At 46.9% G+C, this 130,887-nt stretch overlaps 1 protein-coding gene and 1 pseudogene across 2 annotated transcripts; one reads left to right on the top strand and one right to left on the bottom strand.

The window, feature by feature from the left end:
* Window positions 1–13,339: 13,339 nt before the first annotated feature.
* On the bottom strand, window positions 13,340–83,672 carry LOC144148603 (condensin-2 complex subunit H2-like; annotated as a pseudogene). Its single transcript, XR_013318010.1, has 17 exons — window positions 83,548–83,672; window positions 78,457–78,617; window positions 75,241–75,342; window positions 73,974–74,029; window positions 72,253–72,328; window positions 61,650–61,825; window positions 58,658–58,812; window positions 57,791–57,936; window positions 55,499–55,709; window positions 48,066–48,169; window positions 46,750–46,828; window positions 44,727–44,813; window positions 42,188–42,264; window positions 42,004–42,093; window positions 26,336–26,488; window positions 23,406–23,579; window positions 13,340–18,808 (listed from the first exon to the last, which is right to left on the bottom strand). The product of XR_013318010.1 is annotated as a condensin-2 complex subunit H2-like (transcript).
* Window positions 83,673–109,395: 25,723 nt separating this feature from the next.
* Window positions 109,396–115,948, top strand: LOC144148602 (uncharacterized). Its single transcript, XM_077680113.1, has 3 exons — window positions 109,396–109,640; window positions 111,780–111,860; window positions 115,868–115,948. The coding sequence occupies exons 1-3, from the start codon at window positions 109,467–109,469 to the stop codon at window positions 115,946–115,948; spliced, it is 336 nt and encodes a 111-aa protein (XP_077536239.1). The 5' UTR covers window positions 109,396–109,466.
* The last annotated feature ends 14,939 nt before the right edge of the window (window positions 115,949–130,887 follow it).

The raw sequence follows: 130,887 nt of genomic DNA, 5'->3' as shown, positions 1-130,887 counted from the left end.
CATTGCCATTTTATAGTGTGTCCAGCAATGCAAGCGAGGTGGTGAAGGTAGGAGATATCGGCGGCTGCGGTATGGTGAGGGGAAGACCTGCTCCTCCTTGACAGAATTTGCAGAGCTGCCTTGGAGTCTGTAAAAATACTCCACTGACGCGGCTGGTGGCGTAAGACGTAAACAATCGCTTCTTTAAGGGCATATAGCTCAGCCGCTGTAGATGATGTTGGTCGCTCCAGACGAAATGAAAACATTTCACCCGTAAGTGGCACGTACATTCCAGATGAAGCGCTTTGCGGGGATGACGATCCGTCCGTAAATATGTGTGTTCTAGCCGAATGCATTTTATACATGTATTCTAGCACAATATGTAGTATTTCAGTATGGGACATTGTCTTCTTGGGGCCAATTCCAGGGATGCGACATTGAATCTGTAAAGGAGTAACGGTCCAAGGAGGAAAATTTCGAGGCATTATTTGTTTCGGCTGGTTTGGAATTAACAGGGGTATTCTGCCAATTGCTTGGGCGAATCCAGAGCTCGAGCAGCTTGAGGATACGCGACTTGAAAAGTGATTGCTTGAGTGAAGCCGATGCCTCAGGTGCACACGGAGAGTCTCCTGTTTTCTAATCACGTCAAAAGGCAAGCAACGTGCCTCCGCAAGGGTTCCGACGCTCGAAGATCCCTTCGGAAGCCCAAGACAGATGCGTAAATTGTTGTTCCTTGCTGCCTCAAGACTCTTCTTGCTTGTGTCTGATATACGTTGTAGGACTGGGAGGTTGTACCTCAGCGCACCATCCCCATAACCGTTGTGCAGCATGACCATGGAATGACAATCGCTGCCCCAGCGCAAACCCGCAAGACATTTCAAAACCTGAGTGGCCGAAGAAATGCGGGCCCGTAACCGTTTAACCTCGGGTGACCAGGTCAAATTGCGATCTATTAGAATTCCCAGAAATCTGTGAACTCGTGCATATGAGAGTGCGCGGCCGCCTAGAATCAGAGGATAACAATCCATCTTTTTTCGTGTGAAGGCCATGGCTACACTCTTATCTGGGGACAGCTTAAGGCCACGGGCTGCGAGGTAGCTAGAGATGTTGTGGAGGGCTTTCTGTAGGCGCTGCTGCGTAGATCGTCGAGAACGTGAGGCATACCAGATACAGATGTCATCTGCATATAATGTGATCTTCACTCCACGGGGTAGGACTCTCTTGAGTGAAATAAGGGCTAGGTTGAATAGCAGTGGACTTAATACAGCACCTTGTGGCACACCTTTTTCCACAGCGTAGTAAGATGTGGGGCCACTTGGAGTAGACATAAAAAGCTGCCGTCCATCAAGGTAGTCCGCTATCCATGAGTATATTCTGCCTCCGAGACCATGGTCTTCAAGAGCGGCAAGGATTGCTGCGTGAAAGACCGAGTCGAAGGCAGCTTTGATGTCCAGGAAAATGGCGGTTGGTGTACAGCCGGAATTGAGTGACTCTTCAATAGAAGACACGAAAGCGATAATGTTATCTATCGAAGATCTGTTTTGACGGAAGCCATTCATTTCTCGTGGGAAAGTTTTCCTGCTCTCAAGATACCAGATCATCCTTGAATGTATCATTTTTTCCATTAACTTCCCAACACAACTGAGCAAAGCAATAGGCCGGAAAGATGCGTAACTTGTTGGCGCTTTCCCAGGTTTTAAAAGTGGTATTATTTTTGCAAGCTTCCACTCCGGAGGCACTTTCCCTCTTTGCCATATTGAATTATAAAATTCCAAAAGGCGCAGCTGAGAAGGCCGTGACAAATGAGCTATGGCCTCATAGCTGACGCCGTCATGGCCTGGTGTGGAGCGCTTATTCACATCGAAGATGGCCGAAGAAAGCTCTTCAATTGTAAAAGGAAGGTCAAGGGCTGGTTCCGACACTCCAGAGTACGTAGACACACGCATAAGTCGTGGTGAAGGCGTTGATGACGTTGAGAGAAGTCTGCAATATTCCTCGGAGACTTCTTTTAAGGGTGCGTGCTCGTGCAGCGAGAGGGCAGTGAATGGATGTAGTTGCTGGCTGCGTTTGCGCATTCCATTAAAAACACGCCATATGCGTGTCAAAGGTTGCCTCGCATTCAACGAAGCACAGAAGCTCCTCCAACGTTGCTGACGTAGCTTGTTTAGGTGGCGCCTTACATGTCTTTGCGCTCGTCGGGAAGCTCGCAAGTCTTCCATACTTTTGGTTCGCAACGCCTTTCGCTCCGCTCGTCTTCGTATCGCACACAGCCTTTGATACTCGGGATCATTTTTTGGTATATCGCGGCGCTTGCTTAGGCTGCGGGTCGTTTCCCGCAAGCAAGATGCAATCGTGTCGACGAGTTCGCCGTCACCAGTCTGAGCTGTCACACATCTACTAGTAGCGCTAGTAAATGCGTCCCAGTTCGTGCAGCTCACCTTCTCAAGGCGCCTTGATTGCGAAGCGTCAAGGGCGGTTATCAAAATTGGGTAATGATCACTTCCTCTTGTTTCTATGTCAGTGATCCATGTAAACCGCCCAGCAAACTGAGATGAAACGCATGACAGGTCAATGCAGCTGGTGATGTTCGGGGACTTGAGGTAAGTTATACTGCCGTCATTCAATGGCTCAACACCATGGCTAATGAACAGATCAGCCAGTTTCCTCCCTCTTGCGTTTGTGTGCGTGCTCCCCCATAGTATATTATGGGCATTGAAATCACCACAAATTATGTGGGGTGCTGAAGTAGTCCTAATAAGATTGTCTAGCCGTGAAGCGTCGAAAACAGCGCCTGGTACGAGGTAGGCGGATATAAAAGTGAAAGGTTGGCGGCCGATAATAGTAGTGCCACAAACATATTCGTTTGTATCATGTGGTGTGACGGCAGTTTCAACGAATGGCATGTCGTCGCGAAAGGCCACAAATAGTCTACTTGGTTTGTTAAATCGCCGCGAATGCAGTATTTGGTAGCCACTTATTCGAAACTCCTCACCCACACGCGATTCAGAGATGGTAATGAAAGGGAAGCGGTAAGTGTTCACAAGATAGCGAAAGTCCGCAAGCTTTGAACGCAAGCCACGCGCATTCCACTGGAAAATGGTAGAGTTCCTGTAATTATTGTGAAGTGGCAATCCGGGTCCTGCAGCTTGAGTTGTCATGACGTGCCTCCCGATGAACTTTGCAGAGTTGGGTATGAGGCGTTCACCAATGGCTCCAAAGCCAAGACAGCTTCGACCTCGGGGAGGCTTCCGGAAGACGGAAGCGCACGAAGAATTGCCTTGATAGCGGCGAAGAGCATAGGTATCAGAACCTGTCCGAGGTCAGCAGTGGTGAAGCTGCTGGACTTGTTTAGATGGGTGTTCCGCGGTCGCGAGGTCTGGGAGGTGCTGGCATGCTCAGGATGAGCTGTGGGCTTGCATTGGTTGTATTTTGGCGGCAGTGACTTGTGATTCTCCCGAACAGACATTGCGTAGGACTTGTTAGGGGGCGTCTTGATTTGCGACGACATGTCTGTTTGGGGACAGTTGGTTGACTTGTTAGGTGCTGCCGTTTTGGTTTGCGTAGACTCATCTGCCTGGAGGGCGTTGGTTGGCGTGAATACCATTTCCGGGTTAGGGGGTGGATCCTGGCGCCTGGGATTTGTGCCTTGCACTTGCTGTATGGCCCGAGCGAGGGTGGCAGCTTTTTTCTTTGGACATGATCCGTACGATGCCGGGTGCGAGCCATCACAATTGGCGCATCGCGGATGGGACCGTGATGTGCAGTCCTTGTGGGAATGTGAACCAGCACAAACTTTGCACCGCACAGGACCATTACAGTGCTTGGCAATGTGCCCGTGTCGTTGGCATTTAAAGCACTGCGTAGCTGCACCCATAAATTCCTGTATGGGGTAGCTACAAAACCCAAGGTATGCCCGCTTAGGCAAGGGGGAGTCATTCGCAAACTCCAAAATCACTGATCCACGTCGCGACTCTGACTGTCCCGTTTTCATCGGGAACGTAAGAGACCTGTCGTCTCACAGATATTACACCTTGGTCCCGTAGATACTCGAGCAGTTCACTATCGGTGTACTCTAGAGGCACGCCGAGAATCTTGCCGAAATTCGCTGAGTAGGCGCGCGGAACAGAAGCTCGGATGGCCATACCAGCGATTTCCGTGACCTCAAGAAGGCGATTGGCTGCAGCAAGTGTTGACACCGTAACGATGAGGGTTCCATCCTTGTTCATGCGATGTGTCAGCACTTTTTCTTGAGCGGACGTCACGACTGCTGCGGCTAGGAGGTTCGGCTTCAGTCTCCACAAGGAACATCCTTGTTGCGTTGGCTGAAACTTCACTGGTATTCCAGCCGGTCGCTTTTTCTTGTATTTGACTACTGTAAACGTAGCCTCGTCCATCGCTTCGAGTTCATCGGGCACCGTTGCGGCGTTCTCTTGCTCCTCGGCGACAGCGCGCACCTTCGGGGGTGGCTCGTCTTGCGACATTTCGGAAGCCCCTTCATCTGGCAGGGCTTGCGGGACGTGTCGTTGACCATTTGCGGACGTCATCTTCAAGGCGAGGGCGTCCTTAAAGGCACCATGAAGCAAATCCGACGGTAAGCACCCACCGGACAGTGGGGCCCGTTGGCGGTGCTGGAGGAGCCGTTTGACGTGAGTCACCTGCCTTGCAGGCGTCTTCAGGCAATTAAAGGGCGACAGCACGTCGCAGTATAGGGCACTGTGAGGTTAAAATAGAGTAAAAAGGCAAAAACTCACAGAGAAGATTCAACAGACAGCCTACTGCTTTCGTCTTCGTCTTCCTCCGTTGGATAGGAACGCTGTTACGAACTTGAAGGTTCTTTCGCCGCAGCTCATTGCGCTGAGAGTTTCTAAAATGGCTTTGTGGGAGACGTTATCAAATGCTCCCTTCAAGTCCAGGGCTAGGATAAAGTGTTCTCCCTGAGCAACCTTCTTTATTACTTCTTCCTTTATGAGTAGGAAGGCGTCCTGTGTGGACAGTCCTGCACGAAAGCCTATCATGCTATTTGGGAAGATGCCGTTATCTTCTATGTAGTTGGTTAGCCGATTGGTGATAATTCTCTCATAGAGTTTCCCTACGCATGACGTAAGAGAAATAGGTCTAAGATTTTCAATTGTAGGCGGCTTGCCTGGTTTGGGAATAGATACAATATCCAAATGTCGCCATTATGCTGGTACATCGCCCGGTATCCAAAGTTTTTCATTTATGTATTCTGTGATTTCATCCACCTGCTGATCTCCCATGTTTCTTAGCATGGCGTTTGTGACTCCATCTTTTCCTGGGGCACTGTTTTTCTTTGCCGACATCATTGCATTGAGGACTTCCTCTCTTGATATTTCCCTGTCCATATACTCGTCCTTACTTCCCTCGTATGTGTTTGGTTGGGTCTCCCTCTTCTGTGCTGCACAGTGCTTATTTTTAAGGGCCTCGATAAGGTCTTCGTCACTCCCTGGGAAGGTGTGCGCCACTCTTCTCAAGTTGTGGTTATTTTTTCGTCTTGCGGAGCCGGGGTCTAGCATGCTTTTGAGTATAGCCCATGTTCTAGATGTGCTCCTGGTTCCCTTAAGCGACTCGCAGAAATTATTCCAGTTCTGTCTGGCTAGTTGGTCTGCATATTCCTTTGCTTGCCTCGTGATATCTTTGATTCTTTGTTTGAGTTTCTTGTTTTTCTTTTGATTCTTCCATCTTTTCTTGAGGCTTCTCCTTGCATCCCACAGGTGAGCTAAATGGTTGTCTATGTTTGGGGTCAGTTCAGTTCTCTTCATAATCTTTGTGGAGTTCTTGTGCTTATTTTTAAGGTTGTCACACCAGATGCTAATATCCTGAATTTTCGTTTTGTTTTCCTCGATTTGCATGGAGTCTCTGTATTTTTTCCAGTCGGTTAGTTTTGCCACACCTAGTGGTTTCCTAAATTTAGTTGCGAGGACCGCAATACTTATGATGTTGTGATCACTTCCGACTGTTTCTTGTGTGTTAGTCCAGGTGATGTCATTCTCGGTTTCTTTTGTAAAGGTCAAGTCCGGGCATGTGTCTCTAGAGTGTTCATTCCCGGACCTGGTGGGATTCGTTGGGTCATTTATGTAGATCAATCCCATCTGTTCAATTGCCCTGAGAAGTCCCTCTCCTTTCTTACTGTTTCGCTGGTAACCCCATTCCTTGTGCGGAGCATTGAAATCTCCTGTGATGATTATTTTGTTCATTCTAACAATTCTGCTAGATTCCCAGAGTAGATCCTCGAAACTATGGAAGATAGGTAGCCCCCCAGAAAGAACACGACTGGACGCCATGACGGACTTGAAACCTGAACAGCGCAGTCACATCAAAACCCTTCCTCTACCGAAAAACATGGACCCCACTGTACACAAAGACAGAAGGCAAGCGAGAGTCAAATACCTCAGGAAAAAATTTAAGGATCATGAAAACACGGTCTATACGGATGCTGGAACATGTGACAAAACCAACACCACACTAGTGGTCACAGATTTCAAGGGAGCTCTGCAAGATTGCATGACAATTAGACAGTCAAACACAGAAGAAGCGGAGACTGGTGCCATCCTCATGGCAATTCGACTCGGCGAAAAGACGAGCAGAAGTCAGAACATAATAACAAACTCCAAGAGAGCAGTATTGAATCTTGCCGCAGGAAGAATACCAAAACGCCTCAAAAACCTTCTTCCACCTGAACTGAAGAAAAAATACAATATGACATGGTGTCCCGGACACGAAGGACTGGAGGGTAATGAAGCAGCGGACAAGGCAGTGCGTGAACTCACACACCGCACACCTGACGATCACGCTTATCACACCCCCCTCCCCGAAAAATATGGAGAAAGGCTCTCGCTTATTAGGCAAAAGAGAAGTACCTTTCCTACTCCACACAAGGAATTAAATGCTATAGAAGCTCAAATCCTGAGGCAAATACAAGCAAACACGTACCCACATAAGTCAAGACTGGCAAAAATGTTCCCCAATTCCTTCCAAGAAACGTGCACAAAATGCGGAAAGATAGCCACGCTATTTCACGCAACCTGGGCGTGCCCGCGCATCTGGCCCCAGGAAAACAATAGTATACAGATTAATCCTATCGAGACATGGTAGGCAGCCCTTACCAGCTCATCTCTCGAAGATCAGCTACGTCTGATCCAGAGAGCCAAGGTGGGAGCCGTTGCATCTGAAGCCCTCGACGTTGGGCCCCACGCATGAACTCCCTTTCAACTTTTCACCCCTGCCCCCTTCCCCTTTCTTCTCACAATAAAAGTTCTACAACAACAACAACAACGCCAATGCGTACGAAACTACCGCCAGCCGAACTCGACATCTCGCCGTCGCCACCGTCGCCCAGACGAATTTTCGGGTTCGAGGCTCTTCGGGGCCAACGAACCGTCCCAGCACGCACAGCCGCGACCTTGCTTGGTATCGTAATCCCTTCACAGGAGGTTCGCCGTCATATCGCCAACCAGCAAAGGTAAAAATAGAAACGAGGGTAGTAAGGAACAGGAAGCAGCGACGAGATAGTGACAATCGTCGCAGTTTCGGAATGGTGTTGGCTTGCCGCAATTGTTAGGAGCTCGTTTCCAGTTTACAACCACTGAAAACTTCAGTTTGTTCGAGTACTTTACAATGAAATTTTGTTGCTACGTTTTGAAATGTCCTGTAGTAGGGGCAAATCGTCAAGGGAGTGCGACATCCCCGCCGGTGAGGAGATCTCCTTTCATGTGTTGCCCAACGACGAACCTCGGCGAAGCAAGTGGCTACGTTTTGTGAACTTTGCAAACAGAGGAGAAAGAGAGCTAAAGGAAGTACGAGTGTGCTCGCTTCATTTCCGAGGAAGTGATTACGGCGGGGACCCTTACGTTAGCTCACTCCTGGAACATGCTGGCGCTCGTCGCCGACTTCGTCAAATCGCCGTCTAAGCGGTCTGACCTTGGGGGAAAAAAAATGCCGTACACACCGCGCATTGACGCTCGTATCTTTCTGGTAGAAGCAGAAAGCTCGCGCGAACGGCTTTCCATACGCGGCACTGGCCAACTGGCCTAAGCGATACTGCTACTTAAATTGAACTATTATTAACCGTAATAAAAATACGGCACATACGTACCAGTCGGTATTTGTCCGTCACGACAGGGCTGACGAGGCAGCGGTGCCGACGGCAGAGCGTTCGTCTGTTGTGGCTATCGCGGAATGGTCGCTTTCCCGTCCACCGCGTATCCCACAACTCCTGCCGCTCGTGCACTTAGAAGCATTGAGCGTTCAAGTGGTGTGAGGTTGTTAAATGCAAGCCCTAGCTCCTCGGCGAGAGTTTTGTTCTCCGGATCAGGCGATTCCATGACTAGGGCAGTAGGGCTGCGGGTGCACTAGGTTTTACTGGTATTTTTAAAATGGCCGCCGTCTCGGTTTCGGCACGAGTTTCGGTTCCTGTCTGACTCCCGCGTGTGGTTGCTATATGGAGTTGACATACTAAGTATCTGTTTCATGGAACGGCTCGTATGACGCCATTGTTGACGTCACGAAATCTGCAATTTTGGCGGGAGATTTAAAATTTTGGCTTAAATTGCCTTATTTCTCAGTGAATAAAGCATCATTTGCTTCCGGGAAAGCGCTTAGGGTACTATGAAACACCTAATCTTTCGAATAAAACAAACTTTTGTTTTCTCTTCATGGCTCCTTTAAAAGTGGTGTCGGGGTTATTCTAACGAGGCAATCTTTCGAACCAGACTTGCATTTTGTGTGCATGGCCCCTTAGACCCCCCTCCAACCACACTTTCAATACACCTGATTACAGCGTCCTGATCTGCTTTCCACCGAGTTCCAAATAACGAGCTCTGCGGTTGACTGGCACGTACAATGAATGTGCTAAATCTTTGCACTGCGAGGACTGCCTTGTATTTCGCTGCCACTTGAGGGCTGCAATATAATGGGGCATGGATGTATCGGGAGCTCAGGTCACCCTTTGTCTCAATGGAGCTTTTAAGCCTCAGCTGTACTCAGGTTGCCCAGTTCTAGCCAAACCTAAACCTGACCTTGTGGTTTGTTCAAGGCAGGCACAGAGCCATGGCAACACCATTACTCAAGTGAAGTGCTTCAATGTTTTACCAGGTTAAACAGTGATAGCCCATTTCCAGTTCCTTCTGAACTGCATGTTTCTCAAATCAGTCGGGCGTAGCGAATGTTCGCTTCTGCCTGCTTCAAGTGAGCCGTGAGGATATAACTGTGTAGGAGTAGGGAAGCAAGCAGGCAATATGAACCCCATCCTTACAAATTCAAGTTTCCCTGGAATGGAAGCATTTCTCATTTATGCGTCAACTTATGGTTTTACGAGTCAAAAGCAAACGTAGGCTTTGGGGCTGGGACCCATGACCTCGTGTTTAGTAGCACAATAACTTACACACAGAGCTACCACACTGGGTCGAACACATTTACAGGGAGTATGAGACGCCGCCTCTTCGAGAGCCAAGTTGGCCAAGTGGTTTATATTGTCACGAAGCCAAAGATGAGGCAGTCGTCTTGAAGGAAAAGCACGTTTATTGGAGCGAACTCGTGCTTCGCTAACAACTCAAAAAGTACACAGGTGGTGAAGAAACAGTCAACAATTTGATGTGCGTCGGGGAGTGTCGGACAGTGGAATGGAATGTCGCGGCGTCTGCTCTGCAGGCTTTTTATCTTTAGGCGCGACTGTTTCTCGAACCGTCAATTTACATCCAGAACAAAGAAGATTATTTTAGGCTGTTCACGTTAGTTCGGAACGCTCTCCCTATCAGAAGAGATAACACATGCTGCATAGAAAGAAAGAATGGAACACGCGCTTCCCTTGGCACACAGATTACACAGACCGGCGCCGCCGGGCGGTGAAAGCAAAACAAACTCAATGCATAGTTCGCGGCATTACCCCCCTTTATGAGTGCATTGACCCGATGCTAACATAAGCAAGAGTCCAAACAAAGAAAAAATAAAAGTCCGTCATGTGCGAAGAAAGGTTTTAAGCGAACCACGTGGACGACTTCGGGTCGCTTGCGTCCTCGTAATGTGCCGGAATCACCATCGGGGATCACTTCGTAGGTAAGTTGGCCAACACGTCGTAGAATCTCGTAGGGTCCGAAATACCGTCGTAGAAGCTTCTCAGTAAGTCCGCGTCATCGGATGCGAGTCCAAACCCACACACGACCCCCTGGGTGGTACTCGGCATCTCGGCGTCGGAGGTTGTAACGGCTGGCATCCACCAGCTGCTGGTCTGTTGTACGAACTCCTGCGAGCTGGCGGGCCTCCTCCGCACGCTGAAGGTATCCTTGGACGTCGGCGTTGAGGTCGTCGTCTTCTACGTGCGGAAGCATGGTGTCAAGCATCGTAGTCGGCCGCCTTCCTCAAGCATCGTAGTCGGCGTCGCATCTCGGCTTGTTGGTTGGTTGGTTGGTTGCCTCCCACCATGGCACATACCCACGCGGGGGATTGCCCAAGAAGTTTTGTGCCTAATGAGGATGTGACCTATATTATTTTAGATCCCAAAATTTAGAAAAGAAAAGTTGACGGTAGGGCACTGTGCGTCGTCGTCGTCTTCTAGGCGGCCGTCTCTGTCATGTTGGGTCCGCGTCGCGCTGTGTAGCTGTCGTCGTGTTCGGGAGTCTCGTCAGGGTTCCGTCGGGTCGTCGGTATGAGGACATGTCGTAAATCACGGTCTTGGGCGCGCCCTTGCGTCGTTGGAGGGTTTTTTTTCCGCCGTTGTGCAACCTCACCTCCAGAAGTTGCTGCCTTTAGTTTCCCCTGCGGGGGCTGGGGGACGTTCCACGTGCGAAGTCAGCATTGCTAAGGCGGATCGGTGAATCGTATTAGTAGGGCGATGGCGAACGGTTGAAATGGGGTGGGCCACGGCTGGCTTGAGGTAGGTAGCCATCGATCTCACGTGGTTGTTGGCCAGGGAGAGGGCGATGTGCGTCGACGGAGAAACCACGCAGTCCGAGTCTCCTGTATGGGCAGCGACGGTAGATGTGGTCGGCCTCTCCGCAGTGGTAGCGCAGAGGACGAATATCGGGAGTTCGTCATACTTCCGTCTTCCTCAGCGTCTGGTTTCAGAGTACAGGGGGTCGGGCGGGCGACAGTGGGCGGCGGTACGGCGGGGCCTCCTGACAACCTGTTGGAGCAGGGCGGCGTCGACGAACAGCCGCGGAATATGTCATAGCTTGTGGCTCGCGGGGTGCTTCGGGTGGCGTAGAAGTTTCCAGCGCTTGCTGCACTTTTTCTCTAATGACGTCGGTAAGAGAAGAGACTTGTGGTTTCGGTGGCGTTGGGAGAAGTTTCCGCAGCTCCTCACTTACTATTGCGCGGATAGTCTCGCGTAGGCTATGTGCCGGAATCCGCATGGTGTCGACGTAGTTCGCATTGGCCGTACCGACAAATTTGCGGTCGCACTGCTTAGAACGCATTTGGAGGGCCTTTTCAATTGTGCTGGCTTCGGGAACGAATCCGGCGATGGTTTTGGGCGGATTACGGACAAGTCCAGCAAACAGTTCTTCCTTCACACCGCGTATTAAGCAGCGTAACTTCTTTTCTTCCGCCATGCAAGGGTCAGCACGCCTGAAAAGCCTCTTCATCTTTCCGACGAATACAACAATTCCTTCGTTAGGGTGTTGTGTCCGCGTCTGCAGCAACACTTGGGCCCGCTCTTTTCGCTCAACCGTGGTGAACGTCGCTAAAATTGCGTTCTTAATTCGTTCCAAGAGTAGGAGTACCAGCATCTAAACAAGGGCGCTGCAATTGCGTTCTTCGAAGAAACGGAAGAAGCAAGTCAAGTGATCGCGGTCGCCAACTTTGAATGCGCACGCGCAGATGCTTCCAAGCTGCCGCATCGTTTCGACGGGAACCCGGTGCTGCCGCAAGAGCATCCGGACAGATTATTGGATTTGTTGCGTCGCTACAGCGAGTGTTTTTCGTCAAGTTCAAAATTACGTCAGACACCCCTAGCGAAGCACCGAATTATAACCGAAGATGGAGCCTGACCGACCCGACAGTCACCGTCCCGCGTGTCTTCACACGAGCGGGAAGCCATCCGGGAAGTCGACAACATGCTAAGCGACGACATTATACAGCCATCGAAAAGCCCCTGGGCTGCGGCCGTCGTGCTTGTAAAGAAAAAAGACGGGTTAAGGTTTTGCGTTGACTACCGGCGACTGAACAAAATCACCACAAAGGACGTACCCCCTTCCACGAATCGACGATGCCCTCGACCACCTCTGTCATGCCAAGTATCTCTCACCTATGGACCTGAAGACTGGCTACTGGCACATTGAAGTGGACGAGAGAGACCGAGGAAAGCGGCGTCCGACGTCCTGTTATCCATCGACGGCTTTGACGTAGTCGCTCTCATCGACACGGGCGCCGAATACTCGGTAATGAGCGGCTCATTCGCGTCTAAGTTGAAGAAAGTTACGACAAGGTGGGTCGGGCCACATATACGCACAGCAGGAGGCAATCTCGTAACGCCAAGTGGAACGTGCACATTACGCGTCACCATAGGCGGCACCACGTACCCTGCTGAGTTCGTCATTTTGCCTAACTGCTCCCGCGACATAATTCTCGGAATGGACTTTTTAAATGCAAAGCATTTCAGTAACTCACGATGTCACCCGCGTTGACGTCCGTAGTCCGCACCGCACCCCTCCCTACTATATAAAAAAATACTCTCCGGCGCTCGGTTTCGATCCCTCGACCCTGCGGGCGGAACGCAATGTACATGGTGCTCTACCCACTGCGCCACAAAGCCGACGCAGAATGGGACTGTACGAACGCGCCTTATATCGTTGACTCATTCAAATTACTACTGCTGACGAGCGCTCTCTCGTCAGCAGTTGCCACAAGTGCAAGAACATTAACGTAACGCAAACTACTTAACGTCGTGCGCCCCCGGAAATGCTCTGCATTTGATCGTGCCTTTCGCGAGGGGGATGTTTCACTGCGTTTTCTCTCGGTCGCGGGACCCGTGGCGCCATCTGGCGGAGGCGCGGCACAACTCGTAGCACTTTCTTTAAAAAAGCGCCTCGAAAGCGCGGCAAATATGAAATAGGGATGACGCGCTTTTTGACGGACAACGGTGCAATAATTGATCTGCAGACCAAGTCGATAACGTTTTCCTCCGATCACTCCACGAAGCCGAACCCCGATAACCGTGCTGCTGTAAGGATCGCCGACGATCAGGTCACCGTGCTACCCCACACCTTCACCAGATGTCACGAAGCCAAAGATGAGGCAGTCGTCTTGAAGGAAAAGCACGTTTATTGGAGCGAACTTGTGCTCCTCTAACAATCAAAAAGTACACAGGTGATGAAGAAGCAGTCAACAATTTGACGTGCGTCGGCGAGTGTTGGAGGGTGGAATGGAATATCGCGGCGTCTGCTTTGCAGGCTTTTTATCTGTAGGCGTGACTGTTTCTCGAAGCGTAATTTACATACAGAACAAGGAAGACTATTCTAGGCTGTTCACGTTAGTTCGGAATGCTCTCCCTATCAGAAGAGATAGCACATGCGGCATAGAAAGAAAGAATAGAACACGCGCTTCCTTTGGCACACATAACACAGACCTGCGCAGCCGGGCGGTGAAAGCAAAACAAACCAAATGCATGGTTCACGGATATATAGTCATAAGCGCTCTAAACTCGTGAACCTCTGGCGGTTGTCCTACATCTCCCCGTTGTTTAGCACAGAGAAAACTGCCTGTACATTTGAGGCAAAATATAAGTAATTAACCGGCAGTGCCCCCATTCATTTAGTTAGGAACGCTCGTTGGGTTTTTCTACTATAGTAAGGGAAACAAAAGTGGCAGTACAATGCCGGCACTTGCGGGAGGAAAAGCAATCACAAAGAACAGAACTCCCGCTGGCGCGGTCTCAGGCAGGGGGCGCGTGAGCACTGCGAAGGGTGGAAATTTGAAATGCACTGGGCGGTATAGCACTGAACGGATAACGGCGCTACAGTCCATTATGGCGAATCACTGCTCTGCACTTCGGACAGCTTTCACATTGAGTGGAACAGCTATAACTTTTTTTCTCATTAGGCGAATAAAAGTCAATTTTTTTCACATTACGTGGTACAGAGTAGAAGCTTGAGGTATGGAAGAAAACAAGCCGATGGTTACACTGTGGCACTACTGCGCAGCTTCGTCCGAGAATTGGAGCGGCCCAGTGCCGACAAGCTGTTTCAGCAGAACTTGTTTTGTGTGAACATACAAGGAAAAAAAAAAGAGGTGGGAACGAGTTCGAATATGCCTTTATCGTCAATAATGCGCAAGATTCTGTTTTGGCATGGGTCACATTATAGACAAAAAATGTGTTCACGAATTGGGGAATGGAGCAAGAATGTGAAAAAATCTTGACGTGGATTCACAAAAGCAACACTGGTCCCTACAACCATACAATTGCAGTGTACTAGAAAGGTTCCAGCAAAATAAAACGCTGTGTGCTGCCTATACCATATCACAGTTTTAACGTTTGTAGGCACGCATCTATTTGCATTGTGTCTATTTGCATTGTGCCCGTGATAAATACACCTGTACTTAGTTAGACACAAACATTCGCAACATTTGGGAAATGCGGCCACCCTTCAGTTAAATATAGGTGAGGATGAACAGAGCCAACTGACAAGGTCGGTGGATGATTGCAAGTAGTAATCGACATGTGAAAAGTAGAAATCCTGGTACGACACGCTTCGTCACAGCTATGATTTTGAAGACTGAAGTGAACATCAAAGCCATCTCACTCATTGCTTAAGCTTAGCTAAGCCCTGTGCTTGAGTTTTTTTTTCCCATTAGTTTTCCTTCCTTGCGTACACACATCCATATCTTCCTTCCGAAAACTGCTAACCTCTTTGGTAGCATTGTATCTTCCTCGGAGATCAGGAGTACCATATATGCACGATTCCAACGCGCACCTTTTCTCGATAAAAGTAGCCTTGAAATATGCGGGCCCAATACAATCGGGCACAAAACCAAAATCGGCTCTTTCCTCGCTTGCTTTAGTTTTAATGCCAGCAGGAGCTGGACAAGCAAGTTTATGACATGAAGCACAAGAGGGTCCTACTGCTGCAGTTGCGAGCGTCAAATAAAATGCATTCTTCCGGGTACATGATGTCATGTCTTTCACATCTGTGGGTTAGAATCGGCGTAAAACGTCCCTGCGCATTACGATCGGGGGCACGTTGGAATCATGCAAATAGTTTTCAGTTCAAAGAACTGGTAGGCTACAAAGAAGAAACCAAATACCAAGAACCCCCGAGATTTTCATTAGGGATATCAGGGTTGGATGGAGCTTCAGGTATCTTTCGTTCAACCACATTTGCACTGGTTAAGGCACTACAACATTCCTGCCACGCCAGTCACTTTCCGTATCTTCTTCTGGCCAGTTTTTCCCAAAAGGTAAGTTTGTGGTAATGTTCACAAAATATTACGCATTGCAGAATCAGGCAAGACAAGCACAAAATATTAAAAATTAACCAAAGTGTAGCGGAATTTACAAAAGACTTGCAATATGGTGCAATGATCGGGGATGATAGCAAGCGTACACCGTTAAAAACACGTTACAGAGCTGGAAATTAACAACAGATGCCCCTGAGCCCAACCAATGCTGCTTGTCTAGGCTATGGTAAGTGTAAAAGCTGATGTAGCAGCGGGTTTGTGCTGAATACAACGTTTGTAGGAAAAAGTTGCCTCTTGTTTCAAAATAAATTTACAAAAAAAGGCTAGAGGCATTGACCAATGGTGCCCCCCCAAAAAGGTTTTTAAATACAGGAAGGTTAACACACAAATGGTACGTATGATAATAAAGATAAGTGTGTCTACACCAGTCATGGAAGTCACTTAAGATAACTGCATCGAGAGCACACAGGAAATGCACTTTGCCACCTTGTCACAAACACTCTTGCTTTTGCTTTGTCGATCAGCTTTGACAAAGACCACGTGAAAAACCAAGTTGCCTGATGATTTACTCGGCATAAAACTCCATGACTACCGTAAATGTTGGGTGGAAAATATTACAGGCTGAAATTAAGATGTTGCGCACAACAAAACATCAGTTGTGATTTAAAGGAGCACTGACACCAATTTTCGGCGTTAATATTATTGCACAGTTCGCTTCTTTCACTCAACAGAGTACCCTGGCTGAAATATGAGCGGCCTGCGACGCGAAGAACATAGTTTAATTGGACCTCGTTTATCGCGCCGACGGAGCAGCGCGCGGAGCGGCACTCAGCAAATGGACATCAGCGTGACATCACTCCAGGAGAGGAAAAAGAAGTGACGCGACAGCGCTCGTCAAAAACTCGTGACGTCACTTCACACGCGCGGCCCCACGAGCGGCGAGCGGGCGCAACACCCTCTCAAGCGGGCGCCGGTGACGTCCGCACAAAGCGGTGAGGTAACCGGGAGGCTGTCATATGCGCCGTTCGGGACGAAAGCGCGGGAATTTGAAAGAAACGATTTTCAGGCCGTTCAATGTAATTAACTATCGCGCGCTGAAGCATTTGAAGTGCTGTTTGAGGTTGGCCAGACCATTAAGCATCGATAAAAGCAATAAAAGTGTAACATAAAATTTTCGTGTCAGTGCTCCTTAACATCAAACCCATGAAATGATGAATTTTAGGCAGCCAAAAAAATATATACATACAATAATTACTGAACTGCATATACAAGTTTACTCTTCAATGAAAAATTTTCTCCTTTCAAAAGGTCTTCAGAATTCTAACATTCCAGGAAGGAGATAAGCAAAAGCTCATAAAAGCAGCCTTATCCCTCCTTCGCCTTTTGGGCTACTTGTGTGAGCACAAAGTGCAACTCGTCAGTTAAATATGAAGCAACTGTAGCAAAAAGCGAAACAAATCGTTCTGAAATTACGCATAGTACAAAATATAGCGATCAGTTTTTGACCACACAAGTTGTTTAGGCTACACAAACTATCCGACCTAACACACTTGTGAGCTCATAATGAGCGACATTGCGTGGACACAAAGGACATGAACACAAAATAAAACTTAGTTCTATTTGAAAGAACTGGGCTTTGGTAGCTCACACGGCCTTGTTTCAGCAGCGAAAGACGTTTTTTTAGCAAAAAAAAAAACGCAATATAGAAAAACAAAAGTCGCGCCGCAGCGACGAAATGTGGGCAGTAGTGACGCCGTATAGACTGGCACTAAAACCACTCTTAAATGTGTTAACCGCACGTTACAATTCAACTGATACGATCGAGTGAACCTAGAGGCCCCACTACGGTCACCCAGTCATGTTTTTTGGCAGTTGGTTAGGTAAGGCAGCCATCAATCACACAAACAAAATTCTGTGACGTTATAGAAAAGTCTCCTGACAGTGGCTGTGGAATCGCCACTGTCGAATGTGTTTTCTTTAATATCACTGTAATTTGTTTGAAGTCAGCAATAAAATTGGTATTGTTGTGACTGGGCCAAAATAGCCTTTGTAATGAACTCAACTTGTATCGTCTTCATGGCCCCTTTAATTCCAGTTTCACAAGCCCGCTAAAACGAACGCAACATATTAAAACGATTAAATTTCAACAGCCCTACCTCTAATTTTTTTTCCATGCCCCCCAAAAATTATGCCTTCCATTTCCTGCCTGGCGAATAGGGACTTCGCTCTTTCGACTGACCTGTGTCGAGGTAACTAAGTCGGACAAGACTACAAATACAGCGACAGACAGTATGAGAGAGAAGAAAAAAAGGAAACCTCAACTTTGCGCACTCTTAACAATGTCTCCTGGGCGTGAAGAGATGGAGCCGTGGGCAAGTTGTCCGCACCCTACTGGAGGAAAAGTAGCAGTTCACCCGCAACATGGCAGCGGCAGCAGTGACAACAAGACAATACCGAATGATGTCCAAGAGTCCCTCAAACGTTCCCACTTGCAAGGCTTTTCTTCAAATTCATGGCGGTGCTTGCTGATGCTGGCAGCCCACTGACGAACGAAGTGTTTCCCACAGAAGCGGTTCCCGAAGCCACTGGTTTCGGGTAGGGCGGCTGGCATCCCAACCCAAGAATCATTTTTTCTGTCCAGGCCAAGAGTCTGGCTTCTCCATGTTGAAAAAGGTTATCAACTTTACGGGGTGGAAAAATAAGCTTTCTCAGATGCACGAGTGCCTCTTGTGGCATCATAATCCTGGCCGTACACTTTCTTTAGCAGCATTAATTAGTACTGGTATTCGAGGGGTTGAAATATGCGTGCAATCCATTCCTGACACCAGAAAATCGTCATACTTTCACTAAAAGCTTGCAAACGACAGGCAAATTTAAAGAAGCAAGTACCCTACCTGAGGTGAACCGTTGATGTAAAAACAATTTGTAGTTCAAAGTTAAAAATTAAAAACTGCATAAAACACAGCTGAAAGGATGAATGATAGCTTGGAATGCAATGTTCAATAATTATCAGGAATAAAATAATGAATTATAAAAAATTGTGCTCTAATAAGAGTTGTCCTATAAAGCTTTGCGTGCCTAGACTGTATACTTCGTAAGACATCGCTTAGGTTTGGCGATGCTTGAGATCACCAGCTGCAGTACCTACGTTTCGGCCGTTGCCCCAAGGCCGACTTATTTTCTGAACAACATGAATCCCGAATTCATAAACCACATTCTTCGGTGCTTGAGGGACGAAGCAGGGGCGTCGATGCCTACGTAAAGGCCTACGTCGAGTTGGCCAAAACGGCGCCGTTGTTGACCGCGCGGCCGGCGGAAGCCGCTGGTCCACTCAGACGTCGGGGTCCGGGACCACGGGGTTCTCACGCAACACGTCACCGGGGTCCTCCGGATGCGAGCAGAAGGTCACACGCTTCCGGGCCTGGAAAACCGGTGCAGAGAAATGAGAAAGCCACGTTATTCTGACGTGAAAAAACTGCAGGCTGGTGTATGAAAAGTGCGACGGTGCAGGCAGTTTTAATAACCGACGTGAGGAGGCCCCTTTTAAGGAACAAAAGATACGAAGAGGACGAGGTGCACGGGCCGTGGTAGGGGAGGAGCACGTGGAGAAAGAGGAGGAAGAAGAGGGGACAAGGCAGAACAGGTGTGGAAAACTGAGGCAGGATGAACGAGGTGCTTGGCGAGTTCTCAGCTGGATGTCAACACCTGGGAGATCGCACAGCTGAGCCACGTCCTGCTTCTGGCCTTCAAGGTTGTCAACAACGTTCCTACAGCTTCGGCAACACAGCTTGCGAGCGCACAGGCCACACAGCCACTCCTTCTCTCGGCCACGACAGCCCCAACAGCAAGACCGCCGACGCCCTCCACTAGCATCACAAGCTCGACCACAATGTGGGCCTGCATATTGGTGTCTAGGACCTCTTTTCGTAGGGGCTGCACTGATTATTTTGCTTTCATTTTCATTTCTGTACTCTCTCATGTATCTGTCCCGTGACTATATTTCCAAATCGCCTGATCCTTCTCTGCCGGGTCGGCCCAACCTTTCATAACAAACACAACCTACTTTACAATGAACACCGGCGGCCTCATTCTCCTTCACAAGACGCTGCAACTATGTATGCTGACTATGGAAGCAGGTTTGAGACTCATAATTAAACAGCACAAGGATGACAGGATGAAGGAAGGGAATGAGCGATGTGCTTGTTATGTTCCCTTTCTTTTTCGTCTTGTCTTTTCACTTTTACCTTGTGAAAAATAAGCTAATGTTACCTGCAAAGAGGAGATAAAATAGGATCAGTTGAGAGACATGAATTTTTCGTAAGCAAACTGGGCATAAGCATGATACAGTTGAACATCGATATAACGAACCTATATTTAATAAAATTTGCGATATAGCTAATTTTTTCAAGTTTTCTATCAAAATTTAGCTAAATGCCTGTATTTTTATCTCAATTTTACGATGTAATTTTGTGCGGTGCGCCCGATTTAACGAAGCCATGGCAAGAAAGGAAGAACGAAATTCCGGTCGAGGCATGTTATATTTTGCCTTTCATAGCCTACATTGAAAATATTTGCTACTCGCAGTAACTCTTAAACGGCTAAAATGAAAGAAAAGCGGTGAAATCTGCGGTTGACAATTAAAAGTGATGAAAGAAGCTGCTTAAACAGCTAGCGGTCACACACGGTTTAATAGTGCGGCCACCATTTTGACATCTCCATTGTTGCCTACGCGAGCGCCCTCTATGCTTAGGCTGCTGAAGCCTACTTCAAGCTTTTTTTCTACGCGTCCTAGTTTACAGTGCTGCTTCTTTAGGTTGTGCTCGCTGATAACCACATTGTTATTTTGTTCGTGCATCATTTGGTGAGTCTTGTAAGCAGCATGAGCACTCCAAGGGAAAGATAAGTGTTCCGAACAAGAGCCTGAGGAAGTGTCGGTGAAACCGACGGCCACTGAAGTGATGGATGCCATCGACGTTCTGCGGAGGCACGCAGGCGCCCGCAAATGTTTTGCTTACGGACTTCCTCACTACGGCTTGAAGATCGAGTGCTGGTGGCAATAAATTGCTCTCTTTGAACGTGGTCATCATCGTTTCACCCGTGTTCGTTAGACAGCTGCGATGCAGAGAAATCGGTTTCTTCAGGGCTCAGTGGGCATAAAAGTAACTGCTTAATCGAATTTGGCCGGACGATATTTAATGTAAGCTTTCCGCTTTAGCGGGTGCACGTAAGCGCTGCTCCACACAAGCGGTCCGCGTGTACCCCGCTCAATTCACAATCATGGCTTTATCTCGAGTGTCGTGGTTGCATCACGCGGCCACACTGCAGAGCCTTTCTACGTGAAAAAAGTCTGTCGGAAGTTTCATAGCACGCTGCCACTGTTGGCCCACCGCACCCCTCAACGCCGCGCCTAAGCCTACCACTGAATGGACGAAAAGCGGCCTAACTTAGAACCAGCACCTCGCCGGGGTGAAGTTCACAGGGCTTGGACGCGGGTTCAATTGACTAACAGCATTTAGTAGTGACCGAAATGAAAAAAAGAAAAAAAAGTAAAACTAGTTTGTTATTTTTAATGAGGCGTTGCGGAAAAAGCACCGGTTTTACGACGACACATGAACTACCGTCGGCTATTCGAATTCCATTGCTTAAGTGTTGAAACTCTTAATTCACACAATTTTTAGTACAAATTTCACTTTAAGTAGAGTGGTAACTATATAGCAGTTGTTTCTGGGTGATGGGCAAGGTTTTGAAACCTCAATAACTGGTTAAATAAACTGTAAAATCACAACCTCGATTTTACGAAATTCTGGATTTAACGAAATTTCCGCCCCCAAGTACGACTTTGTTATATCGAGGTGTAACTGTATTACCACTTCATTACCAGTCGAGGCACATTTAATGATTTTTTATAGTTGCTGTCGTGGAAGTTACACGGTGTGTAACAAGAAAAATAAAAATAAGGTGACCAGCTCTTGCAAGGTTTGAACAAGGGTTGTTACTTCGCTCATGAACAAAGCTAAATTTTTTAAGAACCAGAGAGCAATAGAGATCTGCCACCATCCAAATCGACTGCGTGTGCGAGTCTTTCTGACGATATACGCATCGCAGATGGGCAAATGTGCACTTTCAGATGTTGCTTCCTTTCAAGTAAACAACACTGAAACGAACTGGAGCCAGTGCACTTTTGGACACAAGAACCCATTGCCGAAGCCACTCCGTCACTTCAAGTTAAATTGGATTGACCTGCATCCTCTTGACTACAAGACACTGCAGCTCACAAAACTGTAGCCACTGCAATAGCGTGGGGTACTCCAGCACAGTTACAGCCTCCTCTGGAGGAACCTGCAGTCTGTTATGTCCAGGGGTAAAAGGATACAGGGTGGCCTATGGTTGGGCTTGGCTACGAGCCACGCTGTCTTGTAGCCAAAAGAATGCTAAGTCATTTACAGACAACCATCAAGAGTGCCAACAAAAGGCACAGCCAGCGATGAAGTGGCATGGGTGAAAGATGTAGCTTCCATGTGTCAAGCCCTCGCTGAAAATGCGTTTGCTCTAGTGCGTCCCTACCTGTTACCCATGCCACAGGCCCAGCAAGGCAATGGCAGAGTTCCGCAGCGTACTTGGTCACAACTCTTCTAGGAGACACAGATACAGTCAAACCCCGCTTCAACGAAAATGCCGCTTGAACAAAATTCACTTTCGCTTCAACAAAACTTCCGTCTCAACGAAATATTCCCAATGCTTCGTCAGCTAGCGATAGAATTCAATGCAACAAAGTCCTCATGACAATGAACCATTTGTCTGGCTTGTTTACGCTCCAACAAAATTTTCACTCATAGGGGCTGGGTTTTAACACTTATTTTATGGTAATATAAGCATAACACCAGCCATCTGTAGCTTTTTGTTCATTCGGGGCGCTAATTAGTTTCATTGAAAACATGCATCGTGCACCCACACCACCACCCATAAACAAAAACAAGCTCTTCATGCACACCATTGTTTGCTGGTGACAACGATGTGGCTGTCAGAAGAGATAATGCGCTCCGCTGCTGCTACAAGTGAGAGGGGGACTTCAGCTATCCTCAAGTAATCAGCTCAGTAGACATGCCTCGTACCGCAATTAGTTTAGCAACTTCATTTCTTACCTGGTAACGCGCTCTTTATGTCGGATAAACTACAGATGCAATTTGTACGTTTGCTATGTGCATAAACATGATATAATTGCACGTCACTACTTTTTCAGAACACTGCATTATGCAGTCAATGATTCGGATAATACATGGGGCCATTTTTCTTGCCCTTCTGCGGTGTGTTGGGACAGATTTCCCCTCCACGAATTTCCCACTTCAACTAAATTTTTGCTCGTACCGTCAATTTCACTATAGTGGGATTTGACTGTAGTATGCTTGTACAGCCTCCAAAGGCATGGTGGCTTTTTATACACCATTAACAGGAAGTTGTACAGCCTGTTCATTTTGGAAGTAGGAGTGGCAACACAAAATTGTACGTGCAGTTTAGGGACAGTACTAATGTAACACAATGATAGGCCCGGGCTATTTTCCATTTTGAAAGTGCTTACCGTATTTGCAAGGTTCTAACGCGCACCACCGTATTCCGTTAAAACTACCCTTGCAATTTGCCTGCGCGTTACAATCGCGTACAAATTGTCTTTCAATGTTCCTGGCTTTAGTTTTAATTCTCTCAGGAAACTGGATAAGCATCTTTAGAAGCACAAGGAATTCTTAGTGCCGCAGTTGCGTACGTCAAATAAAGTACCTTCTGCCAGGTACGTGGTGTCATGTTCTTTATATCAGTGTGGTAGGTTCGGTGTCAAATTATTTTTCGAATTTCCATAAGCAAACTTTATTGCGGGTTACTATCGTGGGCAAGTATGGTACTCAGAACCAGTTTACTGCGCTCACATCAGTTGTAACGCGAAAACCACACGACCCTTACTTACACCTCTTCTCATCACGGGCAAACTGTGAGAAACGCAAGGATGCCTGAACCCCCGCACCCACCTGTTTGCGTTGCCTGGCCGGCTGGGAGGGAGGCGTGCCCATGACGGTGCTGCTGTCGCCAAACTCCTCCAGCTCCTGGAAGTGCTGCTTCCGCGAAAGCAGGGTAAGCTGCAGTGTGTCCATTCCTTGCTCTATGATGCCGTCTGTTTCCAGCTGCACGTTGGAGTTGTTTGCCTGGAAAGCGGGTCAGACAACAAGTCACAAAAAGTGAAGAGGTAAGTATCCGAATAGCAAAGTTTTACAACTAACAAGTGTTGGATTTCAAGAAAATTTTATGGCTTATTTCCACTTTCAGACCATGCATCCATATGCAGGGTCGGCAGGGGTGAGACAGCTGAATGAGATTTGGGAGCAGTTTTTGGAGCAGCAAAATCTTGATTTTCGAGCAGAAAAACCTTGATGGGGATCAGTTAACGACTTTTATTATGTCACCTTATGTGCCTAAAAAAAACAAATTTTAGGCAAATCAGGGGGGGGGGGGGGGGGCGAAGAGTGGACTTTTTAATCAGTTTTGAACGTAAATAACACCAAAATAGCCTTTCGAGAAAGTTTGTTGTACAAGAGTATCGCAAGGTATGAACTGCACTTCCTTTTTACAAACCATTTTTAAACTCTTAGGCTTTACACATAGATAGCGTGCAGTGCCGTTGAAAATATCGAATTGAAAAACTAAGCAATCGTAAGAGATTTTTATTATCATGCGAATGCGTAAATTATTATTTGTGTAATCCCAGACTCGGCTTTAAGCACAAGTGTAGAGCCACGGCAAAAGTTGCGCAAAGCGAGGTGACAGTCGTCAACCCCACCAGCTTTCCCATTTCAGTCCCTAAGGTCACGTTCACTACGATCGTAATTTGAGTAACGTTGGTATGTTTACCAACCTCCCTTTTGGAATTAAATTTCATGGCAGATAGATGAATCATTACTACTAGCCCGTAATAACAGCCCGTCCCGCTACCGGACACTGCTCCAACATTTTGCGGCGATGTAGCCTGCGCCGACCCTTCTGCAGTGTCGACCGTCCAATTTCCGCCGCTCGTAAGCTCGCTGTCAAAGGCCGCAATAACTCAGCGTTTTATAACACCTCAATAAGTCCAAAAGTTCACTTCAGGCACGCACCGCGCCTCACACTCAAGGCCGAAACACGGTGAATTCGCGGGCATGATGTTTTTGATGAACTCCGTCTTTCGAGTGGCGCAACTTCCCGTAACACATCAAACAGCTAAATGTAACCACCCCCATAGCCAAAACCACAGTAGAAACCTTCGAATAGCGCTCTGCTTGACCTAGAGTGAACTAGCCTGTACCACGAGCAACTGCTTCGCCCGCCGGCCATGTTTTCCAACCTTCACCACACCAAGATGTCCGTGCCCGTGATGTTGTTCCGGAGATACGGCGCTCCGGAAATGGCCGTTTTTTCATCAACTTGAACAAGTTTTGTCGCCTCAGTAAACATTAGTATTTTTACACAGGACTTTGCAATGGGTTTCGATGGGCTTTCAAAAGGTACGGCATTGAAAGGCATTGTTAAAGGTACGGCAAAAGGCAAAAGGTACGGCATTGAACCCGACATTGTGACTTTCGAAAAAACTGTTTCGGGGACAATTTTATGCGTTTTTTATTGATTGATCACTAAATCAAACTTTTACGAACAACATCACCTTGGGGGTGTTGAAAAATTATGCCGCCAGAAAATACTTTTTCCCAGTGAAACTGACGCGAGCTTTCAAATCCTTGGCTCTCACTGTTTTGGAGCAGTTTGGCGCAATTTGTCCAATTTTCAAGCTCTTGGAGCAGCCTGGCACAGGAAAACAAATTTTTATCAAAACTGCGCAATATGCGCAGCTGTCTCAACCGTGTAAGGGATGTCACCTCTTCAAAGACACATGCGGCTGTGGTACGTTGGAAAAATCATTGAGAAAATGCGTAAAATTCCTTCATTTTAAGGCACTGGATAAACTACGGCATGCAACAATGAAAAATGTTTGCATTTGTTGGCTTACACTCTTCTTGCAAAAACCTCGAATGAGTCAGTATATTTACAAATTCTTGCTTATTTGGGGAAAATATATGCACCAAGTTCATAAAGTATAATCAGAGATTCGGCAGTCATGCTGGATAGAAATGACTGCCTCTAAGACTGCCATTTATTTTGTAAACCATAATGCTAAGAAAAAAAAAGAACTTGAGTGCAGGGCTTTGTCCTTCAGCCTAACTGCCCAGTATCAGCTCTCCTCTGTGTTCCACATCCTCATGCAGTTTCTACGCTGTACACTGTCTCCGTTTTTACACACCAAGTGTATGCAATAGAGAATGGTTGCTGCCCAAAAGGCGAAGCATTTCACACAAAGGCTACTAAACAGCCCTGAATGCCATCCATGAGAATGTTTCCCTCTTTCTGCAAGCAGAAACACCGGGTCACTAATCTTGGCCCGCAAGAAATTCCTCAGCGAAGCAGTACCTGAACAAGATCGGTGCAGTGCAAACCAGTGTTTTAGGAAGTTAGATGCTCCCATCTCCCCCAATCACAGGTGACAACCTTTCCTTCTAAAGACAAGTTTTGCTACCCAATTTTTGCAGTGCTCTTAGACAAGCACTTTTCGGCCACAGCATAACAACCCGTGTGAACGCAGAAATCGGGCCACTAGAAATAAACCAGTGCTTGCGTAGCACTTCCCAGATTAGTACAGGAACAGCGATTGTATGCTTGCTGGTGGTGACAAGGCCCGCGGATGGAAGGATCAAGGTTTTACTCTTTGGACAGCCAAGCCACTTTTCATTCCTTTTTCCTGACAGTGCTGCATCTAGCTAGCACTGTTCTGCACAGCACCAAGCAGTGACACCCCATTCTCACAACAGGCTGTTGATGTCCAAACGCTTTCACAAAGTGTAGGGTGATTAACTACGCCGGGCAGAGCGCTGGCACTGACCAGCTGTAGTGTGGAGGCAAAGTAGCGTGGCACCTCCCAGACGGGCTTGCCCCTGCAGATGGAGCGGAAGGGGAGGGTCTGCTTGGACGGTGCGTCCGAGAAACTGTCCAGCACACGGTTACAGTAGGCACGGATGTTGAAGCTCTCCCGCTCCTGCAAGCACACCAGCAACGCCATCTCACTACTTGCAACCAATGAGAGGAACGGAGGGGCAGGGGTAAACAAGAAGCTGCTGCTCGCAAAGACCACAAACACATAATGGGGGAGGGGGGAGAAGGGGGAATTAGTAAAACATACAATGGGACAACAAGGGCATGGCTGTATTCTGTATTCATACAAATGCAAACCCACACTATCTTACTTGCAACTGTTATCACTGGCATGACTACAAGATTCCCCACTGCTGCTTTTGTGGTTCATTTCGCTCCTCAAGGATGGCAGCAAAGCAATGCCACTCCACTCTATTGTTCGCTCCCACTCACTAACACTGCCTGTAAATCACTTCAAGCACTGGGCGTACAGCAAGTGGCACAACAGAATCGCTGGTTAACTCTTTTGTTACTGCACCTATTCAAAATAGTTTTATTTGAACGATAGCTTGGGAGCCCCTTTTCACAGCGTTCCAGGCGTTTCAGGAACAAATAGAGCAATTTGGAGTTAGCTCAGAAAATGACGTTTCAAAATCAGTTGTTTTCATTTCATTTATGCAACAAAAACGTGATCTTTGGCATGCATTTCAATACCTGGGTGTGGAAAAGGTGCGTGCAACTGCTACCAAAGAAGAATGCGCCCCACTCGTAATTACTTTGCATCATCGTTTGGTTTTGTTAGGGCACAAATAATAAATCAGAAGATGATTTTCAATCGTGAGGTTTCCCCTCTGACAGTAATAACCCCTGAAAGTGGCTGAAAATATCAAGCAGTACCTGTTTGCAAAGTTACTTTATGATTTCAATCAGTTTTACCTCTTTTTTACACGTTGTTTTAAGTTGTGTTGTAGTTCTACTCACCACAGGAGCATTCACAAACAGTTTAAAATAGTTTTGGTTTGTTTCTGATTCGGGAAATTTATATTCGGCCCGACTACGCAGTTACCCAACTTCAAGCCTAGTAGCCATGGTGCCTTAAAAGCGTCCGTTACTGAACCTCGATAAAAGCATGCCGCTCCTGATTTGAGCAGGCCCTAACCAAATTTCTGCAATAAAAACTTCCCATGCAAGTCAAAAGATCACACCCAGTCGCCAGATATCACTTACGAAAAGGAGAGGGCTTCAAACCGGTCATATACACCGCCCGCTATTCGCCTGCAGTTTCGTTTCCATACAAGGGTATCTCTGAAGGTCTAGTATTGCCCCTTATTTGAACCATCCATTCGGACGGAGTCTTCAATACGTTTTGACAGAATTTCCAATAAGTTTTGTACTGTTTCATTTCAAAAATGCCAGGTGGCACTGCATTGCAGGAAACTTGCAGTGTTGATCGTTTTTACCTGGCACAAACTCCACTATGCCCATGCAAGCTATTGCAGTGAAATCGCAATTTTTTTGCCACCTCAGAAATATCGGTCAATATTTGCACTTGAAGCGTAACAATGGTTGAAAATTAGGAAACGGTGATAGTTAACTCTTTCGTTACCGGGAGAAAATTGGCCAATTTTTAGGGATCCAAGAAAAATTTTTTCTGCACAAAAGTTGGTTAAGCACTTATTACAGAAGTTTGCAGGGCACGGTTCTACCGCATCGAACCTCAATCCTGCAAGCAAGGCCACAATAGCAATTCAGAAAATGATAATAAAAGGCAAGTTTATGCTTAGAGAGATAACTGACAGCGAACGTCAACAAGCATCAACCACGGAGTTTCATTTTCAACTTCATGCATGTTTTTCCGCATGGCATGCTTGTCTCGAATACTGTGCTGGCCATAAATCCAAAGCCAGTCATTGACAAGATGTTTTTACGTTATGTGGGGGCAAATCGGTGCCTCTGATACATTGTGAAACCACCAGATTGCTTCCATGGAACACACCAAAATTCGATATTTTGAAATGTAAACTGGGCTTCACCGCATAGCATGAGCACCACGCGTGCTAATATTTGTTTTAATATCTGACAAACTGTTCTGCAGAAGTCAATTTCTTTCGGACATATATTTGAAATGTTTCCTTACAAAATGTGTATTCGAAATTTTTTCTACTATTGGTGGTTTGGTTTTGTCATTTACTTCGACAACTTGAAAAAAAAAAAACTGATTTAATACCTTTTTTCGCAACTATGATATATGAAATCATTTAAAACTGGTGTCATTGGAAGGCCGTAAATAATCTGGATATGGTGTTCCTGTAACTAGTGCTTAAATAATTTTTGTAGTAGAAAAATTTTTTGTTTGGATTCCTAAAAATTGGTCAATTTTCCTGCGGTAACGAAAGAGTTAAGGATCACCGTCTCCTAATTTTCAACCATAGTGACGCGTCAAGTGCAAATACAGAGCAATATTTCTGAGGTGGGCAAAATTGCGATTGCAGTGCAATAGCTTGCATGGGCATAGTGAAGTTTGTGCCAGGTAGAGAGTTTGTTTTGAATTCACACAGGATTAAAAAGGCACCTCAACTCCACCGCTAAATCACTGATTTGTAAAACAAGTATGATACTAGAATGAAAAATGGTCTGAAGATAACATACACTCGGGTGCATGTATGTGGTTTATGGAAAAGCTGTTCTGCTACTACTATGTATATTTTATTGGCGCAAGGGCGTCTGAGGCCAAAGAGCGCCAAGACAATGTTTGTTTTGTCACATTTGTTAAAATGCCATGGCGATGATTGTGATGTACTTGATAAAAATAGTGTATATGTGGGTGTAAAATTACTCTAAGAAGCGAAGATGAATAAGATGAGAGGTAACAGCGACGATGTTTATGTGTGTGCTGGGAGCGCCATAACATAGCAGGGAGAGAGAGAGAGAAATCACTTTATTGAGCCTTAACCGGGTTCACGGGAGCGGTGTGGCCGTCGGTTTGAGGCCGGCGGCGACGTTGTCAGCGCGGGTGACCAGAAGTATCTGGACCTCTGGGTCCGAGCTGCCCAGCGCTCCCTCCCACTGCTCGTCACTAACTATGGAGGGAAAGGGATCTTGAGGGCAGGCCCACATAGAGTGGACCAGTGTGGCTGGGTCCCCACAGAGTGGACAGTTTGGCGAGGGGAATTGCGAGGGGTGAATGCGATGCAGTAGTGCTCGGCAGGCCAAAGAGTTTGTCTGCAGGAGTCGCCATAAGCGCTCCTGATGGTTGGTTAGCTCAGGGTGGGCAGGAGGGTACCGACGGCGGGAGAGGCGGTAATGCGTGGTTATATCGTGGTACGTGATTAACTGATCCCTGGCTGACCTGGCGCCGTGGTAGGGGACGAGGCTGGCACCGGCACGGATGGTCAATCCTCGTGCTGCATTGTGCGCTGCCTCATTGCCCCCCAAACCAGTGTGCGCCGGGGTCCAGACGATGTGTACCAGGGAGGACGGGGGATTTCGAAGGAGAATTTTGGACGCCACGGATGATATGTACCCGCGGGCGAGGTTTTGGATGGCCGTTTTCGAATCGGTGATTATAATTGTAGGTGTCGGCCGGGTTGTTAGTGCGAGCGCTATTGCCGCCTCCTCTGCCGCTGCAGGGGTGGTTGTGCGTACGGATAGAGAGGTAACAGGGGGGTCATTCGGGCTATTAATTACGGCGAGGGCAAAGGCGTCGTGATGGCGGTATTCTGCCGCATCCACATACATAACGTCAGGTTTGGTGGGAAATGTTTTGGCCAGCGCCCGTGCCCGTTGCTCCCTTCTACCTCTGTGGTAGGTAGGGTGCATGTTCCTCGGAAGAGGGCGGACGCGGAGGCAGTCGCGGATACGTTGGGGGATAGGAATAGCCGGTTCGGAACAGACTGGGGCCCTGATACCAAGTCGGACCAGTATATGCTGTCCAGTGGACGTAGTTGAGAGGCGACGGAGCTGATTGATATGGTGTGCCTCGACCAGCTCCTGGGCAGTATTATGAACCCCGAGGCACTCAAGTCTGGCAGTGGATGAACTCTGAGGAATTTGTAGTGCAGCTTTATATGCCTTTCTGATGAGACAATTAATTTTGTTAATTTCAGCGTTCGAAACACGAAGGTAGGGGAGAGAATATGTTATACGACTAATGATAAAGGCTTGGATAAGCCTGATTCTCTCAGCCTCCTTGAGACCATGGTGGCGTCCTGTGATTCGTCGGATGAGTCCGATTGTCTGATTAACGTGTGAGCTCAATTGCGAGATAAATTTTGTGTTGCTGCGATTATGCTGCATGATAAGACCGAGGACTTTGAGGGTGCGCACCTCTGGGATCAAATGTTCATTCAGGTAAATTTTGATGTCGGGAGAATTTTGAGAGGTCGGTTTGGCTGGTAGGAGGAGAAGCTCCGATTTTGCGGGAGAGCACTCCAGGCCCGCAGACTGTGCTTCCTCATTCACGACACGTGCGCCTTGCTGCAATGTGTGTTCAATGAATGCGTCGCTACCACCAGTGACCCATAACGTTATATCATCCGCGTATAGGCTAAAATGAAGTTGCGGAATCTTTTCAAGCTCTTTCGGAATGTTGAGGAGAGCCAAATTAAATAATAGAGGAGAAAGAACGGCCCCTTGTGGAGTCCCTACGGAAGAGAGAGTCAGCACGTCAGATTTAATGTCCCCTATTTGAACGAACGCTGTACGCGCCGTTAGAAAGTTACGCACGTAGTTGTACACGCGCTCTCCAGGGGATATTGTTTCCAAGCCACGCAAGATGGCGCTGTGGGTGACTCGATCAAATGCTTTGGTGAGATCCAACGCAAGAATCGCAGCAGTATCGAGTCGGGTTGCAGGGTTGATTACCTCACGGGAAAGTTGCAGAAGGACATCTTGAGTAGAAAGTCCAGGGCGGAAGCCAATCATCGAGTGTGGAAGAGCGCTTGTGGAATTCAGGTGAAGCGTTAGGCGGGCGAGAATGATATGCTCCAGGACCTTACCAACACATGAAGTTAGAGATATGGGTCGGAGATGATCTATAGTAAGGGGCTTTCCAGGTTTTGGGATAAGCGTGACCTTGGCATGTTTCCATTCGGAAGGAAGTGTCCCGCGTTCCCAAAAATAATTGAAGTATCGCGTGAGAGCCGATATTGAGGGATCGTCCAGGTTGCGCAGCATTTTGTTGGTTACACCGTCTGGCCCCGGTGCCGAGCATGGGCGAATAGCCAGAAGAGCGCTGCGCACTTCCGCCTCCGTGATGGTGGAATCTAGGTTATGATTAGGTGATCCATGATATGGTGGAAGTGGCCGAGAATCTCCCGTGGGAATATATAAGGAGCAAGCTCTATCCATTAGTTCCTGGTTTGTACCAGGGAATTTTTGTATGATCGCTGTGAGCCGATTACCTTGCTCTGTTTTTGTGCGAGTGGGGTCCAGGAGGAATCTCAAAAGGGACCAGGTTCTCCGCATACCAAGGTTGCCTTTCATGTTGTTGCATATTTCGTGCCACTGACTTTGAGCAAGTTGTACAGAATAGTTCTCTATTTCTTTATTTAGGTGAGCAATTTTCAGTTTTAATTTTCTGTTGCGCTTATTTTTCCGCCATCTGCGCTGGATGCTTCGAAATGCATTTTGTAAGTGTTGCAAGTGGGAATCCACCGTTTCGGATGGAGTGCCGGGGTCTACAGGAGTGCTCGTGGTTCGTGCGTCAGTAAGGAGCTGCTTTACCCACTGTTCAAGACCCGAAGGGGTGATTTCTGGAGGCTCGTGGGCTTGCCGCACCTCGCGAAATTCATTCCAGTTTGGCAGATGTGTCTGCCGTGGACGGGGCCTAAGGGGGCCTTTTAAATTTACATCAGTTTGGAGAATAAAGTGATCGCTACCTAATGAGTCATTGGTGTTAGACCAGCATGCGCTGGTGACGTTATAAGTGAAGGTTAGGTCTGGGGAGGAATCTCTCTGTACGCTGTTGCCAATTCTAGTGGGTGACATTGGATCCGATTCTGTAGTAAGCCGATGTGCTTGGATGTGATCCCAGAGGAGCCTGCCCTTGCGAGAACAGTGAGGGTATCCCCAGGCGGTGTGTGGCGCATTGAAGTCGCCGACAATAATAAGAGCATGAGGCCCTACTGTTTGCTTAGTGAGAGTAAACAAGTGGGTAAATGTGTCTCCTGTTGAACGAGGGCCGCTGTAGATGTTGAGAACATATAGGCGCTCAGCCCCCCGTTTACTTGGGTAGAGAACCACTAAATCGTGGGGAATAGAAATGCTATCAAATTGTATCCGTTCGGCAGGGATATTGCGGTGGACTAAAACAGCTGTAGCATGATTATTATTGCTCTGAAAAGCTCTGTAACCTGGGAGCTTGGCCATGATACCTACTTCTTGCAAGGCTATCACATTAGGGGGAGATTCGGCTGCCTCTATCAGGAGTTGTAAGACACGCCGTTTACGACGGAATCCCCTGCAATTCCACTGCCAGACACGAGTGGACCCCATGTTGTTACTGAGAGGCGGGGTTGTAGCTGGGGTTGGGAATAGGAATAGGGATAGGGGCGGTAAGGGAATTGATTTTATTGACAATGTCCCGTATGCTGGAGTGCAGTTCACAGCGCAGGGCTTCGATATTGGCGTGCAAGTTTGTTACACTGGTTTGAAGTGTCTCATGAATACTAAAGAATTCGGCTTTCTGTTCCGTTAACGCCTGCTTGCAGGAAGCCTCAACCTGAGTGATGTGATTCGTAACTGATTCTTCAAGGGAGGGAAGGACTGATTCAGGAAGAGAGTCGTCCGACACCGCCTTACGCTTGGGAGGGGGAGGAGTGGGCAGGGCGGGGGTGTCCTGCAAGGCGGAATCACGCGCTTTCAGGGCTTGGTTCTCCTGGCGGAGAGCAGCGTTTTCCTGCCTGAGGAGGGAGATTTCAGCCCGAATCGCGTTGAGCTCTCTAAGTATGTCGGCGGAGGGGATTGGGGTAGGAGAGGCGGAGTTAGATGAGCAGTGGGCGGTAGCGACGGGGCAGCTCACCTGTGAGTCCGGAGCGGCTCGTTGTACACCGGCAGGCACATGTCCATGTTTGGGAGGAGGCTTCAGTGGAAGGCCCGCGTGCGCACAAGTCGCGGGTCCTGGCGATCGATCGGACCGTCGAGTAAGTCCATCCGGAGGCACGGACGTTGACGCTTGTTGCTTCTGCTGGCCTTGCTTGTGACTCAAAGATCGTCCCGCCGAGGCGATCTGAGCATAGGTGGGAGCTTTTCGTCGCGGTTGGTATCGACGCGGGCAATCGGCGGAGCCAGTGATGTGGGGTCCTTCGCAGACAATGCACTTCGGGGTGCACGGATGAGATTCGACGGGATTGGTGGCCCCACAGCGAGGACAGCGAGGGGGATCACGGGCTTTGGGGCACACATCCTGTCGATGGCCGGGGGACCAGCAAGTAAGGCACGCCTCAGTCTTTCGACGAAAAGGCTTGCAGCGGTACAGTGTGGAGCGGTACCGGATCCAGAAAGGGACTTTGTGGCCGTCGAATAATATTTGGGCCATGTTGGATGAATTCAGGCGCTTGGCGTCCAGGATGGGGAGGTCGGGGTTGTAAGTGCATATGCTGTCATGCACTTGTTGGGGGGTATCATCTTCGGGTATATTAAATATGACTCCTGTGACCGTGTTGGCTGGAGCGGCCACGTGTGTGGAGATCTCATATTGGAGCCCTCGAAGCGAAAGGACGCCAATGCTCGCGTACCTGTGGGCGCGTTCTTCAGACGGTGTGCTAACTATAACATAGTTAGCAACATACTGGGGTCGTATTTGGTCCTCTGTGTTGGGTGGAATTCCTGCCTGCGCTTGAATAGCATCAGCGAGGGTAGCTTGAGGGACAGAAGTGAGGGCCAGTCCACCACGCGGGCGCAGGACGATCTTGATATCATCAGCTGGGAGCGGCGTCGCCGGCGGTGTGCGTTGCGCTGGCCGCCTTCGCTGAGATCGCTGAGTTGAGGGGGTTGCAGTGGGGCTTACTTGTTTATCAACGATGGAAGAGTCAGAATGTAGAGCCCGCTGACGGCGGCGAACTTCCGCCCAGCCAGGCCTTTCAAACTCCGCGGGGTCCATTTCTTCTCCTTCGACTACGTTCTCCATGAGCGAGACTTGGCCGTGGCGCGCTGCAGTTGGCGGCGAGGAGCGCACGTGCAGCAGCGGCGCCGAGGCGAGGGTGCTAGGCCCGATCAGGCATAGCAGAGCCGTTGGCTTGGCGCTGAATTCAGGATCTCGTTGGCGTGCTCAAAATACACCACGTACCACAAGAATGGTGTCCAGGGGGTCCCCGTGATGTACCGAACGCCGTAGTGTACAATTCGTCGCCAAGGCAGGCGATTTGCCTGCGGGACAGGGTCAGTAGTCAGAGCCGATGTGCGGTGCGACTGCAACTCACGGCCCCCTAGCGGGATTCAACATAGCAGGGATGGCGGTGACGTGCCTGGCACGTTATGAAAACGCTCAGAACCGCCCTCACTATTTGCATTGGGTGGCCCTGATGTCACACATGGTATGAGATGAGTGCTAAAAATCCAATGTCAGCGAGATAGGCTAAAAGGCGTTCACTTCTAATCGGGGGCTGATCAGATAAAAACAAGGATGGGTGTAAGGGTATCGTGTAGGTGTATAGTTCTGGGAAGTGTCGTTTCCTTGCGTCATGGTATGCCAAGCATTCAATCAATACATGGAGGACTAAGTTTTCGTCTGCATTTCTCACAAGATGGTGGTGGGGTTCCGTTTAAAATGTATGAGTGTGTAGCGTGTGTGTGACCTTTTCTTAATCTGCATATTGATATTTCTGTGAACCTGTTCCGTTTCTCTGTGTTGTATTTCCCTATGTGTGGTTTTATAATGTGCAGTTTGTTTTCGATTTGTGTGTCCCACTGTACCTGCCAGCGCCTCCGAAGCATACTCCGAACTAGTGGTTTCGTGTCTAGGTAGGGCACATGTGGCATATCTACAACACTGCGGAGAGCCGCCACAGCAGCATTCTGGTCAGCAATTTCATTGCCTGAAATTCCACTGTGCCCAGGTACCCAGCACACTACTACAGTCAATTTTAGAGCGTAAGCAGACATTATGGATTTGATAAGACGGTTTAAAATAATGTTTCTAGTTGGTTTTCCTGAATGGAGAGCTAATACTACACTCAGGAGTCTGTAAAAATAATGGAACTGTGTATTCTGGTTTCTGTAATGTGTTCCACAGTGGTTAAAATGCCGTGTGCCTCAGCTGTAAAAATACTGGTATTTTTGTTCATTGTCTTTGTGATAGCAAAGTTTGGGCCATGTGCAGCGCATGACACAGAATGGGCGGACTTGGAGGCATCTGTGTAAAACGTTGTGTAGGGGTATTTGTGTCGTAGATGTAGGAAGTGCTGCAAGATGAGTTATCTTGGTGCAGTTCTTTTGTTAATGGCTCTGAAAGATAAATCACAAGAAATCGGGGACATTTCCCAGGGAGCAACAAGGTCTGTGATCGAAGTTTTGTAAGCCTCGCTAAAAGAAACCCCAAGCTCTTCAGCGTGCACTCTCACTCTCAACGAAAAGGCATAGATATAGAGGGCCGATTGAGAAACGAGTGCATGGCAGAGGTGTCATTGACAATAAACGAAGAAGGGTGATTTTTTATGGATGTTGCCTTCATGGCATACAATAGACCTGTGTATAAGCACTGGTCTTCCAGGCACCACTGGTCGCATTCCACATATAAGCTTTGTGCAGGACTCGTTCGGAAGGCTCCTGACGAAAGGCGAAGCCCAAGGTGCAGAACAGGGCCAAGCATTTTTAAAGCGGTTTTCGAAGCTGACCCGTATACTACGCTCCCATAGTCCAGCCGCGACTTCACTAAACTGTTGTAGAGACGCAGCAGGCACATCTTATCTGCGCCGTAGGAGTGGTGGGATAGGACTTTTAGGGTATTCATTGCCTTCATACATTTTATTTTGAGTAGCTTTATATGTGGAATAAATGACAGCTTTTCATCTAGCACAATCCCTTAAAACTTGTGTTCCTTCTTCACAGGCACAGCCACTCCACTGAGGTGGACGGTGGGCTCAGGGTGAATACCACGCCTCTTGGAAAATAAGACACATGTGCTCTTTTGAGGATTTAGCTTAAAGCCACTTTCGTCGGCCCATTTTACAAGCCTGTTTGTGGCAAGTTGTAACTGCCGTTCACAGATAGACAGGTTACAGGACCGGAAACTGATATGAACATCATCCACGTAAATGGAGTAAAAAATGGTACGGGGCAGAGCTTTTCCAAGTGTGTTCATCTTAGCTATAAAAAGTGTGCAACTAAGTACTCCACCCTGAGGAAGGCCATTTTCTTGCATATACAGTGCCGATACTGCAGCCCCGACCCTCACTCTGAATGTTCGTTCAGACAAATAGCTTTCAAGGGCATTAAGCATATTCCCACAAATTCCAAAAGATTTCAGGTCTCGCAGGATGCCGTAGCGCCAGGCAGTGTCATATGCTTTTTCTAGATCAAAAAATATGGACATACAAAACTGTTTGTTAACAAAGGCATTTTTCACATAGGATTCAAAAGTGACAAGTTGGTCTGTTGTTGATCTGCCCGACCGAAAACCTGCCTGGCAGCTGTCCAGATTACCATTGTATTCCACGAAGTGTAGTAACCTTCTGTTGATCATTTTTTCGAACAGCTTGCACAAGCAGCTGGTCAGGGCAATTGGACGATAACTTGAAACACAGGATGCATCCTTTCCCTCTTTCAGCAGTGGCACAACAATAGCCTGTTTCCATGCCTTAGGAAAGTGCCCAGCACGCCATATTCTGTTAAATAAAAACAGGAGAGTATTGATTGTGTCTGTATGAAGGTGTTTGATCATGCCGTACGTAATGTTATCTGCACCTGGTGCCGAAGGCTTGCAACCAGCCAACGCAGTCATGAGCTCGTGAAGGGAGAATGGAGAGTTATAGGAGTCGTTTGATTGCTTGTGGTCACGTATGGACTTTCGCTCAGCTGACTTTTTGTAGTGTATAAATGTGCTTGTGTAATGTGAAGAGCTTGAGACGTGTTCGAAGTGTTGTGCCAACGCGTTTGCCTGGTCCTCCAGGGTGCCACCAGTGGTGTCAACAAGGGGTAAGCCATGTGTGCTTTGTGCATTTAGTTTTCTTATCCTGTTCCAAACCTTTCTTGTATCGGTGAAAGAATTTATTGAAGTTAAGAAGGACCTCCAGGTATTGTTTTTGGCCTGACGGCGAATGCGCCTTCCCATGGCTTTGGTGCGCTTGAACGCTACAAGGTTGTCCGCAGTGGGGTACCTGCGAAGAATGCCCCACGCCTTGTTCTGTGCCTGGCGTGCTTGTCGACACTCTTCATTCCACCAAGGCCGCCTTAGGTTACTTGTGTTACCAGAAGTCTGGGGAATGAAGTTCTCTGCAGCGTCAAGGATATGTGCCGTGACAAGGCTACAAGCTTCATCAATACCCAAATGTTCCATGGAACTGTATGTGAGTTGAGATTTCTGCTTAAATTTTTCCCAGACTGCAGCGGTTTCTTCAAACCTTTTAGTTGAGGTGGGAGTGTAAGGGTCTCTGTCTAGGCATCTCAGGAATACTGGGAAATGGTCACTTCCAAGCGGGTTTTTCTCCACCTGCCACTCAACGAGTGGAAAAAGAACAGCAGAACCGATTGCTAAGTCTATGTGTGAGTACGTGTTGTGTGTAATGTTAAAATATGTGGGCTGTTTTTTGTTGAACAAACACGCACCAGATGGTACTAGGAAATGTTCAATCAAGCGGGCGCGAGCATCAGTTCGCCCAGAACCCCAGAGTTTGTTGTGTGCATTTCGGTCTCCAACTAAGATAAATGGTTCAGGAAGCTCATTTACCAACGACTCAATTTCTGAGGTAGACAATTGATGATCCGGGGGAATGTATAAGGAACATATTGTAATCAGCCGACCAAAAATGACCACGCGGACAGCAACTGCCTCAAGGCTGGTGAGTAGTCTAATGGACTGGGACGGAATGGATTTTCGCGTCACAAGGGCAACCCCACCAGATGAATGAGCAAAGGCATCTCTATCTTTCCTGAAGACAGTGTATTGTTTAAGAAAGTTACTTTGCTTGGGATTCAGGTGTGTCTCTTGGAGGCAAGCAATACTGGATTGATGTTTATAAAGGAGTTCATATACATCATCCAAGTTTTTTATGAGACCCCTACAGCTCCATTGAACTATGTTTTCAACAGCTATTATGGATTAAAGATAATAAAGATGTAGTTGAGAAGTTGCCTATTTTGGTTCATGCCAGTGAGTCTTGTTTTGGGCCTGTTGTACGATGAGGTGGTTTTTTCCCACGGCCAAAAGTGCCTCGGCGCTCATTTTGCGCCTGCTGGGCAGGTTGAGATGCCGAGGTGTCCATGTCCTCGTCTGACAAATCAGGCGGTACCGACAGGGTGTCCATCCGACATCCACCTCGCGGATTGGTTCCTGAGGTGGCCGCAGGCTTCTTGGTTGGAACCTGCGGTGCGGGAAGGGAAGGAGTACAGCCGGTAAAAGGCTTGTCTATAACACAGCTTTCGTACTCTCAGCCCTCTCCAGCCCCGCCGGAGCGGGATTTGAATAAAACTACTGCGGAATTGTGAAATCTTAGCCCTTCGCTTTTGCCTCCGATATGTTTGGAACGAGTATGTTTCGGCAGTTTTCGGATGTAGCTGGTTGAAGTTGAAATCGCTGTTATAGACAAGCGTTTTACCGACTGTACGTGTGGGGCCACCTGAGTTCATGCTCTCAATGCCCTAGGGTGTCGTGCGGGCCAATGGAGCTGGACTGGAAGAGGCCGGACCAGTCCCAACAGCGCCCGTCACCACATTCTCCACGGGCTCCGCAGACGTAGTGGCGGGGTGCTCGGCTGTGGACGGCAGCCCAGCAGGAGGAGGAACCACCAGGGCCTCTGCTGTAGAGGCAGGAGCTGGTGGTTGCTCGGAGGGGGTTAACGACAGCGACACATCAGCTAAGCTGCATTGTGTCGCAGTACTAACCAAACGTCGCCCCAATCCCCGGCGGGCGGCGTCTACATAGGATGCAGCCGAAAACATCTTGTGCTTTTGGCGTGCTTAGGGGAAACTGATATTTTCGGTTACTTTGATCTGAATGATCTCTTTTTCTTTCTTGAAAGATGGGCAAGATCGTGAGTATGCAGCGTGTGAACCACTGCAGTTCGGACATTTCATGATTGTGTTTTTGCAGTCATCAGAAGAGTGATCATTCTCGCCACATTTCGCATAGGTGAGCTTGCCACGGCAAGCTGGAGTTCCATGACCGTAGTGTTGACATTTAAAGCATCGCCTGGGGTTTGGAATGTAGGCGCGTACACGACAGCTAAGGAAAGCTGCCTTCACTGTCTCTGGCAGGGTAGAGCTAGCAAATGTTAGGATGATGTGTCGGGTCTTGATCTCTGCTCCATCTCTTCTCATAATAATTCTACGGACGCCAACAACACCTTGGTCATGCAGTCCCTCAAGGAGATCATCATCTGTCTCATGGAGGAGTTCTTTGTCAGAGATAACACCTTGGACAGTGTTTAGCGTGCGGTGTGGCGTAACTGTGACAGTCAAGTTGGCAATTTTTTCTTGCTTCAGGAGGTTCTCACTTTGGTTTTTTCGCATAACTTCAACAAGGAGGTCTCCAGAGGGCATCTTTTTGGCATTGTAATCTTTTCCAACAATGTTTTCAATGCACTTGGCAATCAAGAAAACTGACAGGTCGGTGATAGGTTTTTCGTCGGTCGAGTGTACAACAAGGTATTTGCTGAAAGCTGCCTGAGGTGGTTGGGTGCGGAGTGCTTCGGTGCGACCCCTTTTAGGAGGTCGATCAGGGTGTTTTCCGGGAGCTGAGAAGATAGCCATAGAAAATGGAATCAATTCGGTGGCAAGGCCAGTCGCCCACCACCGAGCCCAACAAGGGAACGTAGCTTTGAAGCGCACGTTAACTGTACCTCGCCACTATAACCCTATGCTCGGGATCTAGGGTGAAGCCTTCGCACAGGGTTAACCCTCGCCGCCTGGAGAAAAAACTGAGAAATAAGGAAGAGAGAAGATGACAGGACAGGGTTAGGAAAGACGATAGTAAAGCACAAGAATGAAGAAGAGGACAGGAAAAGGCGACTGGCTGATTCCCCCCAGGTCGGATCAGACTGGGGGCACCGTCTACGGGAAGCGGGGGCCGAAGTGGTGTGTTGCCTCTGCCAGGAAAAGCTGTTCTGGTGGGCACGATTTACTTGTAAAATAGGCAAATCAATCCATCAAGGTGAATCGACTTGCTTCTTGTCTAATAGCGTCCTTTCGAAAACCTCAGAGAACTAAACCAAAAGGTTGCCAAAATGAACCCACCTCTGACATTTAATACCTTCATCGTTGTGATGTTGTAGGTAATGCAATGCTGGAAGCGTAACGAATATAGTTTGTCATGCAATTCGCGCTGTCGTCAGATGCAAGGTCCTTACACGTGCACTGTCACCCGATCCATTTGCAATGCGACAATCAAAACAATGTGCCTGACAACAATGAACAACAATGGCACCATCAACATCTGTCACATGGCAAGACATGGCTCTTCCGTGCTATATTGTGACAAAGGCACCACCATTGGTGACCAAAACCCATGCTGACAGCAGCAGAAAACTTAAAACACAACATTCGACCGCAAACATAAGCGACGCACAACACACCCATGGGCTGCTGATGCATGAAGCCCATTCTCAAGTGTAAAAACAAAAGGTTATAGCCTTTTACCTGCCACACCACTCTTCGGGACAAGTGCTGAACGGCTTGATCATAACGATCAGGCTAGATGACAAGCAGAGACATCACCCCTCATCCCACGCCAATCTACCTACAGTTTTCGCATGGCGGTTTTCGCAAATTCAGCACAAGTTCAAACTTTCTGCAGTTGCTCCCAGATTGCTGCCAGCGGTTAAAAACTTGAGTTTGTGCGGTGCATTGCAAAAATGTGCTGGAAATTCTGACCAATGTTTTGCCATACATGTTGTGCCCCTTACTTTTGACTTGTGTTAACTGCCGCTGAGCACCCACACTCACTGGTGACTACTGCGCCACTAGGTGAGGACGTGTATTTAACCCTCCTCCTCCCTCCCACTGCAACGCAAGCAGTTCAGCTGGCCCCTTGGCAACAGTGACGCAGTTGCGCACAATGTTGGCCCCAACATCAGACCAGTGCGTATTCGAAGCCCACGACGCATCGCAGCCAATGGGGATATCTGGCCGGCACACACCCGCAATCGCATCCACAAACCGTTCACAGCCAGCCAATAAGAATCAGATGTGAATTTAGCTGCAATTTTACTGCGACTGATGATGACACTGGCTTTTTGGCTCACTGGATCACTTAATGCTACCCGGATGTCTAGTTTCATTCCATGCCTGCCATTCTTAGCTGTTGCTGCTCCTCTGGGCCTGCCAAATTACCGTCCTTCGCTATGAAACAGGACACATATCACACTTCAACATAACCGTGCTTCTGCCTTACGCTCATCTGAGAGTTTCACAGGACACCCTCCCCTGTCTCGTCCAGGAGACGATGCTCTGTCAAGTGCGAAATGCCAGGCTGCTCCTTCAACCCACCTCTTCCATGTCGAGCAGGGGTCTTATGCGGGACTCCCAATCCGCCACACACTTCTGCAGGTCGGACAGCTGGAACTCAGACATGGGCTCCTGAGGTGGTTAAAAACACAAAGGCAGAAAAAGAATTCAGCTGGCTCCCACCTTCCAGAGAAAGCTCAACAGAGCTGAAAAACTTTGAACTCACGCTTATTTCCCGCAAATGGTTGCGGACTAGATTTTCATAAGAGTTCTCTTGGGGCTCCTCCGGAGTAGGCGGCGGGCCTATCAAAGGGGAGAAGGACAGGGGGAGAGAAACAGGTCAGAAAAATTTGAATTAAGACAGCTGCAAATACACAAAGTCAAATGTTGTCTGCATGGTTCCTTAAAACAATAAATGACCGTACCATGTCAAAACATCTAATACTACGGCATTTTCTGAGTTTTTCTAACCAATTTACACACGTTTGTACTTAGAAAAGTGCATTCAGAAGTTCTGTTTCCCTCGTGCCATCCTCACTGCCAGCATGACCAACGTCTTATGACGACGCCCAGGTAAGTCCACGGGACAAAATTTAGATAATGGCTATCATACTCTTATTTATTAAACCTGCACAATGCATTCATGACTAGAACGAAAGAAAAAAAAGCCCTAAATCGTGACAACGTCTTTGTCAACAAGCATACGTTTGTGTAATGAAGGAATACCACCACTTTTATGGCTTAAGGGGGCACATGGGTCTTTGGGACCAAAAAATTGCACAAAAAAGCATTTTTAGGTGTCACTTTTCTCTTGATTTGCACAGTTTTTCCTCCGAAAATTCCATACATGAAACAGTACCAGGTTCTTATAAAAGCCATAGAGGCCAGATTTCAACAAAGAAATAATTATTTTCTTATATTTCCCCACTTTTTCGCCATGAGTGGTATCGCAGTGATACAAAATTCTCGAGAGGTACATCCGAGCATGTATTGCAGCTAGGAAGATCATTTCGTTTGCACTATGAAGCTGAATGTGCAAACGTTGTGATATGGGAAGCAGACTTTGCATTTTTGTGTTTCAGTAGTTGTTTATTCAGCGTTATTTTTAATTGGTTAGAAGGGTAGTTGAAACCTAGAAGTTACGATTGATGTAAACGTATCTGTGATTGAAAAATAAAAATACTGCTTCCCACATTTCGTTCTCGACACATTCTCTTATCTATTCATGTCTTGCTGGTAATTTGGTGTTGAATAGTTTTTTCGTATTGTTCTCAAGGACAATCAAGGAAGCTGTTTAATTATCTTGAAAACTACTCACCTCACATCAAAACTAATAAGACATTTGATATCACCTAAAAAACGGAACAAGCCCATGAAGTTTGGTCAAAATTGGTTGGAAAGCAAAAAAAATGTTTAAAACCAGTGTGCCCCCTTCTATTCCTGGATAATGACATCTTTTATCAAATTACGAAGGCAACAAGAAGCCACCAAGGCATAGTGAATAGATAGACTGCTCTCGGAAGAAGAGGGAATAGTGAAACAGATGACTATTCCAGTCGCTAAAACCCTTCTTACAATACTTAGGGTAAAGACATCTCACGTCATTTCCAGCAATGGTAATTGTTTACTTCTGCCTGGCAAGGTTTCAGATACAATCGACACACCTTAAACATTTTTCACCGCGGAAATACAAATGAGCTGTTTTTTAAAACACGTCAAATCCACTGAAAAGAATTTCAGAAAGAAGCAAAAATATTAGCAGGCCTAAATGCAACGCTATCAAAGCGAACTTCTTCTAGCTGACATGTAGAACATAATAAATTTCGGATGGTTGCATTTAGCGTGGTCGCAAATTTTGTTGCCATTTCTGCAATTCTGATAACGATTTGACTTATTTTGAATTAAAAAAAAAAGCTCCTCGAATACATTTGGCAAATGTATTTCAAAGCTGAAATACAAATACACAAAGGTACCTATAAAGTACTATCGTCGAGAGTCTTTTGCATCCTAGTACTACCTACCTAAACTAAACTAAGGCTCTAAATTCACTAAAACAGTTGAAGTATGAATTAAATACGTTAAAGTACAAAACTGGCCACAAATGACTCTCTTCAGTGTCCTTTTAAGCTTCGAAAATTTGTTAAGAGGTTTTTTGAGAGTCATTAGCAAAAAAGGAGAAAGGAATGAACAAAACCAAAGCAGCAATGTTACCGAAATTTGGAAATGAAAAGTATACCTTTTCTCATTCATCCAGACATTCCCCAAATATTTCACGTTCTTCCCCTGTGATCTCGAGATACTGTATTACCTTTTCGAAATGTGTAGTAATACGACTCCAAATAAAACTGCTCTTCTCATGTCACGAATATTTCTTGTGTTGATTGATCTTTTTGCAAGGCTTACGATGACGCTAGTATCAGCGAAACTCCATCTCTCACTCCCAATAGGCACAATTTTCTTCGGTTGTAGCCTTCTACTTAACGTAAATGGCTACAAATGGCCAGCAAATGGCCATCTGTAGTGGTCATTTACTGGCCATGTTACTGGCCCATTTACTGGCCCATTTACAGGCCAAATACCATTTACCAAAATTAAATGGCCATTTACGTAATGTAAATGGCTTAATATATGCAGTAGTTGCACATGATCGGCCAATGCATACTGTTTCTTTCTGGACCACATATCTATTATTTACATTTAATCTGGAACACCCTCCACATAACCAGGGCGTGCCGCTGAAACGAAAAGCTCCTCTTTGCACTTGCCTTGTTCAGACTCCACGGGAAGGTCTGCGTCGGCAAAAGCTTCTATGTCGATGTCATTGTTGTCGTTGGGCCCGTCATCAGCACCAGCTGTGGGGAACAGTGCAAGGTGATTGAGGAAACACACCGCAGAAAAGGGGTGCAGGATGGTGCGCACAATAGCACAGGCGCCCAACCACCATGACAAAGCACACACAAAAGGGTGGAACATCCCACCAAAAAAAACCACACGGAAAAAAAAATATTTTACAGACTTCAACTTATGGGTCCCAGGGCACCCTGCCATGCATATCTCCGTAACCCGCGAGCGAAAATTTGCCAAATATTAATAACCCTGGCTGATGCAGCTGCTTGTTTGATGGAGGAGAAATACTGCACACACTGCACAACACTAAGGTGGTCAGGTTTATTCCAGGGCCACCCACTACGGTGCATCTCGTAGCTCAGCCTTGGAAAATTGAACTGCGAATCTGAATAGAAAGCCTCACTTTTGGTCGGCTTTGTGTTGTCTGTTTCCCACACGGGAATAGAAAAAGACTAAATTTTCCAATGGAGGGAATTTGTTTACTTATGGGACGCGACGCTACACAAGGTTGCGGATTCGATCCCCTGGCGTGGCAGGCGCACTCTTAATAAAGTTGGAAAGGAAAAAATAGAGAGTTTTAGCTGGCCGTTTTAGACGGTCCGCTCGGTTCTTGACGGCCCGCTTAGCACAACTGGAGCGTCCACAGCAGAAAGGTTTTAGCTAACTGATAACTGTATCTCCCAATAAGACGCGTTGTCTGGTGGGTTGGTTCATATTAAGAAAGAAGATTTAGCACAGCGAAAGGCACGGACGGTGAAAAAGACGGGTAGTACCCGTTCCGTTCGTTTCACCGCCCCTTCCTTTCGCTGCGCTAAATTCATTCCTGAATTTCTATCTCCCACGATGACGTCATTTGCATCATTGGTCGTGCCCTGTGCGAATGCAAACCAAAACCTCATACATAAGGGAATATAAGAATTGATATTTCAGTCACTCAAAGCAAAATCCTGCGTTTATTGCTTACTTCAATTCAGTTTCTGATGACATAATAGTCCCAAATTATTTAAAAGAAGCTGTTCAACTTCCGAATAGCCAAGACAAGGCTGTCTTTATGGGAGCTACATAGAAGTATGCGCGCGTTTAAGTCGACGTTTTTCGCTTCTTTTCTAAACTTCATTGAGGTTTGCAAGATGTTTGGCTATTCAGAAGTTTTTTCGCAGTTTCGTCGCTCACGTTTTAACTGAAGAAAGTTTGCGGTAGAGTGTTCACTTTGCTGGCGGCAGCCATCTTAGTATTCCGCGCAGTCTCGTAAGCTGTTACCGACTGTCCACTCAGCCAGTCCGGTGAACGAAGCGGGCCACACATGGGCAATGGCACTCCCAGTTGCTATCGTAGCAGAGTGGGCCATCAATAGCGATCAGCTAAAGCTCTCTAATAAAAGACTTAGCATTCAAGACAGTTTGGCCTTAAAAGGGGTCTACATTGATCCTGAGTTCAGTACACAACACGCCCCATTGGGAGTCTTTCTGGTGCGCTCAATGACAAAATTAATTGCCGTTCGGTAGTTCGAAAAAGAAAAAAAAAGAAGCGCACTCCCCAGCTGTGCAAGCATTGGCACACTCTTGTGACAATCGGAACAAATACTGTGAGCAGAGTGCGGAGGAGAGCGGAAAGAATGGTGCGAGCACTAGCACATGCTCCTGATTATCAGGACACACGGTAGACACGAGATAAGAGCGAGATGAAGAGGGGACTAGTTGAAATGTTTAATTACCGAATCCTTATTACATCCGTTTAATAAAGAGAAAATCGAACACCACCACTTTCGACCATGTCTAGAAAAGTTTGTAGCCACAGTACATCATGACTAAACACAGCGGTGCACCTTGCTCAAGACATGAAACATGCCTTGGCTCTCAGCCCGTTGCAGTGCTGGCTGCTACGTCGCTATCACCACCATGCCAAGCGGCAGTGCTGTGACCCACCGGTCGGACTGCTTACGTGGCAAGTCACCATCACCGGGAGTTTCAGTGTCGTCTTCTTCATCCACTTCCTCCTCAAACTCCTCTTTGTTCACCGACTGCAAGAAGATGAGACAGCTTTTAGCCCCAAGACTCCTCTGTCATGTTCTGTGGCTATACTCTGGCGCAACTTCCTCGCCCGACGCAAGGATTGTGTTACTGCAAGTATTTTGCGCGTCACATGAGTCGTTTCAGTCATTTTTGGATTTAATTTGCTTATAAACTATTGCAGTAATGGCAAACATACCATGTGAGATAAAGGCAGATGATGTCGCGCATTATGTGCTATCTTCTTTCAAACCGCATGCACGCGCTGACATCCGGGTATGTCCTTTCAGCACAGTGATACGCTATTTGAGTGTTACCATTCTTAACTTGTACCCACGTATAGCAAGCATTCCCTCCAAGCTGCCCCCCAGTTTGCTGCGTCATTATCGCTCTCAGCTTTTGTTAGCACAGGGACCAATTACTCCCAGCTGTGTGCTGGGAGTAAATGGTTCCTGTTTTCCTACCTTCTATCAGCAGTACTTCAAATTTTGTTCACAACAACGGCACGACACATGCACCACAAATTTTGGTTAACTTTATTAGGCTTTAAGCAACTTATACCCCTGTCACACGGGCACTTTCAGTCCGGATTGAAGCGAAGCGCGATTGACTTTTCGAGCATGCTCGACGCACCGCCACTGCTGCACGGCACGTTTCAATCCCGATCGAGAAGTAGCACCTTTTGCACTTACGTACGCCTGATGGCACCAAAAATGAACTTTGCGGGCTGCGTCTGGTAATTATGCGCGGTCATGGGTATACGCAAGTATATAAATGTTAGCAAACGCTTATTTCGGTCAAGGATTTTTATACAATTACTGGAATTACTTGAAATTGTCCACTTCTGTGTCATTTGTCAGCGGGGACGAGAGTATCACCGCTTTCATCCAATCGCACTTGGAAACCTCAATTACGCTTGAGAAAGCAGGGTTGAGTTCAAGTGGGATCAAGCTTGATTGCGATTGAAACTGTCCTGTAGCAGCGCCTGATTCGGATTGAGATCGATCCAGATCGACTCAATCAAGATTGAAAGTGCCCATTTGAGACAGGGTTATTAGACTCTTGTGCAAAACAACAATGTCTGTAAAGGAATATTCATGCGAACACGTTGCCCAGACGCGCCTACATTTCTACTGCAGTAACTTGGCTCCAGTTTCGCGGTAAGCAAAAGCATCGCCTGCAGACACAAGCACTCGCCGAGACAACATGCGCGCCAATGTCGGTGCGGAACACACGGCACGCACTTACGTCTTTGTCCATCTGCTTGAGGGCCTTTAGAGTCTGTCGTAAAAACCGCTCCCCTCCTGGCACCACCTCGCCCTTTTTCTGCAGCTGCAGCTCTTTCGACATCACTGCGAGACAGGCAAAAGGGCAAAGCAACTCATGCTTCCGCCAAACACTCAAACCTTCCACTGCAAGCCGGTGAAATGCATCATGTAGCTGAAAGAAAGGCGAAAATAGCAAGTCGACGTGCGACCGACCGCTTCAACCCTCTCAGCACAAGCAAAACAGGCAAGCAAAGCGTCTGCAAGAAAGCACAAGTTAAAATGACCATAACGATGAAATACAAGTTTGCTTGACTGTAAAGATTGTTTAGCAGAGTAACAATAGCGGCAATGTAATGCAAGCTTCAAACAGACTCCCAGTTATAAAGAAAAACAGATGAAAGAGTGGTGACTTCCCAGCTACTCTGTTGCACTGCCCCCGGGTTACTCTGACTGGCGGCCGCCGCCATAAGCTACCTCCAATAAACAGAATTGTGCGATCGTGATTGTGTTGCGATTGTGGGATCGTGTGCGATCGCCAGACCATTAGGTGGCCTTTCAATGTCACCTTCAGGCATAAAATATGTATGCGTGAGATGAGTACGGTGTTGCCTAAAAAGTGTATATATGGGTGTTGAGGGCCCGCAGACTAAAACATGAAGATGCTCTTAATGATGGATACAAGAGTATTGTGATGGAGACGTGACACTGCCTCGAGCCTCAGAGGGTGATGCGCTAGTGGGGCTCCCTGTGCACACAAAAGAATCATTAGGACGGCCCTCCAGGATGAGAGAGTCTCAAGTCACGCCCTGAATGATACGAGTTTCAAGAAGTTGATATCCCCAAGGTAGGTTAGAAGTCATTTGTAAGTGAACACCGGTTCATCTCCTAGGAGAAGTGAATGGTGTAGTGGAATGTTGTATGAGTAGATTTTAGGAAAGTGCCGTTTTCTTGCGGCATTGCAGGAGGTGCACTCAATACGTGGAGCACGGAAAGCCGTTCCCCGCATTTGTCACGAACTGGTTGGAGTGTGCCATTCAAAAGATATGCGTATTTGGCACGAGTGTGGCAATCTGCAAATGGGCCCTTCTGTGAACCTATCGTGTTTATCAGTGATGTAATAACTTATGTTTGATTTTATTGTAGCCCAGGTTCTGTTCGATCGCACGACTTGAACGCCAGGGTGGAATTAACGCATCGATCGATACTTTTATTCTGGTAACTCACTAACGAGGTCATTTGCCGCCATGGTGTAATGGGAAACCAGAGTTCAATATACACCAGCTATGAATACCTATTGTATTTACTCGCGTAATGAACCCACTCGGGTATTGAACCCTCCACACTTTTCTTCTTGAGAATTTACTTTTTTATCTGTGAGTAAAAAATGCATAGGGCATATGTTTCTATCTCAGCATGGTTGCTGATGCCATAGACAATCTCAGTAACGCGATATCACGTTACAGCATGCGCAGAAATGCTAAAAAAGCATTCCAACAAAAAGAAATCTCAACAGCAGCGGGAGACATGAGTGTGAATGGCGTGGCTCACAATTTAAAAATTACGCGCTTGCGGAGTACCACCTGCTGAATGCAAAACAAGCCTTCTTGCGCCATAAAAACGGGTTGGCGTGCGAACAAAAGCACAAAACGCACTTCGCTCTCCTTCCCTGCTCTTTGCTGTTGTGGCTGGTTTTGGTGGCATGCGAACAAAGCACTAACCCTACTTCGCACTACTGTGCTCTTGCTAAATCCTGTTCCGCGTTTTAACCATTATGCTCCATGAAATTTGTTGTGCAGCTGTGTTCAGACTTTTTTTTGTGCTCCTGGTGCGCGCCGTACGATGAGCCAGTACATGAGCTGCACAGCCATTTTTTAAACTGACGGTGGTGATGCAAGCTTTGATGCACGCGCCAAGCAGCACTTCAGTTTTGACCCAGTGCGGGTACGCTACGGGCGAAAACGAGAGGTTTTTGTGCGGTGTACAGGGAGCACCGTGTGTTTCGTAGGCCCAAAGAAGGGAAGTTTTCCGGCCTCGGAAAAGAAATGTTGGAGTGTCTTTACGGCACGGAAGGCTGTGCGCTGTGGGCCGACAACAATTGGGAAGCCGCAAGCGACTTCAGTGAGGAGGATAGCTCCATGGCAAGTAGGGGCCACGAGCACGTTGGATATAAAAAAAGAAATTTATTAAATAAATACCAATGCCTTTTTACGAAAATGGTAAGGCTCTGACAGTGCTTCTCTTAAGTTTATTGTATGAAGTTTCAACGTTTAAGAATCTTTTGCAACTTTTCTGCATAATGAACCCTCCCCCAAATTTATGCCGAAATTTCTGGGAAGAAAGGTTGCTCATTAGACGAGAAAATACGTTATTTCAGAACCTGTGCCGTGCGAACACCCCTGATCCATCGATGCTGAGGGGCAAATGCATTGGCGCAGCATCTAGGACACAATAACTGAACAGTGCAAAACACTTGCTTAATAAACAACTTAATAAACCAAAGCTTGCTTTTCAAATTAGAAAACATCAAATTAGGCAATACTCGCTTATGTTTCTACGGTTTCGCTTTTATGACTTTCGCCAGCAGCCGCAAGCACTTGAGTACCACATACACTTTTAAACAGATGGCCGGCTAGTCACTTGCACCGTGCCTGGCCCTGTTTGCCCCTAGTGCAGGGGAGCCAACCACGAACTGGTTCTACACATGTGGCCTATGGAGATTTTTGCAACTGGTGTATATTGAGCAACTCTGATGGGAAACAAATGTTTTTCATGGCTTTTTTTCTGTTTTTGGGAAAAGGCAGTGTCCCTCTGCACCGAAATGTGAGCAGCACACAATTTTCGAAATTTTGTGTAAAAGCTTGGGTACCACACTATCTTCCAGCATTGAGCACACGACACATTTTCAGCACCACTTACTGGAAGGATCATTACTAACCGGGCCAGAAAAAGTGGACTGACTTTAAGCAACACACAATTTTGGCCCATTCGAAAGATTTGGGCTTGTGCGTCTAGCTCTTGTTTCACGAAAATAAACAAGAGTAACTGCTCCCTAACAGGGTAATTTTCAATTGCCCACTTCCTTCAGCATGAGGAAGCGGGGAAAATCAGCAAGGCAGTCAGCCTAACTAAAGCCTCTACTACAGCTATCACTCAATAAAATTTTAAAATTCATTTTAATTGTTAAGCCAGCAGTGTTGATCACATGTGTAGCTATGCTGCCATGAATTCAGTTTCTGCTTTTATTGGATAGGGTTTGTCAGTATCTGACCATCCACACAAAATTTTGAATTCTAGCACCAGCTCTGAGTTGCTCTTGTAACATTGTTTGCTGCTCAATACGAACACGAAGTCATTGTTAGCTTCGGAAAAATTTGCCATTTATTATTTGCTTTACGGCTAAGAAAAGAGTCATTTTAAATTTCAGCCACAATTAGTTCGTTTTGCAAGCTCAGAATCTTTTTCAATTTGCAGTCGCTCTTGCCAGCGTTGGCTGATCAGGGGTTGCAACATGCGCATTACTTGGAAAAATGCCGCTAGAATTGGCAGGTATAACGGCCATTTGTAGCATTTTCCTAATTATCTAGCTTCATTAAATGCAGTTTGAGTTAAAAATAGAGTGTTATTTTGACACGGTAACATATAGAAAAATTAAGTTATACATCTTCATGGTCCCTTTAACTTGCACTGTTTAGCAACTAATTTCAAGTGCAGAAAATCTGTCGAAATACTGTTGCTGGATACACTAAGCTTTCTACAAACCACAAATAATGCAAACTTGATAGCACTTAACCGTGTTGACTACATTTGTTATTTGTGTTTTGTAAAAAAATAACACGTTCAACAGCAACGAATCCTAGGATGTGCTTTTCGTTGCTCTTTTCTTGCAACTCTGACCCAAACTAACTAAAAGTATTGGCCTATAAGATTCGGACAAAGAAGCATCATGAGAATCCACAAGTGGCAGCCAACAGAAAAGACTCGCGAAAATTAGAGGCAAGCAGAGGACGACGAGAAAGACAGCTCCGTTAGCTAGGAGCAGTAACCACAATAAGTGAAAAAAAAGGGGGGGGAGGCAGGCTTCACGTCGTCGCACAGCATTGCCCACGTTGCAGGAACACCGTAACAGCCGGAATGGAGTGGGCGGTCTGGCTTCGCACAGTCTATCCCAGAGGCAGCAACTTCGGCAGGTGTATTGGCAGAGCATTGCACACAGTGGAGCAGCAGGGGCACACAATTCTTCGCACGGTCGGCCACAGAATTGGCAAAGGGTGCACTGGCAGCTTTGCAATGTCGACCATGACAGCATCAACAAGTGTCCTCGTGGATTTTCCCAGACATCCCAAGCGGCAGCAATGTCACAGCTCGCAGCGAATGTTTCACACCATTGACCCTAGCAGAGGCAGTGTCAATGGGTGGAGCCACAACTTTGTCCACAGTAGAAGTGTAGCATAAGAAGGTGCGCAGGCACTTTGCACCGTTGGGCAAGGTAGCATCAATGGATGCGCCAGAGGCTTTACACCTTCGACCCTGGCAGCAGCAGCAGTGTAAACAGGCGTACCAGCAACCTTGTGCAAAGCAGCAACAGCATCAGCAGGTGCCCCCAAGGCTTCGCAGCGTCAGTTGAAGGGTGCATTGACAGCTTGGCACTGTCGGCTGCAGCAGCGTCAACGGTGTGTCGGTGGCTCGGCACAGGCAGCCATGGGAGCAGCAGCATCAGTGGGTGCACCAAGTGAAGTGCACTGTCGACCCGAGCGGGAGCAGTAGCAGCAGCAGGCGTCCATTCAATTCAACGAACTCCAGGTGGCGCAGAATTTCACGATTAATTTCAGCAGTTCAGCTCACAAAGCAGCCAAACTTTTTCTACCCTATTCGACTGCAGGACTAGTTCCATGGCTTTCTCGGCACCCCCAGTGAAAAAAGGGCAGGAGCAGACAAAAAAAAGCATTTTCAAAAGCACCTTTCAATTCAATCCCGCTAAGGACCAGAAAGCGACTGACTTCTAACTTCCGAACCAATCACTGCTTCCTCCCATAGATGTGCTCTTTTAATGTTCTTGTTCTGTGACTCACCTGATGGATGTGATGAAGTCTTGAGCAGGGAACAAGAATCTTATCTATTATCTTGCCCCCTTGTACAGGTCGTGTCAACTTTGAAATGTGAAATGGCTAGCTGCTCCCTCAGGGCAGCCATTTCTTCCTCTAATCCTAAACTGCTTCTAAGAGTGATGCAAGCTCTAACGCACGTAATTTTGTAATTGAAGCTGCTACCAGGCAATGCTTTGCTGCCTGGCTATGCCTCTTCCTTATACGCTGGCTTGTAACATGCTGCTGCTGTGTGCTAAGGAGACCGCAGGCTGTATTATTTGTGCCCACTCCAGCTCTACAGACCTACCTCACATATGCAAACAGCACGTGATAAACTAAACACTCCGACAGCGGATACTGATGGCAATTCTACAATGACTAGAGCATTGCAACTACTGTTATTTTGAGGGCAGTGGCTGCCCACACCAGTGTCATTACACGTCTGACATAACACTTTAAAGTAGTTCTATAGGGGTGTCTACAAAATTCCAAGATTTTATCATGTTTTCCCCGATTGTTTCATTACAGCATTCCCATATCGAGCGACATCTGAAGAAATGCAGAACAACAAGGTGCACCCATGTAAAGATCACATTGATCCACTGTTTCATATGTTGATCAAATAAGTGTCTCCCCTCTATTTCGGCCCTTTAAAAATCCCGAAATAAAGTGTCCACTTGTACAAGGAAATGCACAAAATGTTTTCCAAAGAGCCCATTTCTCATGTACAGTACTCCAGACTACCATTTTGCAAAATAACGGTAAACATATTCTGCCACCATCTGCTTGTTTTCCTTATATTTGCACAGTTGTACTTTCTTTGGCATTCCTACGTGTCATCGAGAAGGAAGCAGCTACATTGCCTTAACATCCGCGGTGTTCAGAAGATTATCATCGTGAACTTGATAACTGCACAATTGCCGTACACATCACGTGCACAGATTTTGATACACACTGTCGGCATGCTGTTGGGAAATGTACGTAAAGCAACAACAGAAATAAAAAGAAGTGCATATTTGCTAAGTTCAGACTTCTTTGTGTTCCTTGTTCATCCCTTTGTGTTATTTGCTAAATAAGGGAGAATTTGCAGGCTCGTGACATAGAATTACGTTCTCGTGTGAAACAATACATGAATAAACGAGTCTAAGTAAACATGTATTGTTTGTTTTCTTGTAAATGTAACGTCAATATTTACTGCTCGGATATAATTTAATACGTCTAAGAACGGCGTAAGCCTGCGCTAGGAATAAGCATGGTTCATTTTTACTCTGCCTCCTTAACGCCCAACATTACTGGTTTGGATAAACTCATTTCCTCCTATATAGACGTTGTACGAGAAATGCTGCTAAATGGTATGCCGGAATTTGCCACGTACATACAAGTTAATCACATTTGACGATGCTGACTGGTGAAAAGGGCCAGTTGGGCACAGGCATATGAGTGTTTGAGAACAAATGAGCATGAGTACATAGCGGTATACCATACAAGTACATGGGTGTGAGAAAAGTGGGCATGAGTATTATGTGAGAGCAGCAGTACCGGTCAGTAGGAGTACAAGTAACTACAACTACCGACGAGTACAAATGGGTATGCGTATGTGCACGAGCACGAAAATGAATACAGGTACAGGGGAGTACTTGTACAATACTCGCCTCTACTCTACTCAATACTCTATTCACTTGTACAAGTGACTGTCAGCATGAGCGAGTACGGGCGGGTCTTTATGGAGCCTGACCGAGTACAGCAAAAAGAAGAAGAAAGGAGGAGTGGGACTGACTAAATGATCTTTTAATCATTACCTCCAATTACGGTAGAGGTGCCCAAATTCAGCAAAGCCTTTAATGTGGCCACCACTACACCGAGAGTAATGGTTTCAAAGCAGTCAGCTAAAATGTTTCCACCTCAACACACTGAAACCTCCCCAGCGAAGGCAGGCCAAAACTAATTCCTGACAAGCCAAGGCAACAAGAAGGCTTTGCACCATAGTTGCACCAAAGTGGTAATGCTCGGTGTTGTTTCAGGCCACCCAGGGTTATTCCCATGCACCAAAACCTGCATATAAGGCTATCGCACATCTCGCCTCCGGGAACAATGCAGCCTACTGCAGCAGCCAAGAAACGGAATCCCAACTTTTTGCCCCTTAGCAGAAAGCCCCCGCGGTGAGCAATTACTCGAGAATAGCGTACTTGAATTGCGCTTCTCGAGAATTACTCGAGAATAGCGATTTTTCAACCAAGCCCTCCTCCTCTCAGCATGGCTTATCCACTGCAGCTAGTGTGTGTTAAACACCGTTCCCCCCCCAACATTTACAAGGCCCCGTGCTGCTTACAGTGGGGGAACTGGCCCTGCTTGACCCAGAGCGTGGCAATGGGCACGATGACATCTGTGGGGGCGCCCTCCGGGTCCGGGGCACTGTCCTCGCGCGGCCGCTTGCGCGTTCTGCGGCGCAAAACCAGGGGCTTCTCCATGGACGGGACGACCTCCATCGGATCGTGCAACCTCTTGATAGGCAAGATGTGCTGCGGCTGGGGGGCTTGCAGCTGCAGAAAGCGAGATTCCGTTGCCTCGTGGGTTTCCTCGGCGCATTGAGTGCCATCCAATGCTTCGCGTGGAACACTCCTATTCGCTTACGCGACTGCAAAAAATACTTTGCTGCGCTGCCTCAGCGGCCTAGGCGATGAAATCTGGGCTTTGGAAAGAACGCCCAGGGTTCGAGCCCCAGCAATACCAATATTTCATCCAAGTCTCGTGATATTTTTCTATTGTGCAATGTTCTCTCAGCTCAATACTATACAATGATTCCGTAAATAAAAGTGGCTTTGTATCTTTTACGTCGGTTTAGATGTTGGGTGGGGAACACCAACAGGTTAAGCTAACGTTTTACAGAGCCCTAATTTTACAGGTCCTTACACTTTAATGGCACCAGTGGAAAGGAACGATGTTGAGTGCCCACTTCAAACACTGAAGTTTAACGAGCTGTAAAATTAGTTCCAAGCGATCCATCAAACTGCTTCGGTTAGTGCATATACCAGGGCTCATAATATTGGAAAATATAAAGATGGCAGTTTTATGACCAACACTGTTTTCTCTATTGTTCCTTCAAAATGACTAATTACCTCTAATTATCTTGGTAACCAATTGACTTACTAAAAAATGGCGTATTTAAATCAGTGAAAAAAAAAGCAGCAAGACTGACAAGTTTCACAGAGTTTTCTTGAAAATTAAAAGTTGTAAGACCTGCGTCCCCCCTTAAGACAACCCGCTTCTTATGACAGATTACCGTGGTCCCGGCAATCTCCCCATTGAAATGATACATAAAAACCCCAATTATACAACACTGAAGTCCACACAGTCCACTTTATACGACAACGGATGCTGGAGAGGATAACACCGGAGCTTTTCCCAACTTTCATGCAGCCTTTATTCCTTAAACCTCATTTGACGCTGCTTGAACTGCAAAGGTAAACAGTCTGCAGTAGTCCCGACCGCTTGATGAACAGATGCAAGCCAGCCGGCAGGTACTGGCAGGCAGGAGTTAACTTTCGACGGCCCCATGCCGCAGCAGATCGCCAACATGCCAACCCGTGAAAAGTCCGAGTTCAGGTGTCTGGCGGACCACTAATTTACAGGTCCCATCGAGCCGACAAACGTGAGAACACATGCCACCCCACGGCAATGACCGAACACCCACTTTTCCTCGCCGCTCGATCCAAGTTTCTTCCTTTCACCGCACTCTTCTTGCGTTCGTTGTTCCAACCTCCTCATCACCCCACGGTCCTTTCTTTTTGGCCTTTACCGGTCTTACCATGTGATCGCTGCTTATCGGCGTCTTCCAAAGGTGCGTTGTCGCTTTCCCACCTTTTTCATCGCCGCCTCGTACTATCGTTCCTTTCACTTGATCTTGGCAGTTTCACACTCTCCTTTTCCTTTCCCAATTTGCTCGGCCACGTCGGACTTCCCAGCTTATCTCGCGTGCGTGAGGTGCAGGGCTGGCGGGCTAGGGCCAGATGCCACGGAGGGGAGGGGGCGCGAAATGGGCGGTTTTTGGATGCAACGCATCTCATTCACCCGCCTTGTCCCTGCATCCGGCGTTGTCGGCGGCGTCCGCCCCTCCCCCATACTCCTCGCCGCGCCAACTGCGCTTTCCGCCGCTCACCCCCTCTCCTCTCCGATAGTGAACACTCTCGCGAGGGGCATTGGATTGGCTTGGCTTGGCTTGGATTGGATTCTGTTGCGTTATAGCCGTGGCAGACGCACTGGCGCCGGCGCGTCCCCTCACCGTTATGCGCGCTATAAAACGCGGTGCCTGCGCCGCTCCGCTCCATCGTTCCAGCGCCTTTCCTCCGCTGTCCAACGCTGCAACGTGAACCCCCTATGCGTTGCATCTACACAGGGGTTCCCGCGAGGGGAGGTGGGAGTTTTGTTTTTCTCTCATATAAACTTAGAATTTCAGTTAGGGTTTGCAAATTATGCGAGAACACACTAAATATCGTAATTCAAATAAGTTCTTAACCCACCTGTCACGTGAGACTACCTACTAGGGCTGCAGTCACCCATACCCCGATCGTACGACACCTTGGTCGCGCAACACTTCCAAGTGGTCCCTCAAAGTCCACCATACCTCCTTGACCCGCCGGGGGGTCTGCCGCACGGGAGGAGGCAGAGGCGAGGTGGGACAGGTGTCCTGCGCTTCTGGCATGGCGAAGGCCTCTGTGTCCCCGCAGAAGGGAATGGGCTCCGCGTCTTGGGGCTCCGACAGCGGGGACCCTGCGGCGGCAGCAAGGGGGACACGGCGGTTCACGGTGGCCGTGCGAGTTCCACCAAAGGAAGGCCACAGAAGGTGTGACAATAAAAATATAATTGAACTGTGCTTAAATGCTCATTAGACGACATGTGAGCGACGTCTTATTAAAGGGGCCACGAAGATAAGATACAAGTTTGGTTCAAAGACTGCTTTATTCCAACAACTAATATACCAATTCTAACACAAACTTTAAAAAGAGTCAAGGGGGGACACGGCTCTTAAAACAGCTTCCTTTATTTTGAAGTAAACTCTGTGAAACTCGTTAGACTTGCTGCTTTTTTTATAGATTTCAAATATTTCATCATTTTTTGAGTAAGTCAATTACTTACCAAGAGATAATTAGAGATAATTAGTCATTTTTGGAGGAACAATAGACAAAACAGGGTTAGCCATAAAATTGTAATCTTTATATTTTCCGATACTCTGAACCCTGGTGAGTGTAATAAGAGAATTGGTTTTTTATGCACCGCTTGGAATTATTTTACAGCTCATTAAGCCCTGGTGGCACCCATGGCAAGGAACCATTTCAAATGCCCATTTCACACATTAAGGCTGTCAGCCAACAATTGTTTAGCAAGGAAAAAGGCACAGCAATGTGTCACGATATGCACATCTACAGCCACATTTGCAGAATACAGCTAGCAGTACATGGGATTTAGCAAACAGAAAATGTGCACAATTTACCCGGCCCGCTGTCATCCTCAAAGTTAGGCCCCAAGTTCGAAGACGAGTCGTCTCCGCGGACCTGCGATTCGTCCGAGTCTTGCAATTCGGGCAGGTAGTGCCCCCCGGAAAACAGCTGGTAGTCCTCCTGGTAGCCCACAACATCCTGCTTGCAACTGTAGGGAGCAGGCAAAGCAGGAGTGGTGGCCGGTTAGACCCATTGTTTATTCTAACACTTAAAGGAGCCATGAAGACAAAACACAAGTTCGGTTCATTCAAAACATTGCCTGTTTAGAATCATACTGACACCACTTCTAACGTAAACTTCGCTCAAATAAGCTATATAATTAGGAAAAAAGGGAATGGCCATGCAATCCACTAGCTCATTTCCTGCAGCAGAACCTATGATGTCATACCAGCCGGCTCCGCGATAGGCGGAGGCCGGAAAAAGAAAACGCGAATTAGCCAGAGCTTATAAGCTTGCCCAACGAGCTATGTGGCGCCTAAATGTAATGCATATCCACTTTACAGCCGTAAGAATGGTGCGGTAAACAGCAAAAGCTACGAAAATACACGTAAACATAGAAGTACCGATGCGCACTGCTGTTGGTACTGGGCGCAATATGCTTGTTTTAGCTGCACAGCAGTCGGACGCTTTGGAGTTGTCTTAAACGACTCTGGCCGATTGGCGTAAGAAACGTTGCCTTACATGACCCTGTATGTCAAGCATACCCCATGTTTTGCGAAGCGATTGATTTGATTGATTGATTGATTGTATGGTTTAACGCGCCGACGCAACGCAGGCAATGAGGCGCGCCGTAGTGGAGGGCTCCGGATTAATTTTGACCACCTGGGGATCTTTAACGTGCGCCGAAATCTCGCACACACGGGAATTTTTGCTTTTCGCCTCTATCAGAAAAGCGACCGCCGCGGCCGGGAATCGAACCCGCGACCTCGTGCTTTTTGCGAAGCGATTACTTTCCATCGTAGCAAAAACAAGCCAGGTGTAAATACGGTCAAAAACAAAGCAACGGCGTAGTGCTGCGTATGCTAGCGCCATCTGGGAGTTTTGACGGCAAACAAGGCTGCAGAGCGCCGTTACGACTCCATTGTAGACGTCACCAAAACACGATTTGGCGGGAGAATCAAACTTTTAACCTAAATTGGTTAATTTCTCAGTGAATGCTGCATTATTTGCTGCCGCGAAAGCGCTGGGTACACTGTAAAACACGAAATATTTCGAATAAAACAAACATGTATTTTGCCTTCACGGCTCCTTTAAGTGCACGTTAGAGTCATCCCGACAGCCAAACGTGGAATAGTTCCCTTTAAAGGACTCCCATGAAGAAAAAATACGAGTTTGTTTTATTCGAAAGATTTCGTGTTATATAGTGTCCCCAGCGCTTGCGCTGCAGCAAATTGGTTCTGTTGCGGGAAATGAGCTAAGGGGGCGCATGGCCATTCCCTTTTTTCCTAATTATATATCCTATTTGAGTGAAGTTTACAGTAAAAGTGGTGTCAGTATGGTTCTAACGAGGCAGTATTTTGAATGAACCAAACTTGTGTTTTGTCTTCATGGTTCCTTTAAGGCTCACGCGTTACAACGTAATGCGGAAAAACCCTGTCACACTTGCACTTTCAATCCCGATCAAACCAAAGTGGGACTGACTTTCCAAGCGCACTGAACACCGCGCTGCTGCTTCACAGCACCCTGCAGTTTCGATTGAGAAATTTCCCTCCCATACCAGATGGCACCAAAAAAAGTTTTATGTGGCCGGCATAGGGCACCCCTGCTTAGAAGTAGCCAGTATCAGCCAATTTCACAGCCGTGCCAAGGCCATCTGTTGCAGTGTGGTCGTGTTACAGTGTACTGGAAGGTAAGGGCGTGTGGTGTGGGAAAAAAAAAAACAATGAAAGAAGCGGGTCCCTTTCCTAATAAAATAAATTGCAGTCAGCGCAACATGCAAGTTTTCGATGCCAATTCGGTCCAAGTGCCAGGAGAAGGGGAAAGGAAGTTGGTGTATGTGTGTGCCTTGACTGTACAATCTCTGCACAGTCCGACATGTAGTGCTCGTTGTTAGGGTATCCATGCAATTTTGTAAATGCAAGTTTACTTACCGTAAAGTTCCGAGAGAACGCCCTCCCCCGAAACATCTCCCACCTCCCTTCAAAAGTGAAATATCCAATTTACTAAACACTCAAAAGATTGCCCACCCCTGAAAATCGCGCCAGCTTCGACACCTTCAAAAGCCCGAGGAGCTCCCTCCACGAGAACGTCCATCAGCCGCGAGCAGCGCCAATGTCTCGATTTTCAGCAAAAAAATGCACATCGTGTCTAGTTTGACGGGCAACTTAAGGAGAAAGAGGCAGTAGATGGGAAGAACTGAAAATAGGTAGAGTTAGTAGATGGGAGGAAAAAAGTGCGAGAGATACCGTCGCTTAAGTGGTGCGGCATCTAGACAATCGTTTAAGTGGTGCGGCATCTAGACAAGCCATGACGGTTGTAAAGACGGCTTCAACCAAGGCTTGCCCTTTGCGAGCACGGAACCGGCGAGGGGCCTCGAAGCTCGGGACAGCATCGTGGGCGAAGCGATGCAGCTCGTGTTAGACTGACAGCGACGCATCGTTCGATGCCTTTATCCACGATGAGTGATCAAACTCAAGGCGAATCATCTATCCATGTGTCGATACAGTTCCTTATTTGTCCTTTAAGCATTTTACCTGAAAGTTAGCCTATCTCGTATTTTTTACTTGGTATCGTCACAGTTTTAGTTGGGGGTCCGGCCACGCCTTTGAAGTTTTTCACACCTGACACTAAAGTTCGCTTACCCCGTATTTTTCACTCGATATCTCTAACATTTCGGTGGACATTCTTTCGGAACTTTAATATAATTACATAAATATTATCACACGCCTATTTGAGTCAAGTTATTTGATAACATTTGCGGCGTTTATCGAGAGTATCACAGGAACGCTACCACAATCTTCAAAAGACACGAAACGAGCGGCTCACTCGTGCAGTTTGATCTCCTTCTCGGTGTCGAAGACCACCATCGAAAGAGGTCTTTGGCGCTTCCTCCGGAACAAATTCTTCTTCGCCGCCACCGCCTGGTTCCGGGCTGCCTGCCTTGGGGTGGGAAGGTCGTCGAGGCTGTCGGCCAGCTCTATGTCCTCGTGCGCCGTGTACTGCTGCACTTAGCCGACACGGACGGAATAAGCGGGCGGGAGAGAGCACGGCACAGTCCATTCGACACGTCCAATGACAAATCTGAGCATGAATGGAACATACAAATGAGCACTAACTCACCGTTATTACTGCGGAGGAGCTACTAGGCTAGCAATCCATGATTTTGGCACGCTTGCTAATCGCGTGCCGCGAACTGACGCCGTCACACCAAAGTGGAAACGACAACAGCAGCAACTGTTGGGTGTGCGCCGCCGGACGTTAGGCTTAAGATTACACTCCAAGGTATCACGTCGTCAAGCAGGACCCGAGCTTCAAGTAGAACGAGCCTGATCTTGCTTGACATGTTAAGCTTACTATTAGGGCTACTAAACGTTAAGCCTTAAAGTATAGGCTTAACGTGGGCTGCTAGTCAAGGCTCTTAACCCTTTCAGGGTCACGGACGTACATATGCGTCCTCTGCAAACACCTTCAAAATGGTGAATAACGTATAGGTGGTATTCATTGAAAAGTTTAGCTGTCAATTTAGAAAAAACAATAACACCGGCATGCGTCGTATGCTCCGTTTCAACCCTATTCTCAATGGTGGTGTCAACAGGGATGTTATTAATAGCACTCACATTAGAGTCGAGGCATTATTTTGCGTTCGACTGGCTAGAGCTTTTAATGTCCAAGTAGAGATTTTAATGGGCTTAGCACGGACAAGTACCGCCATCCCGCGGAGCCCGACGCAACCAGTGACGACTCACTCACATGGTTTCCTGCACGCGTGCCTGGCTATTGAATACTGGCTGTGTACATCATCGCTTATTTGTTTAAAAAGCGCGCCTTTTCGCCAACTCCTCTTGCTTGGCATGTGCTGCCACAGTGCGGAAATACGTCGAATTATTTTCTTGCGCCGAGGGCTCTTCCTTTTATTTTTTTTTATGATTTGCTTCAGCGGCGCGCCGGTTGTCGCTTGCGCATCCGGTAACAAGGAGGCGCGCTGGGTATCGCCCACCTAGAGTTCCGGTATATAACTCCCCTAGGGGAGCAGAGTTGCGCGTCCATCCGCCATATTGAGTTCCAGGTCGTGCGGGAAAGCCACCCGTCTCGCATGTAGGAGCTGCCGCTGGGCCGCCGAGCCAGCGGCAGCAGCGAGGAGGAGTGGCGAGGAGTGGCCGGACAAGAACTGGCGCACGATTGTCGGCTGCTTATCAGCTCAGCCGCCGCAGCTGCCGCCGCTTCCACAACCGCCGATGCTCAGTTGAGCAGACCTGACGAATACGCGCGGTCTTGTGCGCAGCACTGAAAGCGGGCTTTCCTGTCGAACTGGAACCCCCGGGATGTGGCAATCAGACGCGCAACTCTTCCGCTACGCGATATACAGGAACTCTACGTCCACCAGGGCGCCTCTCGCTTCTTGCCCCTGCCACAGACCAAGGTCGCCTGCGAAACTGATGAGGATTTCTTCTCCCTTTTTTGTATTTTATAGGAGCGGTGTGGCGTCTATGACTCGCGCATGAGGTCGCATACACCCGTGCGCTTAGCGGCTGGTTTCACTATCGTCCTCCAGGCGTTTCCCGCTTTTTGCGCCCGCGAAACTGATGTCTATCTGATTTCGATTCACTCAAAAAGTGCCGGCTTGTTAGTCTCGTTTTTATTTGGAATTTTTCTTCTGTTACTAATGAATAAACAACAGGTATGTAACAAACACGATTTTTTTGTCAGTTCATGGTCACCCTAAAGAAATTACGATAATTTTTTCTCGAAACAGATTCATTCGAAAAATCGAAATCAGCAATAAAAAAATTGACTATGGTGGGTCACATTTAGCGAAAACATTCGACCCTTAAAGGGATATAACAGAGAGAAGCAGGAAAAGACAGCAGAAAAAGGAATGTGCTGATGCTTTATCACCCATTTTTGAAACGCAACAAGGGTAGACACCCTCTGCATCCACTTTTAGAACTAAACTTGCTGACGAGCAGATGCTGATGCCCCAGGCTTACTGCATGAATAGTTACCATCAAGCATTCGAAAACTAGATTCAATATCGTTCTCACACTTACTGCTCCTGAGCACGGTTAGGAAGTCAAGCAGTATAATATCAGGACTGCTGTGGAAGCAGAAGTAATACTACATTTTACAGCTGGACCTTTGCCCCAAATTTCTTGTGCAGGACAAAATAACAGTCATTATGAACATATGCTATTTTTTCAGTAGTATTCTTTTTGTAGAGATCTTGTTATTTTTCTATAAGGTCATGAGTCTCTCACAGAATGTTCCCACCAACGCAACAAGACAATAAAAGGTTACAACAAGGTTTGTGTAATTGTATTGCTCTATTCCATCTCGCTGAGCTGGTGTAAACTTTCCATAATTCACCAAAAAGCCCATATTCTTGAGGCATTAAAACAATGAACATTTGAAACTTTTAAATGCGAACATTTTTCGCCAAAGCAGATGCTACCAAGTAGGGATGCATTTGTTAAGCCGTGATAAACTAATTAAAAAAAAACTAAATACTTGTTCATCCTTGAATTTCTTTTTCTGGCACACCACATTGAGCAGAAATTGCGATTTCTGGCATACAAGAGGACACTGAATCATCCTCCAGTGACGCTACTGCATACATAGGGTTCACACAGCTAAGTATGAGTAATCAAAAGCCACAAAAAGGTTGTCATGCATTGAGCATTAAAAGAGTCATGGCAAAGAAGCACCTTTTTATCCTGCCCGTAACAAAGTGCTGGCTCAGTATAATAAAAAGGCCTGGTCACGCATACGTCAGCAAACAACTTCCAGTTTAGAGACTTGATCTACTACAGTTCCTCGCTGCACAAGCTTTACGACTGACGGTACAGCAGCAACATGTCGTACGCGCAACAAAAATATCCCAGCCGGGTGCCGACCTAAAGTCCACTCACTGCGTAAATCTTCGGAACGCAGCAGGAATGCTGCAGCATGGGCATCACATTTGGTTCCCAAGACGTTTAGCTGGCGGATGCAATGAATAGCATCCTCATCGAATGTCTTCTGTAAGCACCAGTAGCAAAATGTCACCCACAAACCTCCATGAATTTAGCTTGCTCCAAGCCGATATCTTGATGTGTCGTAGCAGCCACGCTTGCCGCAGCACGCTTTGCAACCCGCGATTGCACTGCGACGTTTTTATGCAAAGATCTAAAACGATGGCTTAGAAGCAGCAGAACGTGTGATCTGTGTCGGTTCCTGCCGTTTGGTAAGAAGCTGAGACAGCCTTCTCAGCACTGATGAGTCCCTCACGGAATCACAAGGCAAACAGTTATCGTACTCTAGCAGCATGCCCCATACTTTGACAAGCTGTCCTAATTTTTTGCAACAAAAAGTGTGACCAGATGGTAAGAAAAAAGCCTGAACCTAGATGATGACACAACGGCTCATACAAATGCTGCATGCAATACTGTTTAAATAAGGCTGCTACTATAATAAAACTGCGAAACAGTGAACATACATCTCCCCTCAGTGGAACTGCGTGCAAAAATAGTCTGACAGCAGGAATCACTGGAGGACAACTCCAAGTTCTGTCCATTTATTTAACAAAACTTGTTGAGGTAGTTGCTCATGCTTACTGGACAGGAAAAAAGGGGGGTGCTAAAAAGACGAAAAACAAAGTAGACACAAAGAACACATACAGGCACCAGTCTGTGTTTGTGTCTACTTCGTCTTTTGTCTGTTTAGCGCCTTTCCTTTTATCTGACCGTTTTACGTCCGTTTTGGTGTTCATATTGAGCGAGCCCCAAAGATGGCAGGGTGGGACTCAAAACAAACAAAGGTTTCTGTGCATATTGCAAGCCTTGCAACTGGAACTTTGTCCCGGCTTAAACACGGAGCGAGCATTTTCGAAACAGACAAAACTCCGAATTCCAATTGCACTCTGACGTAGAAACACAAAATGGTAGCCGCAACCCAAAATCGAAGGAAGGGAGCAACTAACTTTGCAGCAAAACTGTAAATTGCCGCAGTACACAAAGGTTCATGCTAGGAAGAAATTCCGTGGACCATGCATGTAATGACTACACCATTTATTGCTATGCTTTCAAACATGCTTCAGCACCCCTTTAAAAATAAAAATGCAGTATTTGTTTAAAAGTCGTGCACTTGCATCAATGTCAAGTGTTCTTTCTATGTGCAAATAAACAGCAGTGACAGCAAAAAAAAGATGGAGAGGGGGTGGAGGTGCTCAACCACTCTCTAAACTAGGAAAAAAAAACCATATCTTCCAATCACCACTGAAAACCTGCTTACAACGCAACCTACATTGCAGCTTCTGTTTAACCCCACACCGAAATTTTCTTATGCTGCTTAGAAGATGTGTCACTTTCATTTAACCCTTTGTGGTCCGTTGTCAGCCCCTGCCCAAAAACGCAAAACGGCCGTAGTGGTCCATGTCGGGGCACACCCGACTGGGGTGTTCCAAGGTTAAAATTTGCAGTTTTTCTCACTGCGATGCGTCCGAGTTCTTTGTATACAAGTGGTGTGACGATAAATGGAACACTGAAAATTTTTCCTGAGCAAAGCGCCCCTCTGCTTGTGCTCAAACGTCACACGGAGGTCGCATTTGTGGTCTATTTTGTTTGATACCGGGAACAACGACAGTACTTACCCTGTTATTCTGAAAATAAATCAAAACGATTTTCGCCTATAGCAAATGGCAGCTGATTTGGACGTACGAGTATGGAGGAAGAAAAATGTTAGGAGGGAGCATGACGCCAGGCGGTCCAGCGTCGGCAAGCCAACCTCCTCTGAAGCCACTATCTTCTCCTCGGGCTCCTCCCGCGCAATGCATCATGGAAGATCCAGCCAATTGAAGCTCGCGGTAGCATTTAGTGGCTCCGGCTGGCTGTCGGTGGAGGTGGATTGATTGATTGTAAGGTTTAACTCACCGACGCAACGCAGGCAATGAGGCGCGCCGTAGTGGAGGGCTCCGGATTAATTTTGACTACGTGGGGATCTTTAACATGCACCTAAATTTCGTACACAAGGACGTTTTCGCTTTTCGCCTCCATTAGAAAAGCGGCCGCCGCGGCCGGGAATCGAACCCGCGGCATTGTGCTCAGCAGCGTAACGCCTTAGCCACTGAGCCACAGCGGCAGCCCGTGGAGGTGCAGGCGAGCGCCGTCGCCGAAAGGCGCCGTACAAGATTGTTCGCCAGCGTTGCGCTCCAAGTCTCGTATCGTGGAAGTACTGCCGCTGTCGCTGTTCAAAGCAAGGCGAGACTTCGATCGCATTCTCACGAGGCACCCTCACGAACTGCAAGCCGAATTTCACTTCTGACGTAAACATTCACAAGCACGGAGCAGCCTACGGCCGCCCGGTGTTTGCCAAGTGTGCTTTGACGATTGCGTTTGGCATTCTGCTGAGAATCATCGCGCCACCTTCCCTTTACATCATAGCGCTGTAACGAGTGTCCTATCAGCTGAGAGGTGGCGCGAAAAGATTTGGTTTCGTTCGCGTGCGCATTTGCATACGCTGGCCTTATCGGTGCTCCGGAATGGTGGCACGTTGTACGGCCACAATTGTCTTGATGACGTCTGTGGTGCGTTGCTGTCTCCTTCAATGCATCGGAAAACAAAAGATGCAATACCAGTTATCTTGGGTGCTTGCGCGGAAAGAAGGGATCATTTTCCGCGCCGCGCTGCAGGCAGTACGCGGGGTGGTTGAACGAGGGCTGCTCAATCCGAGCGATAGGTATACGATGCTAAAAGGAATGCTGAATTACGCCTGGGAGGTGAAAAGAGAAAATTACCAGAACCAAGAAAGTGCGGTGTGTTTTGCGAAAGATAATATAAGGCACAGATGTCGTACTCTGTCATCTACACTTATACACGGCGGCGGCACACAACTCTTCGACTGCGGCGTGAACTTAGACGGATCCCAAATCTCAATGAGTAAAAATGTCTTCTGTCTCGCTCGTCCGACCACTTTGCCTACACGATCAGCCCGCTGTGCGTTTCGGGTTGCAGGCAGCGCTGCGCGCAATGCAGGGATGACCAGTGTTGCCATCGCTGCGAGCCATACATCCGCTAAAAAGCAATGAGAAATCCGCCAGATTCCGCTAGATTCTAACACATATCCGCTAAATTTCCCGCTAGGGCCTATTTTATTTAAAAAACGGTGCAATTTCATATGATAAATACCTTTATCATTCTTAAAAGCTCCCCAAAATTACGAGAGCTGAAATAACATAAAAGAGTCTTCCAAGGAGTCTAACTAGAACATTTGAGGCTTCAGTGCTGCGGTGGTCGTCATTGGTCAACGTCATCACAGATGAGGCTAAAAGTTATAAATGTTCACACTGATGAAAAAAAAGAACTCACAGGTCAATGAAAAACACATCGAGGTCTTCGTCGCCGCTGTCGTCGTCTGACACCATCTCCACAGGACCGCTGGTACTTGTTGAGGGACCAGAATGGTGACTTGGTTGCACATACGCTGCAGATGTCCCGATTGCACTAACAACTGCCGCGGGAAGTTCGTAATCAAAACAACTTTTCTGGTGTCGCTTCAGCCCCGCTCTTACGACGAGGATAGCGTTTGTTGTTTCAGGCTTCAGCTTGTTCCTCAGCTTGGATTTTACGATGTTAAGCCGACTAAACGTCATCTCTACTTCGGCATTTGAATAAGGCAGCACGAGCATCGACATGGCTCGGCGAACGGGTTTTCGCCGCAGGCGTCCTTATAGAAGTGAACTTCACACCAGAACGACTGCGTGGACGATATTTGCTTCCAGTTCAGGAGGGTAATTTTGCTCCACTGGTTTTGAATTTTTTTGATTGTCTCAGGGCCGCTTTGAAACCTCACGGATTTGTTTGTCTCATATAGGCGGCGCAGGTGAACAGGAGCCCTCCTGCCCTCTGAAGTTAAACAATTTCTGCATTTTTAGAGGACACGAAAATGATTTCTTGCAGGGCAATTTTGAATCGGTGCACTGCGTGAGATATCCGCCAGAAATCCGCTATGTATGAAAATGGCCCGTCAAAAAATCCACTAGCCGCTAGGCTAATTTTTTCCCCGTCAGAATAAAATGAAATCCGCCAGATTTGGCGGAAAATCCGCTAAATTGGCATCACTGGGGATGACTCGTCGGCGAAACCCGAATATCCGGACGGCCCGGCAACCGAACGTAGCGAGGCACGCACGTAGCGCGGGCGAGCGGCCACATGAGGCGCAAAGAACTACTGGTTGCCTGTCACGTGAGGGGGGGAGCTCCCATAAGTTTTTCCTTTTTCCTTTTTATTTTTTATTTTTTATCACTAGGCTTTACAATTGTCATGTGACGCTCCCTGGTAAACTTTTCTTTTCTCCATGCGTACGAGTCAGCGCAAGTTGATTTTGGAACGACTGCGCCACCTGGGGTATGCAGCGCGAAACGCACATTTCGGATTCACGGTAGGAAGGAGCCAAATAGTGCAGCAGACGACAAGAAAATGCACCTAGGAATGAGCTAGCAGATGATCAGAAAACCTGGTTTCACAAAACCCGCCATCACATCCACCTCAGAAGACGGGGCCGATGTATCTCGAGCGTCCGTGTTTCTTTGGGATGATGCTTCGTTATTGCGAACCTCTTAATTTATGGCCTCGTCATTCCTCTTCATGAGCAACGACGTCCGCGTCAACGGCAATGAACTCCTGTATGCTGACGTACACTGGAAGGGCTGCCCAAGCCTCAGTAGCTTCCGTGGAGGGCGGCTCCACTCTGACGCAGTCATCTTCCTCGACCGTTGCCAAGTTGGCTGCCTCTTCGGCAATGGGCTTAAAACCGGCATCCGCAAAGGAATTTTTCATAACGCTTCGCCGGGTTGCGTTCCACACCGCGGCAATCATTTCCAAAGCCATGAACAATTCCACCTGGGTCGGCCGCCCCCTGTCAACATTGAACACCTTTCGCTGAACCAGCCGCTGCCGATAAGCACTTTTAATGCTGTGGATGATCCCTTGGTCCAGTGGGTGGATCAAAGCCGTGCAGTTCGGTGGAAAAAAAAAGATTACCAAACAGCGCCGCTCAACAAATGTTCATCAAATTTATCGATGCGACAGTAACAAACTACTGAGCTACTTACTACCGCAAATTAGCCAAAAGCTATGCGGGCAGCTTGACAATACTATGCTTGGGGTATGCCAGCAGACAGCAGAGTGATTCGAAAACGACCAACGCGCCTCAGCCAGATAGCGCCACGGCTCCCGCGACCGAGAGAAGACGCAGTGAAACATCCCCCTCGCGAGGGGCACGATCAAATGCAGAGCATTTCCGGGGGCGCACGACGTTAAGTAGTTTGCTTCACATTAATGTTGTTGCACTTGTGGCAACTGTTGACGAGAGAGCGCTCGTCAGCAGTAATTTGAATGAGTCAACGATATAAGGCGCGTTCGTAGCGTCCCATTCTGTGTCGGCTTTGTGGCGCAGTGGGTAGAGCTCCATGTACATTGCGTTCCGCCCGCAGGGTCGAGGGATCGAAACCGGGCGCCGGATAGTATTTTTTTTTTGTATAGCAGGGAGGGGTGCGGAAAACGACGGTGCGGACTACGGACGTCAACGCGGGTGACATCGTGAGTTACTGAAATGCTCTGCATTTAAAACGAACATCTAGGTTCTCAAGCTTACTGCCCTCAATGTTATCAGCAGAGCAGTTATCTATTAGCAAACACCCCTTGCGACTTTGGGCATTCATATCACAATCAAAACCCTTCAACCAATTACAAAAAATACCCGCGTCATTCAAGGTTTTTTGTTCGCTAAATATTTAACTGGCAAGATTGTAGCGCCGTTAAAGCATCGAGGCTTCGCGCTCTTACCGATGGCACGCGGGCAGCGCTTTTCCGAGTAATCCATTCATGGTGAAAAACAGCGCAAGGAACACAGGGACAAAAAGGAAGAGTGGACGACGCACAGCGCAGCTCTTCCTTTTTGTCCCTGTGTTCCTTGCGCTGTTTTTCACCATGAATCTTAATCTGCACCAACTAGCCCAACTTGCCATCTTACTCGAGTAATCCATGTTTGTACAAAAAAGCAGAGTCGCACGATTTTTGCTATGCTTTCCTCCGCTGCATGGTTGGCCCTTCATGTGAAGAGTCTTCACGGGTAGCAGTTCATAAAAAAATCCTGTCTCGTCCGCATTGTTTATGTCGGACGGGGAATAATCTTTCATTACGTCTGGCAACGCAGATGACGCCAAAGTAGCTGCACCATTCGCATCTCAAGCAACAGACTCGCCGCACAACACCTTTGCAACGATATCATGCGGGGCCTTAATACGTGTCAGCTAACCTGTGCTTGCTTTAAAATTATCGATGCCGAGAAGGCAAGCATACTGTAGCGCTTTTTGCTGCAGCACGCGTATCCTGATAGGCATTTTCTTTGCACGCATGTCAAGGAACCGCTTGAACAATGCCTTCTCAAAAGCCTCATGTGCTCCTCGCGTCTACTTGCACTTGGTGGACGCCCCCGAAGAAAGGGCATTGGTTATTGTATCCTTCGAATTCATAATTGTGGATTGCGTACTGTTAGATATGCCGAATTCCGCTGCGATGTCTCCTTTTTTCTGCCGGTTCAAGCTTCGCTGATGATCCACGCCTTCTCCAAATAAAGGAACTTACACTTTGCCTTCATCGTCATGAGATAGTGTCGGCTCGAACAAGTGCACGTGATGAACACACAAGCAATGCACAAACACGTTACGCCACCACAACAACGGGATTTATAACGGATACGAATTGGCTACCGTAGCCTGGCTGTGGCTCTCACTTGGCTAGGTAGACCTCCTTGCTGCAAGGCGGCCTACCGCATCGCATCCCCAGCAGAAAATGGCGCCCTCCTAGGAGCTGTTTTAGCGGAGCGGCGGTCGCACGTTTTCGCTAAAATTAAACAGCCTGGATGTACTAAAAGTTGCAGATAGTTGGCGTTACGCTTAATATATCGTAAAACAAATGTTCAAGCCCAGCTCCACCGAGCGAAATTTTCGTTGAAGCGAAAACAAGTCTGAAATACTGTTCGTTGTGGCGGGAATATTGAAGCCTTGATTTCTATGGCTAGCTGGCGGGGATTTAGAAATATTTCGCTGAAGTGAAAATTTCGTTGAAACGGCGTTCGTTGTTGCGGGGTTCAACTGTACTATCACCTATAACATACAGTGTAGACTATTGACTATAATATAAAAACTGTACTATAAAGACAGACTATAAGGACTATCACCTACACCCTGTCAGCCAAATGACATTTACCGCAAGTTTTAGGGAACCAGTACCCCTTATTCCTTTTAGTCCTCTTAAATGTGCCTCCATTCCGTACTGCAAGCAAGTGCTTATACGAGGAACCGTGCCAGAATACGGGGCCTGAGGATCACTACTATGACTTGAAAGCTAGTCTTTGCACAGTGATCGGCAACCGTGCATTATTCCCCACGCCTCACCGTGTCTTCCGTTCTTCTCCGTGCCGCTGCACCGCTCGGCTCCTTAGAGTTATCCTGAGAGCCCTGGTTCATTGAGCTGCAAGGACAGCAACAAGCACACAATCACCACCAGACTCAATGCACACGTCAGAAGCAGAACAGACAACGGCTGCAAAATAAACAATTCCGAAGCAGTGATGGCAAATTCTTGGCAAAGACTAAGCTTCAGTCACTTTGCTCTCACTGAAAAAAAAGCTACACTTACTCTGAAAACGAAACTCGTAACCCCGAAAAGCTGGCGCAAGAACAATTCGCAGTATTATCTAATCTGCACCACACATGCTGCGAAGACTGGTGCTTGTTGGACGCATAGTTTGTAAATATTGCAGGACAATATCGAAACTTGAAACGTCACTACATTTGAAAACGCTTCAAACTGTGATAATTTCTGGATTGGATCGTGCAAAAATCCAGCACGGCTGTACGATCAACGATTGCAACGATGTTCACGTTATCGTGGCAATTACCCATGGCGACGCCCTAATACAACATTGCATTGCAGGTATGGTCAAACAAAAGCCACACAGTGCATTTCACAAGACCACGTCATTTTACAATGGCCTTACTTTGGAGGATCTACACTTTCCTCACAGCGCTCGAGCGTGCAACATTTTCACCACCAAGTTCCCATAAAAACAAAACCAGCCCCCTCCCCCCCGACCCCCGATAGAGCCGCTAACGAGCAAACGTAGCAAGAGCGTATTATTAACAACTGCCTTGTAAATGCCAAAAGTGTTAAATTATACACTGTGACATCAGGGAAGGCAGCTGGTGAGAGTTGAGCATAAGTTCAAACGAAAATAGAATGTCCACCGCATTCTGGTAGGCTTCAACCTAAGTTCCCCCTTCACACCCTGCAGCGAACGTGAAAATACTCATCCAGACAGACCACACAGTGAAGGCAGTGCCTTTAGCAGAATTTGAGCATTCATTTAATGCCAATGCTTCAGATCAGCTGCAAATTGTAACACTGACCGTACTTTGAGCAATGTTGCAAGTAGGCTGCTGTGCAGCCCGCAAATTTCTAGAAACACGCAGACAAGGACGTTGGTTTGCGAACATACTGTACAGTGGAATTGGAACGTCGACCTGAGCTGTGCAGAGAGAGAAAGATATAGAAAGAAGGCACAGAATAAGCAGAAATAAGTGTAGGCACTGCACCGCCGCAAAATTGCTCTTTTTGCAAGCGCAGTTAGTGTATCTAAAAAGAAATTGAAACAAGAGCATGTACAGGAGCAAGAACAAAAGCTAGTAAGCCATGCCAAAAGTTATGACCAGATGATGTGCTCACTTGATTCTCCGATTACACCGAATAAAACTAAAAAACCTAAACATTTCCATTCTGCAAGTTCGAACACAGTTTATTCCGTGAATTTACAACCTTAAATTTGCTGGTGATCTCGCACAACCCAACCTGGCTATTAATACCCACATGCAAAGAAAGATCTATTGTTAATTTCAGTGAATGGGACTATCAACAAATCAGTGCAAATAAGAAGAAGAAAAAAGTACCAGCAAACAAACATGATTTATAAAAAGATAAGTCAATGTGAACGAATGGTCATACATGTTACTGTCTGCAAAAATGTAAGACTCACAGAAAATGAAACAATCAACATAAAACGAACCGAAAACATACAGGGCACGAGTTAAATCAGCAACAAAGGGAGGGCGGGACATACCGGCCATTGGCGATCTCCCAAGCCATCTTCTGTACAAGGGCACGGAGGTGCTCAACCTACAATGGACACGGGGAAGAGTATTGCAGAGAGACAAGTTATAAAACATCTCAGCCATTTCAAACGTTTCACGAGGGTCTGTCGAAGGACCAAATTTATTAACTGGACCCTACAATAGCACAATTCAGTGTTACAACAAATGGGACCATCGTTGAGTCATTACAAGCCAATCACGTCAAAGAGATTAGTCAGAAAATTGTACCACCGGAATGAGCCATTTTATGCGAATTTCAAAGAGCATTCAAGTGCACCAGTTTAACGACGTCCTCGCCTGAACGGCTTGAGCAAAAAATTCTAAATTCAGGTTTTCTTTCCTTGTATTTTAAATGCAGAGCATTTCAGTAACTCACGATGTCACCCGCGTTGACGTCCGTAGTCCGCACCGTCGTTGTCCCTACTATATAAAAAAAACACTATTCGGAGCCCGGTTTCGATCCCTCGACCCTGCGGGCGGAACGCAATGTACATGGTGCTCTACCCACTACGCCACAAAGCCGACACAGAATGGGACGCTACGAACGTGCCTTATATCGTTCACTCATTCAAATTGCTGACGAGCTCTCTCTCGTCAGCAGTTGCCACAAGTGGTGCAACAACATTAACGTAACGCAAACTACTTAACGTCGTGCGCCCCCGGAAATGCTCTGCATTTGATCGTGCCCCTCGCGAGGGGGATGTTTCACTGCGTCTTCTCTCGGTCGCGGGACCCGTGGCGCCATCTGGCGGTGGCGCGGCACAACCCGTAGCACTTTCTTTGAAAAAGCGCCTCGAAAGCGCGGCAAATATGAAATAGGGATGACGCGCTTTCGAGGCAATTCGCCGACGCGGCTGCTTTGTGTACAAACTCGGCGGTGAGCGTCCCGGGATTCTGGTGCCGACCGAACCCCATTTTTATAAAAGGCTCCTGTACTTAAAATAAAAAAAAACAGTGCTGCTAACAAATACTCAAGCTTGTGAATGCGCGCATTTGTGGGGATGCTTGCGTACCTTTGTTCTAGGTTTTATTGAGAGCGAGTAACACAGATTTTTTTTTCTGATTTTCTCTTTTCTCTGTTCTCACACCCGCTTCCTTCGGCGACCTGCTTCAGCAATGTGCAGCCCTCAGGGAACGGTCCTTTGTCAGACCTCCCACAGACGGCGGCGACAATAGTACAACCGTGCTTATAAGTTTGGCGTGCAGTGCACGTGAGAAGAGATGAGCATCAGTCACCTTTTTGCCATAGACAAAGGCACTTCCTTGGATGAGAAAAGCCGCTTGAGTGAAATTTATACTGGCCTCCCCTTCCTGGTATGTGATTGGAGTGTGCGACAACTGGAAGAGAAAAAAAGGCAAAGCAAGGGAAAATGTACAAAAGTACAACGTGCGGTCATACAAATGATCAAAGTATAGCAAGTTAAAAAACAAGTAACATAAAACAGAAAGGAACACGTAACAAGGAATGAAGAAGAGTAACGAAAAAAGGAACATTTTCCCAGTAATCATAAGGTAGAGACAGCATCAGACTTAAGTCCATAATTTTTTATGTAGCTAATAGGATAGCACAAGCTCTGGTAGAATATGAAGTCATAAATACAATGCACCACGTAAAACCAATTAGGCAATAAATGTAGATTGGAGAGGGTTTTGTCCCAAACCATACGTTTAAACACACACCAAAGTCAATTCCAGCTTCCTAGGATGTTTGAAAGCAACATTAAAAAAGAAACAACAAAAACACATGTTGAAGTGAAAATTGTATTTCACAACCTAATGCCATTTACCGTGTTTGTGCATTTCTCTATGAAAGAGCAAATTCCTCTTAAACAAGTTAAGGTCGATACCCAGATCCACCCACCCCCAGGATTGGGACAAGATCTAGCTACGCGACTACCTGTAGTGGCGAGGCCTGGAGGGTTACAGCATTGGCGCACTGTCACTAACACATTGCTTTGAACGTATGCGGGCTCTTTTGACCCACTGCTAAAGCAATCCAACCATTCTGTCTCGTCGCATAAAGATCTGGCTTGCTGGGATTCGAACGTTGGTTTGGAGCATGCAACTTCAGTTGATTTCTCTTTTGTTCTTCACACCTAAAGGGTCGACACAGACATGAAACTTTCTGTAATATGAAAGAACTAGCCTTTGGTAACTCACTGAGCTCTATACCAGCCTTGAAATATGTCTGCACCACAAAAAAAAATCAAGTTTCAAATTTCACGCAACAGAATGTCAGCAGTGACGTAAGGTAGACATTTAAAACAGGGTTATCAGCCTAATAACTTTACGGTAGAATTAGGTGGCACTATCGAAGTAATCTAGATGCAGCACGACAATCGCACAGTCATTTTTCTTCATGGTGGCTTTGGGCGGCAGCCGGCAAGTGCGCAAATAAGTCCCAGTGACTTTATAAGGGGTAACTCATAAAGCAGCTGGCAGTCACCACTGCTTCATATATTTTACTTGTTACCTAGACTCTCTTACGTTTGCATTAAAACTGGAATCGCAGCTATTAGGACAAATGTCTCGTGAATGAACCAAACTTGTATTCTGTATTCATGGTTCCTTTAAAGGGACATTAATATGTAGAAACAAGATCTTTCGTATACGTAAATCACAGTGCCGTGAATGTACATATACCACTCGCAGCAGCACCAGTCGCCTATTAATGCAGTAAATGCCAAAGCATCGAAAGCTTCAAAACAAGTATCATCGCCCCCCGCATATACTTTCCTGCACTACGATTTGTGACGACACGAAACTTGAATGCTGAAATGCGGAATTGGTGCAGCTTGCGTAAGCATTTTAACAGTGAGGTATATTTAAGCTTTTCATTCCACTTTGCAGCCCAACCTGAAAAAACACCGCGCGCACGTGAGCGTACACCTCTTGAGAAGAGCTCCGCGTCAACCAGCTCGACCATCAAGAATACTCTGCCCAGCGTTCGTGGTGCAATTTTTCACGTGTTCATCTCCTCGCCAGTTCACGTGCGTTTGCGCCTAAAGTGGGGAGCACAGACGCCGAGTTCGGGAAGCCAGTTGCTGCGGGTTTTAGCATGTGCTAACGCGCTTCACTTTGGGAGAGGTGTAAAAGCCTGCAGACAAAATGATCCAGGCCTGCCAGTCATGGAGATCATTGAGTGGAAAGTTTGGAAATTCATGTGAGGTGCAAAAGCAGAGTCTACGGGGAAGGGAGGGGGGTCCTCTGATGTTTCTCCAGCCTTACACCACTAGTGCAGCAAGCTGCACCATTTTTTGTAACAAGCACTAAGGCGGCGTTTCAGAAAGTTTGTTTTACCCCAAGTGCTTGTTCAGGAAAAGTGGTTAGACAAGCTGCAGCAATCCGCGCTTCAACATGCAAAAATCAAGATTTTACAAAAATCGCGGCTCAGGAAAGTGAATGCACGGGGAAGGATACGTGTTTTGAAACTTTTGGCAATTTTTGCAGTATTAAGCGACTGCCACTGCCATGGGTGGCACATTTGCATTTATGGCTCTTTTCAACCGACACAGTCAAACTTCCTTCTACACTTTAGTCTTTAAACAGTATTCTTTACCAGGCACTTGCATCACAACGAGACTTTTACATGTTATTTTTGGCCCCAAGTTTTGCCCCTCCACGCCAAATTCGACCAAGGGTAGATCCAACTGGAGTGTTTACTTGCGGTAAGGTTTTTGGCACTCTGTGCTTTTAACAAGAGAAAGATATGTATTTGAAAAACTACAGGCAAATGCCTCACTTGTACAACTCACAACCATAGTGTAAATTTTAATCTAAAAATATAACGTGTTTTATACTTACAGTGCCTCAAAATAATGATACACCCATTAGTTACACAGGCCACATGTAAAACGGCTAGCTATCCCAATAAAAGTATCCTCATCAAACCTAAAGCCTGGTCGCTGCAGCTTTAGCAATACAGTAGATTTCTGGTATACCTGGGAACAACTTAAGAATAGCAACAGAAGTTGGTGCTATGCCTCATCACTGCAGCCAGATGTTATTCTGGGGGGCGCAAGTAATGCTTTACTTAATGTATTTTGAACATGACACGAGCCGTTTGCGCAATTTTTTCTGGACTTAACATGCTTATAAACGAGTGCAGCGATGACAAACAAGCTATGGGAGAAAAGGCAGATGATATCACGCATTCATGGAAATCTCATAACGCGTGCCCCCGCTGACATCCGGGTCCCTCGCTTAGCGGAGTGATACAAACATGAGCTGTTGCCATTCTTACCTTGTACCAGTGTATAATACGCAGCTGATACGAACTATTCTCTCACCGCAATTAAGAATCGCAAGCTCTATGCGGCATGCACAAGTGGAGCACTGCATTTAAGCACTAGGTTTCTTTAAGAGTGTACAAAGTTCCCAGTAGACAGAAGTCTTGTTTTTTTTCCTCTGCTTTTCCAGACTAGACAGCACAGGTCCGAGACTTTCACTGACCTCATCGAGGTATTGGTCCAGAGAGGCGGTGATGTCCACCTCGAAGTTCTTGGCCAGGTCTCGGATCGGGGTGAGAAGGCTGGCGTAGCGCTGTTCGATGTCACCGTCCTGGGTCGTGCACCGCTGAGACATGCCGGCCCGGGCGTACGTGTCCTGCGAATCTGCACACACGTGCCAAAGTGCCATCTCGTCAAGGACACGCAAGAACAAAAAGGGCCACGCAGAAAATTTAAAATGCCGGTTGGATTTACAATAAATTTTCAAAAGAAACCGACTGGCTCTAACGAAAGCGAGTGTGGGTTAGGTAGAGCAATACATATTTCAACTCTTACGCCGATACACCCTAATAAGGCGAGTTACTTAAACACCGCCAAAGAAAGCCTGGCCGCCATACTTCGCAGACCGATGCAGTTTATTTCACCAACTACATCAGCTTGCAAATGTTCCCCTGTGAAATACGTTTTTGACGTTACACAAGACAATACTCCTACAGATGCGAAGATAGTCAAAACTTCGTATAAAAATCAAATAGTGCTTATTTGAATCCTCTTCAAGAAGTCCATATTCAGAGTATACAAATATTTGGTTTTGGTCGAATGAATAAATGAATGAATGAATGACTATTGCAGAGAGGAGGCTATAAAGCCCTGTGGGTAGGGAATGGAAAAGAGGATTGAGAAAGGCAACATTAAGTTGTCGTAGTACATCTAAATAAAAATATTTGTACTCTAATCTCAAGGCGCGGGTGAGCTGTTAAGCACAGTGGAGACCTAGAACCTAGTGGCTAATGCTCATGCCAACATCGGTGAAAATGCAAGGGTTTTTTTCCTGTACATACTTGCACTGGTCCAGGGGTACCTACCGTACACCTCTAAACAGCATCATCCCATTGGAAAAATGCAATGAAGTTAAACCCGGATGTAACGAACCTCCATGTAAGGAATTCCTGGACTTGAGGTTTTTCAATTGTCCATTGCCACCCCATTGAAGCCTGTGTGCTTGTGACCTTTATGTAACAAAGCTGTGCGACGGTTAACTTCGATGTCACGAATTCACTATGCTGATGAGCTATTGTTTTTTGCTATTTTTCTGAAATATTGGTTGGAGAAATGCTCTACTTTGGCAAATTTTGCTCGCACCCCACACTACCGTTCGTTTCCACGTGTGAGTGGGGGCTCGATTAGGTGCCAGGCCAACCAGGAGACGTGTAGTCGCGCGTCTGCACTGCTATATTTGGTGTTGGTGCGATGGTCACGAGTCAGCGACGCTTCTAGAAAACGAACAGTTTTGGCTTTTCAAGACAAGCTCGCAATATTAAATGCTGTCTCCGCCGGCGAAAAAGCAGAACACCGCCACCGGTACAGTATACCAGCAAGCACCCTCTCAACAATTTTTAGTGTGGAAAAGAGCGTGAACTTCGTGAAAATGCCTCTGTTTGGTGCTCGAAATGCATTAAGAGGGGACACTGGTCTCAAAACAACTTTTAATTTTCAAGCAAACTTTGTGAAACTTGTCAGTATTGCTGCTTTAGCCCAGCAGATTTGAAATATAACATTTTCCGAATATATATTCCAATTTTCATTTTCAGCTTTTCAGGTGGTAAAAATGCCAAAACTAAAAACCAGTGAAGCAAGCCATGATGGTAAATACCCTACTTTCAACGTCGTCGTATTTGAGGCTGATCTGTACCTTTCAAACTTCAGCCTGCCTGCTTAATGGGGCCATGAAGGCAAAACACTGGTGTGGCCCATTAAAAAGACTGCTTTCCCCTGATCACATTATCACGAGCTTCAAACAAATTGCGATGCAGTCGAACCTCATTATAACGAAGTAGTGTCAGGGCAGCAAATTAGTTCTTTATATCCGATATTTGTTATACCCGTAGAGGTAAAAAGTGGCTCTAATATATCGGCAATCTGGCTCGTGCAACAATCCTACATAAAAAATTGTTCTAGGCTTCAAATCCACTATAAACAAGATAGTTCTTATCTGCCTCCTTGTGGCTCTTCAAACTAAACAGACCGGAACGTGAGAACGTGAAATTACAACAGAACAAAGATTGTTCAGCAAAACAGGCCGCCCGTCCTTCTTAGTTACTTGAAGGAGGACGTGGCCTTGGCCTGGTGGCTTTTCACAGTCTGAGCGGAATGAAGTTTTTCACAGTGCTCACAAAAAGCGCTTTAAGCTACTAAAAACGATTGTTTTGTCTCACTTCTTTTTTATATTTTGCTTTTATTATGGTAGCTGTCGAGTTTTGAGCCTCGCGGGAACCAAAGATTTCTTCGTCACAGTCTATATCGCGCGGATCTTGAGGTTTCAGTTCCAGGTGTCATTGAAATGAAGCATGACCTAACAAACTTCGTATTTAGTTCGCTATATCCAGTAATTCGCTATATCCTTGTTCACTATAACGAGGTTCGACTGTATTAAAGGAAACATGCAAAGCAGTGACGACACCCCAGTCACTTTACTCTATGACATCACAGAATGTTGCTTGTGTGATTACTGGGCACCGACCTAAGCCACCACCGAGAAACATGACTCATCCATTGTAGTGGGGCTCCATACTCCGCCTAATCGTATCACTGGAATGTGAACATGTAGTTAAAACTGATAAAAAACGTTTTAGTGTTGGCCCATAGTACGTCGCTTTTACCAATATTACGTCATCATGCTGAGGAATGTTAGTTTTTCAATATTTCTATCATTTTTTTTTCAGTTAAAAAAGACCCTTTCGTGGCTGGAACTAAGCCGTCTAATACCCCTGCCACACGTAGATAAAAAAATGACTTTAAGTGAATGCCTCAGGTTTTAATGCTGTTAATTCACTGCCACAGGTAAAAGTATACTGCCATTCGCTTTATTTTCATTTTTGGCTTAAGGCGTTCCACACAACTCATTCGCCGCCACGAACGTTTTAGATCTGCCTACTCTCGAACGCGATGAGCACGAAATGAAACCAACGAAAATATCAATACCAGTGTTGATGCGGAAACGTAGCTGAACGAACTTCGAAATAGGACGATTTTTTGTGCACTCTTGGTGGCGCAGTTCTTAATAAGACGAAGTTCATTAAAACAGCAGCAAAAGGCGAAACATCGTGCTACTCAACGTTTTGAATTTTTCGGATTTGGCTACCGCTGGCAGGTGACGGCAGCTGCTGCAGCCGCTTTTAGAAACGGCTAACACCATTTTTTAGAAGACACTGTCATAACGTTTTCTTTCACAAAAACATTTTTAACCATTGTAAGACGTTTCTCTCTTCATTAAAAAATTCCAAAATATGAGTGCATCTCTTTCTTTCGTCCTTATCACCACCATGCCTAACACATCTAGTGACTTTGCGCTTTAACATGTAGCACGGCCCGACCAATGTCATTTGGTATCTTATGGCCTTAAACACCTAATGTCCTTTTTCATGTCCGTGTGTCGCGGTTATGAGTTACCAAAGAATTTTTTAAACATGACCAAAACATTTTTGCCTTCATAGCCCCTTTAACGCGTTCAACCCTGGATTTTTTTATTTCAAGTAAAAACTTTTTCCAGTGTTTTGCCTTAACGTTTGGACTGGGCTTAAAACAAAAAAAATTGAGCTTGTGGTGCAAATAATTAGCGATTTACAGGCATATCTAATTAGGTTATTTTTAAAAGTTTAAATTCTAACAGAAAAGCTTTTTTGCTAGTTTTCCTAAATTTTGGAGAGCGCCGAGCCAGCGTACTAACACTAAAGCTGGTAGGGCAAGTACTTTATGATTCACAGTTATGTCATGAAGCTAGGACTTCGGTCTTTGGGGCCATCCAACATCAGCCTGGTCTTTACGGCAGTGCCTTCGTCTTTCCAGCATTCAGCTTTCAACCAAAACGAACAATAGTTACATCTATCCCGAGAGGTATCCTTGAACCATTTCCCAGAAAACTAGGTGTTTTGGTTTTGTTATCTGTGAGCTACCAGAATTTTCGTTAGTGTCCACGATTGGGGACACCATGGCTGAAAGGGTTAAGCACGACAAGTTGGAGCAAGAGAGCTTTGTATACATACACATTCAAAACCAGGTAACTGCATTAAATGTGGTCACAATGCAACATATTTGGTTCTTGTGAGACAGAAGAAAAAAAAACAGCGGTTTTAAACAAAAGCTCTGCATTTTAATAATAGCAGCGGAAACAGGAACAAATATGAAATAGTGCAAAGCTAGTGCAGCAATGAAATTGACTGCTCAATAACTTTTCTCGCAAACTTTTTAATCCTTCCAACCCAAATTCACACTTCTACCCAAAGAATTTAACTTCCAGCTACTATATAACTTAATGCGGAACTATTCAGAATAGACGAGGTACAAAGAGAGAGAGAGAGAGAGAGAGAGAGAGAGAGATAAAGAGAGAGAGAGAGAAAGAGAGAGAGAGAAAGAGAGAGAGAGAAAGAGAGAGAGAGAGAGAGAGAGAGAGAGAGAGAGAGAGAGAGAGAGAGAGAGAGAGAGAGAGAGACAGAGAGAGAGAGAGAGAGAGAGAGAGAGAGAGAGAGAGAGAGGGGTTAGAATGTGAGGGTATCCATCCAAATCTACATGAAGGAGATATTCGGCTTCTAGAAGAGCTAGGATTTAATGGTATCGCAGAGGAAGTTAACTCCAACGCTGTCGAGGGGACGAAAAGAAGATTAGAATGATGGTGGATGAAGAGCAGAGAGGAAGGTATTGCCTAACACAGTTACCACCTGTAACAGAAAAAAAGTATTTTGTGCCTAATAAGCTTTTTGTGCCTGCCTTAAGCAGCGCTAGTATTAAACCAAGAGTGTAAAACATAGGTATATTAGTCCTTTTTGGTAAGATGACATGTCATCAGCCCGATAGAAAGGGGAAACCAATAGAAATCATCACCATCATCATCTAAGATAGATAGATAGATAGAGAGAGAGAGAGAGAGAGAGAGAGAGAGAGAGAGAGAGAGAGAGAAGAGAGACAGAGAGACAGAGAGAGAGAGAGAGAGAGAGAGACGAACGTGCGAATAGTTTCGGCTTTTTAGCAGCCGTGCAGCGATACGAGGGATACACGCTGCTAGATACATTACAAAAAAAAAAAAGAAAATGGGACTAACCTGTTCGCTGCTGTCGACTTGAACCGGCGTGCATGGTGCAGTAGATCCGCGAGTCTGCCGTTCGAAGATACCACGTTGGCTGGGCGGACAAGAGCTTACTTCATCGGTATCCCCGTCAGAAACCTGTACAGGTCACCACGGAGGCAGAACATTAAACTTCAACGCAAGCGCTAGAGAACAACTGCTAATGGACATTGCTGAAGTGGAGAGCACGAGGTTCGTGTTGGTCGAGATCGACCCTCAATAGTAATTCAAGTATGTTGGAAAAGCAGACAGCGTTGAATGCGCTTCGCAGGTGACAACGGGAATAAGTGGCATCCACTTAGGGTCACTAAGAAGAATGAAAACATTGAAAACACAGGAACAACAAAAAAAGAAAACAAAACAAACGCGAAGGAACATACTTGTTCACGGGCTACAATCACAAGGATTTCAGTTAAAGTGTATGAAGAAATTGTTACGTCCGACCACTCGAGAAGGAGATGAGAAGAACGTACCGAACTCGAGAACACTAAACGGTGCTACGCTAAAGAATCGGGAGCATGACGTCGTGTAGCGCCAACAAAACGACAGAGGACACGGAGGCAACGGGCACAAGCGCTAACTTCCAACTGAGATTATTGAAAAAAATGGGCGGAAAATTATCAAAAGAAGCAAAGTTAGGAAATAACGGATAAAAACAGGTCATGACAAAATTTGCACACAAAATATTTCGCACAACGCTGTGACGTCGAACAAAACGCAGCACGAGGTATTAACTAAGGTGGCACCCACCCCCACTCAGATAGCCCATCTCCTTATCGGACAAGGCCACGGATGGCGCGGACACGCAACGATCCCCCAGGCGTGCTATTTCGGCAGCCTCGATTATTTCTCTTGTCTTCTGGTTGGCGTGACGAGCGATGACGGCACAACTGTCAAAGAGGGCGTACAACCACAATCGCGGCAATGAATGCCCAAGTGGCCCTTGACATCATGGATTACCGCTACCAACTAGCCCAAACCCGAACTCTAATAAGCTATATATCGGGAGCAGCGAACATGGGCTGAACTCCCACACCTTGGCGAGACGCCGTCAGCGACTTTATACACTAGCAGAACAGCCGTAAACAAAGTTAACGAGGTCAGAGGCATTGTGCGGTCACGCATAACGAACACGCAGCGCAGTGTCTCAGGCCTCACTCCACAGCACAGAAGTTCACAAACAGGCCGCGAAAACCTCCGGTTACATACCGGTGGAGATCATGTAGAGGCCTTTTTGAATGCACTGCGCGCCAACGGCCGCTTGGGGCAAGTCAGGCCAAGAGTTGGCGCGTCAACGGTGCATAGTCGCGGTAGAATGTGGACTCCCACATGCAGCGCGCATTCATTCATTCAAATCTACAACAAGGAAACAAGTGTTTGAGCAAACTCTTGCCTGCAACCAGCGCGGCAACGTCAGGCATAGTGCGGTTAAAGCGAAACTAGGGAGATCGGCATCAACACCGTTGACCGCCAGCACCGCCTCTCTGTCAACGTATGCCTGATAATTCCGCGTAACATTGCATGTGCGGAATCGACCGCGCTGTGTCGCGCATAAACGGACGCATTTCTTTTTAGATGCTTTTTAGGTCCCAGCTGGCTGCCTGAGAGGACGACCTATCTGAGAAAATGCCCGCGAAAGGATGAGGCAGGCATATGCCGTGGAAAATAGGCGTCAGCATTTTCTCTCTCTCCCTTACGGACTTGAGGTTTGGCATGGCCGGTGTGCACGCCCTAATCGGGCTTTAGAATATTTCTAGAATGCGCAAGCTTCAAACACCATGCCACAGAGCACGACCATTCTTGTTCCGTGCACCATCTCAATCGTACTTCGCGTTCTAACCGCCTCCGAGGCACTCTTGATCGACGACTGCCTGATCGCTCCTTTTGTTGTCGACCAGTATCGGCAATGCGTCGCCGCCATTTCCATGCTACCGCATTTTGCCGCCCTCAATTAGCTGTACACTATTTTACACAGCGCACAAGAGCTGACGGAACGCGTCGAGACAACGGGCGTACACTGTAACGGGCGAATCGGAAGAGACAGGTGGAGAGCTGCGCTTCGACTTGACGCGGTGCGATATGTGGCAGCGCCACCACAGATCAATGCTACCGCTGGGATGACGTCACCCTCTCCATAGACGCGCTTTCTAGCTTGTTCTCGGTTCTGCTGTCGCTCTTTCCGCGGATCGACGGTGAAAATTGTTTGCCAACATTGCTCACGCAGTAATGACGCGTACCGCCCGTACCCTTGGAATGGCCCCTGCCTTGTGAAAGTGACGTCACGAAAAATTGGGGGACGGGATTTTTCGGTGACGTCTTCGCGGGGCCGCGAGGAGAGAAAGTGACAGAGCGTCGGCGGCCGAATCCAGAGGGTGCCCGACTGTGGCGCCTGACGCCGGCGGCGTTACGGGGGAACGTGTTGTTCTTGTGTCCGGAGCAGGATATAAGTCATGCCCTTTTTTATCCCTAATGTCTCATTTAAAGAGTGTCAGAGCATGCGCATATCTGTCCATTGATCTTTTTTTAATTAATTGTTTTATCGATCCAGTTTTCACATATGTTTAGTTCAGGTATAGCGCTCTAGAGCACTGTGGTTCTGGTATTTATACACCCAGCCCCGACACCCCCCTCCCCCTCTAGGGGGATTTCTATCCCCACCGAATTCGAAATTCTGAATACACCCCTTCCTTAGTTGTAGCATCGATCGATTCTCAGATACGCAAACGACGTATCACGTATACGAGTGGAACCGCGCACATAATGAAGCAAAAAACTGGTTCAAGGCGAGCTAACGAGTTCCTGCAATAAGGCTGCGGCCAGCTGTACTCAAGAAAGAAATTGGAATCGTATATAGCTTTGATTTTAATATCAAAACTATATTATCAATAAACTGACCTTCTAAATACAGAATATTTTTTTTTCCAGAAAGATGGGCAAGAAACCCTTAGCGCATGCAAAAGTGCGCTTTTCTGCATACAGCTTATATCATTCACATATCACCGGGCACGTCGTGTCAAGAGAATGCGATCAGTACCAGATTGCACCGCTAGGTAAAAACATTTGTAAAAGATATATAGTGAAGCAAGCGGAAAAATAAAAACTCGTGAGAAAAATATGGGCTCGGAATGTACACCCGCCCAATTTTTTACCAATATCAGGGGGGCGTCGACCGTTCCGTGGATCAGCGCCGTATGATGGGGTGATACGACAAACTCGGCGAGCGCACTAAGCGAAGGCGGCAGCTGCCGTCATCTGCTAGGCTGTTCCAAGAGCAGACCGCCACCCCATACTGCTGTTACCACTCGCTTTCACTTGCCCTCTTCGCGCCGTTAACGGCGGGTTGGAGGGCAGTATGATAAGCGAATTAAAAAATCGGGGGTGGTTGTCTGCTCTTGGAACAGCCCAGCAGAAGACGATAGCACCGGCCTATGCTTAATGCGCATGCGGTTACTCTCGCCGAGTTTGTCGTATCGCTCCATCGTATACGGCGCTGCTCGACGGAATGGTCGACGCTCCCGTGATATCGGAAAAAAATTGCGCTGGTGTACACCATCCCAAATTTTTTACGGGTGTGACGACCGATCGGCGTGTTAGCGCCTTATCATGGTGGTGAACGGCCAAATAGGCGAGTACAGGCAGGCGCAAAAAAGCCTTGCCTGTGCGAGCATCGTCTGCTACGCTGTTTTCTTGAGAGCTGTTTTCTTGAGTTAGGCGTCCTTAGGGGGACAACAATGTAGCCTCCACAGTGCTGCAGCTAGCTTATGGTATGAACTATAGGTTTAAATGAATGAATAAATAGCACTTGTAGGCTAGTGTTGTCAGGAGTCGGCCTATCAACCGCGGCCTATCACGAAACGCCATGTGACGAACGCGTCGTACCCATTTATCCACTGCCTGCAGTGGCAATGCGTGAATCTTAAACTCACTAATATTACAGTCCGAATACAGGGACGTATCATCTTTCCACGATGCAACGTAACAAGAAACGAGTGTCTGCCAACATTGTACGGCCGAACGCTTTCATCTTAGCGCTTAGCGCATTCAAAAGCTTAGCGTATTCAAAACAGAAATTCATTTGATCAGAACAGAGAGAAACAGCCAGTTCCCCGTAACTTCCCAGCAGTGCAAAGGTTACGAAGGAGTCCACGCCAAAAAGGATAAAAAACGAAAACGCAACGGATGAGGGCATGCGGGCGCCTCTTGTGTGAGGAAATTCTTGTTTAGTATAGCGGCGAAGAAGTTTTGTTCATTTACTGCACTCACTCTATAGCTGCTGACACGCCTACTGGGAAAAAAAGAACGAATAAAAATACGGTAGGAAATGACCCCCTTTTAGGATTCTCGTCCCGTGATTTGTAAGCTCGTAAATATATACCTTCGAACATTGCTTCGCAAATTGATATAGTATAAAGATTAAGCAAAGTGAGCACTCGCCTCATTCGTGTTGAAGTCGGCGCTGGGGTGGGTCCTCGTGTTGTCTTGCTAGAAGCAACAGAACGGGTTGTCCTCGAGCACCGGTCTGCCCACCTTCCGTCCGCTACGCGCCTAGCTAAAAAATGGCACGCACGCCCCCCAAAACTCGAGAGGGAAAACAATTAACCCTCACCCCTCTCCCAAGCACAGATATCTTCTGCTAGCTATCTCCCCTGCCTGTCTTCCGGCTTCCCTCTCAACTGGAAACAGCTTTCTTCGCCCTTCCACTGGGACCAACACACACACACACACACACACACAAAAAAAAACCACCTGGCCTCTTTCCACGCGAACACCCCGTGACAAGTCATCCCATTACGAATGTTCCCCTGCTACGAACCGCCTTGTTACCAACATGCTTATGCCATATACGCCATGTGACGAACGGCCCGTACACCGGCTAGTGTGGCTGGCTAGCATGAAAGGGACCCTGCAACCCGTTTGATAAGCGCTTTCACCCTTTCCTTCGCCTCTGGAAGCACTGTTAAAGCTACAGATATCACCAGCACGGAGCGGCACTGCGTGATTTGCTAGTCGCACCAGATACTCCTTCCATTTCTGCTTTGTTTTTGTGGCTTTATGTTTAGTTGCTATCGAAAAGCGTTCACTGCTGCAACTGAAGGAAAACCGGACAACAGCCGCTACATGGCCTTAAAGGAGCCATGAAGAGAAAACACAAGTTTGGTTCATTCAAAAGATTGCCTCGTTGAAATCATATTGGCACCACTTTTAACGTAAATTCCGCTCAAATAAGCTACTTAAATACGAAAAAATGGAATGGCCATGCGCCCAACTAGCTCATTTCTCGCAACAGAACCTATGATGTCATACGAGACAGCTTTGCGATTGGTGGAGGCCGGCAAAAGCAAAAGCAAATTAGGCAGAGCCTATAGGCTTGCCGAACGAGCTATTTGCGCTTAAATGTTGGGCACATTCTTTTTAAAGCCCTAAGGATGGTGGGACAAACAGTTGCAGTTACGAAAGCCCACGTAAACATAGAAGTACCGATGCGTACTGCTGTTGGTACTGCGTGCACTATGCTCTATTTAGCGGCACAGGACTGCGGGGTTTTGGGGTTGTTTCAGCCGACACTGGCCGATTGATGCAAGCTACGATGTCTTACGTGACCGTATTTGTCGAGCGAGTACCATGTTTTACAAAACGATTGTCTCGATGAACAAAACAAACCAGGTACAAATACGTTCACAAACAAACCAAAGGCAGAAAACGGCTTGCCATGGTGTGGTGGCGCCATCTAAATTTGGCGCCATCTAAAATTTGACTTAAAATAATTCATTTCTCAGTGAAGAAAGCATCGTTTGCATTCGGACAAGCGCTGGGGGCACTATAAAACACGAAATCGTTCGAACAACACAAACTTGTGTTTTGTCTTCATTGCTCCTTTAATGACGTAATTCGAGCGGTCGAAGAACGTCAAGGCAGGGAAAGAGAGCAAAATCTTTTGAGCGAGTTTCCCAGTTATTTAATGGGCATAGAGCAGTAATTTTTGGCTGAAATACTTCGCGACCCCTAATCTAAGTACTGGTGTATTGGGTGACTACGTTCTGCAAGCAATTAAGATTTCAAGAAAAGTTGAAAAAGTGTCGCAGGGTCCCCCCCTTAAAAAAAGGCCACCTTCGTAATTGAGATGCGAAGACAGAGGAGACAGCGGAGCTGGTGGTTTCAACTAGCTTTAACTTGGCTTTCTAAAAACCGATTAGCTCTCTCTCAACTAGGAGAAAACCTGTACGTCAGATCTTACGTCCCCAGACGCGCGTCTCGCCATCCGAACATCTGCGCTGCGAAGCGCACTCGTCGGCTCGTCGCACCCTGCGCACCCTGCTCGACGAAGCGCACCCTGCTCGTCGGCTCCTTGCCTCCTCTCCGCTTCCCCTTCACACTCCTTGTCCTAGCATTTTAGATGCGGAGCATCTTATAGTCAGGGCATGTCCCGCGTCGGCGTCCGCACTCACACTGCGCATGCGCAACTCTCCTCCTTCCCTCTCTCCCACAGCTGCGCGATACTCCCGCCACTTCTCTTGTACCAGCTGCGTGCACTTCGCTTTAGCTTCTCCCGCGTTCTCGCTTCTGCTTTCGCGGCGCATGCTCGGCGCTTGCGCATCTCTCCCCCTCTCGTCTCCTCTCCTTCAACCTTGAATGTAAATCGGGTAGCGCGCTGCGCGCGTACATTTCAGCGCTTGCTGCGGCTGACTCCACTTCACTCCGTTCTTCAGTGAAGTGTGATGGAAGCAACAGTCCCGTCAGTTAGTGGGTTGGCGCAAGCAAGCGTCAGCACCACCCCACAAACTAACAGCAACGCTACGTCCACTGAAGACAAAGCTGCGCAGCGAAGGGCACGCGACGCTGAGCGCAAACGCTTGAAGCGAGCGGCGGACCCTGAGCTTCGTCGGCGCGAATGCTCGGCGCTTGCGCATCTCTCCTCCTGTCGTATCCTCTCCTTCAACCTTGAATGTAAATCGGGTAGCGCGCTGTGCGCGCTCAGTTCAGCGCTTGCTGCGGTTGACTCCACTTCACTCCGTTCTTCCGATGAAGTTCTACGAATATAACGGAAACACAACGGAACCCCGAGATGCTCCGCATCTACTCAGCGTTCCCTTCGGGAAGATGGGGCTAATTTTTTCCTCCATTCCACTTTGCTGGGTCGATTTTTAAGCGACGCCCGACATGGCCGGAACTCAAGCTTTAGCAGTTCCTCTGTTAATTAAAACAAATGATAAAAACAAAGAATAAAAAGACATTGCATGAGTTACCTATAATGCATCAGAATGCGGCATGAAATTGCCAATTTGCATCAAATGGCCTTGCACGCTAACCGCCGGACCGCCGCCGAAGGAGGACGCACCAATTCAACCTTTTTCTCACCATTTTTACATTGCATTGAACGACTCTGCAGTTGGCAAGGTGCGGGCTCACATGTGTTGATCTCCGTGTTCGCAGGCAACTGCGGTGCAGCGTAGGCATTTCGCGCGTCGTGCTGCTTCCTTTCACAACCGCGGCTCCATTCTCCAGTGGTGGTGCGGAGTTCTCTCGGGAAAGTAGAGCGTCACCCAACAATGTCACTGCGATTATTCTTATCTATTGACTTTGACGCCAGGGCCGAGAATCGAATGGTAACAGCGCGGGCGCCAGAAGCCAGGGCGCGTTTATTAAAGACGTTAGTCTTTCTTGGGCTACTTAAACCGAGAAATTTTGGTCTGTCTGTCCGTCTGTCTATCTGTAACTCGATTCAGCCACCCGGCCTAAGTAAAACTGATATTGCGCAGTAGTCTTATATACTCACAGCCACATGTAAACGTCTAAGCCCGGTTTATATGTTTATACTTGTCAACTTTGTTGAACAAGAACAAGACATTACGCAAATATAAGAGAGGAAATTAGTACACAAGGGATATTTACAGTGTTCTTTTATTAAAAAATTCATGAATGCTTGGTTTTTCGATAAGAAATGATATTCTACATATACTGGAGAAACCCGCCGCCTCCTGGCGGCATATGAAAAATCACGCGGCAACAGCAACGAAAGGTTCCACTAGCTAGGTTCCACGTTCTGCTTGGAACGCACGTGGAGCACGGTAACGCGGTTCTTGTAGTCGGCCGCTTCCATTCACGTGCGTCTCTGCAGTACTGCAGCGCTGGCATCGAGGAACCCGGCCTGTAGCAGTGGAACGCGGTAAATTCTAATCGCCTTGCGCAAACCTTTAGTGTATTTACCTTGGGTTGACGCGACGGTATAGGAACAGCATGAGAGGTGAGCGGGAAAGCAAAAGGGGGCATTTCCTAAAAGATGTCTAAAAAGATTATCGTCTTTTGAGATACGCAGCCAATTTTTTTCTGCGAGATGCAGACGCATGCGTCGGCACGGTGGGCATTGTCACTGTGGTTTTCAGTGCTGCCAAGAGAAGAAATCGGCGCTAAACTTTTATGGGAATACCATCTATACTGATGGTGGTTTATGAGCTAAAGATATACTATTGTACTTCTTCTTTATGATCGATGCGTGTATTGTCTTATCTAAAGCCGTTCCTTTTTCGATTTTCAAGTAACCGTTTTGACACAGTGGAGGCCCTGTTTCACGCACGCGCCGTGCCGTGTGTACAAAGATCTTATCAGAGGTATTCGGTCGACCAACCGGTCTATGGGGAAATGCATTAGTTTTTAGCCAGGACTCCTGCGGTCCCACTAAGAAAGCTTTGGCTTTAATATACGAAGTGTACCTTCAGGTATCGTTAGGCTAAAGAGCTCTTAAAAATGCAAGAAAAATTGGGGAGAGCTCAAGCTAGCGTGGCTAACACTTTTCAGCATCTGCGCAAAGAGGGACAACAATGAGAGCAATGGGCCATCTTCTCAGAAAGCTAGCATTAAATAACAATTCTTTTTTCAAAAAATGGTTCTTTACAACTTTGTGCTTGCTCTTCATTATAGCAGAGTCCTTCAATGCTTCTCTGGTCATGAAACTCCCGGCCAAGTTTTGTACGGGGACAAAGGCTACCGCGAGGGGCACCCCCGCAGATCGAAGGGCATCGGGCGGCCGCCGCTGCTCTGTAGCCAGACCGGCAGGCAGGAACGCAGTAGCAGCATGCCCGTTCACACCAAATTTCTTCGCCACTCACAAAATGATAAGTACATTTGAGCGGCCCAGGACACGCAAAGCGAAAGCGGACTGCTGATAAGGCGGCGAGCGTCTGTTTTAACTTACTCCGTGGCCCGTATTCTGCCAAACGCGCTCTGACCACGCCCCCGGCTGCCCTCCGATCAACACCAGCGCCGCGCCGCGGCCTCCTTGGGCAGCGTACAAAGCTCTCCCATAGCGTAACGGTGAAGTTTCATGATCAGAAAGGCATTGAAGGACTCTGATTATAGTCTTCACTACAGGTATCTTTTCGCCCACAATTAGCGACATGTACAAAAATCCCTATCAGCCCCACCCACTTTCAGGCATTTCAACCCCTCTAATGCAATTGCGGACCAGTAGTTAGACGAGGTAAAACGCATCTTTGAAAACTTGAGCTTGATTTAATGTGTTTTTAGGCAGACATGCGCAGTGTAGCAAAAAGCAATTCCGAAATTTTAACTTAGATTAAAGAAAAAAATGGCAAAATGAATCCGCAGCCGCACCCAGACGGGCTGTTGTTGCTATAGCCTTGCTGTCAAGATCATCGCCGGTATTCTGACTGGGGGTATTGTTAGTCGATGCAGTTCTGAAAGACAAGAAAATGGATAAACAAATACTGCTATGGCATTCCTAAACAAAAATGTTTTTTTGTGTGCTTCCAGCTATTCAATGGCACAGTTTCCATACAAAAGACGGAGTACGTCACGCACAAAAGACAATAGCTTCCCCGTTTCTAAGCATTCGATCATTTTATTCCAGGTGGCAACATTTTGCAAATACCTTGCGTTCTTTTGTTGTGCAGGAACTGTTTCGAATGTTGTTTAAGACCGACAGCTGCGCATATTGGGAACAAAGTCCCTTTGAAGATATTGTTTTATAAACAAGGGAATGGGGCAAAGTCCTCCAAAATGTTCAGCTTTGTTGTACTAATCTGCTGCTTATGAAAAACAAAACAGCAGGGCCTGTGGCCTTTTAGGAAGGCACGCACAGTTTTAGCAACCAGTGAACTCGGCTATGGGCCACCAAAAGCACTCTAGCTAACCAAAAGGAATGAATAACCGCAGTACTTTATCTAAAGCGTTCGCCTCAATACTTAACTAACAGAAAAAAACGTGATATGTCTGAGACAAGCATATCGTATATAATTTCTTTCTCCTGTAGCCCGGCTTGTTGCTGTGCGTAAAACATCGTTTTCATCTCTCACAACCGCTGCCTCGCAGCGCTGCTTTCTTGTCGCTAGGATTGTTTTGATTTATTTGATGATTACTAGGTACTTTGTAAATATTTTTTGCAGTTATATTTAATTGTTTTCCTGTACACAGCTTTGCTACGGCCTCATACCGCAGCCACAAGTGTACCGTACCCTTTTAATTGTTAGTGTCACATTTGCTCTCAACCCCCTAGCCCTTGTTGGAACTGCCTCTTTTAATGCGTTAAATGCTTCTCAGTGAAAATGCGGCCCAACCAATCGCCTGTTGCCTACGTTAGTAGCTTACGATTGACTGAACAATGGAAGGAAATGTTAGCGAAAATTAGCGAAGATAGGAACACAAGAACAGAGTGCGTGTGGAGAAAGGGACAACAAGCCGAGTGTCAAGCCGGCAGCGGCATTGGCTGTGGTGGCGCTTCGTTCGCAGTTGCTATGAAAATGGCAAGTCGAAGCGATGCCGGCAGGCCTCTCTCTTTCCGATCGGCATCCGTCCTGCATCTTGACGGGTGCCATCCCCGCTTGTAGGCGATGTCAAATGGAGTCTGATGCGAGTGCAGTGTGGAGTAGGCGGTATGCGAGGCCGAAATATGAATGATGGCCACGAATGGCGATACTGCTGGAAAGCAGAACAAGCGACGGGCAGCCAGGACCACAGCTCAGGCGAACGAGCGTGACCACGGAGATACTACTGTCGATGTTAGAGACTTATACTACTCCTTGCCGCAAGACCTGATGCTAACCTGTGTTGAAGATGCCATTTTTGCTTTTGGTGCAGTACCGTTTCAGACTGAATGTGGCATTTCTGTTCAAGATTTTTTGGATTTACTGGGGCTCTACCTAAAATCAACGTATGTCCAGTGGGATGGTCACGTGTACATACAAAAGCGAGGAGTCTGATAGGCTCATGCGTTGCCCCTGTTTTGCGCAACCTGGTGATGGCCCACCTTGACAGGTTAATTGCTGAAAGGCTAAAGGAGACAACGGTTGTAAAAGTGTTCCGATATGTTGACGATTTCTTGGTGTTGGTTGGCAGTGGCGTAGAGGCGTTTTCCCTAGATGTGGCACAAGCGTTGGCGATTTTTGAGGCATGTCTTAACCCCCTAAAGGTTACACACGAGGTCCCTAAGCAGTGCAGTCTCAAATTATAGGACCTGAAACTTCAGTTCTCGAGAAAACACGTCTGTTGGATGTATGACCCCCGCAGCCGGAAGCCGCTACTGCCGTTCAGGTCTGCTCACACCAAACTGGTGAAACGAGCCATTGCCAGCAGCTGTCTCAACAGTGCCTTGAACAAAACATGCGAGTACCTTATGGACACCAGTTTCCATTTGCAAGTGCGTCGCCTAAGGTCGGCAGGTTACCCCGCAAACGTGGTTGTAGCGGTGGCCGACGCAATTCGTTCAAAGCAAAGACGGGCTGGCATCGGGCAAGGCGACCAAGATAACCAGGCGACCCACCAACCTAACAATATGGTGGTTTTTCCCTACCTACACGGCATTTCACACAATCCTTAAAAGATTGGTGGAAGGGTTGACGTCAAAGTTTTGATGTCTGCTCCGGAAAAACTGTCGCGGCTTTGCACTGTCACGTGCCCGGTTCCGAAAGAAAAGAAAAAGTGCGGGGTGAAGCACCAGAATCAGTGCGTCGATTGCACTGCGGGAGTGGTGTATAAGCTTCCATTGTCTTGCCATAGGGCCTACATTGGACAAACAGGACGGTGCCTTAATGAACGCCTCCGTGAGCATGCCAATCGAGCGGAAAAAGGCACGGACGGGAACCTCGCCAGTCATTGCCAGAACTGCAAGTGTTCGCCTCGATTTGATGAATGTACAGTCGTCTTTCGCGATCCCGATCAGCGCACACGGGAGATTGTGGAGGCGACTGAGATACATCGTGGTGGCAAAGATTGTGTGAGCACGACCTCGGTATCGTTATCAGCAAAAGAGCTGGCCTTCCTGGGTACGCCCATGGCATGAGGTGCGTGTGCGCGCCTGTACAGTGCGCACATCTCTAGTTTAGGACGATGCGCACATGCACTGTTTTTTGTATTTTTTCACCTTTTCGTATATATATGTTGTTTCGTAAATAAAATTTCCAGTTGGAAGTAGGGCTTGTCCTTGTGTCATTCCTCTTTTGTCTAAATTTGTTGCGCTTTAAATTTTCACGACACTTATAAAAACGGGCTATTGCATACCTATCACTCCTGTATAATAGAAAAGACTTGGAAGAGTTGTGCGTTTGTTCTAGGGGATAAGAAATGCTAATTTCCTTGCTTCGGGAAATTAACATTTCGTAAAAGTGGCATCTGTACTGCAATGTTTGCAGCGAACCTGCATTTAGAAATTGCGATATTCCTCTTCCACATTTACCCGCCGAAAGAAAAAAAAATGCAGTACGCCTGGCTCGTCTCCAGGGCGATAGCATTGTGACCAGCGGCATGCGGGTTTATGCTATGGCAACCACAAAACCTTCATTAATAGTCAACCACTCAATGCAATCTTCGAATAACGAAAGTTATTAAGTCAATCGTTATTCCCCTAAATCAAAACGGCTACAGTCGGTGGGCGCGAGGTGAAAATGTCGTGGAATTCCTTTTCTTTTTCAAGTAGCGCTGTTATCGACGGTCGCCAGCTCGGCCGAGTTTCGCGTGGCGTGCAGACTGTCGCGGCGCGACATTCCTCGGGCACGCCTCCTCCCGGAGCACGCGACCCACTGACCGCATCGATTGGTGGCGCGGCGCTTCGACCGGGTGTCCCGCCCGCCGATAGATCGACAAACACCACCCACAGGAGCGAAAAGCCCCTCTTGTTCTTTCTTCGTGAACCCCAGCCTATTTTCCCGTCACGTCACTGAGACTACCCAGCACACTTGCGCGATGTTTCCTGACTTCAAGAGGCAGAATTTACACTCTGTATTTTTTTTTCAGTTTTGATACCACCGCGTGACACCGATCTTATCTAGATGAAGCTTGATACCATACGCGCTGATAGATTGACAAACACCCTATACATGCATTAAAAGCCTCCGCAAACGCCGTCTCAGCCTCGCTTGATCACGTTAACTGCGGATGACAAGTTGCGAGGTTTTGAGTAACCTTGACATCGAGTACACAATAGCGCTGAAGGTTTTCATCCACGATGAGGTGATAGCGACAGTTCCGAGGCTTTCTAATACCATTGGCGGTGTTTTCATCGACCCCGGTTCTCGCATAAGGAAGCACGGCCCCTGCACAGCCACAAACACGCGTTTCTCGCCAAGCCGCGTCCTAGCAACCGCATCGACATGCCCGCTTGTTCGATGGACAAAATGCATCGCTCGTGCGCGCGGGAACCACTTCTGTGTAGCGACTCCACACCGCCCTTCGAAGAATCGCTCTTCGTCACGCATCGGGGTTATTATATACTTCGTGCACTCGCAAATAGAGGCGCGTTCTTCAGGACTCCGGCGGGGCCCGAACTCTACGATGCAGCGCCGGCGAACGGCCCGCCGGATTGGCAGCAGCGGAGAGCAAAGACCGTAGTCGCTCGGCTCGGATCGGCTTGGATCGGCACGCAGCGCAACAGTGTATGTGTCGTTCCTTTTGTGCCGCCGTTTCGGCGGCTCGAGCTCTGTGTGAGCTGTTGTGTATTTGATCTCGCCGTGGTGCTGGCAACGCCGAAAGTAATGCATTGAAAGCGCTGAAACAAAAGTTCATGTTCCGTTCTGAACTTATTCGAATTGAATATTGAATTTGTTGTAGTAAATTGTTTAAATCTAGATTATTTAGATTATTGTGACTACACAACCTGATTTGGGGTGCGTACTTTTATTATTATTTCCCAAAACTGGAATTAAAAAAAAATAAGCACTGATGTTAAAAAGGTTTTAAGTCGCCCTCTTAGACGGACTGTAGAATCGGAATGGATGTAGCGTTTTAAAATATCCGAAGCGAAAACGCAAACGAAACATTTTTTCGGTATTTGATCTATCCAGTTGTCAAGCTGAGGTATTAATTTTAAAGGCGACAATCCAAACTGGTCGAGAAACAAACTGTCTTTTATATGTACCAATTGTGCATGCTTTAAGGCGCTTCAATAAGTGAAGTCTAACTACGTCCACGTTAGTCGTTGCTCACAAATTAAGCTTAAAATGCCGAGGGGACATCCTGTGATAAGTACAAAAAGTGGTTGAGCAAAGGCAGACAGTAATGTTACAAATCAGTGAAACGGTGTTTGCAAGAAAATTTTACAACGAAAATACATTACATCAGTACGGAATCAGTATGCAAGATATACACATAAACGCATTTAGGTATTGCATGGTGATTCTAATATATAAAGTAAAAAGCAAGATAAGGTTGATTGTAGGCATACGTCTTATATTACTAACGACTGAATTTTTAATAATTTGTAGAATGAATGTTCCGAATGAACGAATTCGGTGCTTGTGGGCAATGCATTTTAAAGCATTCTACAGCTCCAGTTCATATCGAGTTCAGCTCGCGTTAAAGATATACATAGGTTAGAAACTATAGCACAGCCCTAGAATGCTTGGTATTTGCCAATGCGCCCCCCCCCCCCCCCCTAACAAATACACGCAAAAATACCAGCACGAAGGGCTAAACTCAATAGTATTTTGATAGCCATGCATCACTAGCGTTTCACACTTGTTTTGAAGACAGAACAAATACAGACGATACCCGATCAATTTTACGTTTGAGTTGCAAGTGTCTCCTGGATGAAATAGACCATAAACAACATGTGAGGTGGCTTTATCACAAATTGTGGGAAGATCTTAGCTCAATGCCATTTTTAAAGACAGTAGTCTTTACTGGGCTGTTAAAACGCGAAAATATTGGTCGGTCCGTCTGTCAGACAAAAATCAGGTAAAGAATACTTGAGCACGAAGTATTTATAGGCAAGGCCGCTACAAATTACTAAAACTGCTAATATAGCTAACATATGTACACATCATTGAGTACATAAGGAACCAATCTCAGATATTTGCGGCGGAGCACATGTACATAAACGAGACCACCAACTTTTTTTTCATCATACATACACGTTGGGTTGGCTTTTAGGATAGCAAAAAAGAAGAGAAAAACAACGCGCTAAAAATGAGGTTGGAGAGAGGCTAGATTTAAGAAACAATAAAGAAAAAATCTCGAGTTACTTCAAGGTAGAATGGAAAGGAAAAGTACCAGCATATGGCCCGCAAGTAGTGCGAAAGCGGGAAATGTATTCGCACTGGGCAAGCCTTCATTGCATTAATCACGGGGTTTGCGAGTGGTGAAAAAAGGGAGCGTGCAAAAGGGACGTGGAGAGATGACACACGTGGTAGGGGCGGCAGAAGGCTAACGTCTTTCGACGACATTTTAGGAAACAGCGAGAAAAACTCGGACAGAGTGAGGGCAAACAGACACGAGAGCTGACGAGCAACTGGTGAAATTTTATTAGTGTTGGCAATGCCGTTTCCATGCAGCAATACAGCAATTATTAGAGTTGACGAGGCATGAAAAACAGTATGTTAAATGCGTGGATTGTATAGTATACGAGATCCCCCTTTTGTGCGGGCGGGTTTATGTGGGCCAGAGTGGCAGGTGCGTTAACGACCGCCTTCGTGAGCACGCATATAATATGCGCAAAAGAACATGGAGAAATCTTGCCTTGCACTAGAAGCATTGCGAAAAGTGCCACCCTAAGCTCAACGAAACTCGCATCTTAAAACGGTATCGCGACTCCCGATCGCGCGAAATGTTGGAGGCTTCAATCATAAGCATTAAGGGGGAGCGATGCGTGAGTTCGACTTCCGTGGAACTCTTTGAGACAAAGATTGCGTATCTGGCCGGATAAAAATAATGTTTTGTGTTTTATCGCCTTTGCTAGCCGACGCCGCGTTTAAACTCTTTGTTTACCCGCCGCGGTGGCTCAGTGGCTAAGGTGTTGCGCTGCTGAGGACGAGGTCGCGGGTTAGATTCCCAGCCGCGGCAGCCGCTTTTCTGATGGAGGCGAAAAGCAAAAACGCCCGTGTGTGCGAGATTTCGGCGCACGTTAAAGATCTCCAGGTGGTCAAAATTAATCCGGAGCCCTCCACTACGGCGTGCCTCATCGCCTGCGTTGCGTCGGCTCGTTAAATCCTAAAATCAATCAATTTAAACTCTTTGTTTATCTCGCTTTTCTTTCCCGCACTGGCGCATGATTACGTTGTTTCCTTCTGATATTTATTGCCAGGCGTAATAAAATTCCACCAGTTGCTCGTCAGCGCTCGTGTCTCTTTTTGCTCTTTCGGTCCGAGTTTTTCGCGCTGTCTCCTGAGGTGTCATGTGCACCCAACTAGCCCAAAGTCAAGATTTAGTGCGTTACCTTCCTATGACATACGAAGCGAAGCGAGAATTTACGCGGTCATTTTTTCCTGTGGGAAATGATGTCCCATTAACGTGAAATTTGCATCAAACGAACAAAGTTCTAATTACCCGCTTCCTCTGTGACGCTTGTCACATATCGTAAGTTCACTGCAACGCATTGTGAGAGCAGACCATGACGTCCGTCCCGCCGCCTGATTCTCTGTTTGTCTGGTACCCGATTCGGCCACTGTATTACTTGGAGGAGAAGGGGAGCTGGTTAGAGGAGGATGAGGAATAAATTAACCAACGATGGGATCGCCATTACCCTGGGAAGAAGACGGGAGGTAGAAAAACTGTATAAGCCTAATTATAGCGGCCTCGAAAGGGACGTGGCTTAATCGCAACAGTTTCTTTCTTGTTCGCAGTCGGTGTCATACTTTCCTCCATGATATTAGAGAAGGAAAACAAAGAGAGAATGAGGAGTAAAGCAGACGATGGAGCGGAAGAAGACACTGAGAAGGAAAGAGAGCAAGAATGAGATGAGAAAGCGCAGCGGAAGAGGGTGGGGTCAAGGGATTGGGAGGAAGACGGGTAAACAGCGTAGCGAGAAGGACTAGGACTTGAATAATTCCGACCCACTGTGCTGTGGATATTTCTGGTGCCGCCTGAGCTAACATGGAGCGTGCCGCAATCACATTTGGCCAAACGTGTACAGACACTTCTATGGCGTGTCTCTATGTGAGACCTGGAAGGGCCTGGGTTGCCGCATTACTCATGTCGCAGAGGTCCAAGCCGTGGCATGACTGCGTGGCCATGGGTGGCTTTAACGGACACCATGATGCTTGGGGCAGCATATCATCTTCACGCGACGGCAATGATCATGTCACCGGAAGAATGCGGAACTACATTGGAGCTCTCCTGTCGTGCGCCAGCTCAAAGTTAGGGTCGGCAACGTCCTCAGCCCTTCCAGGGGTGTTGGTTCCGGAGTGGCCCGGAGAGACGGAGTGAGAAGAGTGTGAAATGTAGGAGGGAAAGGTGGAGGAGCTGTTACGTAGCAGGGGTGGCCGAAATGCTATCGTCTTTCTACGTGATTTGCAGTAAAGAAAGCAGACACACGGCCAAAAATTTCGTACATTCCCGTTGTCTATTACCTTAGCGTCAGATGCCTCCGCGATGCACCCTTTGTTGGCAGTGTCTCTGCGGGACCGCGTCGTCACTGGCTCGCAGTCCCATGCCCATTATTTGCGCGCAGAACAACATGTCACAGGGACCTTGCAACCATAGACTTTCTTACAGTATACACTAGAGAGGAATCTGGCGCTAGCGTCTATGCGGCTCACACCAAGGTCGTCTGTGTCGTCATGAACCGCCATTATACATCGCGCTCGCCTTAGTGTCATCATTGGCTTGAATTAAAACGTTTTAGTGACCGCAAATTTAAACAAAGTGCCACAAAAACGCGAAGAATAGTGTACAATTATGTAAGTGGAAAATGGAAAAACTGGTAAGTGGAAATGGTAAGTGGAAAAACTAAGTAAAAAGAAGTAAAGCGTATTTTTGCCGGAACGGTTGTGCCTGTTGTTCCGTAGGCCAAGGTTGTATTTACGAACAATGTTAATATTTGGGGGGTAACTCATTAGAGAGTGTGATTTGATTAATTTTATCATTATTTCAAATAATAAGTTGCTTGAAGAGTTTCGAAAGTTTTTTGAGCGTGCCTATGAAACCATTGCCTTCGTGGTGAACCGGTTCACCGCGACCGCCAGCTAGTCTAACAAGAAAAAGAAAACGTGGCGTTAAACAGTCGTGGAGAGAGAAAGAGAGAGAACAAAACTTTATTTAAAAAAAAAGAAAACCGGGTTAGCGAGGGGGGGTGGCGGAGGACCAGAGGTCCACCGCGACCGCCAGGGCTCGGCAGGTGACCAGCACTTGGCTGGACTCCTCGGAGCTGCTCAGGGCCTGCTCCCAGTGGGATGAGGAGGGGAATGGGGTATATGGGTCAGCAGGGCATTCGCAAAGAGAGTGATACAGAGTATCCAGCTGACCGCGCTTGGGGCAGTGGGTTGTGTGGAATTGATGTGGATGTGTATGTATTAGTTGAGTACGATGAGAGAACGCGTGCGTTTGGAGTATCCGCCACAGTGGGCAGCCTCGGGGGATAGGTGTGGATGGGGGGGTGGGAGAGTACGGCAGAGGAGGCGGTAATGAAGGGTAACTTCCCTGAAACTGAGAAGAGACTCGGTGGTCTCGGTCTCGGGAGGCCCGTGTATAGGTGTACGAGAAACAGCGGCCCGGGAAGTAAGAGCTCGAGCGTGTGCATTCGCTGCCTCGTTAGCACCTATGCCGGTGTGGGCCGGGGTCCACACCAGTTGCACGGGGTCGGTCGGGGGGCTTTGGAGAAGAATCTTGAGGGCTACGGGGGATATAAAGCCTTTGGAGAAGTGCCGGATGGCCTGCTTCGAGTCTGATTGGACGGTGATTGGGGTGGGGCTCTGGGAGAGCGCAAGGGCAATGGCCGCTTCCGCCGCCGTAGTTGCACATGAGGTGGAGATGGTGGCAGTGTGTGTCGGGACATTAATGTCAGGTCCGGTAACCGCGAGGGCATAGGCCGGTTAATGTGGGTATTTGGCTGCATCTTCGTACAGGGTGTGTTTGTCAGGGGGGTGGAGTTCTGCATGCTGACTTGCACGAGCTGCTCGGTGCTTGGCATGGAATATGGGGTGCATGTGACGGGGAAGCGGTTTGATGCGGATGAGAGCTCGGATGTTGCGTGGAATAGGTTGGGGGGTAGCGAATGTTGTGAGGGGTGTATGACCTGTGATTTGGAGTTTGTAATGGCGCGTGGATGTGGTGGAGAGTCTGGCGAGTTGGGCTGTCCGGTGGGCCTCAAGGATTTTAGGGATGGTGTTATGGATGCCTAGTGACATAAGTCGATTGGTAGGATCCCCAGGTGGAAAGAGCAAGGTCGCGCGATATGCTTTGCGGAGCATGGCATCCAGGGCGTTTCCTTGAGTGTTTGTGATGTGCATGTAGGGGAGGTGGTAGAGTATGCGGCTGATCATAAAGCTGTGTAATAAACGTAGTCGGTCCAGTTCTGTTAAGCCATGATGGCGGTTGGCGACTCGTTTAATGAGTTTGGGCTGTGTATTTCTTAATGTACTTGAGTGTGGGGAGTGTAGATCTGTTGCGTTTGATAGTAAGCCCCAAGTTTCTTAGCTCGTGAGTGGGGGGATGGGGTTTTCATTCGCAAATAGTCGTATTGACGGTTGGGGGGAAGGGCGGGTTTTGGGAGGTGTCATGATGAGTAGGGCAGATGTGGTGGGCGAGCATGTTAGGCTAAGAGGGGTGATGTGTGTGAGGACGTGGTCAAGCCCAGCTTGTAAGGTGTCTTCTATCTGGTTATCACTGCCGCGTGTCACCCATAGGGTGATATCATCTGCGTAAATGGTGCTGCGAAGTGCGGGGATGTTAAAGAGTTTGTGAGCGAGTGGAATGAGAGTAATATTAAAAAGTAGTGGTGAGAGAACTGCCCCTTGGGGAGACCCGCGATTAGGCATTTGGAAAGGCATGGATTGTATGGGGCCGAGTTTGATAGTGGCTGTGCGTTGCAAATGAAGTTGTGGATACAGATATAAAATCGGGTTCCCAGTCATGGACGATGACAAGATAGGACGCACGCAAGCGCCCGTACCTGCCGTATCTTGTCTTCGTCGAAGTACGTTTTGTTTCTCCTTTTCGTCGGCTAGAAATTTCGCGGCGGCATATTACCCGCTCCGTCATACGTCCTCCGACTGCGGCATGAGAAACGTCAGGTGCGATCACGCATTGCCTGCTGTTTCACTGAACACAGCTACCACAGAAACGGGAGAATTTCTACTTCCTTGTAGCTCGAAAACGTGTTAATGCATAGTGAAGAAAGCAAATCCCCAAAACCGCTTAAGAATCCATTTGTCATGCCAAGCCCAAGCCAAAAAGGGGTCTTCCCATGAACCTTCATGACGACATGGCTTCCGAGGCGCAGTTTCCTCTCTAGTATGCTTACTAAGAAACTCTATGCTTGCAACACTTTCGATAAGTTCTTTCACCCTTTTCTTCGAGTCTGGAAGCACTGCGAACGCTATACTTATCGCCAGCATGGAGCGGCACTGCGTGACATGCTCGTCGCACCAGATACGCCTTCCATTTCTGTTTTTTTTTTTGTGGCTTTGTTTTTAAAGTTGCTATCGAAAATCGCTCATTGCTGCAACTGAAGGAAAACCGCCCAACAGCCGCTACATGGCCTTAGTGACGTAATTCGAGCCGTCGAAGAACATCAAGACCGGGGAAGAGAGAAAAGCCTTTTGAGCGAGTTTACAAGTTTTGTAATGGGCATAAAGCAGTCATTTTTGGCTGAGGTACTTTGCGACCCCCTAATATAAGTACTGGGTGTGTTGGATGACCACGTTCTGCAAGCATTTAAGATTTCAAAACTAGTTGGAAAATGTGTTGCAGGGTCCCTTTAAGGCATTTTCACAAGCATCGTTGATGCCGGCGTGTAGGCTACTATGGATTGCAGAATCTGCTACAAAGGCAGCATTTCATGCGTATGCACAAGAAATACCGTCATTTGATCCATCGGTAAGTGCACGCCTTCGTGAAGAGCTTCGTGCACGCCGCGCTACATGACACGGGTGGCGAACTAAAAAACTTGTCACTGCAAGTAATTTGTTGTCAGTTCAATCATATATGCGCTAGAAATTTTAGTAGTGTCACACATGTTTTCAGGTTAAAGTGACCCTTTCTGCGGCAAAGAAAAAGGAATATCCGCTTCAACAAACGCCTCTGCCCCGCGTTATTCATCATATTGGTTACCAACAGCGAACGTTCAGCTTTCGTGTTGCTCAAGTGATTTTTTCTAGCTATTCGGGTGACACTGCTACATATATGCTCCAAAACAGCGACGAAAAAAAAAAGAAAAGAAAAAATTTCTGGACCTCTACCAGTTGCGACACATCGCCCACAACCCTCTGCTTTTCAGTGCGTCGGCTTCCCGGCATTTTCTGGAAGTCGTATATCAATCGAACATTCATTAGGCAGCGCGTGCAGTGAGTAATCGTGTCCCGCACGCACAACAGCGGGTGGCGAAAACGATGGCACATATCTTTGCTGCAAATAACCTGGAGGAAAAACGAGTCGAGACAAAAGTACGCACAAATAAAGCGATACCTAGAAGTCATTTCCTTCCCGGGAATTTAGCAATTCAAATGACAGTGTCTATGTTGTAGAGAAGGCAAGCAGACTGTTCCCACCTTTCCAAGCAGCCAGTTACAGCAAAATTTCTCGGCGAGGACGGAAATTGGTAAAAAAAGAAAGGTAGATGCAAAAATCCACTAAATCACGCCATCCGAATCGTTGGTTTGTGCTGTTTTTAAATTCGAATCGATCTTTTAAATCTCCTTTCTACAGGACATCGTGGTTCCAAAGAAACACGTGGAAAAGTCACTTCAGCGTCACTAGATAGTGAGTGATGCCTTCCAAGGCCACTGCAAAGGACGATCAAGGTCATTTAATGCAATGTTAAAAATTATTGTTTCTTATGAAAAGAAATCCACCCTGATAAAATGCTTAAACCAGTTGTGCCACACGATAGAATGATAGTTAATTGTTACTACTTTTCACGTTAGGCGACCAGAATTCACAATTGGTCATTGCAGTTGAAGCAGAACGCAGCTCAATCGCACCTGCATGTTTTATTCTCCACCTTTTCGATGTAAAGGAATGATTTGATAAATCATTCGGAAAAAAATGTCAGAAAAAATGCTTGCAACTTTTCAGCAAAACCGAAAGGTAATGAAAAATAATTGAAGGGTGTCGATTTCAGATAGTATTTCACTTGAACAAAAAAACCAAAACTACAGTTACTTTTTTAGTGTGGGTAGTAGATTACAACAAAAATGGTGAATGTCGGAAAAAAGAACCAACACATTTTTAGGATTTTTAAATGATACCTTCTTGCTAGTGCTGCTGTCAATGCCCAGCAGTGCACACATGGTCCCAAATCTTTCTAGGGACCATAGCACGGCCGAAAGAAAAAGAGGAAATAGTTGGGGCCCTCTCTTGCGTTTAACCGGATTTAAGCAATTAAATGAGATACAGACTGGCCGTAAGTTGCCTTCGTATCACACGCCGCAGCATGATATGAAGTAGGCTTTACGGGAGAAAAGCTGGTATTGAAAGCAATTTCGAAACAAATTTAACAAAATTCTCCTATAAAACAAATAAATCCTGATTATTCCCGTATTTTTAAATTAGTTTATATCGTTAGTTTATTTTGAACCGGTTTTATATATTGTACACTGACTTTTTGACCACTGTTTGACAACTTGATTTACCGTGGCGATATGATACGACGACGACAGGAGGCACCAACAGCCTGAGACTCTAAGGTGCTTCTCCCTCAAAAATATAAAACACAGAGCGCATGTCAGACCGTTCATTGGGGTGACCGCGAGGCTAGCAAAAAAAATAAGAATAAAAATAAAATAAAACACACCACACAGCTAGCAAAAAAAAAATTACAGAGCCCACGTGAGCGCGTGCCTCTCGGCGACCAACCGGCACCGTGCAGGTTCGAGCGTGTCCATACGCCGCATGAGGAGCTCCCGCCATCGTCGTCGTTGTGTTGCGACCGGCCCGCCACGGGTCCGCCGCGCCGAAGACTATGACGACGAATCGTCAAGCCACCCCTCCACAATCCACACGTGGAGACGGCGACCGGACCAGCTGACGAAGAAATGGCGGGCTGTGCCATCGGAAGACACTGACGAAAGGGATGAGGACGATTGCTACCGAACAAAACACGCTATATATACATACTTTAATGGTGTTTGCTTTACAGTGCCGTCTAAAATGGTTTTGCACTGCAGGGTCCGGCTTCTCCCTCGCTTTTGGGATCCGCGGTCAGTGTGGGGAAAGTCTGGGTCGACCCCTAGCTCTGCTCTTTCACTTGCACCACTAGTGCAAGCTGCGCCGATTTTTAATTCCTAGTTCCTTCCATTGCTCATTACTAGAGGAAATAATCGCTCCTTTTGAATTGCTGAAGTCTTGCCTCCGTGTACTGAGGCATTCCAGACGGACATATTGTTTTCCGAAAAATTAAATTCCAAACAATCCCTGGCCTCACAAATCAATGTGACATTGGAATTTTTTTCAAATAAACTCGCAGAAGCTGTGCGTCCAATGGGGTCGTAGGACTTGAAAATACTGTTTGGTCGACGGTTGGTTACTGGGCCTGTTCGCAAAAAAATTCGTGGCATGATTTCACTTGTTTTAACACTCAGCCCTAACTCCCATTTACTGAGCAAGCAGCTGATGATAAGGCGCGCCGCAGTTGTGAATCATGGTTCATTAGAACCAGCTGAGAATATTTAATGGGCAAATAACTAGGGGACTCGAAATCTCGCAAAATACGATGCCTTCATTTTGTCGCCATGCGCAAGCAACCCCGACTCTTCCCCCTACGAACCAGCGCATGGGTGCTTGCTTTTGCGCGCAGGCAATCTTCCTTCAGGTTGCGTGTGGAGCTGTCGTGGGCCGGAATTTATATTAGCGACATCCCAATTACTGCGGCAATGACGCTGAGACATAAGAAATGAATAACTCAATGGTTACTTACCTTTCTCTTGAGCCCTCGCTCTCTAGAGATTATTTGCGGTGTTTCACCTCAAGTGAGGTGTACGTGACCCGACTTCGTCGCTTGGGTTGTCGCTTTGTGCTCGACATTTGTTTTTGCTTTCTGTATACAGCGCGCATGGGTGCGCGATATGATGTGAAACGCCTATGTATTTGGGATTTTTATAAATTGTTACGATTGTATGTATTTGATTGATTGTATGGTTTAACGCGCCGACGCAACGCAGGCGATGAGGCGCGCCGTAGTGGAGGGCTCCGGATTAATTTTGACCACCTGGGGATCTTTAACGTGCGCCGAAATCTCGTACACACGGGCGTTTTTGCTTTTTGCCTCCATCAGAAAAGCGGCCGCCGCGGCCGGGATTCGAACCCGTGACCTTGTGCTCAGCAGCGCAACGTTTTAGCCACTGAGCCACCGCGGCGGGTCACGATTGTATGTAGCTTTACCATTTTTATAAGATGGAGTAGGCTGGTGTGTTACGTGCGTCCGGTTTTCTAAACCTTAATATTAAAAAATAAAAGAGTGAGTCTTCAACTATTATTAAGCTGTCATATTGAATTTCGCTCATTTTTTTAGTTCCCGAGGAATTATAAACAATTTGCAAATACGGCATTAACTGTGTCTACTGGCTTATGCGAGGGATGAGCTCCGTTTCGCCGAAGTTGTCCTGTTCCTAATAGAGACGGGAACGGAAGAGGCCACTGACTCAATCATAAAATTACAACCAGTGATGAATATTTTCATCGCGAGCGTTGCATCAATCTTCAAAAGGCTTGAATGTCAGATTTCCCGTCTCATCCCTCAGCCACATTAGAATGCCCCTTAAATGCAAAATATACACTACAATCTTGAGTGACACACAGTACACTCCCATTGCGACCCGAAGTCTTTTATTTTTTATTTGTTTATTTATTTATTTGTTTATTTATTTATTTGTTTATTTATTTGTTTATTTATTTATTTATTTACAGAATACTGCAGGAACATTTAGGGACCATAGCAGGAGGGTTATGAATTAAGTACTACAAATAACAGTACATCAGCAAGAACAATACATGAGTAATACAAGCCTGAAACACAGGTCATGGTTCACTGCGATGAAGGGATACTTCTGTGCGGTTAATGAGGCGTAAATTTTATTACCCTGTCTTTTTTCTTATTTCTTTTCGTTATTCCCTGTTTATTTTTGTCATTTTTCTTCTTGCAACATTCTGTCTCTCCTCTCCTTGTCAGGGTCCACCCCCATGAGTAAAACCCTGCGCACGCCATTCATTCTGTCCGTTACAGTTTCCGTGAAAACGCGATTGAATCCCTTGAAGCGCCCTGTTTGACTCCACCAACAAAACAACAGCGTTGCCGTTTCACGGGTAATCACCAAAACCAACGGTGCGGTTATGGCGACACTTCTCGCGTGTCGACGGGAAAGCGCTCACGCCACAAAGCGTTTCTGCGTAACCTCTTTCCCGCGTTCACGGGGAAATACCCGCGCTCTCTCGCAGCTCGATAGGGACGCGGGTCGCCGCCGGGTCGTCGCAGCACAAGCCGCGCACGTGCCGTGACGAGCGCGGGGTTCCCGCTCCGAGGCATGGGCTGCGCGGCCGCCAAAGCCGCTAACCCCGAGGCCGCCGCCGCGGTCCAGCCGACGTCGCAGAAGCCGGCACAGCCGCCACAGCCGCCTCCTCCACGCGCGGTCGCCTTCGAGGTTCCCCTGGGGGACGCACCGGCCAATGCCACCGCTACGCCGCCGGAAAGATTCCAGGTGAACTGAGAGGGAGCTTGTTGCTTGCTCAGAGGCTCACCGGATCGCTCAAAGAGTGCACTAAAATCTCGAGAATCGTCTCCTAATTCATAAGCATACCTACACCGCTTCTCTTCATTTTAGCTTGTTTTTTTCTTCAACAAGTAATGTACGTTTCCATCAGTATAGCGAATGAATGTGTTAACTTCGCCAATTAATAATTTTTGTGCAGATGCAGGGGGTTACGGGGTTGGTTATTCTTCACAATTTTTCCTTCGTGTCACCATTAGTGTTTCTTTTGGGCCTTTTTTATGTTTGTCTTTGCCCCGAGAGGGCAGTGCTTAAGATGGACATTTTTTATTTTTTATGTCATCTTTATTATTCTTTAGTTTATGTATCTGTTGTGTTTTCGAGACTTCGTACAAATATTTCCATTTACGCTATTATAACGATTACATGCGGTAACATCACCAAATGTGAATTCTTTGTGCAGTGGCAGGACGTTACACGGTCGGTGCTATGGGGAACTCGGTAAAGAAATGCGCACGCATTATATGGTAGACAAAAATAATTACACCATCCTGGTACATGTCGCCCGGGGTGAACAGCTTTGTGCTCGCCCGCAGATTGCACACCTTGTTGAAGCAGGAGGTCGGTGACGGAACTCCTTACCTGTAACGTTACCCTGTACCTGCGAAGCGTTAGCATGTATGAAAACACGTTAAACTTTGAAGACAGAGGTACTAAACGGGAATAGCCATGTGCGGTTGATATTGCAGAAGATCCTCCTGCCTGAGGCGGGAAATCATTCAGCTGTAGAAGGGAGTATGCGGGAGTGGTCTATCCCGCCTTGGGCGAAATTCTGTGTCAGGGCTGTGTTTCCCAAACTTCATAAGTGCACGAAGAAAAATGGCCCCGAATCTACTTCATCGTCCCCGCAACTTTTCTCCTCTTTGGGACCTATTTGTCACTCTCCGTGTGTCCGTCATCTACACGCGCCTGGCTTCCGCTGTGCATCACCTTGGCGAAATATCGCCATTACTACAGTGTTTTAATCGTCCTTTATATTTACCTATTAATTGGACCGATTTACCTCTTTTCGGGTATGTAGGCGTATCTTGAACGGGATAACAGGGGGCAAACGAACTAGACACGAACACTAGTCATTTTTTTCTGTTTCCCCGTACAAAAGAAAGGCTATTACTGCAATAATTATTCGCGCCTCATGTCAGAGTTCTTGTTAAGATTTATTTGCTTACATTAATGAAAGATTTTCATTACGTTGATAAGTTCATGGCCATCGGCATGTCTTTAAAGATACATATACACGGTTTTAACATAGAGCCCCTCGGAACATGCGGTTAGGCGCGCCTGCTTAACAAAACAAGCGATCCACATTCAGGGACAAATAAGATACATATAAATGCCGCTCCGAACTTGCCTCCAGCGGCCTGTAGTATCAGTAATTTTCTTGAACCGTTGTCTGTGCAGTATTTCGATACGATAATGAATATATACTGGTGTGAGTATACACGTATTAAACGATCAAGCCCAATATTGGCATTATGTGGTTATTAGTCTTTGGCAGACAATTTCACCGATATTTTTGTTTGAAATCAATAACATCCTTTTTCCAGGAAGAATGGTAATAGAAAAATAACCTCAAATGCTAAATACGTATGATACGAGGACCTATGTCAATTCGAAAATAAGCTAAGCAATGGGTGTGTGCCGTGGTTGTTGTTATAGCGCTGAGTCATACATACTTTCAGTTTAGTTTGCAACAAAAAAAAAACCATACAGCCTTAACTAACGGAGTTCCGACATGATCTTACACCATTAGATTTCTCACCAGTGCATTGTACTACTGAAGCGGTGACCAAAAATGGGCATTCAAGTTGCTGCATGGGCTAAGAACCGGCCCTTAAACACCCTCTACGTTCGGTTTACGTTCCCTCCAAAACCGAGGCCGCAAGAAGACTATTTGAACAGGGATAAAAATACAATGTACCTGCAGTGTTCAAGTAGTCCATGCTTCGACGCAAATGACCGTAAATCGGAACGTATGTTCGAGTGTTTTGCAGAGCTCAGCCAACATTGTAGCGACATGAAATGCGTGAACTTGTCGCTCATATACTGATGCTTGTTGCGCATGTGCAGAGGCGCAATACAGACTCGCCAACGGTGACCGCCGAAGCCATCCGACAGAAGCAAGCCAAGGCTGAACAGAGGCGACAGGAGGTAAGTGGGTCGATGCTATAACACTTGCTATATATGTGCAGCTGATAATAATTCGACGCTGCTGGTAGGCCGCTTTATGACCAAATTCTGGATGTGGGGGGAGAAAAAGTAATGTAGCCGAAGATCGGAATCCGTCACACAAGAACTGTGGCGTCATATGTCCCCCTCACCAGCGTGGGCCACAGTAACTCAATTAGCAAGGGGTATTTAAGGGACGCCGAAGTGAACTAGTCGAGGTTTTATTTAAGGAATAAATGGAAAGCTTAACCCACATAGTTCATAATTTGACTGTTAAGTGAAAGTCTAGAGCGTCACTAAGCGTGATGGATATAAGACGAGATAACATTATGCACAGTTTGCGACTGTGCTCGATAACTATTGTAAGCACTTCCCACTAGTTTGGAATGTGTTTTTATGCTGCTGAGGCCTTTAAATTTAGTCTTCTCTCGCATTTCGGCCAAAGCAACGACGTTGTGCTTGCTTGCTGACTGGTTTTACCGCTTATGCTCCTGGAATTCCGCTTTTGTTTCCAATGTATATAAAAGACATGGTACCATTGTAAACCCACCTGTTAGGATAAAACACTGTGCTGATGATTGCTGTATTTATATGCCTGTAAGCTCCGCGGATGATTAACTGGAGTTGAACAAGTGTGTTCAGGATTTGGAATTGTGGTGTTTCGAAGAGTATATGCAAATTGACGTCTAGAAAGCAGCAACGTAGGCGTATAGACATCATCAAGAAGAAAAGTGTCCTAAACTTTTTGGTACAACATCGGCAGCAGCAATATGTGTAAAAATTCGAATTTTAAATAACTTAGGAGTGGAAATTACGAGCAACTTAACTCGGCATTGTCATATTGAATCTGTTCTGAGTCATTTAAAAAATTTGTTTTCTACGAGTAAAGTTACACAAAACATTAGAAGACATTAAACAGCTGGCAATCAATACATATATTCAACCTAGACCAGGGTATGACTCTGTGGTTTGGAGCTCTCACCAAAAAAACTGGGTCATCAAGCTGGAAATAATTCTGAGGATAGCAGCACGGTTTGTATGTTCTAGATATAGAAGGCTGGATTGAGTAACTGATATGCTGAATTTGTGCAATTTAGAATGACTGGAAGTTACAAGACAAAAACAAGAACTTAGGGCATTATTTTGTATAATCCAAGGGCGATTAAATATACCTAAGACGAGTACTTAAGCCTTCCAGGAAAGCGTGGCGTGAGTCACAACGCTCCAATTAAACATTTCAAGGCGCACACTGACATTTTCCGGTGGTCCTTTTTTTTTCAGCATGCCATAGAACAATTGAACCGTTTACCGTTCCGTGTTACTAATAGTACAGATGTGCAAGTTTTGGATAGTGAAATTGATGGTTATTTTAGTCATGGTTGCACTACCGCAAATTCTGCTTTCCGGTGGGCATTGCTTTATGATTGCCTTTTTGTTTTCTGTTTGCACTAACTATTGTACTCCGTCCCAGTGATGACTCTTAAGCGAGGGTGGACAGTACGCATAAATAAATAAATAAATAAATAAATAAATAAATAAATAAATAAATAAATAAATAAATAAATAAATAAATAAATAAATAAATAAATAAATAAATTTAGCCCTGCAGACTATCCATTGTGTCGTCACAGCTGACGTCTGAAAATCCGTGATTAACATGATGCAAGGAAGATGACACTTCCGAACGCACTTCTACCTCTACCCTGCCCTTACCCCCGGTGAGTCCTGTGCGCTCTGCTGACAGACGAAACATTGCCGTGGACATCCGTGTACACCCCTTTTCCCAGATAACAGCTCTGTCTCTCTGTTTCCCTCCTGTTTAACATGCGCGCAAGTTGGTGGAAATAAACTCGGGACGTGAACCAATAGTTCGAAACTCTAATCCAGTAAGGTAATTCGCCAATGTTGGCTACTACCTGCAGTAGACCTCTAAGCTTGATGGCACACGAAGGTTGAATGTGTTGCAAAACAGCCGGTAAGGTAATGGGAAAATGTTTGACGATCACTTCAGTAGCCCTTGGGGTTTTGTCGCGAGCAAAGGTGGAGTATGTACAGCAATACTTGCTCTGATGATTACCCTGCCATAGATAAACAGTGGTTAACTAATGAGGTATTTATTGAAGTTCATTAGACTTCATCTTGTTACGCTGCAGGACATAGATGAGATGAACGATGTAATGGGGTAGAACGATCTATTTACAGTATTTACAAGCGGCCATGGCCGAGTCCGCTGAGTCTGCACGCGCCCTCTTCCACGTCGTCTTCGATGCCAAGCTATGCCGCCATGGGGCATTGTCCACTGGTCCCGTGACAATATTATTAGACTTCAAAGCTTCTTGGGCGTCTAGTCCCATACCCCTTCTTTCCAAAGGAAATAAAGTTGATTGATTCATTGACCTCCCGTATGGTTTAGGTCAACAAGATTGTATTTTAAAATCTTGCGGGCTTGACCGCGTGCATGGTAAAAAAGAAGGCTTCGTTGTAGCAATGATATTGCTTCATTTCAGGTGATATCGAACGTTTATTTTATTTTGAAGAGATAAATGGACTTTCCAGGAAAAAGCTGCAATATTGCAGCTTCACGAAGCGATGCATTCCATTGTTACTGCAACTGAGGAGGGGAATTTACGCACGCAAAAACGGCCGACACTCGGAGCAACGATTGACAAAAACAAACAAGAACAGAGGTCAGACTCAGTCGGAGAAAAATTTATGTACACACAGGAATCTACACAAGCCCACGAAGCAAAAAAAAGCTACTGAATACGCGAGTTGGAATTGCTTGATAAATGCGTAAGACGCTGTGTTGTACACACAGCTCCTTGAAAGTCAGCTTCATTTCTATACACAAATGCTTTACCCGAAGGCAAATTTTCAGTGACTTTTGTAGCAAAACATCATGTATGGAATGCTATACACCGAGCCCCTTCAAAGTCGCCTTCGCTAGTTTACCCACACGTACTGCTGGGAAGACACATTTGCAGGGGCAGTAAAAGAAGTCCGGTAGCGAAGCATGAGGGCCCTAACTCATTCCCATAATAACATATTCGTATACGGCAAAGGCGCGCCATATCAAGCATTATAGACGGACAGACGGGTTCCCTCGTCGAGTCCGTAAATAAATGCTTAAGAATAAAAAAAAACAGTAAGCAAATAGCGTGGCGATGCAGTGTTGGAATTAATGCCTACTGAAAACTTCTATGCGGAATGATAGCGTTTCGGGACCAGTGTTATGTGCAACACAAACGTTCAATCCATAGAAGATCATTGTACACTGCATAGGTGAATAAATCTAAATGAAAATGTGTATCAGAGTGGTAGTTCCTATGTCGGAGCAAGAAGGTATGTCCGAGAAGGAAGAAGGAGCTAGAAGGCAGCAAGAAGGTGTGCGAAGAAGATGGGAGTTATGTTTAGCATCTACAGTAGAATGTAATCTAAGCTAACTCGGACAGCGAAATCCCTTTCCCTTTATTAGCTGAAGGTTCATAATACCGTTCAACGAGAGATACCATGGCGTGGTATTCTAGTACATACTTTCTTATGTTCTCACCCACCACCAGTGTCTCTCGCAACCCAGAGATCCTCCATTAGTGATGGGACATGAGGGATGTCTGTTACGTAGGGCGGTGGAACAATGGTTCCACTCATAATTCCCGGCAGTTGCAAGGAGCGGGTCATGACGATGCTGGAAGAGTTGTCTGGTACCGTTGCATACATGTGAAAGTACGAGGCGACAAAGTCTCGCTTGAGGTAGAACATAAATCAGAATGTATTGCAACGATTTGGAGACACTGCAGTCGTCGGAGCGCAGAAGCTGTGCGAACAAAAACACCCGGAAAGCTAACTGGGATTTAAAAGGAAGGATTGATGTGAAAGTACGTTTTTGTGCACATCTAAGGAACGCTAGTAGCTCCTATCTCAAGACATAAATATCCGGAAAGAAATTTAGACTTCTTGACTCCGCTGAGTACCACCGCATTTGCACGCAGGTTTTGGAAGGACGTGTCCGCACGTCCAAGATGTTCGCCGAGAAGGCTTGTGCACCACCCGTCAGGCCAAGCGAGGCATAGAAGGCCGGCTGCCTGCTCGCAAACCAGCACGCATCACCGCGAGCCGGCGTGCACAACATGCTGCTCATAATCGTGCTGTCGCCATCCTACCGCCGTTTCGTGCCGAGACTCTGAGACGCTGCGGCGAAAGGGCAACGATGCATGCGCCACGGTAAGGGAATTGAATGCGCCGTTGCGCGTTCTATACTACTCAAACGAAGTTATCAGAAGTTAGCAGCAAACGGGAATTTACTATTGCGAAATTATAGAATGCCCCCTTGAAACGGCCGGTCAACTCCTCCTGTGTGCTCGCGGTGAGTTTTTTACGCGAACCGAGTCCGTAGGTTCAGCTCCCTCCTCTTCCGACCTAGATTTTCTACCCCTTTGGCCGACGGCTGAGCAAAGCTCCCATTCTTTGGCGGTTTCGCTTCTTTAAATATTTCTGCAATTTTCGTAGATTTTCTCCCTGTCTCACGACAATTGCCATTGTATCTGTTACACGTTTGCCATTTTTTGTAAATTTTTATCTTTCATTTTTTCTGTGTGTTCGCGCCCTTGCTTTTGCCGTGCGCCACATTTTCTGAAGGGGAGGAGAGAATGCGCTCAAACGCCACTTAGGTGATACCTTTTTGTACTAAACACTTGGACGTCATCAATGTGAATCATTTCGTGCACTACACAAAAAAGTGAGAAAAGTGTGGCTTCTGAAATAATGTGTGAATGCTAGCAACAGTCAAAAATGGAAGTGGTTGGCACGGTTTATTTAAAATAAAAGTCACGTATTAGAACCTTTCTATAACCGTATTGTAAAGGCAGTTCGAATGCCAAACTGTTAGACTCATTCAGAATACCCGTGCTAACCGCAACGTTTAACACTTTTCTCGCGCACACGCATGCACACACGCACGTTATACGTTATTACATGGTGACTATTTACCTAGAAGGTTACCTATTAGAGCGAAACCTCTACTCTTTAGTTCTATCAAGATAATTCATCTTGTCGCAACGACCTTTACCCACGGGCACGCAATCTGCGTTTTTATTATCGCTTCACTTGGCCGGAGCTCGCCCGTTGTCGTACCACGTGACTAGGCGAGAGGCGAGAGGGAAACGGCTGCTTTGCTTGCGCCTTATCGCCCAGCAGCGGGTGGCCAGCCTGCGCGTGCGGTTCACCGCAAGGGAATCATGTTACTGGGCGAGCGTTTAACGACTGATTTGAAAACGCTGCGCTAACTGAGTTTAAAGGAAGAAAGACGAGAGAACACACGATGGATGCATACTAAAGCGTTGCTTTGCATCTGCTTTGCCCACGCTTGGTTCCTCAGTCTCGCTATCAATGGCGCGCCGGATGGGCTGCCTCCGCGGGCCCTTCAGCGCGAGCGACAGGATGAATCCATGAGTAGATATAGGTATGGACGGTATGCTGCGAAAACTCAAGCTAAGGCAAACTTTCACGAAACACTCTGTGCATAGTCTGATTTCTGTCGTGATAAGTAGGTTTTCACGTGTTAAACCTGAGCAATTTTAATGCATTTACACCCAGCCCCAGACATAACATCATGTTTTAAACAGGGCTCACTTGTCGCGGGTAAAGAGGGCAGCAATCCCACCTTACTAGTTTGAGCAACAAATGTGTCGTTATCTGGGTGCAGACATTTGCTGTTGCAGTACATTTTTTGTAAGAAAATTTTTGCCGTATGTATTAACGCCACAATTTTTCGCCTAACTTGCAGCTTCTCTGCGCGCTACAACCATCGAACATCCACTCCGGACGAGAACACGAATCTTGTAGCTATTTCCGCTTGGCTTCAAGGGAGAAAGCGACACGGTATGGTGCTTACGATTGCATCTTTTTCCCAACTGTTTGTTTTAATCAAATAGTAGTTCATCCTACCATTCCGACAAACCAAATAAAGATTTTTTATGAAATCGAACTTCGAACAACATTTCGACTACCGACCTTCTTTTTAGAAGCAGGGAAACTGGCAAACTGAAGCAACTGATTTGCACGTGTGGTGGTTCAGGGCCTCCAAAAGGACAGTAAATACACAGTGCAAGCTTTCTGTATTTAAAATGTCATGAAATTTGCACACCTCTAGAGTTGTATCCGGGGTTGGGGGTGGTTTTATTATATAGACGTTTTTATTTATTTTGTGTATTTGTACAATAGCGCTGACCATGTGGGCGCCAAGAAGTATGGGGTGTACGTAACAAGGAAACATGCGCATACATACGTGATAATTTCACGAACAATCTGATCATAATATTACAAGGCTCCTAGAGGAGTCTTAAAGGGACACTGAAGTGATATGTAAACATTGCGGGATTACTAGCGCAAATTGTAGTCCGGAGTCCCCAGGCCAGGTTTCGACCACTTTAGGCGCGTTTACGCGATTTTATTTAGTAGAAAAACTAATTCGAAAACGCTGTCCTCCTCTCTTTACGCTCGCCCATTTTCTGTGGCGTTTTCGTGTGACGTCAGGAGGGGATGAGCTGGCAATTGGCTGCGCCACGGCTGCGCTACTGCACGGCTCCCCGGCCGACAGAGCCAGTCGGCCCAGCGTTTCGTCCGCCGGCCGCCGGCGGGTCGTCGCAATCAAGGAGGTTAAAAAAAATTGCTTGGTCGCAATTCGTTCGCTTAGTTGAAACGAAGCCAGGACACGTTTGTGAATGGAAGAATGTGCCTTTCTTTACTTGGTTTGTTTGTAAACTGTATCTAGCTCCACAAGCGCTGCACATGCGACGCTTCGCTGACTGGTACGCCAGTAGGAAAATATAAGGCCTCTTGAAGGCGGGAGAAGAGTCAGCGAAGTCAATATAGGCACTAAGCAAATAAAATCAACTGATATTTTTACCGTACAGCGTAAAACTAGGGCGCGGGAAGCACGTTTTTGCGCTGGGCGAACAAGCACAGCGGTCAGCAGCACGACTACGCATCTGCGAACGCTTTTCCGTCTACGAAATGCAATTGCTAGACGTCAGCTACTGTGGAAACTCGGGCGACGCTTACTGCACGATCGCAGTACAACAAATAGTCACCTAAGCGGCTTGAAACGCCAAAACTAAATAAAAGTGTAAACCGGTTGTACAATATATACCCTATATTAGCAAGACATAGGCGTCCTGCTCCGTGGCCTAGCGGTTTGAGGCGCTAGGAATTCACGGCAAATGTTTTGCGAGTCACGAGTTCGAATCCCCGCGGGTACGTGCTTTTTTTTTTTGTAAGTTATCTTTTTTGTTTTCCGCCGATGTTTTCTATATTGAGTTCACCTTTTTTGGGGCCGCAACGTTCATGGCTACACGAACTAGTTCACAAAACGCGCGCAGGCTGGCACTGGCGCGCTAGCGAGTTCTCGTTGGCGTGCTGTTGCCATAAGCACCGACTGCTTGCAGGCAGTGGGCACAGGCCAGAATGAACAGACCCTTGGCCTGGTGCGAACACGCTTTTTACGATACAGGCATGAGGGAGGCAAGCTCCAAATATGGGGGAAAAGCGCATGACATTTGGGCATCTGCGGGTACGCGGAGGGCGTTCATGCACTGCGTAGGTCTCGGCTAGTGAATGCTACGACTACAAGCCGTCCTTGGAGGCTTATCTTGTGCATTTTACAGCCGACAACATGGCAGAAGCGCGGTACGATGATTACTGAGATATTGAGAATGCCCATCCAACAAAGCCATTGGTTATGTTTTACAGAACCGAAACCGAAACCGAAACTTGTGTGATTGCTAACCTTGGGCATCGTCCAATCGCGGCGCCCCTCCTCTCAACGTCACAGCCTTAGTTGGTGCGGCCGCCGCAAACCGCGCATGGTAGTTTTTCTTCTTTCGCGCTTTGTAAAATAATTACCGATTTGTCAACCGGATAAACGATGAAAAGTGTGCTAATTTGAGCCAGTCTACGCAGTGCAAGCAAAAACGGGAGCTTGACAAATTCACTTCAGTGTCCCTTTAATCTGGGCTAGTTGGTACAGCGCTTGCTTGTGTCTCCCCCTTTAGGCATCAAGGATCCTACGCTGGGTGATAGCAATAAGGAGCGCTCTGGCAAAGCATTGCATTTGAGATAGTTCCTGGGAAAAAATCAAAGCTCCTTTCCTGAGATAACGATAGTTAAAACGCGAGACTTTCTTTCATGCAATTTGAGTCAAAGTCAAAGTCCCAAATCCAAACAGCTTCACCCGTGTCGGAATGCCGCAATCGGATAGACGTCGACTCCATAACGCAAGAAATAGAGGTTTGATTCCGACTACGGAAAGGGTTGTTTTTCTTGAGGCGCTTCGCGTTTAATCGTTATCATCATCATTCGCCCTTTGTGGAAACCCATTGTGTTAAGTTAGCTTTCCTGAATTGCGTTTTAGCATTGTGATCTACAACACAGGTGTGACACAGAAAGTTTCGCTTTAAAATGAGTTTCTATGTCAGTGTAACCTGCTGAGGTCTTTCGTGCACCGGCATGGGAGAGCACCAAGCTGCAAGGTGCGCACGCTTAGGGGTCAGGCGTCAAGCAATCAAACTTCCCACCCCACGTTTTTGCAGTCACTTCCATATTGACATTTCCTGTCTACGGTTCTTGTCTATAAGTCTTGGGATGCCGTATCCTCAGGAGCATAACAAAGCCTAGTTGTTCAAGGGTTGTCCTCCTTCAGACTTGGTAGTGAGGTAGTAGTGAGGCAAGCAGTCGCATGCATCCAAACGATGCCATCACTCAGGTGGCTACTCTGCGCCGCATAAACGCTCCACACCAACCCTGTCTGTCCCCGAAAATGAGCAGGGTTGGCGTAGGTGTTGTGCATACTTGTCAATTATGCGGCACTTCCAGAAGCCATAGATGGTATTCACATAAAAGTTAAGGGGGTAATTTCTTATCTTGGTAACACTGCAAACCACCATGACCTCCCACACTGTGTCGGTGCATGCGTCCTCATCTCGCAAAAACACGGCCTTAGCCAACACCTTCACTAAGCAGCAGGAAGCCTGGACTGCCAAATTTGTCGCCATGGAAAGACACCATCACACGTATGCAACAGAATACCTCCAACGCGGGCCCACACAGGACAACAAAAATGTACTTGCGACCACCTAATCTTGTAGCGGAAGGACCCAAGAATTCTTAGTCGACTGGTAACCGTCATGGAGAAGAACCGCAATAAAACATATCGAATTTGGCAATAGAACTGCCGAGGTTTCAAAAACAAACGAGGAAATTTGCAACAATACATCACCATGCTCATACCTAACAATCGTGATGTTATAGCCCTTCAAGAAACTAATGGCCAGGCGAAGCTTCCGGGCTTTAGGCCATTCGTTACCTCCTCCCCGTTGGCGTACAGGACAAAGGGCATGGGAGTTACAACCCTCAATCGAAAAAATATCCCAGTGATCCAGCATTCAACGGACATCGAAGAACCAGAAAATGTGTTAACTGAAATTATTTCTGTGCGGAAACAACGCGGAGGTAGTCTCTTTGTTTTAAATGTGTATAGCAGCCCTAGTAAGACACTCTCCTTCTCCAAGCTTCACAGGAGAACTACGGACCTAGCCAAACGTCAATCTGTGGTTGTCCTTGGTGACTAATTCCCCACACCAGGCGTGGGGATACCCCAGAGAAGTCAAGAAAGGAAGGATATTATGGGAAGATGCGCAGTCATTAAGATTGACCCTGCTCACTGACCCTAAGTACCCTACAAGGGTGGGTAACAGCGTCACAAGGGACACCACCCCGGACCTCACTTTCACAAAAAATACCATCTGGAACAACACGCGTAGAAATCTCGGAAGTGGTCATTACATAGCCGAAACAATTATCCAGACCGGACCAGCTAAATCAATGGGCAGACGACATATGATTACCAAGTGGGACACATTTCGGAAATTACGAGAGGCAAATGTAGAACCAGATGGGGCAGAGAGCGAAGACTTGGATGAGTGGATTTCGGAGCTACAAAGCCATGTTGACCTGGCCACACACACTATACCCGAAGAGGCAGACTTATGGCAGGTTGACTCCAGACTTCTACACATGTGGGAGGCTAAAGCCAGTATCTAGGCGCGGCTCCACAAGCAGAAGCTGAATCGCCCCCTTCGCAGGAGACTAGCAAGACTGAATCGGGAAATTGAAGCACACGCTAACTTTCTCATGAATCAGCAATGGCATGCTCTATGCGACCGCATGGATTGCCAAATGGGGAAAATCAGCACGTGGAATACGTTAAGAAGCCTCCTAGACCAAAACGGAGGTAAAACGGTACAGCGAATTAACCTGCTCGCTCTCCTACATACATATGGCGGTGATGAGCAGCAACTGTAGCAAACTATTAAGAACGTCGGCGTTAAAGAGGGAGAGCCAGAGCCGCTGCCAGAATACACTGGGCCTGAAAACTCCAAACTCCACAGTCCTCCAACGGAGGCTGAAATCCGAGTTTCACTAATGAACCTCTGGACCAAATCGGCATCTGGGCCAGATGGAGTCACGAATAAACCGATGACTAACTTGGACGATCCTTCCATAGCCGCCCTCACACTGTGCATAAACCAGTGCAGGGAACGAGAGAAAATCCCGCCCTCCTGGAAAACAGCTAAGATCTCCGTGATACCGTAACCGGCAAAGGAACTCAGGTTGGAGAACTTACGGCCTATTTCTCTTACGTCTTGCCTGGGGAAGCTTCTGGAGCACGTGGTGCTGAATAGGTTGTACAAGCACATGGAGACAGACCACTTTTTTGTTGTCACACGATGGTGGGTTTCAGGTCCAAGCTTTCCACACAAGTCGTTATGTTGTAACTAAAACACCAGATTTTGCACATTCAAGGTTCGCACCTTGACACTAGAGTTATACTTGGACTGGACCTCACCAAGGCATTTGACAACGTCAGACAGGATGCCATTCTATACAATATGGCTGAGCTTGGAGTCGGGCGCTGTGCCTGTGCATACATGAAGGACTTTCTGTCTCATCGCACGGCCTGTCTCACACTGGGAGGATTTGAATCGGAGCTCATTCAAATGGGAAGTCAGGGCACACCACAGGGATCCGTAGTGTTGCCCTTCATCTTCAATGTCGCCATGATCAAGCTGCCTGCACTCCTAGAGGCTATACCGGGAATCAAACATAGCCTCTACGCAGATGATATTACAATCTGGGAGACTGGAGGCAGTGATGAGGACCTGGAGGAAAGGCTGCAGCAAGCTGTCCATGCAGTCCACGCCTACATCACCCCGAGAGGTCTTGCCTGCTCACCTGAAAAATCGGAGATCCTTTCTATCAACCTCCCAAACAGGGAATAAGAAAGAAAGACGTCCCGAGCAATCAATTGTATATACAGGGCAGTCTGATTCCACGCGTCGAGTGCGTTCGCGTATTTGGCCTTCGTGTTCAAGCAAATGGAGCCAATACAGCTACCATATCAACGTTGAAATGTAGTGCAGAGCGAATGAACCGACTTATAGCCCGCATAGCTAACAAACACCATGGCCTCAAGGAGGCAAATATACTGCGCCTGGTTCATGCTTTTATTATAAGTCGCATCATATACGTGGCTTCTTTTTTGAACTTCAAAAGAGCACAAATAGAGAAGCTTCAGTGCATCATGCGGAAAGCCTACAAGCAAGCTGTAGGAATACCCGTCATGGCATCCACAGAGCACTTCCAAGCAATGGGGGTGCATAATACCCTGGAAGAGCTATAGTAGAAGCACAAAGGATGGCGCAGCTACATATGCTCTCGTGCAGCGAGACTGGCCCCGCAATTCTAAGGTCCTTGCGCATCCCCTTCACCTCTCAACACGGTATCAAATGCTCTCTGGATGACAGCACTCGATCATACATCCATGGTTCTCCCATACCACAAAATAAGCACCCGGATCATCATCAAGACAGAAGAACCACCAGAGCTTCTGCCCTTCGCCGGCAGCTGTGCGGGAACGCACATGTCCTCTATGTGGATGTTGCTGATTATCACGACCACCGGCTGCGGCCGTAGCCATGGTAGACCAGCAAGGAAACTCAATGACCTCGGGCACAATCCTGACGACGCACCCTGAGGGGGCGAAAGAAGTGGCTATTGCGCCCGCAATAGCTAGCACGGAAGCCAAATTATTGTGTCTGATTCCAAAACGACAATAAGAAACTTCCTGGCGGGACGAATATCCCTGCCAGCACCAAAATTCTTTTGACGTTTATCGGCGACAGGTGCAAGCATGTTCGCCTTGTATGGACACCAGCGTACTCGGCCCTGCCGGGGAATGAACTGGCTCACGAGGCAGCCCCAGATTTCGGCAACCAGACTGGCCTCGACGCAGACATCCGGCCTACGTTCACGGGGAGCAGAGACAGGCTGACCACGTACAGGTAGATTACACACCACTACAGGTTGAGCCGCCTTAAGTACCCTGCACCGCACTATTCCCTCAACAGATGACAGTCGGTTGCGTGGAGACGAATACATAGATATTGTGAGGCAAAGTAAAAAGAACATCAAATAATAAATGGCTCAGCATGTGCCACTAGGTATAACACCTTCCCCAACCCTGTTCTCTACACCCGATATTACCCAGACACGCATTCCGACAGACGCAAGTGGTGTGCAGACAAAGCCACCCTACAACACATCATATGGGCATGCCCACAGAAACCTCGTTCACCTAATAGAGCATGAAACATCAGGACTCAAGAGCAATGGGAGGTCGCCTTGCTCAGCTCTCCCCCCGTCCAGCTGGTGAAAGATGCCGCTAGGGCCCACGGGCTCATGGCTGCCATTTAACGGGGAAGGCTAGGTGACTTTCTCCCTGTCACCTCCTTCCTTCTACCAGTTTGGGCTCAAATAAAGTTCCATCTCTCTCTCTCTCTCTCTCTGTCTCTCTCTCTCTCTCCCTCTCTCTCTCGGTTAACTGCCGTTTCCTGGCCAATCCCCCTGAGTGGCATGGGCCATATCGTCTGGTACCACCAACACTAACCCTACATCTCTCGGTACCAAAGGAAGCAACGAATTATCTCTACGCATTGGCTCCCAATAAGATCCCTGCACGAAGGTAGCAAATACTCTGTGTAGAGCCTTGACTTAAGCTCGCGCACAGTGCAGTACCTGGTGTACATAAACAAGCTTTGCTACCTAGAAGACATTGCAGACATGTCCCCGGGAAAACAGGAAGTTCTCGCCCAATCCATGGGGGGGGGGGGGGGGTAAAGAGAATTTATTATAACCCACATATCACGGCGTAGCGAATACCTGCGAGGATCGCTTGACATGCGTAAATGCTGAAGACCAGTGTGGTCCGGAGTTCCTTATTCGGTGCTAAGGCACGCCAATGTCTTCAAATGGCGCACTGTCCCGCAAATATGGAAGGCTTTGTGCCCCACCAGCCAAGCCAAAATCCCTTAGATTTCTCCATATTCACAACCACTCCAGACATGTCAGCAAACTTCTTAGTCGATTTAAGAGCTTCTTGAACACTATGCCTGCCAGCACAAAAATAGTTTGTCATCGACATAGGTAGGAACATTACGTTAACACGATGATAAAGAAAACCCTCCTCGGCTTTGCATTTGTTGTATGCTTTGGCAAAGAGGTTCTATGTACAGTGCGAACAACAGAGGAGATAGGGGGCAGCTCTGTCCAAGGGACGACCTGATCACAACTGCTTCGAGAGAACGCGGCTGATAAGACGCGTGTAGTGCAATAGTTGTAGCAAAGCTGAATGCGCTGACAAAGCACATCACCAATGTTAGCACCTCCCAAAAGTGCGAATAAAATATCATGAGGTACCCCTACAAATGCTTTTGTGAGGTCAATTTGGATAAGGGCCACCTGTTCAGCCGAATACACTCTAGCGTATAAGTTGTCGTTCCATTTTTTCGTGGCGCGTAAACACACGTGGGGAACTGGCCAGTATTAGGGAGCTCTTGAGGTGGAATGTGCCCGCTTCACAAAATTTCCAAAACAATGCATTGGAAGGGTACAAAATGGTGCGTGGCGCCTGACACTGAACACGATGGCACGTGAGTATAACACGTGCACACCAACCGCGCAGAATCCTGAGTCGCAAGAAGGTGCAGCCTGTGGAAGTCTGATTGCTGACTCTATTGGCGCCGTAAGTTGACGCATTCATAGTCTTGCAGAAAAAAAAGTTGATCGAAGTAATTCGCGGCAAAAGACAAACAACGAAAGAGAAACATAAAAAAATGACCTGGGAGCACGGACTACTCATGGAAGCACTGCGCTGACATGATGATGATGGGTGGGTTTTTTATGGCGCAAGGCCGACTAAGGGCAAAGAGCGCCAGAGAAAAGTTTATTGAATGAAGTGAAGTGGTTACCACAAAAAGGTAGGTAAAAAAACGTGTCAACCGAACATAGTAAAATCAGTTAAAGATAATGGTGATGGCTGGTGTATAGGGCCAGATTTGATTATGCGTGATAGGAAATGAGGTTTAAAAACTTAACGTCTGACAAATAATCAAACACACCTTTCACAGAAACACTGGCATCGTCACCTATAAACAGCGATGGATGTAGTGGGATATGTTGTCTGTAGAGTTCTCTGAAGTGTTTGTGTCGTGTTGTGTGAAGAGCCTTGCATGTGATTAGTATGTGCACTACGGATAGGGCCTCTCCGCACCTGCTGCACAGAGGTCTTGGAGATGCAGTGAGAAGGTGCGAGGGCGTTGCATGTGTGTGCCCCATCCGTAATCTGGCCAAGGCGACTTCAGAGTATCTATTGCGTGTGTCGGTGGTGTATGGTCCTTCGAACAATCCCTTCGAAGCAATGCCTTCGAAAAACCACTGCGCTGACAGCTGGCGATTGCCCAGCGCACAGGCGTTGTGGCAGCTCGTTTTTGTACGTGTGCCTTCAACGGTGGGGAATCCGACCCAACTGAACATCGCTCCACTGGGGATGTTGATCAAGCAAGCGGGCCTGTTTCCTCGATGGCTCATCGCAACCAGGCGTTGTGACGTCGTCTTCAGCATTTATATAGTTTACCTCTGCTTTTGTACCAGCCACCGAGAAAGAAAAATGGAAAGAGGAAGCTCGGACAAAGGTGGCCTGAAGAAGTGCTTTATGATTTTGCTACACGAAGTTTTTGCTCACCACGTATAAACAGAAGACACGCCATCAGGTTAACATTATTATTTCGCACTACCGTCTCAGGCCTACAACACGACGCCCACAAAAAGTAAGAACGAATTATGGTAAGCAATCTTTCCCGTACCAGTCAACTGAAATAAATACATTTGGAGAAAACGCAAACTTACCAAAAGTGAACCCACTTTTAAAAAACTGGTGAGAAAGATGTTATTGAAAGAAAATGCCTGCACTACTGATGTGTAATTATGTGTTCCTATATGTGGATATGTTCTTCTGAAGGAACAAGTAAAAGAGCACCCACAAACTAGAATATATTATTACATAATTGTTATGTAGTTATATGATCGCTTAAGCTAAAAGTGTGTGAATTGCTATGTTTATGTATGCGCACTTTGACTCTGCTGTGCATTTTTTGTAGACCTATGTTTTGTTTATTACGTAAGAAATGTATTATGACTGCTATTTGTGCTATTGAGCTATTATGACTGTTATATTGTGTTTAAATTTGTAACCATCACCTTTGTTGCTGACGAAGTGGTTGAGGCCTTTGTTAGGCCATATGCGCCTTTATTATAAGTCTGCCCCTCGTTTCACCAAGAAATAAAATCAAATGCAAAAACAATGCCATTTAACCTTCCTATTTGCCGCAAGCGGTAAGAATGTCCGTTTAAAATTATTATGTTATACAATCACATGCAAGTGTTGCGACTACAGCTTTTAGGGTCTTCGTAAAGCGCAGACAGGAGGACAAAGACAAAATCCTCTATTTGCATTGTTACGGGCTTGCGAGCCGCCGGCAGCTTCGGGCTAACTGCCATGTCTCACGCAGAAAAGACCTGCGCTGGTTTCTTCTGGTCATCCTTTTTGCATCTCCAATGAAAGGCGAGTCAACTGTTGGGAATGCCAGGGTTGGAACTGTATTTACCTTTCCTTTTACTTCAAACGCTGCGCGACTGCGCAGCTCCAGTGAACATAGTCGTAGCTGGTTTTGCTTCGTTATGATAAGAGCTCGGGAAATGCTTAGAGCAAATTTTTTCTTGGCAAAAATGTAGACTTCCCTTCCGCCACTAGCAGTAAAACTGTACGCCCTTCCCACCAGGCACAGACCCGGGTGATCTTAAAGACAACTTCAGTCCACATGCACTGCAGTTTTTTTCACCGAGTCCGATTGTACAGCTTGCAGCAGCCACCGATAGCTCGAAAACTTCGAGCTTCCAACGTTCCCCCGGAGCAGCTTAGCCTGTCCTAGAAGCCCCTGACAACCTGGCTTTGATGGCAGGATGCACGCACGTACTGTGAGGCGCACATGTCGCACTTCAGAGCCATCTGCCGGTTTTACCCCTGGTTCATTCGTTGATATACTGGTTCACATACCCCTGGTTCATATACTGTCTAATTTCCACACTATCAAGAAGCGTCAAAGAAAGCGACAGCACTTGTTTTTATGACACTCTAGCACGCGTCACAAAGTTGCACCTTAACTTTGACTGATACCGCGATTCGCCACAGTGTTCGGTAACGCACTCTCACATGAGCTCAGGTGGCAGACTACTGACTGAACGAAAAGAAATCACAAGCACAACAATACAATGCCTCTGCAGTTCGAGTGCCATTCGTCGCTGGCACCCTCCTCGATTTTGTTTCTTACTGCGGGTGCGCACGCGGAACAGAGAGCCACGCAACCCCAAAGTGACCCCAAGGCGTACTTAAGTAGACACTTCAATCTTAATTGCGCTGCACCATGCCTCATATTGTCGCAGTCATTCAAGGTCTCTCTACTAACTATCCCAAACTTCACGTCTACCAACGCGTCACTTCTACTCACGCTTCTAAGGCCGCGCTCCCAGCATCGACCACAACAGGTTTCCCCACATCATGGACGCTACCTTGCTGCCGGCCTAGACTGCACCGTTTTAAAGCACAGACTGTCCACTGTGCCACACCCAGAATGCGGGAAAACCTGATATATAATTGCGCATACTACGTTTCAATTGCTTCCTGCAAGCACTCCAACCATAATTTAGCTGCCGCACTGCATGCACTCGTTTTTCGGTAATACTGTACCGTGGAAAACTTTCGCTTTGTATTTTTACGGGTTAGAAATATGTGCACGTAATTTTTTATAAGGCACTGCGAGCTAGGAGGGGGGGCAGACTTGTAGCGTCACCGTAATCAGTGTCAGTCAGCTCGCGCTGGGAATATGGTTAGCATCCGGCATCGAACGACACACCGTTCTGCCAACCAGCAGTGCACATGGCCAGCGGCCTTAACTCTCTTTTATCCTCCGTCTGAATATGAACAAACGTTTGCTCGGCCACACTACCTCGTAAGCAGTCTACAAAATCAGATACCTACTAAGAAACTAAACTCTGACATGGGTGCTGAAATGAAGAGTGTAAAAACACACAAGATATACAGTGGCTACCTCTTTCAAGGGTGCGTCGATTCCAACCCAACATCTTTCTCGCGCAGCATCTTGATCGTATGAAGTACCAATTTCTCAAGCTTGTGTCAGAAGAACATACGCGCTCTCTTGTTACGAAGTAAGCTTGGGGTGTGTCACAAGAATTGGGACTCGCAAGGGAATTCGCAAAGGCGATTTCATAATGCCAGACGGGATCTGGCTTGAAGGAGTGGTTCTACCATTTGTAAGCTGCCAACTCTAAGCTGAAATGGGTATGGCTGCGTACGAGTCATTATTTAGGCTGGCATGACAAATGCAAGGATATTTCCCAGTTGTTTCCGCGCGTCGCGGCGCAGTAAAACCGCGCTTGCTGACGAATAGTTTAACGCCCTGTTCTCATTTTGTCAGGTTAAAGACCCTCAGCTCTAAGGCGAAGGCCATTTCATTTTAATGCACTGTTTAGTATAGCGAAAACTATAGTCTTCTAGGCAGCGGCTGCGACGTTTTACTACTACCGGACACCTGTTAGAACGTTACTCGGAGGAGACGGCGGGGGAGGCGCTGCTGCGTAGCTTCTCCTAAATTCAATGGAGCTGAACTAGGAAAGTACCGCCCATACAGTATCATACTAATATATACTAGAGGGAAATCTGGCGCCACTGTCCAGGGGAGCCGCGCTTCAGCGAGCGTTCCGTCATGTACAGGGCAGGCACGTTCCACTTGTCGTTGGCATGGCTCATGAACAGGCTGAAAAATTTGCTGTGGCTGCAAAAAAGCAACAATATTGCTGTAGAAGGTTCATGGAATTTGTTTTGTGATTATAAAATTGTACATCCAAAAAGAAATATTTGACTGTGATTATGCGGAAGCTTCATGCAGGATGACCAAGAATGAAATGTTACCATTTTTTGTTGATTTCGGCTTCGAGACAAAAAAAGAATCCTGGCTTGGCTAGCTAAGCTAAGTAGGCGAGGAACGTCGCTAGCGGCAATGGCGCCACCCACGGCGGCCCGGGACTGCAGCGACGGATTTCCCTCTAGTATGAAACTCTATTGTACCGCCGTACCGCCATCAGCGGGCGGCGCATTGGCAACATTGGGGTGTTGTTGCCAGATTAGGTCAAGCGCTGCGTGGGCGTCATTGGCTTCGCATAGAAATCGCCGCTCGCTCGTGTGAGAACAGTTAGACACCTGGCGGATTGGCCCTTTTTGGGATATTATTTGAGAATTCCGCGTAGCTTACGAACAGAATCAGAAACAGGCTAGAAAACTGTACTTCTTTGCACTCTAACGATATTAACGCCAAGGCAAGTAAAACGCTTTTCCGTGCACCGTAATGTTCCCGGCACTTCATGCACTGTAATATTGCGCGCTACTTGGTTTCTCGGACGCTTACGTTTGCACGCACTGTATAGCTGAACATCGCGTTTACAACAAGCTAGGTTTTTTTAACACGAAAGTGTTTTATGCCGGGGT

Source organism: Haemaphysalis longicornis, unplaced genomic scaffold (genome assembly GCF_048455015.1).
Source record: "Haemaphysalis longicornis isolate Haplotype H1 unplaced genomic scaffold, Haemaphysalis longicornis Haplotype H1 scaffold_8, whole genome shotgun sequence".
NCBI lineage: Eukaryota > Metazoa > Arthropoda > Arachnida > Ixodida > Ixodidae > Haemaphysalis > Haemaphysalis longicornis.
The sequence above is the reverse complement of the archived record's forward strand: the minus strand, read 5'-3'. Positions and strand labels throughout refer to the sequence as shown.

Excerpts from the sequence above, each read along its gene's own strand:
- LOC144148602 (XM_077680113.1), top strand. The coding sequence starts at position 109,467 with ATGGGCTGCGCGGCCGCCAAAGCCGCTAACCCCGAGGCCGCCGCCGCG. Across the intron at positions 109,641-111,779 it reads CGCCGCCGGAAAGATTCCAG|AGGCGCAATACAGACTCGCC; the intron begins GTGAACTGAGAG and ends GCGCATGTGCAG. Across the intron at positions 111,861-115,867 it reads CTGAACAGAGGCGACAGGAG|GTTTTGGAAGGACGTGTCCG; the intron begins GTAAGTGGGTCG and ends ATTTGCACGCAG.